The 123,932-nt window shown below is 38.0% G+C and overlaps 10 protein-coding genes across 13 annotated transcripts; 4 read left to right on the top strand and 6 right to left on the bottom strand.

The window, feature by feature from the left end:
* Positions 1–20,620: 20,620 nt before the first annotated feature.
* On the bottom strand, positions 20,621–51,587 carry LOC139965285 (glutamine-dependent NAD(+) synthetase-like). Its single transcript, XM_071967496.1, has 19 exons — positions 50,972–51,587; positions 49,221–49,281; positions 47,875–47,991; positions 47,069–47,122; positions 46,121–46,262; positions 44,899–44,987; positions 43,591–43,708; positions 42,768–42,899; positions 42,059–42,133; positions 40,486–40,656; positions 38,861–38,963; positions 37,051–37,219; positions 35,959–36,094; positions 34,690–34,796; positions 33,777–33,908; positions 32,833–32,902; positions 31,469–31,597; positions 26,739–26,915; positions 20,621–21,847 (listed from the first exon to the last, which is right to left on the bottom strand). The coding sequence occupies exons 1-19, from the start codon at positions 51,054–51,056 to the stop codon at positions 21,308–21,310; spliced, it is 2,607 nt and encodes an 868-aa protein (XP_071823597.1). The 5' UTR covers positions 51,057–51,587; the 3' UTR covers positions 20,621–21,307.
* Positions 51,588–51,636: 49 nt separating this feature from the next.
* LOC139965278 (uncharacterized) lies at positions 51,637–56,947 on the top strand. Its single transcript, XM_071967484.1, has 2 exons — positions 51,637–52,038; positions 53,250–56,947. The coding sequence occupies exons 1-2, from the start codon at positions 52,034–52,036 to the stop codon at positions 54,184–54,186; spliced, it is 942 nt and encodes a 313-aa protein (XP_071823585.1). The 5' UTR covers positions 51,637–52,033; the 3' UTR covers positions 54,187–56,947.
* Positions 56,948–57,883: 936 nt separating this feature from the next.
* On the bottom strand, positions 57,884–73,189 carry LOC139965092 (gastric triacylglycerol lipase-like). The gene is made up of 8 exons (XM_071967349.1): positions 72,133–73,189; positions 70,699–71,012; positions 69,810–69,960; positions 68,680–68,772; positions 67,423–67,575; positions 66,355–66,426; positions 63,948–64,019; positions 57,884–62,800 (listed from the first exon to the last, which is right to left on the bottom strand). The coding sequence occupies exons 1-8, from the start codon at positions 72,355–72,357 to the stop codon at positions 62,537–62,539; spliced, it is 1,344 nt and encodes a 447-aa protein (XP_071823450.1). The 5' UTR covers positions 72,358–73,189; the 3' UTR covers positions 57,884–62,536.
* A 1,534-nt stretch (positions 73,190–74,723) lies between these two features.
* LOC139964986 (uncharacterized) lies at positions 74,724–87,886 on the top strand. 2 transcript variants are annotated; one of them, XM_071967227.1, is made up of 9 exons: positions 74,724–75,397; positions 77,305–77,416; positions 79,187–79,349; positions 79,834–80,026; positions 80,867–80,917; positions 81,858–83,628; positions 84,120–84,167; positions 85,217–85,312; positions 85,830–87,886. In XM_071967227.1, exons 2-9 carry the CDS (start codon positions 77,305–77,307, stop codon positions 85,922–85,924), a joined length of 2,529 nt encoding a protein of 842 aa, XP_071823328.1. In that variant the 5' UTR covers positions 74,724–75,397; the 3' UTR covers positions 85,925–87,886. The 2 variants fall into 2 exon arrangements, with proteins under 2 accessions (XP_071823328.1, XP_071823246.1); XM_071967145.1 differs by having other exon boundaries at positions 74,726–75,397; positions 80,861–80,917.
* A 1,653-nt stretch (positions 87,887–89,539) lies between these two features.
* On the bottom strand, positions 89,540–93,927 carry LOC139973836 (uncharacterized). The gene is made up of 2 exons (XM_071981057.1): positions 93,491–93,927; positions 89,540–91,882 (listed from the first exon to the last, which is right to left on the bottom strand). The coding sequence occupies exon 2, from the start codon at positions 91,755–91,757 to the stop codon at positions 90,219–90,221; it is 1,539 nt and encodes a 512-aa protein (XP_071837158.1). The 5' UTR covers positions 91,758–91,882; positions 93,491–93,927; the 3' UTR covers positions 89,540–90,218.
* A 1,873-nt stretch (positions 93,928–95,800) lies between these two features.
* On the bottom strand, positions 95,801–99,128 carry LOC139964921 (uncharacterized). The gene is made up of 2 exons (XM_071967031.1): positions 98,785–99,128; positions 95,801–97,867 (listed from the first exon to the last, which is right to left on the bottom strand). The coding sequence occupies exon 2, from the start codon at positions 97,846–97,848 to the stop codon at positions 96,103–96,105; it is 1,746 nt and encodes a 581-aa protein (XP_071823132.1). The 5' UTR covers positions 97,849–97,867; positions 98,785–99,128; the 3' UTR covers positions 95,801–96,102.
* A 4,613-nt stretch (positions 99,129–103,741) lies between these two features.
* LOC139973103 (uncharacterized) lies at positions 103,742–104,489 on the top strand. The gene has a single exon (XM_071979941.1). It carries the CDS (start codon positions 103,811–103,813, stop codon positions 104,372–104,374), a length of 564 nt encoding a protein of 187 aa, XP_071836042.1. The 5' UTR covers positions 103,742–103,810; the 3' UTR covers positions 104,375–104,489.
* A 1,850-nt stretch (positions 104,490–106,339) lies between these two features.
* LOC139964662 (nucleoporin Nup37-like) lies at positions 106,340–111,531 on the top strand. Its single transcript, XM_071966497.1, has 7 exons — positions 106,340–106,526; positions 107,862–107,989; positions 108,385–108,457; positions 109,402–109,587; positions 110,035–110,216; positions 110,652–110,787; positions 111,136–111,531. The coding sequence occupies exons 1-7, from the start codon at positions 106,347–106,349 to the stop codon at positions 111,247–111,249; spliced, it is 999 nt and encodes a 332-aa protein (XP_071822598.1). The 5' UTR covers positions 106,340–106,346; the 3' UTR covers positions 111,250–111,531.
* Positions 111,532–113,012: 1,481 nt separating this feature from the next.
* On the bottom strand, positions 113,013–118,203 carry LOC139964764 (large ribosomal subunit protein uL23m-like). Of its 3 annotated transcripts, none has more exons than XM_071966753.1 (5): positions 118,040–118,203; positions 116,419–116,539; positions 114,335–114,457; positions 113,909–114,065; positions 113,013–113,356 (listed from the first exon to the last, which is right to left on the bottom strand). In XM_071966753.1, exons 2-5 carry the CDS (start codon positions 116,430–116,432, stop codon positions 113,204–113,206), a joined length of 447 nt encoding a protein of 148 aa, XP_071822854.1. In that variant the 5' UTR covers positions 116,433–116,539; positions 118,040–118,203; the 3' UTR covers positions 113,013–113,203. The 3 variants fall into 3 exon arrangements, with proteins under 3 accessions (XP_071822854.1, XP_071822937.1, XP_071823021.1); XM_071966836.1 differs by having other exon boundaries at positions 117,934–118,088; XM_071966920.1 differs by lacking the exon at positions 118,040–118,203 and adding an exon at positions 117,743–117,884.
* Positions 118,204–121,819: 3,616 nt separating this feature from the next.
* On the bottom strand, positions 121,820–122,531 carry LOC139964719 (uncharacterized). The gene has a single exon (XM_071966622.1). It carries the CDS (start codon positions 122,470–122,472, stop codon positions 121,903–121,905), a length of 570 nt encoding a protein of 189 aa, XP_071822723.1. The 5' UTR covers positions 122,473–122,531; the 3' UTR covers positions 121,820–121,902.
* Positions 122,532–123,932: the final 1,401 nt, after the last annotated feature.

Raw genomic sequence — 123,932 nt, 5'->3', positions numbered from 1 at the left:
CAACAGTCATGTAATGGTTTCGTCCAATCAGTTTATTCCTGTAGACCCTCTTTCTTTTTTTAATCAAACTGTGAACTACCTATTTTAGAATTCCGTATATGCAAGTCTGGCACCTGGCTGTATCCGTTTAGTGACATTTCTTAATTACAAGTGTAAAGTCCACCTATATATAAATATTTATAGTTTACCCGAATGAGGTAGTTATTCCGGTAGAATTTACACATCATGTATAGTATAATTCAAATGAAAAGATTGAAGCAAGATTAAACGGATTACCCATCATGCAATTGGATCATGTTATGCAGTCACTAGAGAGAGAAATCGAACAAGGTTCTTGTTTTACCAAGTTGACCAGCTACATAAGTATAGCTTTTCCCAGGGGTTATTGGGTTAATCACACACTGGGGGCACATCAGGATCAAACTCGTTTTCGTTCAACGAAGTAAATTTGAAGCTATAAACAACAAGCTGGATTTGAAAGGGGCGATTGCTTATTATTTGTACGAATAGGGGGAGGGAGGGGGAGGAGAGGCTATATGGAGGGTGAAATAAGTTTATGCCGTCTAACTGGAGTGATACACCCCACGCTGTAGTCATACCAATGTGTCTGTGTAGCTTTGCTGTTCAACTCATCCACATATCTGCGTCAATATGCAAATGATATGTGCTTTGTAACTGTTCCATGTCCGTGTTTATAGTTTCAAATCAATCATATATGCGGTTGTGTAAAAATGTGTTTCAGTTTTATTGATCCTTCGGCGGAGGTTTTGTTTAAACACACACACCCACCCACCACCCCCACACCCCCACACCCCCACACACATTATATATATATATATATATATATATATATATATATATATATATATATATATATATATATATCATTTTTTTTCATAGTTCACGCGGCGTTCATATTTGATTTGTCGATGTTTGCAGCGTCAGTTTACGTATACCTCTATTTGAACCCAAACAGATACTGTTTTAAGAGTCGGATTACACGTAAATTGAATTCCAACTTCACTCTTCTTTTTTTTTTTGTTAGCCACAGACCTATCAAAAGACAACAAATCTTAAGTACCCCAAGTACCCCATCATAAAATTTTTAAGAGATATAACCACCTCAGATTATTATACCTCTTAAAAGAAAAAAATTCCCATCTTGAAAGGGTATATACTCCTCTCATCTTTCTGGACTCGAGACTAATGTTTTACTTATATAGACGCTTTCAATGAGCAGTTGCCGTTGAATATTCACTTTCTTCAAATGCCCACAGGGTCGTAAAGGTATTCAGTTGCTTCAGCTTTCATGAGCTCAGAGCTTCCTGTCTATCGACGCTGTCTATTCCCACCCCCCCTCCCTTTTTTCCCCCCTTTCCACCCATTTTTTAATGCCGGTATAACTCCGTCACGATCACACGCATGTCTCAGTCTCCATATACGAGGGGACTATTGGGTAAACTTGTGGACCAATTTGTTTGGTTGAAATTTACCAGGCTCTGCCATGTTACTGGTGATTTTTATAAAAGAAAAAACAATGTAGCCACCGTAAGGTGTTTGGAAACATTCATGTTCGTTCATTTAATTTTCTATCATTCCTGTGTATTTTCCTTCCTCGATGCTTTATTTGCTTTTTGGTTTGTTCTATTTTTCAAATTTAATCATGCATAGAATGCCACAACAGCGCCTTGCGGCCATCCCGGCCCCTTTCCCCCGCTCTTCCTCTCCCCTCCTCCTCACTTCCCCTCCCCTACAAACTACTTGAAAACATTGACTTTCAAAAGCCTGGCACAGATATGTATAACAACTCCCAGAAATGAGAACAATCTTTGAACACTGTTTGCCCTAATTATATCACAGAAGACCGAGAGCAGATTGAAGTAAACTGAACTGCTATGCGGAGGGTTCGAGCTGACGGCGATGGGCCTATAAACCGAGCTCTTAGCGCCTTGGATGATAAAAGCAACTTTCGTACACAAGCAGAAACCAGCAACCCCCCCCCCCCCACCCCTCCTCCTTATGGCGCCTTGGTTGTAGCTCAATCTGCCCCTGAGTGCAGTAAAGACGGAATTACTTGGTGAACCAAACCCCAACCCTAACCCTAACCCCCTAAACTAACCCTAACCCCTAACCCTAACCCTGGGTTGCAACAACCGTTTATGCATGGTAATAAATCCTAAAGCTGATATTGACCTTGTATTGTGTTTATGATATATGTCTATGATACGTGTTTATGTGTTGAAGTGTGTTTATGATATTTGTCATGTGTTTATGATACCACATAAAGCTCTTATAAGAACGAGTATCAATGCTATTCTTCAGTTTCAAGCCTTCCCACTCATGTGTTCACTGTTATTATATTATACGTAAGAGCATGAAAGCATCTCACTTAAACAGCTGTTCGATAAAGTGATAATTATGACAGGGCCGCTATATTTTTGGTCACACGCATCACATCATATAAGACAAAATAAATACAGTGTACACCTGTTAATTTCATTTGCTTTAAATTAATTATCAACATTTGATTTCAGTTTGTAGTCACGCCTTCGACAGGTGCTTGTTATTACAATATTATATAGATTAATTACTAACCATTAAAAAAGAACACAACAGAAATAGGCAAATCTGTAAATATGATCAATTTTTGATCCTGCTCTTCGTACCTGCCCACCAGGCCTTCTTTGATTAACCCCCCACCCCCCACCCCACCCCACCCCAATCAGAGTGCCGAGCGTGAAGGTGTAACAGTGCGTTGATATATACTGATCAAGAGCAGTCAATTCAGCAGATTTAGCCGATATTTATCTGGTAAATCTGGCAACCCTATCGGTCTCCATGATTTATTACAGACATAACACATTGAAACTCTATGTTTTATATTCTTAGACCTTTTGACGATTCATCGGTGTATTGTTTAATAGCATTCCCTAATTTGCCAATCTATTATGCTTTGAAGAGATGAGGCAGATTTGCAGAATAGGCCTATACCAGGAGAGGTCTCTTTACACAGACAATTCCGTACCAGACACAAGGCTATATTACTCCGCCTTATATTCACTCAAATTTATGACCCTTTTCAAATAGCATTTGCTCCAACTCTTTTTTTCTCATAATTTGACCATGTACACGCGACCAACTTCGAAATTTCAAGACAAAGTCGATATTTCGAGACCAAAAGCGGAAATTTCGGTATAGAAATATACAGTTTTGGATAATAAAAAAAAGTATGATATTCCAAATAAAATAGTCCAATATCGATAAATGCATGGATTGCCCATGGTGCACGATTTCCCTGAAGAGGTGACCCGGTAGATCAGTATCGAAAGGGTATATCGAAATTTCGAAGCCTATATGCCGAAATGGAGGTGCCTGGAAGGAAATATCGGTAAAATAAGTGGAAAGAAATTCACTCGGCGTGTTTGGCGTCTGTTTTTGATTTAAAAATTGGAATGATTGATACGGAATGGACAGATGAATTTCGTTTGTTAAAGTTTTCGAGTTTATTTTTGTATAAGTTTGCCCACTCAAACCAAAGTCACGTGACCGGCGAGAATTTTGTACTCCTTTCCAGGTACAACCTTCCATTCCGCTGCCCCTGTTAACAAAATAAACATGCAACAAGGTAATCACACAATTCGCGTACAAATTTTGCTTATTTTTGCGGAGCAAGATACCGGATATATATTGTTTTCACAAAGAACTATTTTCAACGGTGTGCAACACTGAAACAAAATAATACCCTCCAATTGGTCCACAATCTACCTAACAATTTTGTGTGCGTGCATGGAATGAGGTAAACATAGATATTATTGCATGTATCCTATTGTCTGCTGTTCAACAGGAAACCAGTTTTAATTATCCACTTTAAAATCTCGTGTCCACTCAATTGTGCTCATTGTGTTGGTAACCCTATCCCAATTGCTGGTATGCAGTGGCGGATCCAGGATTTCGCCGAAGGGGGGGCCCAGATGGGAAATGCCTAATCGTCGTCCTGGGGGAGGGGTCTAAGGGGAGTGGGTGCCCCCCTCCCCTTTGGAAAATTTCACAAAATATGGAGGTCCTCGGTGCAATCTGGTGCTACTTTTCGTGAAAGTTTGGAGTAAAATTTATTTCCAATAAATCATGTATTCATGGTTTGCCGGGCATATATTTGCAATTTCGAGCAATGAGCTGGGATTTACGTCTTTGGGGAGTAGGTGGTAATGCAAACTTCTTTTTACCAGGCTACTCCAGGCCATTTCATCTTGGATGCCCCCTTCCAGATGGAGACTATTGATGCAGTCAGAGTGCCCCTCTCACCTTCACTTTTTCAGAATGATGGTGTACTCTTTTTGCAAATTTATTTTACAAAAAAATTACACGCACAGTGGCGTAGCTAGGATTTTTTTGAGTGGGGGGGGCCATGGGGGGCTGTTCTTTCTTGTGGGGGGCCGGAGGTTACTATCTAAGCGGAGCGCCACCTCGGTTGGCGCGGAGCGTACAGAGAAAATTTGAGATTTCAGCACCCCCCAGATCGCAGGAGATGGCACCTGTGAGGCAAAATAGCAACCAAAAAGATGTGCAACTTTGGTGACAGAAATGCAAAAATTTTTTTTCTCTTTCATGCTGACTGGCCTTGCCAACTCAGCCAGACTTTTAACTTGAGGGAAGTTGGCATCATTTGTCGTTTCAAGCTGTCAAGGCCTTTCTCCCAACTCAAACCCCTGTGGGCTACCGGTAGGTTTGCAGGATATGCCCACATGTGGACTTAAATAGCATCAGAGGAAGGGGATGGAAGACTAACACGCATCAATGTTTCGGTAATGGTCCACATTGGTGGCTCGGTGCTAATTAGGCCATTTATTGGGTTTCTTGAGGCAGCTGTCATCAGAATCTGGGTTTTTGTGCCAATCGATGACCGATAACATGTATTGGTATGTAAATTTCTTCTTCATATATCTAGCAACACTCTAAAAACAAATGAGTGGATTTCATTCCATTGGAGTGATCACTCGGCGCACTTCAAATTAAGAGTGAAATTTAACTCTATTGGAGTTAACCCTCACTCCTAATATGAGTGAATATAACTCTATTAGGAGTTAAGATTTACTCCAATGGAGTGGAACTTATACCGGAATGTGCTCAGTGATCACTCCCATGGAGTGAAATTCACCTATGTTTTTATCAGTACAGTACAGTGCATATCATCATAGACGTACGTACGTACGTACGTACTACGTACGTTCGTATGTCAGACGCACTCGATACCCACGATACGATACAGTCCTGGAGAAACTATTTCCACTCATCATTTTTTAAGGCGATACAGTAGTGAGTATTGAACAGGCACAGCCGCATGTTTGCAGGAATTTCAGAATTCCCAATATTTTATATCTCTACCAGTAGTGTTTCGACAGTTTCGTGGGCATAAAAAAAGTTGTTTTGTGGAATATTCAATGACATGTCAGGGGCGGATGCAGGATTTGTGACAGGGGGGGGGGGTCTGACTGGTCCAGCCGCGCCTGAACGCAAGACTATCTAAGCGGAGCGCCATCATCGGTTGGCGCGGAGCGTACAAGAAAATTTTTGGCTTTACAAACCCCCCAGATGGCCGGAAACGGCACTTCCCGAGTATTCTAAGCAGCATGTACCTAGCCTGAAAATATGGATCTCATGTCTGCAATTTCTCAATTGATGAGAAAAAAACAATCTATGAAATATGGTATTACATATCAGATGAGTTGAGATGATACAAAAATCATGCCTTTAGCCCCCAATCCCCTCCCGTTCCGTCACCACTGTTTGATGCAGGGCCGGATCCAGGATTCTGGAAGGGTGAGGGGTTTGCTCATGAAAAATTCGTTAGCGCATCCTAGCAGCCTACCGCTCTGTAACCTCACCGCCGAAAAAAATTCGACCACCACCTCAATTTTGAAACTTTTTGGTCTGAAAATTGAGATCGTTAGGCATTTTTGGCACATGTAGCACGCGTGCACACTATAGTTCATTTGACGGAAAAGACACACCTGGATGACTGGTGAGGATAACCGCTTTTCTGACGTCCTACATGTTTAAAATTGGCGTTTAATTTAATTATTTTTTCTCTCTCTTTTTTTCTCTCTCTTTTTTTTTGGCCAAGAGCAGGGGGTCCGGACCCCTGCCCCCCCCCCGCTGGATCCGCGCCTGCATATATTCATTTGACTCCAGGCAATATATGAAAACCTGATACCTCGCCTCAGTACAAATGGAGCCAATCTTTTGATAGATTGTTGCGCTAGGTGGAAGCACTGAACATATTTTCAGCAGATATTGATATCGCGCAGCACAACAAGGTTCGTGGTATATGGTCGCAATCGTCGCATCGACCATTGCCATGCTATGCTGTGTGACCATTCTCATGATTACTACAGATATTGTATTTTCTTATTCTGCCAGATGCAGACGAGATAATTGTGTAACTCTATTTCCCAAATTATTGAACAAAAAATATAAGTGAATCGCACTTATTTTTATTTTTGACAACATTTTTTTTTACCCCATTCCCAGTGGGGGCCAGTGGGGGGCCAGCCTATTTCATGGGGGCCTCGGCAACCCAGGCCCCCCGTAGCTACGCCACTGATCACGCATGGGGCCCTTTCCCTCGAACGTGGTAAAAAAAAAAATCAGGATTTTCAAAAAGGGGGGGGGGGCCCGGGCCCCCCGGCCCCCCCCTGGATCCGCCCCTGGTATGGTTCGACCAATTGGTTACTAGGAATTTTAAAGTATTGTAATTGTAGTGGTTCCGCGAAACTAGCCTCTATCGTACGAGACTCTTGCAGCTGTTTTCTTTATATTGGGGAAGGACTTAAAACAGTTCGCTGACTCTTGACCCCCTACCCCCCGTTCCTTTTATCTTTTTACCCCCTCCTGTCCCCGTCATTCACCTAGCGGTGACGGTACAACCTATATATTTGTTTGTCCTATATTTATTTTCGGAAAAATGATCATAAGTTATTTTTCGTAGGCAATTTTTTCTGTCTCTTCTGTTTGAAATATGTCTATTTTGATAGTTAAAATCTGGTATTCTCATTTTTATTTTATAAGAACGTCGCATTACACTCTGCATAATATATTATGAGTTTTTACAACAGCAACTCAACAGACAAAGCTTTGCTATATAGCGTAACATTACCATAGGAGAGCCCTTACTGAAATGTAAGAAATTCTATATTAATACAAGAAAATATTTAAAATTATAAAAAATTGGCATATACGAACTAGTCTAATACAAACCAAACTCGAATTAAAACTAACACCTGTTCAATTTGAGACCCTTTGTCGCACAAAACGAACACACGATAGCCTAAAGAGATGTATGATTTTTTTTCATCAAAAGATACTAAAATATGAAAACGCACCCGACTGTGACTTGTAATTATAATCAAGGATATTAACTGAGGCCAAAATCAATAAACTTGGCCAATCCAAGCCAAAATTATTTATATTTTACCAGTTTTGTACGGACAGTTGTTCACAGTAGCCATTTTAAAGTGTGTGGGCGGGGGTGGGGGCAGCCAAATGAGTGTAACATTTGGGTGGGGCACATAATGAAGGTAGTTCTAACACGGCGACAGAGGTCAGATCTTATATCAGCTTCAAATCAACCGAGGTTTTTAGCTAGAAGTAAACTGTAGTCAGTAAAAGAGTCAAAGGGAAGTATATCTTCCTGTCTTGTATTTTGTTCTTCTGGACATGGCAAATTTGATGGGGGAGGATGCAGGGGGACCGAACATTTTTAGTGGATGCGTGGCCACCATACCTTCCCCAAAACCCCCCTTGGCAATGCCACGTGTTCTGCATTGTGATAAAAATGTATGCTGACGCTGTGTTTTAGAACAAGACTGGTATTGAGTCCATACCCCTATTTGTATTTTATAATAGTTACCTGATCTTGTATACTCGCCCGCATGGATTTGTAATCCTGCACGCGTACTCGTGGCTTTTTTTTTTAATTGAGCATAAACACTATAGCGTAAGATTATGTACTTATACACTATGACTTAGAGCCTTGTACTAATATACTTGTTTTTACATACCAAAGGGGATTCTATACGTGTACTCATACACGCATGGTGTTTTAGTCGGAAGGCGTTGGTTTCAGCCTATACTTTATAAAACTGAGTATAACAATAGAGGAATGACTATATGGCTACAGACATTCTACACTCAACTATATAGGTAATTTCTTCGAAGTTAAAATTAATCTTTTACCCTTTTTTACAAGACAAAGGCACGAAATCAATTAAAACATGGACAAATTAATAGTAGAAAATGTAAGTGGACCTTGTTGGACGAAACGATGAAACGCAACATAGTACTTTTGCTTTCATTCTGTTTTAACCAGTTATTCGCAAAGATTAACAGTTCGGGTTTAGCACTGTACCCGGTAACTTGCGTGGCGAGCATATTTATGTCTTAAGTAAGAAAATAAATGAGACATTTTTTTTGTTCTTTGGTTAACCGTCCAAAGTTCGAGAAAGATTTACTAATGTACATCGACTGAACCCTTAACACAGACAGGATAAATTGCCCAGCTGGAAGAATAAGATATCCTTATTAGTTTACCAAAACGTCCTTAATATGAAAACAAAAAGTTAACCAGGGCCTTCCCTCCCCCTTATTTTTTTACAAGATTCCTCACCCAACGACAAGACTCTTTCATGTAACTTATATCTTGCCTGTTAACAATAGACCGCGTAATTTAATCGCTAAGAACTGAATGTAATCTCTACCATCATACTTCGATTTCTATCGGTTTAGTTTACCGCATACCCTCAGAAATAGTTTTTGTTTCTTTTAAAATATTAATACAACTTTGAAGTATATACAATAACACGCAACTAATTTCTATAGAGGGAGATATAGCGAGCGAGGGAGCTGATGTGATCCTTTCTTAATGCAGCAGTCACACTGTCCCGAAATTGACACCAGCTGGTCATACGAATATGGAATTTTGAATTTCGCACGAAGATGGCCCAGAACTTGGTCAACAGCCAATCAACAGCCGAAGCTGTGGAGGTGCTGAGGCCATCTGGTGTCAATTTCGGGACAGTGTGACGCCTGCATAAGAAAAGTCACCCAGGAAAGAACCTGGGCACGAAAAACAAAGAAACCGAAAGACCGATCCACTCTCAACCCCAGTCCCCTTTCATATAGAGACTGTGACTATGTGATCATCGTCAGGTGTGTATCACCATTTTCCCATCGAAAGGGAACAGATACTACACATGATCTTAGCCAATACGCCAAGAAGTGATGACTTTGACACCATTATTAAACTAGTTGCAGTAAATTGCATTTAATGAACCTTGTTCATCTTACATGTAAAGGTAATACATACAGGTATTGAACTATGATATGATGGTCAGTAATGGTCAGTCACATGACACTTCACCTGTCATTCTCAAGTAAGGTATCTCTCTGAAACACAACCGTCAATTAACTTCAATGGCAAAAGGATAGGGAGACCACTCCCACTCCCTGATAATAATAAAAAATGACCACCTGATTTGCATATGTGCATATATAAATAGTACAAAATATCGTCAAACCGGAAGTATTTGAAATCCCCAATATATATATATATATATATATATATATATATATATATATATATATAAAATATATATATAAATACCTACAAATCGTGTAACTTGTCTTTTCCCCAAGAACGGTCATTAATGCACATGTTAAACATATCCCCATAAAATTATAATCTCCACGTGAGTTATAACATTCATGTCCGGGGAAATTACAATCGTCCTCAACGGGACATTCCAGATTAACCTGTCGAATGAGATAACGTATATCACACACCCTTCTATATAACCAATACATTCACGACCGGTAAGACGAGCATATCATGTATCTTTAATATCACTGATGAGAAAATATTTGTGGTAAAAGAAGACCGTTTGAGGACAAAATTGATGTCTACCTGTGTCAAAATGAGGGGCTTCTTGGAGATCATACCCTCGCTATGGGATTAACGAACGTTTACAGGAATATTCCAAAAGAGAGTTCATACTGAAGTGACGAAATAATTGACAAGTTCTTCATTATACATTTTCGTTCTTGCTTTCTTCTCCATAAAGTGCTAAAAGGATGAGATGATAAAGAATATTTTATCCTTTACCAGTTCAGGCTGCATTTTAATATCATATCTATCTTCATTGCATGAAAGTTTAATTTGAGAAAAGTGACACAGGGATTGTAGTAGCGAGCGAGTCAAGTCAGGTTGTTTACTCTCTGTATAAGTTTCTCTATTCTTACACTTTGTATAAGCACATGAGATACAATCAAATGTGTAGCGATTCATAAGTACATAAGCTTCCCTTAAAGGAGCAATTTTAGTCAGATATTTCGTCTTTGTATATGTCAAAAATATCCAAGAAAGAATCTCACATTTGGAGTGCTAATTATGTTTCTATATATTAATTTATTTCTTTTTTCGAAATATTCAACCTTAAAAATATTTACTAAATCACTGAAATGCTCCTTTAAAGGCATTGAAGACTCGCCCCAAACCGCGTGCCGCGACCTGAAAAAAAGTTTACATTCCGTTGCTTGCAAGTGAAGTTTTCTTCATGTCGCTACAAAATGCAGACAGTATTGAAACATGATACCTTGTTATCTTTTATCTAGACCTGAGATGTCCATCGCTGCTATGTACACTGTGTTGTTGGTATTGACCGTAGCTGCATGTATCGACTGTATACACTAGTATCTAATTACCGACTGTAGCAAGCTGTGTGTGTCTTTTCTGGGATCGATGGTGGTGTCTAACACTTCTATTACGCCTCATTCGACTAGGTCAGATTACCGGCATGAGACGTTTCTTTTCGCGCGAGTCTTCACACCCTTTAAGGCTACATTGCCAATGACATTGACTCCTCGGTGAAGGCCGAATTGTTCTAATAACTTAACCAGCACATATTTGTTATCTTCATATGAACAACAGATCATCACCGTTGGATTATATTCGACACAATTTGTCTTCGACAGATTTTGTAATGCATTGGCAAATAAGCCATTTGAGGCCATAAAAATGTGTTGCCATTGAGTTATGCGTGAAACTGACTTAATGATCCATGTCTCCGCCCATTTTAATTCATTAAAGTCCTTCGCTTAGAAAGGGTCATTTCATTATGTAGTAGAGAAGTACAGCATGCACCTGTCTGGTAGCAGTGTTTTTATTTTTTGCTGTGAACAACATATCACAATAAGTCACTATAATCATCCATTAAAATCACAAAAAAAGGACACACACAGGCCAAACAGTATACACCGTCGCATGATATTATAGTGTAGAAGTATTCGTATAGGTTATAGCTATACTTAACCTAATATGAAAACTGCAGCCTCTGTTGTTACGCTCATTACCAAATAGAATACACAGAAAACCTAGACGATTCAACAATTTTTTTTTCTTTATCTTTTCTATCCTATTTTTTATTTTATTTTTATTTTTGAATTACGCAATAAGTAGTCCCGACATATATGTACGTCCATTTAACGCAAATTTCAAAGCAGTAATCCAGAATGAAAATCCTTGAAAACTGTGAGCTCTGTGACCGGTGGCTATGAGGACCCGTAGGACAAAATCACTCATCCTGTCACTTAATAACCTTCCCATGTGCAAAGCCCGGTAACTTTATAACACTGCACGGCGTAAACAATATGATTAAATTGGCAGATGTAGCAAGAAATGGAATGACTGTGCACGAGCTAGGTGAAAAATATTGTAATGTTAGAAATCTTGAAACTGAGGTCTTAATTATGTATTTCTGGGGAAGATGAGTTTAATCAAAGCTAAATAGGTGAAGTATACAGGGAAAGGCGTAGGGAGGGGAGGATGAGGGGGGGTCTTCGAAAATGAGGTAACTTCACTCTGTTTATTTCAGCAATACTTTAGCCTCTTCTTATTTTAGCGAATTGATTCTTGTGAAGAGGTTGTTTACTGGTGATCTCCAACCACGCCCTTAATCAACAGAGGTCGCTGTCGTAGCGGTTCTATCTAGTTCCGCGAAACTTGACAAGCTGCAGTCTCAGAAATCACCGAGAATATACCTGATACAAAATACAGAGCTTTTCGAGCTAACATACGGTTTGTACCACTCAATTCTAGTACATTTCAGCACCGACATTTCGCCCACGGTTAGTTTGGCAACTTTACACACGTCTGGTCATGCACCAGAAATCTTCTTTAACGTATTCTCAATCACGTCCGCTACATTGGGTTTAAAGGTCTGCTGTATATACACCAACTATAGCACGCTATCATGGAAAAGTAGGACCTCTTGCGAGGTCGAACAGGGGTAAACTCCTTTATTGTTATCATGGAAAAGTTTCTTGAGATTACGTAATCGACCTGCCTTGGTCGTAAAATGACCTCTTTATACCAAATAGTCTGCAATGCCTGCCACATATATTTTTCTTGTATGAGGGTCTTTGTGTTAGAGCTGTATGATTAACTACACTGTAGACATGAACATATTTCCACACAGTGTTTACACAAAGAGCCTAATGGTGTTAAGAAGCTATGCAGGCTAATTGTAGAGCCTGGGGTCGATTTACGACCGTGACAGGTCGATTACGTAATCACAAAACTTTCTAGGCTATAGTGTGCTATATTTGGAGCCCAATAAAGTAGATTTTTAAGCATTGAGCGTCGGTAAACATTTCATCGATGTCTCCAATATATGCTGGACTTATATACATGCGATTTTTATAGTCGATCACTAGTGGTATACACAATTTCATGCATAAATACCGAAGACGAGATCTTCTGAGAACATATTTCCACAACTATAGCACTTACATGGAGATAAACAAAATCTTTAGAAATTACGTATACAACGTGTCGATCGCGCGCATTAGGTGCGATATATGCCAGCGCCATCGCTAAAATCGTTAAATATCCCTTGAATTAGCTTAAGAATGTGACAGACGAATAGAAATATCGGCATAATTATCATAGAATATCATTAAAAATTAAAACAAAATTGGGACATGGATGGAAAAGGCGTAACAACAGGAGATTATATATGTCTATATATAGGCTATACTTTCACCTAATATTAATATATGCTATTTTGGTACACAGTCCGCCTTTTGACTATATAACTGCAACGGACGTGTGACTATAATTTTCCATGAACTCATGAATATGAAAACAAAAATTCAATTTGCAAGAGTTGTTTTTGCCGAGATATGTTGATTAGGATCATCAAAGCTTTGATTGCCAATTTCCTGCGCATTTAACATACCAAGCTCACCGAAAATTCAAACGCAAAAATTAAGGTTTTCATTAATCTTAGAAAGCGTTTTTGCAGAAATATTTTCACCGAATGAAGATTAATCAGCTCGTAATTAAGGATTCCATTTTATTCTACAAATTCTTTGTCACCAATTCATAGACTTTGGCCTTTACTTTTCCCATGAACGTGATGAAAGAAGATGAAAAAAAGATAAATATAATTAATTCCTAGTCTTCCTTCATTATTTGACAGGAAATATGATATAATTATTAATATATATATATATATATATTATATTATCGAGCATAGTTGATTAACAGTTTTGTTCCGTTATTCCTATATATATATATATATATATATATATATATATATATATATATATATATATATATATATAAAGGACTACACTGGGAATGTATTTTCGTGTTTACGCATATTTATAATTATAGCGTTATCTGTATATATGGGCTGTGACCTCAAGCAGTGCGGAAAATGCAAAGAGCGAGACAAGAGTCTCCTCGGATTGAATAAGCTCAATATAGGGGCCTCTCATATTTCAAAGTTTTTAAAGCAGTTCGTGTCATGGTATGTAGATACCTGTTACATCATATGGGCCTATAGAACAATATTGCCAATAGTTTAAAAAAAAATGCACAATTTTGTGGCTTTCTTGGTGTCACTTATTGTAATTTTGTATGACCCAAAAATTAGTTGCGAAAAAATATGCATATGTAAAATAAATCTACATCATATCTCAGTGAAAGTTTGAATTTAAATTGACATTAAAGCGCTGGGTCATCCGGGGTCAAACTGTAATATAGAGTCTTATTGTATTTTAACCCGTGCACGGATTCGATTCTTAATACCAACAAATGTTAAATATCAAATACGAGTTTAATAATGTGTGTGTGTCTTGTTTTCTTTCTTTCCTATATGCTTACTTGTTTAAACTAAACTCGGTCACTTATTATATATAGACTTTGTAAATATGAGTTAAGCCGTTTTAACCAAATACTTTGTGTTTATTAATAATTGGTGTTGAGAACGGCGATATTAAAAATGTATATATCAGAGAATTGTGTTCTTTCACGTCGATGCTGAAAGATGTATGGATTTATGCTCAAACTGTCGGTTATCTTACTGTTATATCTGAATGTTAGAAAATATACTCTATTTAAGTACCCCCAGCCGACCCCCCCCCCCAATCAGCACTGAAATAGTAAAATATAACGTGAAAATGTGTCAGTACTTAGATTTGATAACTGTAAGACTAACTTTTAAGGAGCCTTAGTCGAACATGATGATGTTGATGATCATGATGATGATGATAATGATGATGATGATGGTAGTGGTGGGGGTGGTGGTGGTGATGATGATGATGATGATGATGATGATGGTAGTGGTGGGGGTGGTGGTGGTGATGATGATGATGATGATGATGGTAGTGGTGGGGGTGGTGGTGATGATGATGAAGATGATGATGGTAGTGGTGGGGGTGGTGGTGGTGGTGATGATGATGAAGATGATGATGATGATGATGGTAGTGGTGGGGGTGGTGGTGATGATGATGATGAAGATGATGATGGTAGTGGTGGGGGTGGTGATGATGATGATGAAGATGATGATGATGATGGTAGTGGTGGGGGTGGTGGTGATGATGATGATGAAGATGATGATGGTAGTGGTGGGGGTGGTGGTGGTGATGATGATGATGATGATGATGATGATGATGATGATGATGATGATGATGATGATGATGATGATGATGATGATGATGATGATGATGATGATGATGATGATGATGATGATGATGATGATGATGATGATGATGATGATGATGATGATGATGATGATGATGATGATGATGATGATGATGATGATGATGGTGATGATGATGATGATGATGATGATGATGATGGTGATGGTGGTGGTGGTGGTGATGATGATGATGATGATGATGATGATGATGATGATGATGATGATGATGATGATGATGATGATGATGATGATGATGATGATGATGATGATGATGATGATGATGATGATGATGATGATGATGATGATGATGATGATGATGATCATAAGCATCATCATCATGGTCATGATCATGATGATGACGGTGATTTCGGTTATAGTTTGACATACTGTAACCTGCATAAAGTGCAAAACCAGAATGGAAACAACACGCGAAAGAAAGGAAGCTTGATATTTCGCTTGTCTCCATTGAACCTTACAAAGTTCTCTTTCGTAATTAAATGTAACATTATCCGGTAACATATATCCTGAAAATACGAGATCCACATTAAAAAATTGTAGAGTTCATGAATGTTATTTATCATGAGATATGAAATATTATATCCTGGTGTACTAAATATCATGCACAGTGTAATGTTAATCTGCATGTTAATAATCTGTTTATGACAAAAATCCCCAGTCACGTATAAGTAACGATGAACGAATAACGAAGAAGTAACGAAATCCAATGTAGGTGTTTATGTCACGAAACTTCTTCGAATATTAACGATCACCTTGCATTACTCATTTTCACTTGATTCATGTAAGACATAAACAAGAACATTAAAAAATAGTTGAAAGGAAACTTGTAAAACAAGTTTTCCTATTCAAAACAAAACGAAGTGAATTTTAGGAAATTTTCGAACCAAGAATACAGGAAAATAATTAAAAACGCAAACTCATATTTTCCCAGTAAGCTGTTGCTAACCGAAAATATACATTTTTCTTTTTAAATCAAATGTCAAAGGAACAAGTTGCATAATCGAATCCTTGAAAGCCTAAGGGACGACACGGGAAGCTGTTTATCGATAGATACCGAAGTTACTTATACCATGGAGCTAGCTCCATGCCTATACCGAAAACAGCTGTACTTTCGTGAAAAAAAAAGGGGAAAAAATCGGTGGAAAGTAACAAACCACTGCTCACGAGTCGTGCTTAAGTTCTTCGACTACGTTTCACCTTATTTTGAGCAAAATTATTTGGCAGGTAAGGTTTTAGTGCCAAATAATTTCAAAGAGGAACTGGCAATAAATTCTCCCCTCACTTTGAACCGCACTCTACCACCCCCCCCCCCGCCCCTCCCATAAACAACCGATATCACCAATTGGGATGTGGATTTTCCTCCAGCTAGTTACTACCATTTCATTAAATGCTAATCAAAATCTTAATTTTTCATAATTCCAGTTGAAGATGGCGTGTTGGGGTGGGGGGGGGGGCGGGCGGTATGCATGTTTATCGAGATATCCGCAGTCGGTCCTGGTTTTGGTATATAGTTTCTCCGTTCCTCTGAATCTGGTACACATGTCCTTAGTAATACAACGCACTTCAAATAATCTAGCAATGAACACAATTTCAAATTACGGATTATCAGGCTATACCATTTTATTATCATTATCATTTTTTGTTTGTAAAATTATACTTTTCTATACGAGGGCCGGAGAAAAACACTACGGTTGGGAACAAAGGTTCCCCGCCCAAGGGTCAAATCTCAGTTTATACGTATAGATTGAGCAACATGAATAGTAGACCGGAAGGTTACTCAATGTTAAGGTTTGAAATGCTAGTTAGAGCATAGCCGAGACTTACTGGATCACAGTTTTTAATGGTTTACTGCAGGCGTTCAATTAAATATGAATGGTTTTTCAACACTGCCTCCACACTCAAATACATATAAACTTGTATTATTGCAAGGCTCTGACACATTTCTTTCGAACAAAACCGCAAAGATAATTCCAACATTAATAATCCAATAAGAATTTTCGGGGAGAAACTTGATACATTACTAAAACTAAGGAGAAAATATAAAATTTTCTTTTATTATAATTAATCACACATTACGCCAACACGAAAGAAAGACTTATTACGTTTATGGAAGAACTTTGAAAGTAGAACAATGCAAAATAAAAATAAAATAAAATAACAAGAAGAACAAGAACAAGCACTTCATATATCATTCTAAATGGTAATATATGATCTGTATGCATAAATTTTGCCTCTGCATCCATCTCTATTTCAATTAAAAACACCAAACACTCTTTAATAAATTCACAAAACAATAGGACAAAAACACAATACAGATTGAATACATACAATATCAATATAGGGCCTTAACTTAAAGGACCATTCCAGACATTTTAACATACCTTAAATGAAAATATTTTAAAAACAGGATAAAAACTAGAAAAAATTACTAAAACTCACCTTTTTTCAGTTTTAATTGGACTATGACATATTAATATTAAAAATTCTGACTGAAGCCATACTTTCAAATATTAGTCTTTTTCTTCTATTTTTTGTGTGTACAAGTTTCTCACATTTTTAACAGTTAGTCTTTATTTAAAACAACGATCTATTTGTCAAGTAAATAAACCGAATTGCTATGGGGGATCTCAGCATTGAATAATGTCAAAAAGTTAGAAAGAAAATGAATGTAAAAAGCAGCTATAAACAAGAAATTTAGACAATATTTATGTAAACTTTCTAAACCAAAAATGAACATCATCAAATCAAATTAGATTGAGTGACCACACATTTTTGCAATTTTGGCCAATTTCGTGATATATATTTGACAGTACGTTATCTTTTCGATCTAAAGCAATTTTAAGTGTCCTTCAAGGACAAAAGAAATTGGAAAAAAAGGTACAAAACAGGGAAAATATTTCTAAAAGATTTGACAAGATCAAATTGCTGGTTAACATCTTATATGTATCCAACTGTAACTTGATGACATTATAACACAAACACGTCTTTGGTTTTGATTTGAATTTAAGCTTTTATTACTCTCATGAAAGCAATCACAAGATTACTTTGAGGGTACCCTCCTATCTTTCATTCAACCCAGTTTTGTTTTACAGGGATCAAAGCAATTTTTTCTTCTTTTTTGTTAGGTTAAGGTTTTGTAATTGGGTGAAACAAAAAGACAACTAGTTTAAAGCAATCTTATATCAAAAGAAACAGATATGATAGGACTTACAATAAGATTTAAGAAAATATTTCATGAAAGTAAAACTAAAAATAAAAAAAATGAGGGGGGGGGGGGCAATGCCTCTTTGACAATCAAGAAACTTGACAATGTTGACAACTAAAAATTAGTTGTGAATTGTTTGAAAAAAAATCCATTTACCAATTTTAAAACCCTCTGTGTGATGTATGTGTGTAAAGTGACACATTAAATGATAGCCTTCTATAGTGTACAATTTTTTAAGAACATGGTCCACAAGTCCTACATGTGAATTTTAGTATTTCAAACATGTTTGTAAGTTTTGATTGGCACACAGTCATAACAGCATGTGACTTCACATATCAAAATTAACCCACTATGAAAGGGTGTGTACAGTGTTTATAGATCGCCCACAACACTGTTAGTGTGCATAAGGTCAGTAAATACACGCACCATATCACATTTGTACATCAAAACACACACACACATTGGAAGGTTTGTATTGCATTATGAGTTCAGTAAGCCCTCATCTGTATCTGTTTATATTTTCAGTGGGTATGCAAGTATATATGTGATTAATGGTAAATCAACATTTATACATAAATGCATGCTAGGTCTCATAACAAATACAAAATCTACTGTGCACAAATTCATTTTTCTCTAAAGTCTTCCAAAACAGAAAAAAACTTAATAAAACTGGGAATCATTGCACACAGTTTAAAGCTGCAAAGATCTTTCCAGAATTTTCATTCCACGACAACCTCGCTATCGGTGTCTTTTATTCTAAGGACTACAACGAGTAAAAGCATTTCAACATATTACCGTGGTAACCGCATGATATTGGAGGGACAGACACTTGATGTCAGATCGAGTGCTTTATCGATGCAAAGTACAGACCGAGAGTGTGATAAATTTAAAACCTGATCTGATAAAGTATGGTATACAGACGTATCTTTTAGTGAATAAATGTCGTCAACAAAGGTTTGATATTTTATGATTACTGGTTAAGACCTTTAACTGTTTCTGGAGTTAGTTTTTAAGTCTGTTACAACCTCCCTCGACACTGTCTACTAAAATATGGAAAATCAATTACAGTTGAGGAAAGATTTTACAAAATTTCAGAGTAGATTTGGATACGGTTTGGATTAAATGAAGTTAGCTATGAGTTTTGGTGGAGTTTAATAAACAATATTTTCTTATGTTATATAGTGATTGCATGCATGGACATGCTGTTTTACGCATAAAGGAGTATTAAAGTGATCAAAATTAAGCTTAAAACTGGACTCTACATCTCTAAAAAGTCAATACATGTATAGTTATAAGCATAGCCTAATTATGAGAGTAGAAACCAAACTCCCTTCCACCAACAACCCCTCCCCACTATCCTTCCCAGGCACACCCCCACCCCACGACACCCCTACCCAACCAAATAACATTAACATCATTATTATAAAGCTTTACGTTGTACATTCACACTACAAATGTAAGATCCAATACATATGTCAATAACATACTAATAGGACAAGTCATCAACCTCCCTCACAAAAAATGCTACCCCTACTCAATCACCACCCCTCCCCCCCCACCCCGCCAAAAAAGCAAGAAAGGAGAGGAGAAAAACTTTTGGTATGGAGCATGCCTATTCTGAATCAATGAAATACTAAAAGGCATTGAAGACTCGCCCCAAAATGTGTGCGGCCATCTGAAAAAGTTAACATTCTGTTGCTTGAAAGTGACGTTCTTTTCGTGTCGCTACAAAATGCAGACAGTAAAGAAACGTGATACATTGTTATCTTTAGCTGGACCTGAGATGTCCATCGCTGTATTGTTTCTACACTGTGATGTGGGTATTGACTGCAGTTGTATGCACTGACTGTACACTAGTGTCTAATTACTGATGGTAGCAAGCTGTGTATGTATTTTCTGGGATCGATGGTAGTGTCTAACACTTCTGTTACACCTCATTCGAAACTAGGTCAGATTACCCGCATTAGACGTTTCGATATGCGCAAGTCTTCACACCCTTTAATGCAGTGACAATTCATACCCAGTCTCACTCGCTATTCATGTTAAATAAAAATGTTCCTATAATTCAAAAGGCAATAAATAACCCCCCCCCCCTTAATATAAAATAACATCACCACCCATTACTTAACATGAGCAAATGAACAATCAGTTTTGACAAAAAAAATAGTTTAAAAAAAAAGCTCAATATAAATATACATTGAAAATTTGTGTTTTACAAAATTTTAATTTTAAATTAAGATTGTCTGTTATTATAAAAATTTTCATGTCATTAAAATGATTTTATTATGCAGTAAATTTTTGCCTGACAGGTGTGAATGTTGTGAATACGTATATATTTACAGAAATGAAGACTTTTTCCTTTGTCATCAATTTTTCCGATCAAGTATAAGTCAAGGTAAATTAATTGGAAAATTTTGAAATTCGTACATCAAATCTAGCTGATTGCTTTAGGCAATGCAAGGAATCATTTACATGGAGACTGGAAATGAAACAAATATTCAAGTGGTTTGGAAGTTTCGTGCCCTCCGTATTTAAACTTTGTTGGCTAGATGACCCCAATTTCCACCTTCATCACCTTGGCAACCCGGGATGTAGCAACCTGGGGATGGGCTCTATGGGGAGGGGTGGGGGGAAGGTATCCCCTTCCCTTTCCCACAATATAACATTGTCTGCAACAAAGCACCCTAGTTTTAATAATATAAACATTTCTCAAAGGGAAGGGGATACCTCCCACCCCACTTTGAGAAATGTTTATATTATTAAAATGAGGGTGCTTTGTTGCAGAATATATTATATATTGCAACTTTTGAAGTAGTTGATGCTCACAATTTATACTGAAGAGTCATAAATGTTGTTGCTGTATTAACAATACAAAACCTACAAAGAGGAAAGAAAACCCCCAATAAATTCCCCACGGTGGCAGATAAACATTGCAAAAAGCAACCAGCTACTTTGGTACGTTCTTAAATCCTTGCACTTATTTCAGTTGCCCTTTCGAACTCTTTTACGGGCCTTCACCAGCCAGTCCTAGGTATGGGACGTTCCTTCATGGAGTGACCTTCTCTCTCAACCACTTTCCCAACTTTTGCAGCGGCGAGGTGGCGTCGGAATGATGTTCTGCGTTCGAATTGTTCCCGTTTTGATTCTCCTGCTGCCTTCCTCCACGTTTTGGTCTCTTCCCATAATGCACCTCTTCCGAAGTGGTCGCGCCTCTCTTCTGCGGCGTCCTCCGTGGTCCAGCTTTGCTTTTACCCTTTCCCTTCTGTCGACTCACGTTTTGATTTTCGTCGGGAGATGGCGATGACGTGGAATCCCCGGCAGAATCGAAAGAGGGCGGCGATCTCGAAGCTCCATCCAACTCCACGACAGCTACCTCTCTGTTCTCCGTCTCTGGAAGGTCAGCGACCGGTGCACACGGCGTAATCCATGCGGCGTAATCCATGGAGGGTGGCATCTGGTCCTGTGCGAGAGGTAAAGTTTCGTTTGGTCCTTCCGTCCCTCTCGTGGATGGTTCTCTTTCGGTTGCTTCCGTGGTTTGGTTTTGCTTCGTGGAGGATGAAGCCCTTGCGGATTGTAATCGTTCTACCTGCAATGGAAAAATTTGGAAGACAAATCAAGAAATTTGGCTGTACCTTTATTCCTGATCATCATCTATAAAAAAAAAAAAACAAAAAAGAAATTTAAAAAACCAACATTCATTTCACTTCAGATTAATATTTGCAGATGGAAAAAAAGGGGGGGGGGGTTAGAATGAAACAAAATTCTGACATAAACCAATTAAAACTTGTCTTCTATACAGTAAATGCATAATTTTCTTTTTTTACCGATTTGAAAAAAAAAAGAAAAAAAGTTCTCTCTTACAAATTCATCATTTTACTCGATCTCGACAAAAATCCAATTTGTAAAGTTTCACCGAGATAAGCTTGAAACAAACCTGCCATGAACATCACTTAGTTCTTTTTCTTTTGTTAAATAACCTTTTTGCTTTTTTTGGGGGTACCTGTCTACTGTTGACTGTCGTTCTCATATTCTCATGTGATGTCGAAACTGACAGTTTTCAGGCTGAATCATGTTCCCTGGAGAGAACTGGGGAATATGCTATGAGAAACTGGAAAGAGGGGCAGTTGAAGGGAGAAAGCATATATGTCAAAAAAGGGAGGGATGGGCTACGGGGAAGGCAAAGCTGCACATTGTTATGAGAAGGCCACTTTATGAAAGCCCTACTCTGGGAATTATCGAGCCCCTGGGCAAGAGACGGTTCGTGGAAATTTCACATAACACATGTCTTCTTTTGAGAATTGCGAATTGATTACCGTTCTATCAAACGATAAAAAATGGGGAAGTCATGTTTTTTCAGTTAAGTGGAATGTCAAGAACTTGAATTGTATTTTAAAAGGTGCCATGTGAGTTGAATAAATTTGCTGCAAACCTTATACAGCAGTCCGTCGCCATTAAGAAATGAGATAAGATTCCTTGAAGAAGTACTTTCTTGGGGTTCTATCTTTAGTTCAACAAAATTGCATGAAATAAACCCCAAACCAAAACAAAATATTTTAAGTCATGATACTCTGTTTATTTTGGGGTTTTCAAGGCCTTTTGACATTCGTTTGTCTGGAACACTCCTTTAAATAAATCGATGTAGCTGTCAAGCAGACCCTAACTGTTAATGTTCGTCTAATGTTTCAAGGATCTGTACAGTAGTATCTTTATAGTTAACATCAGTTAAAAAACAGAGAACCTGAGAATGAAATCCAAGATATGTCTCATTCAAGTACTGTACTTTTCATGCATGGTAACTAGATGCAATTTCAAGCCCTAAAAGTCTTTTAAATAGTTTCTCATTGATTTTTTTTGAGGTACCGACCTTGTGGGTTGTTACGTTTGAGTTGTTTCGAAACAGCCGAGCAGGTGCTATAAATTATTTACAATATTTTTCCATTGATTTGCATTTTTGCTGAACTTTCCAAAACAACTTGTAACAAGTCTAAACGAATGACAAAGCTGAATTTTGTGTGAAGTTTCTTATTACTTGGTAGAATGATACATGACCATGCAAGGTAATTTAAGGTAAGGTAAGGGTAACTGGTAAAGTTAAGTGGTAAGGTACATATAATCAAATGCCTTACAGTAATCCCCTAAAATATGAAATTTCCATAAAATGTCATGAAAATTTTTAACATCAAATCACAAAGCTAGCCAAATTTTTTCTAATATGTACTGTTTTGGGGGAACAAAACATTTTGGTTGGATACTAATATAAACAGTTTTCATAATGAAACCCTTGTGCATATTTGTCTTGATCATTGAAAGAAGAAATCAGATTTTTAAGTAAAAAGTTGCAAATTTTATCAAATTTTTACAAATATATATTGTTTACTTCCAGAGTCCAGTCAGCCTTTCATTGTGGATTACTAAGATTTCTCAATATATCTTGACTTTTAAAGTTTAATGAAATGTCCAAAATTATTTAGCCCAAAATGTTTAAAAATTTAGAAGCTACTTGAAAATCATACAGGAGTGTTAGCTCAGTGGTTAACGCTGGTGCCTTTCAACCATAAGGTCCTGAGTTCGAGTCACAACAAGATTAATGTATGTCGTCCAGTAACAGAGTTGTTGACAATTGACAATTCATAATCATGGACGTTAAAGATGAATCTAAGAGACTGACTTCGGTCAGCTTGCGGCTTTGATAAGCCAATGATGGCTTCTACGCGAGTTCCTGCTTGCAAGAGGATCTAAAATACATACATACATACATACTGAAACATTCAAATTAATCATTGACACTGAACGAAGAGACTTGTAGTCAAATATTTGGAGATTCAAGGTTGAGTGACTACATATTTGAAGTCTCATTCATGATTGAATCGAATAACAACACTTGCTAAATAAATACCTTTGTACTCACTTAGAAGCACCAAAACTTGACAAACTGTGGAGGACAAACACATGCCCCCCCCCCCCCCCCGCAACGAATAGATACATTGAGAGTGGCTCCTGTTCAAGTAGAGGATCATTCGGTTCTTTTCTTGAAGGCTAAATAGCCGTGACAGGTGGAAATCTTGCTGTGACATACAGCGGTGACCAATCACGCAAACTGATTGACGCATCGACAGTCTTTTCAAGAAATGAAATTGGGGCATGTGTCCCCGTTAATTTGTCAACGATTAAATAAAAGGCAAACTTAGATGTCAGTTAAAGCAGTTCCTTGGGTTGACTTTGATAATTTTTTTCAATGTTAGATATATTCAATACTTAAATCCCATAACCATGAAGGGATATGCTATAAGATGAGTGCAAAGATTTATAGCAGTTTTTTTATACAAAGAACACAATAGTATTTATAGGAGACAACCACTTAAGTGCCACACAATATATAAACACATTAAAATATTATTCTGTCGAATAGTTGGTCAGATTGACAAATGAAGTTTCATATTCAACAAAGTAAGTAAAAAACAAAAGGGAAAAAAAAAGGAAAAAAAAAATTGAAAAGATTGAAAATAGTCCTTTTCCTTTTCTGTTTTGTGCGTAATGAATAGTGATTTGAAAAATATGTCCTAACAACCTAAATATCTAAAACATTGTGAAATCATTCATTTGTTGTCTAAAAGGGTGCAGGGCAAATTCTTAATGGCTTTCTGGTCGTCTGAGACAAATACCAAAATGGCTGTTTGTATGATATGGTGCACCACTAATTGGTTACATCATATTCAGATTGCATTGTAAATAAATATCCCCCCAAAATTATAAATTGGTATCACACTCCATCACTTTGAAGATACTGAAATCAAACAAAGATAGTGGTATGATCCACCCAAAGGGGAGTTTTACTGACCCAAAGCAGGGGGTGTACTATTTACCAAACCGATTGTACACATCACTCCTATGGCTGTAGGTAATTCTTTGTGGTTTTGCAATTATTGTTTACGGAAACCATCTTTGCTTTTCGGAAAACCAAAAACGTCCGGAGCAACCAAAACGTCCAGAAGAAAGAGGGGCACGAAATTCTGCTTTCAGCTCAGAAACTCCGTCAATTTTTTTCAACCTGACATATATATGTAAGGCTCCTGGGAATTATTTGATTTAATGCCTTAATAAAAAAAATTCAAGAATACTTTGAAAATATTTTTGAGAAAATAATCATTTCACTGGCATTTTTATATTAAGGCCAAGACTAACGATAGGGCGTACATGCAAATGTATGTTGTATTTGCATAAAACTTTTCTGGAGAAACACAATGTAGAATGATAGCTATATGTACTTTGTAAAAATTTGTATCTGATAGACAATAAAATCTATATATCATCTTATAAAAGACTGCTTCAAAATGATCTACTCAACAAATAATTTTTGTATAGTTCTGCCTTATTATGACCATTGTATTACTGTTTTCTTACACAGTTCTGTTATTAAACCCCTATGTGTATGTTTTCTATGTGTTCAACTGGTTTTTCTTCTCTTTATATAAAATAGTATTTTTCTCGTTTCACTTTGTAAGGGACCAGACTTGAAAAGTTATCTTACTTCTGGTTCCGCTGCCCCATTGCTATAACTATGTATTGGGATATGTACTTCATTGTGACTTAAATGGCAGAAATGAACAAACAAACAAACAATATATGTTTTTTTTTGCGGGGGGGGTGTTATTGTTATTGTTTTGTATGGTCTTTTTGTCCTATTGTTTGAAATTGTGTATTTTGCTTTGTTGTACTTTGATTGGTCTCTTTCTCTTTATTTTAGGGAGCGAAGCACCCCGTCAAGCCCGCAAGGGTTTTTTGTTCCGCTTCCTTCACTTCATGTATTATCCACTACTACTTGATGTTATTTGTTATTTGTAAACGTTTAAATGCATGTTGTGAAAAACAAATAAATGAAATGAAATGAAAAAACTGAAATATATGCTTATAGCCTAACGATGGGGGCATACCTTCAGATGAAACTTGTGACCAGCCAAATTTACATCAGTTTTATCTGGAGAAAAACACTGTAGAATGATAGCTAATATGATTGGATAATGATCAACTTCAACCACACTACACACTGTTGCTCGAAAGGTACATGCATATAGAGATATTCAGTCAATTTCATCTGCAAAGGATCATCTTGAAATCAAGTTTTTTCCCCAAAGAGACCACTTTCAGACAGAACTTGATTAAGTTTTCAGAGAACATGATCAAGCATTCGCTCGAATGTCACCTCTCTCTCCCTTCGGACTTGCCCTTATTTGCCTAGACACAAAATTTGTCACGTGATGTCACCCAAGGGAGAAGGCTTGTCGGGTACAGAAGTCACAGTAAAATCTCTTACCCTGACAAATAATACTTGGGCAGTTCATTTAAGTTTGAGATTTTTGTTTTTCTCACAAAACAACTTTAAAAGTATGCCAACTGATCAAAATCTGAATTTTATGGACAAGATCTCCCCCGTGGGAGTGTGGGAGGGGGGGGTGAGAATTTGTCGATGGGTGTCTTACCTCTTGGTCTATGCACTTAAACTGCCAAGTCCACTTGACATTGTAAAGGAACTGGCGCAGGTCGAATCTGTTATCGTCCGGGCTGTAAGATTCGGCGTGGTAGGATGGAGTCAGGGTTGTCATCTTGTGTCGGTTGATGGAATACGAACGGAAGAAGTGCTTCACCTTCTCGGCCACCTGGGAATGTAACGTCGAAACAAAAAGGACTGAATTATTCACAAATACCTACACGAGGGGAACAAGTGAAATGTCCTGGATGGAACAGACAATTGAAAGTAGCTTAACAGCAGCAACTTGCCACCATAGATACCATCACTATGACAACCAAGATTAAGCAGAGCGTTATGCCACTTTTCTTGATTGTAAAATCGATCGCTTTTTCATAGCAATTTTCAAGGAAGAGAGAGGAAGAGAGCATCGGGGAAGAGGAAGAATCATTGGAAGGAATTAGAGAGAGGACGAGCTGGAAATGTGGAAAAGAAGGAGAATGAATCCAAAGCAGAAGAGGAAGAAAGACAAATGAAAAGAAAGCACAACGATTGAAACGAGAATCATCAAAATGAACAAGATAAGGACAAGAAGGTTGAAGAGTAACATGGAGAGGGGGAGAGGAGCAAGACTAAGGGGGAGGGAGGGAAAGGAGCAAGAGTAAGGGGGAGGGAGGGAAAGGAGCAAGAGTAAGGGGGAGGGAGAGGAGCAAGAGTAAGGGGAGGGAGGGGAGAGGAGCAAGGGTGAGGGGATGGAGGGAGAGGAGTAAGAGTAAGGGGAGGGAGGGGAGAGGAGCTAGAGTAAGGGGGAGATAGGGGGAGAGGAGTAAGAGTAAGGGGGGGGAGAGGAGTAAGAGTAAGGAGAGGGAGGAAGGAGGAGCTAGAGTAAGGGGGAAATAGGGGGAGAGGAGTAAGAGTAAGGGGAAGGAGGGGGAGGAGCAAGAGTAAGGGGGAGAGAGGAGCAAGAGTAAGGGGGAGAGGTGTGAGAGTAAGGGGAGGGAGGGAGATGAGTAAGACTAAGGGGGAGGGAGGGGGCAAGGAGCAAGAGTAAGGGGGAAGGAGGGGGAGGAGCAAGAGTAAGGGGGAGGGAGAGGAGTAAGAGGGAGGAGCAAGAGTAAGGGGGAGAGAAGGGAGAGGAGTAAGAGTAAGGGGAGGGAAGGGGAGAGGAGTAAGAGTAAGGGGGAGGGAGGGGGAGGAGCAAGAGTAAGGGGGAGGGAGAGGAGTAAGAGGGAGAGAGGGGAGAGGAGTAAGAGTAAGGGGGAGAGAGGGGAGAGGAGTAAGAGTAAGGGGAGGGAAGGGGAGAGGAGTAAGAGTAAGGGGGAGGGAAGGGGAGGAGCAAGAGTAAGGGGGGAGGGAGAGGAGTAAGAGAGGGGAGAGGAGTAAGAGTAAGGGGGAGAGAGTGAGAGAGGAGTAAGAGTAAGGGGAGGGATGGGGGAGAGGACTAAAAGTAATGGGAGGGGGGAGGAGCAAGAGTAAGTTTTCAAACAAAATGCTTGTCCTGCATATTACCATCTTTGACACGAAATGTTTGAACGACCAAACGTCGATCACATTCGTTGAATCCTTTTTACTCACGACTCCTCCACTGGTGCAAAATGTATAGTGCTGGGGCGCGCAAGTTTTGGGTAATATAACCCGGAGCATTTGATAAATGATTATTCCCCAAACACGCTGTAAAAGCAACTTTCTGCATCAGAGGTCAACCATCAGTACTTAGTGCTTTGACTTTCCTCAATCTACAAACCAAATACATAGATCAATTGAAAACCAAACCTGCCTTGTGGTCTCAAATGACAACTTCAAAGCACTACGAATATGTTTCGTAGAATCGACATTGATGTTTTATTACTGGGTGCCCTGCTGTTTATGTCAATTCCATAACAAACATGTTTGACAGAGTTATTACGGTATTATATGACAGATTGAGCTAGTACTAACCAATCATCAATAATTCTTACCTTACAGCTGCTTTTCGTGATTCGTCTGTGCAAATTTAACCCAATCGAGCGAGAGAGATTATTCAAAATCTGATTACAATTTGAACACACTACTACATCTTCCTGTAACTCCAACACATGGAGGTTAATCCCCAAATAAATTATCGACCTATTTCATCTTCAACATTGATTTTCTTTCTTTCTTTTTCAACTTTTTTTTTTACATGATAATGTTTGATTTTTCATCCAGGAGAAATCCAGTTTCCCCCATCTTAAAATAGTCTCACAAATGTTTGAAAAGAGAAAAAGTCCAAAAATAAGCTACAGCTATATACTGAATAAAGCCACCCAATGTGAAGTGTGTATAAAGCCTTTGGGCTTCTTCCACATACGTGTGTGGCTGCAACACTAGGTAATCGTAACTTCGCACGCGGGAAAAGGAAAATGATCCACGTCGAGACTCTCAAGACGTTCGAAAGCTTCCCATGTGTCACATAATTGGCAAATCTGAGAATCTTTCTCCTCTACTCCTTTTGTATTTTCCCTTTTTTCAGGATACAAATTGGCAAATTTGCTTGATTAAATCATGAACCTGACATTTATCACATATTTTTGCCCACTGATAAATCACACACTCTTGGTCCAAAGCCGAGGGAGACTGTCGTAAAATATGATTTTATGTCTTTGCAATTTTTACACAAATATATAATTTTTTTTGTTATTGGAAACTGGATACACCGAGCAACATTAATCACAATTTAAATTAAAACTGCATTATAAAAAAAAATATATAAAAAAAAATGCACTATTTTCATATTCTCACCGGCAGAGTTTAACCTATCAATGGTTGATGAAGCTCACACTATATTTCACAAAGAAAATATAAAACATATGGACTGTTATTAAGTGATGTTACTAATTAAGTGATGCATACAATGAATAATTGTTACAGACAGCTAGTGAAGTGTTTATGAGTCAAGCATCTGTCTTTGTTACTTTTTAAAGATGTTGTTTCGTTGTGTTCTGTGTAGCCCTAGCGTAGGATATTCTCTTAAGAAAGGGATATATGTTGCTTCACAGTAGACTAGTGTGGCAATTTTTACATAAGGCCAGTCCTTTAAAAGTCATTCTCTTAGTACAATCAGTCATTTTGGAGTTGCAAGCTTAAAATGTTATTACGGAAGACTCTCTTCTTTTTATTTTTTGGTTCTCAAGGAGAGTTTATGGCTTTCCAAACATGAGAGATCCTTAAGTGCCAGCTGCCATGTTAACATGGTGAAGATATTTGAAATGAACAAGTGTCCGATAAGACTGAATCAAACTTGAGCTTTGGAAGGTGCAGGGTAGAATTGGCCTTTTTTGTTTGGAGGACCCTGGGTCAGATTATATTATTTTGGGGCCACCAAACTGGCCCTGAGGCAAGCAAGGCAAGGTGGCACTGTAATAATCTCATTGATAATTGTTCCTTGTTTTCCTCATGTCACCTTAAATTACCTAATGAAAATATAAAATGGCATATTGTTATCTGTAAATTCTGGACAAGCTATTGACCACGTTCGGTGTCCTGCGATTTTAATATTTGTGACAGCCAAAGAAAGCAGTTTCCAGGTTTCTGTCGCATGTAAATGACCTGAGAGTTTAAAAACCGATGGTAGTTAGGAGTGTGACAGTTTCAACTAACGCTGGGGTGGGCAACCTATGGCCAAATAAGGCCTGCCAATGTTTTTGCGGCCTGTGAGATGTCTCAAGAAAAAGAATTTTTTTTTTTACATCATCACAAAAAACGAGCTAGCTGCTTAGAATTTATCAGCACTAATGATGCTGTCAGGTAGGCCTATTATCCCGATTAATTATCAACTGTTCTTTATTGACATTATGTTTATGGTGAATACAGATTAAGTACACACACCTATTGCTTGAAAGTCCTCGGAATCAAAGGTTTGAAATCAACCGTAGGTTGTTGGTTAGGTGCGGCCCAGTCAATTTTTCACTCCTTATATCTGGCCCATTCATTCAAAATTGGTTGCCCACCCCTGATCTTACACATCTCATAAGAACTATGGATACAATCGATATTCCTGCTACATTAAATAAGTCGAGGCGTCCGTCACGGACGACACATGCGACGGTTGGGTGGGACGGTATCGTTTTCATGTTCCCGGAGGTACAATGGTACATTCCGTTTTGAGACTACTACAAGCACCTACGATAGCTTTAGATACAAACATTGCCGCTTTATACAGGGATGCCAGCAGGGTTTGCCCCTAGGGCCTGTAAAGTTGTGGGGACTTGGATGTCCCAAAGACTATCTGAGCGAAGCGCCACCCTGGTTGGCGCGTAGCTTTGCCAGAAATATTTTGGCAAAATATCCCTACCAGATCACCTGAAATGGAGCCCTTCCTAGGCCTTGTATGTTGCATCTGAATTTTATTCTTATCTGAACTTTATTTTGAGATATCATGTTTTAGAAATTGACACTTCCAAAAAAAAAACTATAAAAAATACAATAAGAAAATGAGAGACAACAACATAAGATTGCAACACACATAACTGGATAATGGTCTTTGTGTTTGATTCTTTAACCCTAAATGGCACTTTCGGTTAAAGGTGAAATATGCCTAAGTACCGCAGAAGTCTCATTCTGAACTGCCAGGCCAGGAAATGAACTTTGCATGAATTCTGGCATCCCTGTTTAAAAAGTTTTCAGAGGGATGGGCTGGTATATGCCACATTGGCTCACATGCAAACACACTAGCTAACAGCCACTAAAGTGAGTATCATGGAAAGCCGTTCTGGTCATAATTACCTCTGGAGGGGTGAATCTGGGACTCCAGTCATGAACCAGTTTGGTGAACATGCTGTAAGGACCGCAGTGAGCTATCTTCCTCATTCTGCCGTAGATGGACAGCTCGTCGTACGTCATACCCATGTCTTCCTGAAACGGGGGGAAAAAAAATATGTTGCGTATATTGAGACTTGTAAAGTTAGATTTCATATTTTTTAAGCATTCTATTTTGTCTTTGAGAATATATACCTGACCCCCTGCAAATCTTCACCTTCCCTTTTCAGAGTCAAAATCATGTTATTTTACACTATTTTGATTAAAGGGCAAAACCCTTTAAAATTTACACAAAGAAACAGAACTTCTCTATAATTGTTATATCCAAAGTTTGTTGTAAAACCTTTGCACATTTGCATAACAAAAGCAGTAAGGTTTGAGCATGACTGTACACAAGTCCATTTATAGAAAACCAACAAAAAACCAAACAAAACAACTTTATAGCATTAACATAGTGAAGGTAAGTAACAGACACTTAAATTTAAATCACACATTGGGTAAACTTGACACATAATAGACCATATTATGTTTTGAAGCATGAATGTACACAAGTCCATTAGGAAAACAACAAAACCCATACACTACAACTTTATAGCATTAACATAGTGAAGGTAAGGCCACAGAGACTTAATTTACGTCACACATTGAGTAACTTCGACACTTAAATAGACCATATCTTGCAGCTCAGAGCCATTTTTCAAATCCCCCCCAAGAGAGATAAATGACAACAATAAAGGTAAAAATGAAAAAAAAAAGAGAAAAGATTATCAAAAAAAAAAAAAAAAAAAAACTAAAGTATTTCTATCAGACAATCCTGTCCATTTTTGCGAAACACTTCAAATTTTTATTCAAATGATGAGATCGTGAGAGGCATAACATTTTCTTTCAATTTTATGTTTTTCCATTTCTTTTTGCTTTCTTAATTGTCTCCTTGGTGAAAGATTGGGTAATAACAAAAATTCCATTTATAAAATTATCCCCTTGATAATTACAATCAGATATTTTTCCATTACCCCACCCCCGAGGCTGAGATATTGATCTTGAAACGCTGTTTTCAAAGTTCTTTTACGTATGTTCAGATGCAATCTTTTCAAGTAGAGACCTTCATCCAGGAAATTTTCTATTTTTGCTCACAGGTAGAGATTTGTATTCAAAAGGAGAGGAACAAAAACAAACACAAAACAAGAAAAAAGTTGGTAAGAGTATGAGTTTGCAAGTTCCTATCAACTGAAATTAGGAGACAGACATATGAAGACAAGACTATACAAGCGTGAACAATCATAATGGATTTAAAAGCAGAGAAAATGGTGAGCTAGATGAATAAAACTTGCCTCATCTGTTTGTGAAATCTTTCCATCAGTCAATGGCTCCAGCTCAGCAGTAGGTGGAGCTTCCAGAATACTAAATAGAAAGCCAAATAGTAGGGAAGAAAAGTAAGTTACAAACTATACAACCGTGTACATAAAGAAGGGAAATACAGAATATAAAGCAGGGCAATACAGAATAAAAAGCAGTGAACATAAAGCAGGGCAATACAGAATATAAAACAGTGAATACTAAAGCAGGGCAATACAGAATATAAAACAGTGAATACTAAAGCAGGGTAATACAGAATATAAAGCCGTGAATATTAAGCAGGGCAATATAGAATATATAGCAGTGGACATTAAGCAGGGCAATACAGAATATAAAGCATGAACATAATGCAGGGAAATACAGAATATAAAGCATGAACATAATGCAGGGAAATACAGAATATAAAGCATGAACATAATGCAGGGAAATACAGAATATAAAGCATGAACATCATGCAGGGAAATACAGAATATAAAGCATGAACATAGTGCAGGGAAATACAGAATATAAAGCAGTGAATATAAACCAGGGCAATACAGAATATAAAGCTCCACCCACTGTTATTAAACAATCTTTGAACTGTTCACTGCATCTCTGAAAAACCTGAATTATTCATCTTTTGCCTCTCTACAAGATTATTTTCTGTCTACTCCACCTACTGCTCAACTCCCCCTCCCCACTCATCCCAGGCCTTTTTCTTTCAAATATAATGCATAATTCAGAAAAATTACATACCACCAAAAAAAAATAACACCTCCCTTCACCGCCCCCTCCCCTCCAAACAAATGATCAGATACACTATGACAACTGGGTTTGAGATTCTATGTTCAAGTTTAACTACTTTGAGACTTTTCTCCTTAAGGTTAATATATATCCTCAATTGTAAAAAAATCAAATCAAATAAACAAGTATAACTCACCCTTCAAGAGCAGTTATGCCAAATTCTTTGATGGCATAAACGATAAATCTACGCAGATCCGTCTTGCTGATACTTCCAATAGGATTGATGTCTGCACTGGAACAGTCGTATTTGGTCAGGTAACCACGGAGACTATAGAATGAAATCACAGGTTCAATGCATCGTAAAAATAATGTAGTAGTTCTGCTACATCTTCAGCAATGAGAAAACTGGAAGTCAACAACTGTAATGTTAACATCACTTCTTAATGTCATTTTTGTGTTGAAATTTTGAGGTTTATAAAGAATGCAAAATACCATTTAAATTTGTATTAAGCATTGTTTCATATCCGTACCTACTTTAGCATCAGCATAGCATTTAACTAGTCACTGCGATCCTGATATAGTGTTGTAGCAGTGATGTGGTGTTGGATACAAGGTACCTACTCTTATTTGAAATGAAACCATGAAGCCAGTGGACTTGCATGTACCTCTACTTAATCCTCTGATTTGCTATACAGCACTAACAAGATTGGCATCCGACTGTAGTTTGTTCTTACAGCATGCAATAGTAGTCATAGTAACCGGGCAAAAACACAATTCATGAAATTATGCAAAATGTTAACATTAAACTCTGAACTCAAGAGCTTGGGGATAAGTGTTTCGGAGGAGAGGTTGGGAAATTACCGTTGAATAATTACATCATAACATCACTGTTAACGTTTGAAATGTTATCTGTTATAAATGTATTAACAAAATATTTCACGTTTCAGAGTCACTCACAGTCAGAATCCATGTATTATTGATACCATTAAAGACACAATTAAAAATTTCTAGGTGCTACTGCTGGGGAATACACTAGTAAAATTACTCAGATACATCACCCTACGATCGATCAGAAAGATCGTAAAACCAGCTAGTGGATAAGTTCTCACCATTCATCCACATTGGAGGTTCCAAGGACCAGCAACCCCCCCGGTTTATCCTCACTCCACATGGTCAACTGTGCGAAGAGATACGACAACACCATCCGAGAACGAGCCTACGGAGAGAGTAAACAGAAGGTCCATTCACAGTTAATACTCATAGGGTGCACACAAAAGAAAATGCTCTTCTTTTTTCTTTAGTTCAAAATTTGATAATGAGATTGCTTCACTAAACAAAGACCTGTCACCATGGAAATGGTGTTGGGTAGGGCTCTGATTGACCAATTGCATCACCCTTAACTGATGGCAACAACTATTGTGCCTATATAATTAAGTGGCCACACATGCCCTCTTGATTTTTTTTTCTATTTATTTATTTCCAGTAGAAATATAAATATTTATAAACAGGACATCAAAAGTGAGTTCGTAATAAGAAAAAATTATTTTAAAATGTTAGTGTACAATAAAACAAAACACAAAAAAAATGATGTTCTCTATAAGATGAGCTCTATCATTAAACTTCAAACTGAAATCTCAGACCTTAAGAAACATTGCTGATACTCCAGTGACTATTGTACCCAAAAACAGCTATTGAGTACTTTACAATAGGAAACATAACAAATGGTTGACCCTAGGTGATCTTGCTGCATGCATCTGTCTGTCTGTCTGTCTGTCTGAGACGTGTTTAAGAAAAATGTGATATGTTACAGTTTTCTGCCATTTCTGTAGAAGTTTTCTATCACTTTGGATGTTGAAAATGAGCTTCGTGCTCTTCTGAAAGATGAGAAATTTCAAATTCGATGATAATCCACTGTAATTTCTAGGAAATAATTGCCTTGCCCCTCTCCATCCTTAATTTCAAGCCCTGTAGTTCTCCACATGTGCCAAAAGTGTTATCCTGGGCCTAATTGAGAGCGTGGTGGCCAATTGGCTAAGGTGTCGGACTCGTGATCCAAGGATTGCTGGTTCGATTCCTGCCTAGTTCATTCCGTTGTGTCCTTGGGCAAGATGCTTTATCTCAATTGCCTCTCTCCACCCAGGGGTTAAATGGGTACCTGTGAAGTAACTTGTCATTGGGCGCAGTATATAACTGCTGCCGACTGGAGGGATTATCTCTGGGACAGGTAATCATTGACCAGGGGTAATATAACGTCTGCAAAGTGCTTTGATACCTATCGCTGGTATAAAGCGCTATATAAAAAGCAAATATTATTATAATTATTATTAATTAGCATCTACACAATGAAATCTACTCTGCATCACAGACAGTACGCGCACCTGAATATTCTGTAGCGCTAGATTTTCCCTCCAGCTTCCACCGTGCACTTTGAAGGCAGGACTTTTACCCGTTGCGTTCGTGAATATCTCTACCGAAGACTGAACGCTTTGGTCGATGGTGACAGCAAAGTGGTGACTGAAAGAGTGAAGAGCAAATGCAAAAATCGACAAACTGAGTCAAACATGCAAATATACAGAATGCCATGAAAATTATTAAAAATGATGAAAGTGTCATACCTTTATGTATCAATTTTTCTTCTTAAGCTATAAGGAAGTACAGTACATGCAAACAAATAGATGGGAGGTATAAAATATGGTTGTGTGGGGGGGGGGGTGGAGGGAAGCAAAGTTTTTGGATGGCAAAACCACTGCTAGCCATTGCTCTTGCCTGAGACGAGAAGGGCCTTCCATGGATTTTCGCTACGGTTGAGTGGATATAGAGGCAGTAGCATTGAGTGACAATTAAATCTAGCATCTATGAGGCTGTGGGTTCCAAGCATGGGCAGCTAAAGTTAAGGTGGCTTTTAGCACAGGAGCAATTCATTGTTTCTCAAACGAAAACGCAGCGAAATAACCATGAAATTTTTTACTTGGATACACAGTGATCATTCAAAATTCATAATACTTATCTCAGGGTCTTTTTCTTATTTTTTACATTTCATTATTCAATAATTATTCAATTCATATATTCAACTTTTTTCGTAATATTCGAGCATCATTGTTTCAAACTTTAGTGTCTACAGTATGAACGAATCATTAACGTAATCAAATTAGTGGTCTTTGTAACTGTAATGTACTATGTTCATTATTAATGTATAGCATTAAAAAACTCACATAACAACTTAACATAGTTTATACCAAGTACTTCTGTCTTGTTACATGCTTTACAAGTCACCAAAAAGGGGAGTCTCTTTCTGAAGGCTTTTACGTAAAAGACCAGTAAAGTTCTTGAAAATGTTAAGCATGCGAGTCATCATTCTGTATCGAGGAGTCTCAAATGAACCAGTATGTTGTCTGATAGTGAACAACTCTTAGGTTCACCAAAATTAAAAACCATGGCAACTCTAAACACCTCCAGGATCATTCGCTTACCTGCCAATCTGTTCCGCTAGATTTTTGGCATGTGTATAGGTGCTAATGGAAGAATTCTTAGTTCCCATGTAGCATGTGACTAATAATCTGCCCGCTAGTTCTGTAGGATCCGTAGGGGTGTAGGAAGGCTCGTTTGCGATCCTGCGAACGTCGGACAGCACTTGTTCATCTGGAAAAAAAATAAACCATGAATAAATAAACCAGAACATGAATAAATAAACCAGAACAATCAAACATGTCAAACAAATAATAATAATAATAATGGTGATTTATAACCCACATATCACATATCAACTCTGAAGGAGGTCAAGGAGCGGGAGAGAAAAGAAAGCAAACACGAATGAACAAAAGAATTATTGGTTAACATTGTTGAATGCTTCATGCATAAGATGAGTTTTCAGAAGTTTTTTGGAACAAAGTGAGGGAAACATAAGATCTGAGTTCTAGTGGTAATCCATTCCAGAGGCGAGGAGTAGCTACTTCTAACGATCCGTCACCCCATGTATGTTTAGGCCAATAAAAACTACATCCAATATAGTAAAACCAAAATTAAATGCCATCAAGAAACACTTGTCTCTCTTAGACGATCTTCACAACATAATGAAAAAGAATAAGGGACCATGTAGGTATCTGATGTGATAACAAGAAAATTTAAGACCAAGGAGAAACTTTTGAATTCCCATTTTCTAAGCTGATTTTGACTGTGTCCGAATATAGCAGAGGTGCATGATGTATCATGTACAAGTTGTATCTTTATAAACTGCAGAACATACACCTTGTTCTTGGAAATACAAAGAACCTTTATCCAACCTGGTTCAATCAAAAACAACAAGAAAACTTTTCTCTTTTGTAGTTTTCATGGACGTGAACAAACATAAAAAAACAGTATGGTTTGTAATAAAGGTGTTATACATCACCAACCCTGCCTATAATTAGATAAATAAATTTATACATAAATATTAGGAAAATACAGGCAAACCTTTATTTACGACATATGACTCGACGACATACGACGACGACGACGACGACATACGACATACGACATATGACATACGACATACGACATATGACAAGAAATTCCAGGAAATGAGAAAACGTTTCTAGTTTCTTAATACAGGGCCTGATAGCTCAACGATACTGAATGGGAGGACCTTAGCATCTAGATGTCATTGAATAAAATCATGAAAAGTTTCATTAATTATTAAGATTGGTTCAGGTGTTTGACATGTCTATTTTGTATGAAAGAGCACAAAAAGACAAAAAGAACAGTGAAGAAACTACCATGATAGCATGCTCTGTTAAGGAGATATGACACTTTGAAGATATCAAAATTTCTTTGAAAACGACTGGTGTAGAAAGACTTACTGTGAGGGTGTGATGTCACATCCTCACTTCCTTAACATTTGTGAATATATTTTTTTAAATTATTTACATTTTTAACACATTTGTTTAATCTCAAATACTTCCTTTGACAAATATGAGATCTCCTGAAATATCTTTGGTTGAAAGTCATGAAATATCACAAAATATTTAGAGAAAAAAACAAAGACTTTTCAGGAATGTGAGGATGTGACATCACAGCTAGTCAGATTTCAGCAGTTTCTACACAATCTGATAAAACTTTACACTTGAATATCTCTTTAACCGAAAAAGATATTTGAACAGTTTTTTCACCATTGTGTTTCTTTTATTGTCCTCTTTCATATAACATAAACATATATGACAACTGAACCAATCCTTTCATAGTTCCATATCTCTCTCGCTCTGGGATATGAAGATATAGAAGATGATTGATGAGGGAAATACTCACTGCCTTCGCTGACAGCTTTACAAACGATCCTACACATAGAGGCCACGATACAGGCCGTAGAGGAACTGTCGATGCCGCCACTTAAAGCGATGAAGAAACCGGCCTGGAAGAAGGGAGCATGAATAAATAAATAGCTAAGATCAACTTTGATATTTACTTTGTTGTTAATCTATAACAACAGACATTAAGGGAGTGTTAGCTCAGTGGTTAACGCCGGTGCCTTTCAATCATAAGGTCCTGACTTCAAGTCACTCCAAGATTAATGTATGTCATCTAGTTACAGAGTTGTTGACAATTGACAATTCAAAATCATGGACGTTAAAATATGAATCTAAGAGACTGACTTCAGTCAGCTTGCGGTTTTGATAAGCTAATGATGGCTTCTTCGCAAGTTCCTGCTTGCAGGAGGATCTAAAATATATACATACATACATACAATGCAAAAGAAACAATTGCCATAACAATGGGTCACTTGTGTTCTTGTAAATAAACCATTGTCAGATTCCATTTTTTCCTTTTCTTTCTTTTTTTTCGAGCAATATTTTATATTTTCCTCTATTGGTACTTTTGGTACTGATTCTGCAGAGTTGACTTGACACTCTACCTGCTAAAGAATGTTGTTTATCATTTTCATTTCCGAGTCTCGTCATTGGAATTTATGGACAATTACACAAGGTATGCAAATGAAGCCTGCACTGGTGATAGTTGCTTTGATTGGTTTGTAAGAATTCAAAACAAAGTTGTTTTTATTCCTAAAGTATTTGGCAAAAATACATATAGTGAATTCGTGGGCAAAGATTTGTTTTGGTCTCAGCAAACTTTGGGAAAGAGTTCGTCATTATAAAGATAACTATATTATAGTCAGTTCTTGTCTTTTATTTTCTCGGAGCAATGAGGTTCAATAATCACAGGAATCAGTTTTGAGAGTTACAACTAGTTTTTACAAGTTGCTCAATAATGTAAACCATTATAGTGCATCCAAAACTTGTTGTATTATCACAAAACTTGTCGTATTATCACTTTTAAGATGCATTATAAAATGTTGAATAGCTCAGTCAAAACAAAAACAAAAGTACTTATTCCAACTTCCATTTCCAAAGGCTGTTACCGTCTGTGCACTTCTTAAAAGAAAAGAAGTCCTAAGTTTGTCAGCTGCATCTATTTCTAGTACCCTTGGATATTTTACCTCCCTTCCTCCCCCTTAACCCCCCCCCCCCCCCCGCCCGCCATCCTTATGGCTATATTCCCACGTTTAACAGAAAACACTCTTGATTTCTGGTCATCTCAATGTGTGTCTCACTAAATTGATAAGCTTAGTCGAGTCAACCCCAAAGAGTACAATACAATGTAGGGACTCTCAACACAATCCATACAATGATCTTGAGGTGGCCACCATGACGACGACAGACCTCACGCATGGACTCAGGTCCCTTCAGGAACCATAAAAACCAAACCCATGTATGACTCGTCTCGACACAGCTAAACCTGTGGAAAGTTTAATCAGGTGAACAAGAAGAATCTCCTTTCTGCTGCTTCGTTCTTAGCCAGACAGCTAACGAACAATTGCAGGGTTGACAATCTAACCTTTAACCTCTGCATAGCAACTTCACCAACATGTAGCATACCTGTCCACTTCTTCTCAAGTAATCCCAAAGCCAGCATGCTGGACCCATGGCTATTTCCTCCTCGGCTGAATACAATCTTGGTGGGACAGGAGGCATCGCCGGGACGTTGTTTAGCAGAGATGATAAGGAGAAATCCACCTCAATCCTTGGGAATGGTTTGGCTCGGGAAGCCTGATGGCATGAGAAAGAAATTTTTCAAAATGAAGCGGGTTTCATTTGATAAATAAATAACTTCTCAGGTTATTTAAATAACTTTTTAAAATAACTTCTCAAATAATAAATAAATAACTTCTCACATAAAAAATAACTTCTCAAATAAATAACTTATATAATAAATAAATAAATTATAAATTGAAATAAATAAATAAATTAAAATAAATTATGTAATAAATAACTTCTCAAATAAATAACTTCTCAAATAATAAATAACTTCTCCAATACATAAATAACTTCTCACGAAATATAGAAAATGAATTACGAATGTCTAGAGCAAACTTGGATACGTTAATTAGAGATAGATAAACAACTCATAGAGATCAACAGCTTAGTTGTTAGAGTACACGACAGATATAATGCTAAGGCCAGTAGTTCAAATCCTCAAGTTTTGTTTCTTGTTGAAATATTTATACGTACATGAAAAAATGGTAAATTTCAAATGACATTGGTGATGCGACCCCTGTTAAGGTGTGTATACACTGTACTGTGTTTACTATCCCTTTGCTTCAACATAGCATAGAATTTGCTTAAACCAGAATGCAAAAATGCATTGTGGATTTGATGATGTAACATGAGCAGTTTTCTTCATGAATCTAATGTCATGTATAGTAAGGGTGTACATGTTTACAAGGGTTTAACAATTTGACCTCTGATGACCCCCAAATGACCTTTGACCGCCACCAAAAACAAAAGGCTCCTTTAACTTAATTGGGTACTTCTACACACTAAATTAGAGGTGCTTAAAAAAGGGGTTGTCACAAACTTACTCTGCAAACCATTTTCCTGTTTTTAAAAGGAGAAAAGTGAAATACCATCTCTTAGACCATACAACACCTGCAGATTAGAATCAAGCCTAATTGCCATTGTTTAATTGCCATTGTTTGATAGTCAAAAACTACCAGTCAATCCAATCACCATCTCTCAAAACTGGTCAAATGTTCGTAACTAAGTGTGAGATGATTGATACAAAGAACTAAGACAAACAAACACACATGACAGAGGAAACACGAGTAAACAGATAGCAAGAAACAAAAAAAAATAAACCGGCTAGGAGTGTTAGCTCAGTGGTTAACGCCGGTGCCTTTCAATCATAAGGTCCCGAGTTCGAGTCACTCCAAGATTAAAGTATGTCGTCCAGTTACAGAGTTTTTGACAATTCATAATCATGGACGTTAAATATGAATCTAAATGACCGACTTCGGTCAGCTTGCGGCTTTGATAAGCCAATGATGGTTTCTTCACGAGTTCCTTCTTGCAGGAGGATCTAAAATACATACATACATACACATACATACATACACATACATACACACACATACACACGTACAAATGAGCAGCGGTTGCTCTTTGCTCTCACCTGCTGAGACGTGCTACTGACATGGGCTCTATAGGCCCTCACATCCTCCAGATCAACGGTTGTAACAACAACTTCCTGAAGAAAGAAAACGGAGAAAGTCATCATCGATCTTCGTTTGTCTCAAAAAATTGGACATTTATCTGACAAATCTGAGGTGGTTCTATCCTTCAGAAAGAAGATGATCTTTTCCCAAGAAAAATGTGACAAAAAGTTTTGAAAAACTTCTTCTCCTGAAACTTGCATTGAAACTGCGACTATCTGGTGATGTTACTGTACTTAAGTCACCATGAAAGACAAGAGTTCCTCGAAAAAACAGATTGTAAACATTTGTGATCCGAGCCACTAAATTTCTAAAGTTAAATGCCTCAAACAAGTTTGTTAAATTTTCCATTACAGATGAATGAACTAAAGTCAGGAAAATCTGTGGCAATGAGTTTAAATGGTAATGTCGAGTCAGACCACCACCCTAATGTAAACTTCAAGTTAAATTGACACTCTTGCTACAATATTCATATTTCACATCTCATAAAAGTTGAAGACAATTGTCAAGTTGTGTCCCTTGGCTAAACTTGTAACCCAGTTTTCTTCAATGTTTTTCATAAACCAGTTAAAACTTTAATTTAGAATATTTTGAAAGAGTGTCATGATCAAAACGTGACTCTTCAAAGGAACGTGTTCCATCTTGTGTTGCACAGTTGGACATGCTCACCACATCTTGCAGAGAAAACTCTTCCCCGCGTGTGATAATATCTCCGTTCAGGGCGATGGTAGATCCTCCATAATAATAAGCTCTCTCCCCATCGCAACCTCTCAGGTTTGAATACATGTAAATGCCCCCGCACTGTGATGGTGAAAAGAAAAATAAATCATTAATAACATTTAGCATAATTCTTCTCAGGAAACTACAGGTATGAACTATTTACACATGTTGTCCATCCCCATCAGAAATTGGAAGGACATTAATGGCTGATGTAAGGTTAACATTTTGTTCATGACCGAACTCATTGTTGATGCACACTTCATTATATGTTACGATATGGTCTGCTAATAATTCTGTGTAACGTCATCTTTAACATGGAACCGGAATAAATGTGATACGCAGTTCAACCACCCAGTTGGGACAATATTTTCTATACTGTGTTATGTCCCGCTTCAGAGCACTTGTATTGTCAGTACAAGCAGTATGAATATCAGGAACTGTTTGTACTGACAATACCAGTGCTTCGAGAGCATGATAATGGAGTACAGTTTAGAGAGGTATTAGCATTAGGAAATTGTCCCAACTGGCTGGTTCAACCATCTGATTCATGAATATGCAAATATTTGTGACTGAAAATTTTGGAAATATGTCAATATTTTTAATCTGTTAAGGATGGTTTGACATATTCCTACGAATATTAAAAAAAATTACTTTTACCCAATGTCTATACTTTATTACTATATATCATGTAAGTTTACTTCTTTTGGACATAATTGTGACAAAAGAACAGCTTTTATTTTTTGGGGGGTTTTTAGTGAAAGTACTCCCTCACCTTCATAGTGCAAGACTTGATCAAGTCTACCAATGTATGACCTTTCCTGAGTTGGTGGTAACTTCCGCTACCATTCGTGAATATCTCCACACCATCAAGGCACATGGCTATGTGAGGACTGAAACAAAAGGAAACATAAACAATAAAAAAAAAAATTAGTAACTGGGAAGCCAATTGGCCTATTAATGATCCCTTGCTACCTTTGTAACGACAACATACAACACTAACAATGTTCGTAAGATTTTTAAAGTGTTGACCATTGTTCACTCCAAGTTATCAGCAAGCCTAGGTTTTTTACTAACGTTACCTTAGTTTCTGTGTTACGACCTTGGTAACGACAACATACAACACTTACAAGGCACATAAAAAAAAATTTAAGTGTTGACTCTTGTTCACTCCAAGTCATCTGCAAGCCTAGGTTTTTTACTAACGTTACCTTAGTTTCTGTGTTACGACCTTGGTAACGACAACATACAACACTTACAAGGCACATAAAAAAAATTTAAGTGTTGACTCTTGTTCACTCCAAGTCATCTGCAAGCCTAGGTTTTTTACTAATGTTACCTTGGTTTTTGTGTTTACAAGGTTTTCAGATGTTCACCTCTATTAACCTCAAGTGATCGACCATTGAACCTTCACAGAAGAATGTAAGGATTTATGTGATCACTAATTTGGATCTAAACACTAAGTACAAAATGGTGATTTAAAGCATTACATTTTGAGCTATTGGTTTCCAGTCTGATCTGTCCTGACCAAAAGTGACCTCTGACCTCAACCAATACCTCTAAGGATCTTGTACTTGTCATGAGGGATCTACATACCAGAAGAAAAGTTCAACAAACTTGCACTATTTGAGATTTTGTCTTTATACGGTTTTCAGACTGAAATTATATCATGTTCAATAGATTTTTTTTCACTGGTTCTGGATAAAATGGAGTGTCAAACTAAACAAATAAACCCCTTTCAGGGATGCCCTGAAATATGGTTGAGTATCTCCAAAGAAGCAAGAAAAGACTTAAAAGAACTTAACTGTGTGAAACATAAGTTTTATCGATAGTTTGAAATAACAACAATGTCAAGTTTATATCTCAAAATGTGATGCAAAATTTTGGTTTATACTGGTAGCTTCATATTTCATATGCCTGCAAATCTAGACACAGGTCGAAACAATACCTGTAGCCTGAAACATATCCGTCTGTCCGTGTTAAGCTAATATGATATGTCACACACACATCTTTCCCACAGATATAGACTTCATCCAGATGTGAAATCCAGCAAGTTTGGCAACCAGACTGTATTGATATTTACCTGTTTGCAGTCCACAGACCTTCACAAACTTCTGATCCTATGCAGGTATCTCTGGTTGATAAAACAGCATCTCCAATAGGAACAGTGGTCTACAATTATTGAACAGGAAGAAAAAGAAAAAGAAAATAAGAAATGTGTACGCTAAAAAAACAAAAAGTGAATATAGTATTTTTTAAATTTTTTTTTAAAGTGAATATAGTACTATTACAAATTTGGATATCTCCTACTGTCCCACACTGGTGGCAAAATGACTAATTAAAACTGCAATGTAAAACCTCTTCTGAGAATAGTCTGGTTGCCATGTTGTTGCCATGTTTGGTCTCTCAATTTCATGTTAAATCTTAGAGTTTCATTTCTTAGAAGGAGCTTGCTTCATGAGGTCCTTGTATTTTATTACAATATAATCCAATGATTATTCATGAAATAATCTCCTCCCATCCAGCCAGTTGGAACAATTTATGCAATGCTAATGCTATGCTAATACCACTGTATACTGTACGGTCATATCATGCTCCAAAGCACTTGTACTGACAGTATGAACAGGTTCCAATCTGTCTCTGATAGAAAGTGGATCATCATACTGCTCATACTGTCAGTAAGAGTGCTTTAGAGCATGACATGATAGCCCTGTACGTAAACAATTGTCACAACTGGGTGCTTTCCACAACTTGCTATTAAAGTTAATAGTAACAACAATCAGCAGTCATTTTTACGACGCTTAAGCGACCACAATTTGGGAGAAGCCCGAAGGGCTTATGGATTACAACTTACAGGTGGGGTGGCTTCCAATTCAACATTTTAACTCAAATTTGGAAACTTTCCAATTTAGAAAGTCATTTCAGATGGGAAAACCGTAAATTGCTCTTGGACGGAAAAACCCACCTTACTATGACCCGGCCGGGTATCGAACCCTGAGCCTCCCGATTGCTAAACCTCATTGCTTCAAATGCCACCGCCTTTATCCACTCTGGCACAGCACCAGTATAAGTTAGGCATAAATTGAAGGTAAATCCCCCTCCCCTCCCCCATTCCCCCCTTCCCCCTCCCCCCAAAGATGCATTTCAATGTACAAGAGAACAGGTTTCCTTCTTGTTTGCCATTCACAACCGACATTTCATATCGATGTGTGCAAAACGAAGATGCGGCTAACAGGATAAACCTCCCTGACATGGCTATGACAAAAGTAAACACATGTTAAATATTCATGAATAAGCCTACTCACCTGATTAGTTATCTTTGCAATCATTCTCGGTAGATAATACTCCTCTATGATCTGGTGTTTGGCCCAGGCTGTAAACCAACGTAACTCTCTATAATTCCCATGGTTGGCCATGTCAGTCTTTGGTTTGATGAGAAGAATTTTCCTGTTAAAATGCAAAAGAAAAAAACTTACATAAATGATATATTACATTCAGAAATGATTGCTGATATTGTCTTTCATCGAAATCAAGTTCGGTTCATTTAAAAGAACTGTTACATTTTCGATTACAAAATTTGGTCCCAGTTTTTTAAACACGAGACACAAATGTTGATAGCTTAAGCTATGCCCTGGGATGGTTGAGGGTTCATGTGGTAAATAGTTGTTGGTTTTTAGCTGTCACCCTAAAATCAGGATCAAGACTTTGAGATAACGTTTTCTTGATTTATCAAAGTATAGCCAACAGAGGATAACCTTGGCCTCCACCAAAAAGTTCCTTCAATGGCAAGATATGCACAAGGGCACGATTGAGAATCATGAGGGGCAACTTAGAAATTTCCTTGGATTTTCTTTAAAATGGCACAGCACCACATCAATTTTTTCCTGGTAGCATACATAAGGAGCACCAAGACAATTTTCCAAAAATATTGAAAACATTTTGTCCAAAGTGAGCGTGAACACAGAAATGACAGAAAACAGGAACGATTGATGAGATCTTTCGTAAAATCGCACCCTAGATTTTTTCCATTTACTGCCGACGCAGTAAAGCTGTTTTCTGGGATGGATAGTCACTGCTATTTCAGATAATCTTTGAACCTTGGGTTAGATGATCCTTGATGATTGAGATCATTTGTGAGGGCACCTACGGCAAATTGATGAAAGAGGCCCTGCAGACGTGTCTGTCTGTGCCATCGTTTTAAACTGACAAATACGATTAAATATCAACGAGAATATTATTAACACAGTTCTTACCGATTCAGAAAGATGATTCTGCAGTTGTACCTGACATTCTTATGCATCACAGGCCTGTGAAAGAAATACAAGAATAACTTAACATATAACCGAATCAAGTGTCTGGTTTCGTTACTAATAAATTTGCGTTCAGAAAGACAGAATGCATGTGATGTGTTTAATTCAAAATAAAGAAGGAACTGGAATGGCTCCGATCTGCACAACATTCCACTTGCAATTCCAGTCTGAAAAAGCAAATCTTCTTTTTGAAAGGATCATGACATGTTTATTTATAATCGTTTCTTTTTCTGGGAATCATTAACAAAATATATTGACTGATTGTAATGTGGAGCCCAAAGTGATGATCAATGATTAATTCTAAATCCTATAAACTTCTCTTTTTACCGCAGATATATAATTTCTCTTTTTTCATAATTTCATATCAATTGGTTAATATAACAGTGAAACCTGTTTGATCGATACTACACCCAGAGGTACAGTAGGTCAAGACTTCATGAGCGGGGGTGGAGGGGTTGGGGGGGATTGTCGAAAAACAGATTTCCTGCACATTTTCACAGTAGATTATCCATCGTCTTTTTGGAATTGTCTGTATTGGATGTTGCTAATCCTACACAGTTAATCTAACAAAGTTGGAATATTTTCAAAAGAAGAAGGTATACTGTTAAAGTGTTAAAGTTCAACTTATGTTAAATGAAGGTAGTAAGGTACAGCACAATGTGTGTTCAGCATAATCATTAAGTGGTGAGATCCAGGTCAACATTGTCTTTTTGTACAGAGATGTGGAGAACTAGAATTCCTACACTCACATTCCAACGTCACAAATGATCTCCCTGGTGATAGGAGATTTGAGAAGCTCAGCCAGGACTTGCCAGGAGTGAAGGCATGTGTCGGATTCATAAAAGTGGTCGCTGCATCCATAGCCACTGAAAATACAAAGAAAATGACAAAACATGGCTGTTAAGTAACTATAACTAAGACAACAATTCTCTGTTAGATTCTGTAACAAAAATTAAATAATGCAATTTCTGGAGCCTGGTACACATTTCAGCAAACCCAGTAACTGTATTGAACTTGTGTTAGTTACAGTATCCAACAAATGTATCAAGTTACAGTAGTGTATCAAGTGACAATAGTGTATCAAGTTACAGTTAGTGTGTCAAGTTACAGTTAGTGTATCAAGTTACAGCACTGTATCACATTACAGCAGTGTATCAAGTTACAGTAGTGCAGCAAGTTACAGCAGTGTATCAAGTTACAGCTCAGTGTAGCAAGTTACAGCAGTGTTGCAAGTTACAGCAGTGTATCAAGTTACAGCAGTGTATCAAGTTACAGTTAGTGTATCAAGTTACAGTTAGTGTATCAGGTTACAGTTAGTGTATCAAGTTACAGTTAGTAGTGTAGCAAGTTACAGTAGTGTAACAAGTTACAGATTGTACTAGTGTATCAAGTAGTAGTATCTAGTCAGATGGCTCAGATGGTAGAGCAGTGAGCTAGTAACCTGATGTCTCGTTAACGTTCAAGTCCACTTAAAGCAGGGTTGTCCAACCTTTTGCAGAGGAGGGCCACATGGAATGATTATGATGAAGGAGGGGGCTGCATGAACCCTACGCTCGATTTTTCGCCCGAAGCCCAAGGCAACAAAATGTGAGCACTGCGCGCGGAGCACACTGATTTATTTTCCTTCCTGATAAAACAGATGAATAAAGTCCAGCCGCCCCACCCCCCCTCCTCCGCTGAGAGAGTCACACAAAGTAACCTGTATGCAGTTTTTTTGGACCCAGAAGGTTCGAATGATTGATTTTATAGCTTCAACTTGTTATCAATAATTCTGCTCAATAAAATTTCGCACCGTAGAGCATCTCTGGCGGGCCGGACGCAACCCTGCGGCGGGCCGGACTGTGGCCCGCGGGCCATAGGTTGGACAACCCTGACTTAAAGCAAATGTCTTGTTCTCTTTAAGATGCCACATCTCTTTATTAGGATCTTAATGTCATTAGGAACCAGATTCTCTCGGCATAGGTACATACATATACATAGAGAGATAGGTACAACAAGACAACCACTGCACACTTCATATTCACAGAGCTCTCTGAAAAATCTAGAAGGGGCTAAACATGTCTAGAACTGTATATCATTAAAACAGTTTATTTACCATATTTCCAATTCCGGTCCAAGTCTGTAGCTTGCTCCTTTCTCTTTAGCTATCTCAATACCTGAAATAAATTAATAACAATTTCCAAATTCAAATACAGAATATCCATTAAACATAATAATCATAAATAGTACCTCCATGTACATATTGTATCATAGGTCTGTTTCAACATTATACTTTCAGCTAAAAGCTAGTTTTATTTTTGATCAGTTTTAATAAAAACCAGCTGTTTGCATTAAATTTGGTAATTTTACCGACCATTGAACCTATAACGAATCTTACACAAAATAAGTTTACACACTGATGCAACTAACAGTCTATTCCCAATTGTTTTTGCAAAATATGAAGTCTTTGGTCTCCTCTTCACTTATACTAGAAACGTAACCATTAATTTAGTATCAATTCCACTCAGTGACACTGAGCCAAGAACTGTACTATACAGTATATATGGGTACACAACATTTGGATTCACAAAGTGGTTTCACGTTTTTTCTTTGCATCTTTTGAGACAACTAAAGAACTGCTAGGATGTGGCAGGATGCAGGCAATTGGTAACTTTTTATTTTACAGGAAGTTAACAGTAATTTAATTTAGTATGGAGAAAAACCCACTGAACCAAGATTTCAATAATATTGCCAATATAAGGATGAGGTAGTTGTATTTAGACTGTGCCATGATACTGTACGTACCACTAAGGAAATACCCCAAGATTTGATAAATTTTCGTCAAAAAACATTAAATAAAGATACATTCATGTTGTTAACAGATCATGAAAGCTACTGCATAGGATGATGTAGACTTGAGAGAAAACAATTTGATGGTAGATTTGGTCAATGTCTTATAGGGATATGACTGTCAATATATAACATTCATCTTTAAGAGAAAAATACTCTTCATTATAAGTTGAAAAGCCCATAATAATATCATTTTCCTAACTAAAGAAATGGTTGATTGAATGAAGACTACTTTGACCCTTTATGATCCTCTTATAACACTCTTGAATCTATTTAGAATTTCAACAAAATGCAACGTTTTGGTAGAAATATTATTTGTGAATTTGGGAGTATATATGAAAAAAAAGACAAGTATTTTTGGATGAATTGCCCGGATGATATCGTGAATTCTACTGTTGCCAGATGCATTCAAAAAACGAAAATAAAATGCCCTCCCTGTCATTCTCTGGGCTGTATCAAATGAAACATGGGCGTACCAAAACTACTGTATAGTGCGATCCCTTGCCACACAGTATGCAAGGTACTGTTCTGTGGCTTCTGACTGGAGCCCCCCGCAAAACAATAGGCTATATAATATATAAGGATCTCCAACTATGGGCTGGATAGCTCAGTAGAGCACTGGGCTTGAAACCATAAGTTTAATAATGGTTCAAATCCCTTAACTGCTACAGTAGGCTAAGCCATTAATTTCTTTGCTCTTTTCCATTATTTATTATTAGACTTTAACCCACCATGCTAGATTTAGTAACAAAACTGAGCCTCTGAAGGCCCCTAAATGCCACCCAATAGAGGCTACTTGGCTTAATGAACCAAGGGCAACTTATACTAGGCCTAGGACCCAAGATGTTACCCCAAACACTACTCACTAGGCTACTTATCCAGGCTTTAAAATAGTTTGTCAAGAGTCAAACTTCAAAGCTCATTGTTTGAAGGTCTGGTCTAAAATGAAATATTATTTTATGTCACTGGCTTCATCGTGAGCGATAGGCCCAACTTACTTTTTCTAACGATACTTACTCTTTAGAATTCTTGCGAGATTGCCTTCGAAGTCCATGGCCCATTGGTTTAGCGTACATGCTGCCAGGGTAACCGTGCGACCCATCGTTACTGGGTGGGCCTAGTCTATGATTATCCGAACTTCACAATATATATCACATGAAGTTAGGCCTTAGAAGTCACGAAAGCTAGGCTAGATTGTTCAAATGGAAGATCTATCGAACGCACAGCAATCAGTTCTAACTACACAAGAACGAGATATACGGTAATTTGATAAAGAGTCCAGACGGGAAATTCAATTATTTCAGCCTCCTTTTCTCGCGTTACTAGGCTTGTGCTGTGTTGAATGTATGTGGATTTCGTGCGCAATTGCATGACCGTCTCATGCTCAGCTCGAGTACAGTACAATACAAGTAACGCGTCTTTTGGACCAGGTGACCAAAAATATATAGGTAAGGTAATACCTCGCTAACGCGACGAGTTCAGGAGCAGTTAATTTGTTATCTCAGTTTCTGTAGCTGAAACATTGTATCTGAGAATACGAAAGAGAGTGGAAAATGAATGATCAAAGCATTTTGATTTATAGAAAATATGATGAGAAATTCTCATGATCACCTCAATGTATGACATCGGCTAGATTGAATACCCCGCGAACTAGCAGCCGACTTGAAGCAAGTTCAATATTGATATTATTTTTGTGAGCCGAAGGAGAACCAATAATGTGTAAAGATCGATGAGGGAAACAAACCTGAAAACCCCGTTACACGTTACTACAGCTGTATCAAAATACTATCTGAACACCCAGCTGGCTGAACACCAAGGGCGTATTGCCATTCTTGGGAATAATGTGAAATGGGGGATTTCCAATGGGAAGTATGTCAAGTGCTTCGCGAATGTGTTTCAATGAATAAGGGCATAGACTAGCCTATAGGAGCACACGCATACTGTATCGGCGAACAAATAAGTAACAATACCACTAGCATAAACCGATTCTGAAGGTGACAGCTTATTTGAAGGCGACGGTTTAACTTCATCATTTTTATTTGATAATACATAGGTTACCCACTGCAGTGGAGGGTTGACATGAGGTGAGCAAACAATAAGTCCTAGCCTATGTAGCTAGTTTCCTCTCTTTTTTTTTTCAAATGACAATCCAGTTTAGCCTAGGCCTATAGTACATCTAAAGATACACATCAACAAGGCAGATTTAGCTGGCTACATAAAATATGTAATATAGGCCTAGAACTAAACACTTAAAGGCATTGAAGACTCGCCCCAAACCGCATGCGGCCAAAATGCAGACAGTAATGAAACGTGATACCGTGTTATCTTTAGCTGGACCTGAGATGTCCATCGCTGTATCGTTTATACACTGTGCTGTGGGTATTGACTGCAGCTGTATGTACTGACTGTACACTAGGAGTAGGACCGACGGTAGCAAGTTGTGTGTGCATTTTTAGGGATCGATGGTGGTGTCTAACACTTCTGTTACACCTCATTCGAAACTAGGTCAGATTACCAGCATTAGACGTTTCTTTGTGCGCGAGTCTTCCCACCCTTTAAAGGCTTCACATATGATGGTGCCAGCTCCACAGTGCAGCACTAAATGTGTTAGTGTTAATCCATTGTTTATAGTACTGCACATTCTTAAACAGAAACTCAACCATAACATGTTCTCTTAACTTCATATTATCAAGAAAGCATCTTTGGAGCATTCCAGAAACATTACTAGCACACACTTTGTTTCATTTGTTTTTAAACTATAACATATATATCAAGACCTATAAGCTTCTGTGTAAATTTGTCATCCTTTAAAGCTCATGTTGAGTTGTTGTTGTGTGTCCTAAGGCCAATGTGAGGCTGCATGAGCACAATTTTTTTTCTCTTTTCCTTTTCATTTCTTGATCATAAATTGGTGGAGCCCTGTTAAAAACATAGCGAGCCACAGAGTTGCAGATTGAATGAATCGCCAAAAATCTGGTATCCATTTTGCAAATGTTAAATGCTATAAAAATGGACAAATTGCTGTTCACGAAAAACTGCACGAAAACGAAAGGTGCAACTCAAACAAAAAGGATCACTTCTAAAGCACTACAGAACATATACTCAGAAATATGAATATGCAGTATGTATTTCCATATTCATTTGGATGTCATGCTTTGTGAATGAAAAATGAAGATAATTTTGCTTACAGCATTCGGCATGATGATACATATTAGTTTACAGTTAACAGCACAAAGGCTTATGTAACATGATAACGCTTATAATTAACGAGAACTGTACTGTACTTCTTCATCAGCTACCTACCATACCCACCACCAGTTCATCCACTGCCAATCCTCGTCAAACCTCCTGGGTATGACGAGTCAGCAGGCTATCTTCGTCACCTTCTGGATGAGATTGAGCGCGACATCATCATGCCACTCATCATAAGGAATCATGTTACCGTACCGTTCAAAGAGCTCTTGAAAAGGATCGTAGACAGCTACAATGTCAACTTGACGACGCCAAATGAACGACTGGACTTTGGTGATAGTCCTACGCGGTGGGCCTACGTCTATGTCTTCCTCATGCGACACAGCCATCTCGTGCATACAGCCTTAGTCGAGATGACAAAGTTCACCCAAAATTTTGTTTCCTGGCAGTACGTCCGTACGTTTGACGTATGTGCCATCGGTGGCGGACCCGCCACTGACATCCTAGGGTTCGCTCTGTTCTTGAAAACGTTGAACATATCGAGCGACGTACAGGGAACAGTTATCGACAAATGCGGCGAATGGGGCGACACCTGGACGAGTCTGCACGCAAGGACGAGTGACTTGAATATTAAGAATATTGATTACGTGACTTACGATTTAACCTCAGAGGGCAACGTGCCAGACGAGGTCGCAACGAAGATAAGAAGGGCCCATCTGGTGACTCTCACCAAAGTCGTATCTTCCCTATCAGCTTTCGTGTGCAAACGACCTGCTCATCTCCGATTTCCATTTTTGAGGGCAATATCTCCGGGAACCTTTGTTCTGTTCATTGACAATGAGAGTGGCCCTCATAATGGTCTCTTCAGAGAAGCGGTTTCTTATACCTCTGGGTTTAGAGTGATTGCAGATTTCCACAGTGACATGGCCTTCCCATCAGTCTCGGGACCAAGTCCTAACCACCCGTTGGTCGGATGGCTTTCTTTCTTTCCAGCGAAGATTGGCTCGAATCGTATTATTTTTCTACAAAAGGTTTGCTAAATTTTTTGGTTTTGTAAAGGTTTTTAAATTTCCATAAGTCAGCTTTGCAAACTTTAAAGACCTGTACTGAAATAATTTTCATTTGTATGCATGAAAATACAGGATCAATTTATGCAAAGTTCAGTCCTTTTGCACGGCTTTTAATTACTGTCATAGACTATTCTTCGCATCATGTGACAGGGCAAATTTTAACAGGAGTCAGATCGGCCAAGACGACCTGATATCTGTTCGGACAACCAAAATAAGCTAAAATTGTGGGCGTCTAACGGATGAATTGTTGTTTAAATCAACTTGAGATTGCATTGTTACTAATTCCCCCAGATATTGTAGGTAAAATAATAAATTGGTGTCCCTTCCATACCTATAGTATGATCCACACAAATGGGAGTTTTACAGGCCCAAAACTATATTGTTTTAATCACCTTAGAACCTACTGTACACATCTATCCAACAGTGTACATATTAGTCGTTCTTTGTTTACGTTTAGCTCCAATTCTTTTCGGGCAACCGGCGTATCAGACAGCTAAAGTTGACCTGGTTGTCTGAGTGACAACCAGACAAAAAAAATTCCTTAAATATATTTCCTGATGTCAGGTTTCTATTCAGGGTTCTTACCTCACTTCATTTAAAACTCAGATCTTTATAACAATTTGGGGAAGTTGAAGTACAGTAAAGCATTCAGTTTTATAGTTCTAACCAGACAAATCCAAATTAACAAGGTTAGTTGACTTATAAGAACCGTACGTTTAGCATTGACATAATGAAGAGAGCTTTCTCAATGTGGATCGTTAACATGACTGTGAGCTCCGGGCTCCGCTGTACAACTACAGAAGTTTATTAGTGGTCAAAGTTGTAGTGTACGAAATTGCTAGATCTTGCAATCACCCGGCTATCTTGCCAATTGCCTTGCGTGCCATGTCTGAGACTGAAATAGACTTGCAATAACCATGTTTTTTAAATTTTTCTACAAGTTTTTATAATATATTATATAGTAATATAAAGTTGCTCTGACATTGGTCATCCATTAATCATAAGGGATTGTAGTAGGGATGCAATGCCTAGTACAGTACCTTATGTGTTGACTGTGATCAATAGCAAGAGAGAGATAATTGCAAGTGTGTATATAGAAATATAAAGTTGCTTTGACATTGGTCATCCATTAATCATAAGGGATTGTAGTAGGGATGCAATGCCTAGTACAGTAGCTTATGGGTCGACTGTGATCAATAGCAAGAGAGAGATAATTGCAAGTGTGTATATAGAAATATAAAGTTGCTTTGACATTGGTCATCCATTAATCATAAGGGATTATAGTAGGGATGCAATGCCTAGTACAGTAGCTTATGGGTTGACTGTGATCAATAGCAAGAGAGGGAGGGAACTGAAAGTGTGTATATATAGAAATATAAAGTTGCTTTGACATTGGTCATCCATTAATCATAAGGGATTGTAGTAGGGATACAATGCCTAGTGCGGTACCTTATGGGTCGACTGTGATCAATAGCAAGATAGAGAGAGAATTGCAAGTGTGTATTTATAGTAATATAAACTTGCTTTGACATTGGTTATCCATTAATCATAAGGGATTGTAGTAGGGATACAATGCCTAGTGCGGTACCTTATGGGTCGACTGTGATCAATAGCAAGAGAGAGAGAACTGCAAGTGTGTATATATAGAAATATAAAGTTGCGTTGACATTGGTCATCCATTAATCATAAGGGATTATAGTAGGGATGCAATGCCTAGTGCAGTACCTTATGGGTTGACTGTGATCAATAGCACAAGAGAAAGAATTAAGGATACGGTTGGAGGGGGTGGAGCAGAAGGATGGTGTTAGGGATGAGTGATATGCTGTCCATTATCAAATACAGCTCGAAGATGATGATGATGATGAGGGATGTCAAGTTTCCTCTCGGAGTTTATATGTGGTAGGGAGATGATATTGAAGGAGGGAGAGGATGGGGCTGAGGAGGGACCAGGGTGTTGTACAGTGTGCAATTGCTTTGCTATTGCACTGAGTGTGACAAAATATATGCTAACCTTTCTGTAAAGGTGTTAAATTGGTAGGAAGTGGTACCTTTTTTCCTTCTTTTTTGGGGGAATCGAGGTGATATTATATTTGCATATATGCAAATAAAAGTGAGATGCAGCCTGTTTCTTCAGTATAGTTTGAGTGGTAGTATAAAATGACTATTCCATGTAGAAGAATTAACATTTCACTTATGTCTTACAGTGTTGTTGTATTTTTACTTTTTAGAGATAAATCCTCATTCCTTGAAATCAGCTATTGCCAATTTATAAATTATTTTGTAGATTTATAGAGTGTGTGATGCAATACTATAAATATGCATTTTTAATATTCATGATTAATATATTTTGTATGTAACTGTGTATTTTTCGGTTGAGTAATATTACAGTCAAATATATGCAATCATTGATATATTTTTTTTTACACTTAATCATCTGAAATATGAGATCCCTATGGCAACAGTACACTATAATTAAGTTCAGTGGTAAGAGCTACACCTCAGCTATAAGAAACTCTGGTAATATGTTCATTTCAAAAAATTGCCTGAACGAAAGTACTAATTCAAAGATAATGGATGGAGAAGAGGCTCCAGATTCCAACCACAGGGAGTGGTAAGTGGGAGACAGGAGGGATGGGGAGGGGTGACGGTGAACCACCCAGTGATGTTGATGATAATGACGACTAAATTCTTGCAGAACCTCTGAAGACCTCATTTTGCTTCCCCCCCCCCCCCAAGAAAAAATGCAATAATAACACCCTCCCCAATTTTCCATCCTCCATTTTAGACATTTAGTTTGAGTACGCTTTTTATATGCTTTGCTAAGTTTTTCGTTCTTTCTCTTTTTCGTTTATTTTCCTTTGTCACGTTGTGAAAAATTCTTTTATCCCAATACTCTTACATATATATATATATATAGATTTGTATATCATTTAGCACTAATAAATCTTTCACAGGGGTTACTTTCATTTTACCTGTCATGCTATCAGTGAAAGCTCTCTTTTCTTAATTAAATGATACCTAGAGGACACCATGATGTCTGAATGACACTCATAATGTACTGTCAGCTTATGCAGCCTACTACTCTGAAGACACCCTTTGTACTGCAAGGACATCCTTTTCTGCTATGAAGACATCCTTTGAACCCTGAGGACATTCTTTTGCCATGAACACCCCTTTCTTACCCTGAGGACACCCTTCCTGCCATGACGACACCAATTTGTACCCCAATGACACCCTTCACGTTCTGCCATGAAGACTCCCTTTATACCCTGAGGACATCCTTTGTGCTGTGAAGACATCCTTTATACACTGAAGACATCCTTACTGCCATGAAAAAGTGGTAATTTATGCCCAGATGACACTCTTTAATTCATGAAGACATCCCTTATGCCCTGGGGGGACTTCCCATAGGGTGCAGCCACAAACCGGCGCACGCAACTATATTTACAAGTTACCTCGCAGGTCCCCATTTATACACCTGGGTGAAGAGAGGCAATGGAGATAAAGTGCCTTGCTCAAGGACACAACGCAATGATCTGGCCAGGGCTCGAACCTGTAATCCTTAGATCACAAGTCCACTGCCTTGAGTCCTTGACCACGAAGCCCTCCTAAATACAGTAAATATGCCAGCTGTGACAGACAATGATGACAAACACAGACAAATCAGTACCAATTTTAAAGTATATTTTGAATAATTTTATAGTACAATAAAAACTGCTACAAATTAATATTTACACTTGAATATGTTACTTTACAGGAAACATAGTCTTGCATAGAGAGACCACTGATACGTAAAAGAAAATAGTAACAGCGCAGAAGAGATTGTATAAAAGCCACTCCATGGAAATCCACTCCACTCGAGTCCAAAAACATTGTGTGCTTAGCACTGATGGCTGATTTCATGACTTGGGATCAGAAAAACTAAAGATTCCAGGTACACATGTGTGGAAACTAAATCTTATTGTTTATATATATACTTGACTTCATACTTATCATAAGTTGCCTAAGCCTACAACCATCCAATACTCGGCTCCTTTAAGAAAACTTCCCACAAGCCAGTTTCAAAAGCACAGGATGTGCTTCTTCAATATTGAGAAAGCATTTAAAATGACATATTTTTTTTTACATCCTTTTTCAAAGCATCGACTCGTTACGCGTGATATCAATACGAAACATTTTTCAAAAACGTTCAACCCACTATAGCTGTGTAACATTGTTTGAACTTACATAACACTCACTCATCCATTGTCCAAATATGTTTCTACTGTTACAATACACTATACAAAAATTTATCACACTTTTTAAAATTTTACCAGAATTGATATTAGAGTCGGAAAACAATCTTAAGAAAACATTTGCATCAATGAAGAGTCCCACACGTTTAAACCTCATTTTTGGTATTGCACAAAGTGAGATACGAGGTATCATTTCAAAAAACATTGAAATAACATTTCACGACAGTATGTTGGCATTTTCAGTGTTCTTTGTTTCAAGCCAAATGGAAGGTCAACTTGGTAAAGTACACATCATCAATGCAGCAACATGAGACACTGAGGATAACTCACCTCTTACAAAATGGCTGTTTAATTATCAAATTTTTATTGTCTGGTCTCTGGTCAATTTTGGCAAAGTTGATCATATGCAGTTCAAGCTATTTTCACATGTAAAGCGAAAAAAAATTATCTTTATTCATTTTATGCAGCATATCGAAGACAAAAATAAAATAAAATGATTTCTTAGGGTATTAACTTTTGCTATTTTTTTGTGCACATGGTGTACTTTAGAAAATAGTATCAATCACTCAAGAAAAAATGTTATAAAGTTTATGATAGTATTTACACATGCAATTTAGGATAAGTATAAACATGGGGCTCACATTTGCAGCGGTGTGTACAAAAGAGGAGGGGATGGGGGTGGGGGCACACCGTCTAGCATCAGTCACAGGAAAAATTATTCAGTCTGGAGAGGTTTTTCTACATACAGATGGGGAAAGTATCAGAGGACTACAAAATGGCACACACAAACTTTGCAGCCAAACACAAAAAATCAAGAATATTTATTAGCACAATCTTGCATTTAGAGCTAAAAATAAAAATTATTTATGGTCTCAATATGCCTCAGAATGTACCATTTGATGTATAAATCTTTAATTCTTTTCTCTGGAAAAATGACCCCCAGATCCCCCCCTCTGAGTGTATATGTGTCAGTCTTACCCTCCTTTATAGAACCCTTCATTCACCTATGGATCTGCCATATAGGTTCAGCCCCTACATAAATCAGTCAGGAAATTAAAAAAAAAATCCCCTTTCTCGCTCTCTTCCATGTTCCAATAATCTTGTGTGTCCCATTTGTCCACGTTCCCCTTTTTCCTCCATTTTCCGTTCATAGAACATCCACCTAATAATTAAATCTTCCAAGCCCTCTTACCTTCAGACATTTACTCACATTGACTTTTCAAAGTAGAGGAGCAGTCTGTTAGCACGTTTATTTTATTTCTATATTTTTTAATGTTTCTGAATATTAGCATATATATTTACACTGACAGTTTGCTGTTCTAACATCAAATAAAATAATTAGCCAAAACTGACATATTTCCCCATAAATACAACCTGAAATTTTTTAAACATCTTGGACCAAAAGTCACTAAGTATTTAATCATGATGAAAATGAAAGAATAAAATAACAAAACAATTAAAACATCCACAAAAAGTTAAATGTTTACAAAACTACAAAGGGTTATCAATTTTCAAAGGTTACGAATAATTTTACACCCCTGTCACTTTGGAAGACACATAGGCATGATAATATATCATTGGGCAGAAGATCTCCATATATGTTATAGTCAAAGAAGGAAAATTTGAGTTCTAGTAATGTTTCGATAGTTTTCCAGAAATTCTCCTTTAAAATATATATGCTACATCTCTCCCCGGTACAAGGCGTACTTTAATCATAATCCGTTTTGATATAAATCCTCAAAACACCCTCAGGGCAATCTTGGCTGACCTCCTCCGCCCCCCCCCCCTGCACCCAGCCCCTCTACCCTTCCTTACATTTCTCCTTATGAAATTAATACTGCACCTCAAGATAAATGCTATACTACCTGACCCCTAGAAAATGTGGTTCTGCTACTCCAGAAAGGCTTCTGTACCAATGTGACTCCTTCTCTACCTCCCACACCATATCCTCCAGCCCCTCCCCCCCCCAACCCCCTGCCCTTCTTTTTGTGAATTAACTGTTTAAAAGACAGAGGTGCAACTCATGTTGTAAATTTTAATCAAAGCTCTAAAATCAGGACAGACAAACTTAACATAGGTTAAAAATTGTACCTGTTCTAAAGTACTTTGACTCACCCACTGATTTGCAGTTTTGGTGATAGATTAAAAACTTCCTAACACTTTGTTTGAAACGACAAACCGGTTACAAGCTCAAGGGAAACTAAACAAGTGAATATGCCTGTGAGGTGCATTGTTGTTGACATCCAATGAATTGTTCACAGTAGTCTCACCATCATGTACAATCAGGACCAGGGTTATAGCTAGGAGATTGTGAGTGCTGGTTAAATAAATTTGCGAAGCGTAGCGAGCGAAGCTCTCGCATCTCACGGCCGGGGGTCCAGGGGCCCGCTTAAGGGTGATGTTTGCTACTTTTCAGATTTACAATTGGTAAATAACAGAAAAAGGTGACGTTATTATCATGTTTTACGGCAAGGGAAAGATAAATTTGTTACTTTTGTTGTATTTCACAAGCATTTTACTATTTTTTTGCGCCGGCCAGTGGACTGTTTATTCACTTCCAATGCTGGCCGGCAGGCGTGAGTGGCGGTTACCACCGGCCGCCGCCGGCCAGCGTGGCTATAACCCTGATCAGGACTATACCCAGGAATTCAGACATAACATCTGTAACCCAGGAGATTCCCTTTGTATTAATTTTGTGAGATGGCCTCGCAAACCTATGACCTACATCGCTGCCCCACCCTTTCAGAGAAGGAGTCAAAGATGAAATGATGGCAATCCAACTTTTATAACCCATGCCATCATCTGACATCAAAAATATTGGCTCTGAACACTCACAAATAGCAACAAGTAAATGTTCTTCTGCCTATTTAACATTGCATTTTATCTCATTTATTGTTAGTACGATTGACATTAGGACGTTTAACAAACTTTTTCCAGGCAACCATGGCCTCTGAACCCTCCCCACCCCCCCCCACCCCAGGTATGCTCACGACCTCCAGTGTCCACAAACCTGTTACCACCTCTCATATAAGAGAAATCGCAGTTAAAGACAAACTTTTGTCTCACAAATTGAATCTAACTTTGGCTTCATTTCTTCATTTGACAACACTTTTAATTTTTTTAAATTATTTTTGACCTAATCCATCATTCCTTACCCAACTTTGGTGGTGTTAAAAGGTACTTACTCACATGACCTTATTTTTTCATTATTCATCAACCCAGCTACAATCAAACTGCAAATGCAAACCTATACAGCTGAGAGAAATCTTCTAATTTTGAATTTTTCACATGTGACAAACCAGTCTCAGTACAAAACAGCCAAGCTACAACATGACTGTAGATGCAAAACTACAGCATTGAGATTTTCTTTGAATTTTGAGTTTTTCACATGTGACAAACCAGTCTCAGTACAAAACGTTCCTACAATCAGCGGCACTTTTTTAATAATTAATTGAAACAAAGATAGCCTCGCTGTCAATATTTTCACACCCCTTTGAAGCTTCAGCCAGCGTTTGAACTCATTGTCGAAGAAAAGTATTGTACACGATACATATGAAGACATATAAAAAGGGAAGTTTGCAGGCAAGCCAAATATTTGGTCATCATAACTTACATTAAAATTCGCCTCTAGGCAGCCATCGTATCTTTATACAGGTGCTGAATATTCATTAAGTTAAAGGCCACTTATTTGACCTCAATATTACAAGAATAATGCTGCCCTCTGCTTGGTTAGACCTTCTTTTACTACTAACTGTACATCAGTAAAACTTTCAGGTCTAATACTAAAATGAAACAAAAAATCCTTATACATAGGTATTTGGTCTATGCTTTCTTTCTAATTATTCAAACTCTCTGTTCCATTTAAAATTATTTAAGACAAAATTCAGGAATTAGCGAATGTATATTTCCATGCGTCTTTTACTGAAATGTTTAAGATATTCTGCCGTTCCAGGTTTAAGCTGCGTCACTCTATAATAAGTATATATATATATATATAGTTTCTGAGTTTGTTAGATGGAACATGATAACTCTATGAATATTCATGTCTCTAATATTACCCACTCATAGTTAACTACAAGCTGACATCACCTCTTATTAAACCTCAGTTTATCGTCAGCCTCTGCGAGTCCGATCTTCTCGATGATCGGTTTGTATATTTTGTCCGCCGCACTCAGACCCCAGATGAAATCTAAATGATCGTACTCGGCGATGAAATTGTTCCCGACCAGGTGCTGGATCTTCGGGACTAACCCCTTGACGTCTTCAGGATCGGCCAGCCAATCCATGCCGCCCGAGAAGATGGCCGTCGGTGTAGTCATATTTTCCGGGTAGTACTGGGGAGGCACGGTCTGCAGGTAATGGGTTAAAAGATTAAAAAGAGAAAGTTCTCACTGTGAATTAAAGGGTGTGAAGACTGGCGCAAAAAGAAACGTCTAATGCCGGTAATTTGACCTAGTTTTGAATGAGGTGTAACAGAAGTGTTAGACACCACCATCGATCCCAGAAAATACACACACAGCTTGCTACCGTCGGTAATTAGACACTAGTGTATAGTCAGTACATACAGCTGCGGTCAATACCCACAGCACAGTGTTCAAACAATGCAGCGATGGACATCTCTAAAGATAACAAGGTATCACGTTTCATTACTGTCTGCATTTTGTAGCGACACAAACAAAACGTCACTTCAGATGGCCGCACGCGTTTGGGGCGAGTCTTCAATGCCTTTAATGTAGTCATGGCAATAGGACAGGAACAGCCTCATGATATGAAGAGCCTCAAAAAAAAACCTGAAAAACTGTTGGAATGTCAATTGTAAATGAATTTTATTCGAACCAGATTTGGGGACTCAAAGTGTGTCCTCCCTCTCGAGTACAATCTTCTGTACTCGTACATGTACGCAGAGAGTTCATCTATTTTATGCATGTACTCCTTCTCTTGACTATGTAATAAAAATCAACTACTACTACTACTCATGACTTTGTACCCATAATCAGGAAATTGTACTTTTTTACTCCTAAGATTACTACTAATCATGATTTTTAACCCATACTCCTACGACGTCTGGATCAAAATCATGGTCTGCTTTACAGTGCAAAGTTTAAAGCATAATAGGGAGACATTGCAAACTGCTTGAATGGCCAGTGAAATTCAATTTTCGCACCGATTTTGTTGACAAATTTGCAGAGAACTGCAGAATGAGTTGATGCCATATATTCAAAACTAAAGTAGTAAAGAAGTTTAACCCCTGATCAACCTCGCGAGAGGTCCTGTGAGGGAAAATAGATTTTTTTCATCAAAGAAAAGACAAGGTTTTTTTTATTATTATTATTTTTTATATATTTTTTTGAGCCAGGGAGTGGTTGACAAGTGAAGTACTGTTACAATAGCATTGGATAGAAAGCCATGGGTGAATGGAGGAAAGAACCCAAAGTCAGGGGACCAAGGAGACAAAGAGCCAACGAGGGAGAGATTTCTATTGAATTCAAAACTCACCACATTGTAATGCGCCTTGTTTTTATCAGCCGAGCCGTAGTCGTACATCTGGAACAGGTCAGAGTTTACCATCTGTCATAGAGGGAAGAAGATTTAGATCAGTAAAAGAGTTGTTTTTCTAAATGATAATTGCGTTGTCAATAATTGGGGAAGATAATCCATTGACAGTAGAGCCAGCCGCGTGCTGCCATGACCGAACACAACTCTACCGCAACCACCACCAAGGTTTTGATAGTCCAGAAGACACAACAAAGTTGAACAATTGACAACTCTCCACAACGTCCGTTTTACTGTGATCAACCAGGGATTGTTTAGGTCACATGCAACATAATCCCCCCCCCCCCAACACCCGGAATGGTTACACTTGTTGAAACTGGGTAATCTATGCAGTGTTGCACACTACCTGATGCACGTGAGGAAGCAACTACATGTTGACTGTCCCCGACTGAAGCCAATGTGGCTTAAAACTGCTCAAATTTTTTGTCAGTTGTAGTCTTAAACACACCCACGCTGCCAAATTACCTATGATTTGTTACAAATGTTCAGTCGGGCAGTGGGCAGCCCCTTTAATATAATTTAATTTAATTGAACTACTTTGTCGGAATTTGGCCATTGGCAGACAATGTGAAAGATACCAAGGACAAATTGTATTCCGTGATTCTCTGTGAAAATTGAAAACAACATTTCATTTATCGTGATATTTCCGTATCACTATATTCTTGATATCATTGATTCTTGATATCAGAGATATTTTTGCATCGAAAAAAATTGCGCAGCTAATTCAGGAAAAAGGACATCAGTGTATGATCTGTGATGTCATCATGTTACAAATACTACAGAGCAAAAAATATCATTGCTTTGCCTTTTACAGTTTAGACTTGAACAAAAGTGAAATTTTGTCCTAAACTGTCTAATATTATTTTTCTTTCCTGAAATGAACTTCAGCTATCTTTCATGATGATGTCACTCAATCTATTTTGTTGCCAGATAGATTCATGAAGTTAAAGCAACATTTAGATACCATTTTTCTTTCTTTATTTCTATCCTTTTATTTTCAAACTCAAACTAGTGGGTTTGGGGGAACTGTATGCGATTAATTTTAAATGTGGAATTTTTGGTGGACTCTTTTCTCATTATCTGCAAATATCCCTAATTGCTCGCCAATTAACGTTGTTGGCAGGGAGAAACTTGGGTAATATCTTAGTTTGCTGTTTTGTGATTGATATATGTAAAAAACTTGATGGACATGTCAGAAAAGTAGAAAACGGCGACCAAATGCAAAATGCTGCTTTAAAATCAACCTTACAAAATCCAAAGCACTGTTTTGTCACCCAGAGAAAGCACTGCATGTGACTTTGTGAAATTATTTTGGTGAAGGTGACATTGTATTATACGCTTGCTGAAACTCATTTCGAGAGGTTATGAAAGGATCACAAGTAACGCTAATCCATTTATCATTAACAGCATTTAGAGGAAGTTCTCTTCATGATATTATGATAAGCAGAGATAATTTGTTTCATAATGTATTTAACTTAGAAAGGAAATCAAAACAATATCTCCTTTTGAAGCACACGGAACCACCGAGCAATCGAAATAAAATTCAAAACAAACTGAATTACCGAGATTTGCTGAATGGTCATTGATAAATGATAACAAAGGAACCCCTCAAAGCAAAAGGTTTCACTTTAGATGAAAGATACTTTAAAACAAATCTAGTCCATAAATGCTGTTACTTTACAGCCTGACCGTGTTCCCTAAATTCCAATCATCACAGAGTGAACTGTTAGCGCTACAATAGAAGTAGTTTCCGCATGTTAGCGATTACTACCTCACCCACTCTCACTTCCTCTTACACTATACTACTGCGATGCTTTCTGATAAAATATTATCCAAAAAGTTATATTTTCTATTCAAAGATCTTCCAACTGCATAACTTATAGGTAGTACTATATAAATAATGTGACATTAAATGTTGTTAGATACGGTAAAATGTTATAAAAAAATTTCAAAAAAGTTAGAAACATACTTTTAAAGCAATTTTTGACAGTTTTGGCCACATGTGGTATTCATAGTTTTGCGACAATCCTTAAAACATTCAGAAGTAGTCATGGTGACGTAAACTGACCACAGTGGTTACTATCCCAGTTTTGGTACCATCAGGCAATGCTTTTTACACAGTCCCTTATCTCTGTGCTGGGCCTTTACCAAACTAAACTATGAGCCCTTTACCTTCACACGAGACGTGAAAACAATCACACAAGATGCAAAAACAAACTATCCTATCTCTTACAGCAAATTTAACCTCCCACGGACGAGAGACACTTAATCCTACCCTACCATCGGAACCTTTCTGGGGGCAGGGATGGGGCGGGGTGTTGTGTATCGGGGTCAAGTTTAGAGTACCAACCTGAGCAAAGTGCACCATATTCTGGACTGAGGTACCAGACGGCGTGTGTGCCAGGTAGACTGGAAGCCTCGTCTGTGAGGGAGAAAGATGAAGATAGGTATGTCATTGCAGAGGATAGCATAAATTACAGAAGATGTTCTGGTCATCAACCAATGAAAGAGAGACAATGAAATGTCATATCGGTGATTTAAGGAAGATTTCACATTTTTCATTGTGCTTCAAGAATCAAGTAATGTGAATCCAACCTTCTAGGTATGTCAAAGGATACAAAGAATGTATATAATTTAATCAAGCAAAAAACTGAAACTATTGACATAAGTGGCTGTGTGATGTGATTGTTAGATTCAATACTTCTGTCCAACATATGAATGGAAATAAAAAAAATTGTAAAAACAAGTTGATTTCTCCATAATAGAATAAGAATTATTTCTGAGCTGTTATGTACGTGGTACACCATTATAAGCATTTGTATTACATAGGTTCATGATGACTGTTGAGTTAACCTCTCTCCTTTACATAGCATTCACATCTTCATGCAACTTCAAGGAACATTCTAAGGGACACTGCTCAACACTGGTCATGCCAAACTAGAATATGTTTTTGATATTTTATTCGTAGAAATATGTTTAAAATGAGTGCACCCAGCTTGAACAATCACAGTTCAAGATATGTTTGGCAAAACTATGACCATACTGCACAAGAACAAATGATTTAATTTTACTCGTAGAAAATCTTACAATGAAAATTGCAGCTGTCAGCTTCAGAAAATACTTGATCCATGATGGGGAAAAAATTGGGGGAAAAAACTGTTCTAACTAAAGAATATAAAAAAAAATAGGAAAACACCTTACCTCATCGTTCCTTTGATGTAAGAAACAATTTGAGTTCACTTAATAATCGGATGTAGGAAATATTAATTCACGTTGTTGCCCTACAAATAGTATAACTTTACCAAGAATTGCTGAATTAACCACTTGTAAATATTTCTAAAAAAATAACATAAAACCTTGCCAACGCTTTAAAACGTTTTCTTTCCAGTTATAGGGATTTTATTAAGTATATACTTACTTCATTCAAATTGTTCACATCAAAACCACAGATAATAAATAGGATACTGGAACAAAAGATTTCACTTGAAGGCGAGCAAACATCTGTGGCCAGCCACTTAGTAAACCAATCACTTGGTAAGAACTCCTTGACACCAAATAAGTCAAAGAGAAACTGAAACCAGAAAAGAAGACACATTTTAATAATGACAACTTTGTAGTATAGTTGTGTAAAAAACATGAGGGTCTACATCTGCGATGTTATTTTCTTAACTTTATTTTTCACGAAACAAACAGACCGTGCTGCTAAAATAACAGACCTGTATCAGTTTGTTACATGTTAGTAATATGCACAGAAAGTAGAAAATTTGACACAAAAATCTGACTTTTCCTGTTTTGATGATCTATTTTAAATGAAGACCCATTTTGTGGATCACTGGGGCTGATAATCCATCTAATTGTATCTTATAAGACAAACAACTTCAACACAGTACCCTCTTAGCAGCATCAATTACTTCTTTCACGTTTTGCATTACCATCAAAACATGTATACCGAACGAATTCCTTGCCAAGGAATAACAAAGCAATGACAGTATCTGCCCCCCCCCCCCCCACCATGACCATACAGGTAATCATATCCAGTATGGCATCTCACAAAGCACTGCAAAATTATCAAACTGCTATGAAAGTCCAACGAACGTATAGCAGTCGTTTACATACCAACCATATTATTTTAAAAGAGACAAAATTCAGAGGTACATCAAAACTGCTACACAAATTTTGAACACACCCAATTCTTTCAATGCCTTTGAAAATCATCAGACCCCAGATTCTCTTGACCTATTCCTACTGGCCGCCGTGCAGTGTCGATGGACAGAGTCTTCGGAACGGGCACTTTTACTGGATGTACCGGGAGAAACAATGGCTGCATCAACTACAAGCCTGCCTCATACAGTAAATTCTCTGAACACTCATCGAAAAAGATCGGCCTTGATATAAGCCGGTGCTCGTCCAAGATCATCAAATGAATATCGATCGTTTCGCTCTGCAGGCTTCTGAACATTAAAACTAAAACCACATTTGGCCTCTCCCTTTTACAAATGAATTTGCTTCAAAAGGTGCTGATCAATAAAAGTCCTTTGTTTTAGCAACAATTGTCACATGTTTTGAATGCTATTTCTGAACAACAACATTACTAGAACAGGTTTCCTTGACATCATCTTTAACATACTGTATTAAAAAAGAGAGAGCAAAAAAGAGGATAAAACGTGTCCCTTACTTGGATTTCTGGCAAGAAGGTTGCTAAATATCGAAGAGGACTGGTCATATTACCAACAGTAGAAACTGGTGCCAAAGCATAGAAAGTTTTCACCTGCAGGGAAGAATAAGGAATTTAAAATCAGGACATGGTGAAAAAAGGAAACAAGAAAAAACCAAAGTTAAATTTCCTTTGAAAACAAACTATCTATTCATTTAATATCATAATTAGCTCATTCCAAATGAAAAATCGTTTCCAAACTTTTCTAATCAATTTTTTTACTGTATGTTTTGAATACTGTTTCAATGAAGTCACTGAAAAACTATATAAATTGATGTGTTCTGGAAAATCTGTCAAAAAAGTAGACAAAGTGTAGGTAGAGTACAAAACTGTGCTAATGAACATGAGTGTATTCATATTCTGGTGCACCCTACATTTAAAAGTTGAAAAGAGAATTCAAACCATCACCAAACACATAACATTTTTGGTCCTGCGCATACATATACATATGACACTTTCACAAGGATGCTTTAAGATGATGGTCCTCTTTTTATGGGTGAAATTACATTTTTCACAAAGTTTGGCTAAAATCTCGGAGGCACTTTCCCACTGTACTCAGTGATCCTTGAGTAAGCAACGGCCAGGATGGCGACCTTTGAAACAATGCTCTTTGTATAGTATATTTTGGTAATTTTACCTGAAGGTTTGTAGCAACAGTAGATATACATATCACAAACTGGACTGAATCTCTTACTCAGAAAACAACCGAGTCTAAACACTCCACTAAGAGATGTAGACCTGCACTGTAGAAGGTACTATGTGAGGGTTAATTCCCAAGAAGAACTTTCTCATAAAGCTCTTCAACGTGACAGACAAAACTGTGAACAAAACTGCAAGTATCAACTGCAAAAGAATTCCTGTGTAGGGAAAAGTGAAGAGAACCTAACAGTTTGATTATATCAGAATCCCCTTCAGAGGTTGACTGGTGAGTCTCTGAAGAAAAACCTGCTAGAACACATTCGGCCTTCTAGCACTATTTATCTAAACTCAACTTTGACAAAACTTTAAGGACTGGATGTTCACAAACAAAATATATATATAAATATTTGTTATCTCTTGGGTTACAATATTAATTATTAAAGTGAACAAACCTTCTTAGCAAGTTCCTTATTTTTGGAAAACCCAGCAAAGCCAATCATGGTTCCTTGAGAGTGACCAATGTAGTACAGCTGGTTGCGACGGGTTAAATTTAGGGCATAGTTGATCATTGCAGGTAAGTCATACTCTGCCATCTGGTCGAAGCTATGTGAAAAGGTCATTTTCAGAAGGTTGAAAATAATCAAAAGAAAGTTACCGACGACAGTTTTGCGACGATAATCATAATAATCAGCAGTTATATTTACGACGATAAAGCGACCATAAATGTGGGAGAAACCAGCAAGGGTTTATGGATTACAACTTACACATTGGGTGGCTTCCAAATTCAACATTTTAAATCAAATTTGGAATCTTTCCTTTGGAATCTTAAGAAAGTTATTTCAGATGGGAAAACCTTAGATTGCTCTTTGATGAAAAACCCACCTTACCTGTAGATTAGCTTTAGCGCAAGGCAATGAAAGAACAATTGGATATGCCTAGAGCAAGTAAGACATTGTGTTTTTATGTAAGTGCCGTATATTACTTGTAAGAACGTTTAGTTTGCAAACTATACTGTTAATTGTCTCCCATTGCTTAATTAAATAGCAATTTTATGAAAATATACAGCAAGAACAATGTTTTAAGGAATTCTTCAATCAGGCAAACAACATTTTCAAGGGTAATTCTTTCAATGAGGCATGTTAGACTTGAACTTTCATAACTGTTAGAATTGCACACTTGCAAGTACACAAACTTTTCATAGATCACTTTAAAATATCATTGGGAAAAATATTGCATGTGATGATTTTAAACAGCAATTTAAAGGGGTACCGACTGAAATTAGTAAACCGGTAACCTGGAACAACTTTTTGGACCGATCCCATGACTAAAAATTATACATACCTCCAGTCCCAAAATTCCACCTGATCTGGAGTGTAACGGATGTGCTTTTGAGAATAGGTGTTACCCCGCACATTTCCCAGCCACACGTCGTATCCAGCATCAGCCAACAGGAAGGCTAGACTTTCATTGGCCAGATTTGTAATCCAGTTTGTGGATGAACAAAGAAGGCCGTGCTGGAGAAAGACTACTGGCCTTGGAGTATATTTAGTCTCGTTTCTGCCGTACGGGATTCTCTGTACTCCGAGAATGAATCCATCGTCGGTCAAAACGGAATATTCTATGCAAGGATAACCTTTACTCAGGATGAGTTGACTCTGCAAAATGGTTTTTAAAGGAAGATCTTTATTGGCACTTGCAAAATGCACATGCATTCAATACAAACTCTGAAATTTAAGAAACATTAAAATTAAAAGCAAGTTTACTACTCAACCCGGATATAAAAATCCTGTGCGTAGTGCCGTTACATATTTACACTTTGTAGACATCTAATAAAGGCTTCCTTACCTCAATTCAGTGTTACACTAGTTGAAAGAAAAGCATTTCTTTGGTTTGACGAACTTACTACTTTGACCAAACAGCCATAGTTATGCCTGCCCCAACTACCATCCTCAGGAGCTACTGTACTGTAGTCAAAAGACCTAACAAATACCAGTTTGTAATGTACTGAGCAATGAACTGTAACCTATAAATAATACTAGGCTCCTAATAGTGCACTTGAAAAACATAAACATACATTAGACCACTGCAGTACTGGTCTTCTAGACAGCAAATATTGCCAGGTTTATGTTATATATTCTCTTCTCTTTTTTTGTGCTATTTATCATATATTTTCTTCTTCTTTTTTTGTTGGTATCCCTAAAATCTCAGTTATGTCATTACTTTTTCAGGCCTAGCCTATATCTTGTGTTAATTTCATTTTTTATACTTGCCATATTGTGATTTACTTTTTTTTTTCATTTTCATTTTTACCCTTCAGACACTCATCATTTCACAAATACCTTCATTAAAGTGAAGTTAACATAGCCTCAACAAGCATGGACACATAGCTTGGTCTGTGTTAAGTGAGGTTAGGCTGGAGAAGGGGTTAATTCCTCAGTGAAATCTCAGAGTATTACTGCCTAGACTATACCTTAATTACCCTAAAGCTAGGCCTAAAGAAAATCATATCAACTGGTTAGTCCAACAAGACATACCAGCATATAGTTTATTCAACCTAGGCCTAATCCTTATCGACCGTTTAGACACGCCATTGATATCATGTCCCCCATTGGTCAATCCCTGTACACACCTTAGAATTTGCCTTCAGTGTGGTCAGTAATTAATACACAATGCCGTTGAATAGAGCTAACCAACTAACACAGGCCAGGCCTAACAAGTTACATCACATTCCTAGCCTAACCTAACAAGTAACAGGTTGAACTTAATAATTCTTACCGCATTCATGTTTACTTCTGGATCGACATTTTTCCTGTTCCACGGCCACGTTAAGTTAAAAGGAGCTGCATCTAGACATAAAATCCCGCTCGAAAGAATGAAAAAGAATAAAATAGTGGAGTACATTGTGAGGATTCGATACCGTCCGGACTGTACACGATCTTGCGCTTCTGGTTCTATATTGAGAAAACCCTGTGATCGTACGTATACATAAACAAACAACATCGCGTGACCGCAGTCACATGGAAGCTAGCAGCCATTATGTAAGCAGAATATAGTAGCTGACTAAGAGCAGACAATAATGAAACAACACTATAACCGCACACCGACGGTTTACTATACAACAGCGCAAGAACTGAGCTGTTGGATTTTTGACTAGGGGACGGTCAAAATTTGCCCGTGTGTGTCATGTATTGTGTGTGGTACATGTGTGTGTCTAATTTTGTGTCAAGAACTCCTCCTTAACGGCTGGGCCGGTTTTCTTCAAACTTGGTGTGAAGATACCACAGAATGAACCTATATAAGACCCCCGAAATCAAAGGCCAACTAGAGGTCAAGTTTACAAATGCTAAAACTCCAAGGGGAAACTATGAATCGACATGGAACCTTCAGGGGTGTAATGGAAGTGTCAAGTACTATAAAAAAAATATGTGGTTGCCATGGGAACTGGGGTGTAAGGGGACTGGGGTTGAGCGGATCGTTTGTGTTGTTGTATGGTTTTCGTGCCCTGGTTCTTTCTTGGGTGACTTTTCTTAACAAAGTACCACACTGGTACTGTATTCGGGGTTCTGCATCCTCTACATAAATAGAAATAAGGGCGTTGAAATTAGACAAACTACTGTGGATCCCCTCTGATACTATTATCTGCTCTGAATGGCTGCTAGGGATACGTAATCCTGTAAGGCCGTTGGCGTCTTTTGCCTACGCGTACTAATGACAGGGCCCAACCGAGTGCAACGCTAAGGCATGCACTAATGGCTGATGTAACTTATTGTCTGTCCAGGGAGCTGCTACTCTAACAGCTCCCTGGTCTGTCTGTAATGGATTCTGTTGTCTGCTGCAATTGGCTGCTGTTAGTGGCTGCTAAGAATGTCTGCTAGCTTCAAGCCGGTGTGATCGCACATGTGACTATGCCGGTTTTTAAAGTGAACGTTCTAGCATATTACAAGCTAGATAAAATACCATTTGGCAGATAGATTTTCTGGCATTCGTACAAGAATGATATAACCAAGTGTTAATAAATAGTTGGCAGAATTTGTAACAAGTATGAGTGTTAGAATTCTTTTATTTTCGCCCTTAAGTCGCAAGACCGAAAACTTACATGATAAGAGCAAAATAAAACAGGTTATCGTCTTCGGGTTCCAGAGGCTTTCATACGAGCATACTTTACGCCTTTGTGTGACGGATGACTTGCATTTTTGTTTGAATGCACTGCCCCATTCATTGTGTTTAAAGAAAACTAATAAAGACCAATATTTTGTTTTAGTCCACTATTGTGACAATAGCTGGGGACGACCCCCAAATGTTCCTTGCCGAATTGTTTTCAGAATTCTCCACATTAATTTCAAGTCTTACTAATTTGAGTGCCATTTTTGATATTTTTTTCATCTGTTTTAAACTAAAGCAATTAAAAATTCAACATAAAAAATCACAATTTGTCAATGAAACGATATTTCAAGTAAAAGGTCAACATTTTCCAGATGTGATCGATCTTAGGCCTATAGGCGGAGTTGTTAATATAAAATAGTTGTAAATTCCAGAGAAAACAAGTAGAAATTTTGAAATAAAATAGTGAGGTTGAAATTTGCAGAAATTAGTAGCACTTGTGTAACCAAATTTTGAGAACATATAAGAACTCATTGATACCAAATAAGTCAAAAGAAACTGAAACCAGAATAGAAGACACATTTTAATAATGTGTAAAGGTAAGTTGGCCTGACGTTTCGATCCTAGCAGGATCTTCTTCAAAGGCTAATGACAAGTAACTGTAACAGCTAGAGGGGAAAAACACACACAGGTTACAGACAGGTTAATGAGCATGGTGAACACAAAGAGATAGATGTAAGGGGATTAGTAGACAAGGGATGGAGAGAAGAAAGCTAGAAAGAAACCACCAGGGAAGAGGAGATGGAGGTGGGAGATATAAACAGCGGAGAGACAAAGAGAGGACTAAGGAAGGGGGTAGGGAATAAACTGGAGAAGGACAAAGACAGAAAGGTGTGGAGAAAAAAGGATGGAGTGTAGCTATGAGGAGAGGAGTGATTGTGGGGGGGGGGGGGGCAAGGCGAGAAGGAGGGGGACAGAAGAAAATTTAGTCATGTCCTTCCTGAATGTTGAGCCCAAACGGGGTTGAATGGTGCGAAGGCGCACCATTTTTTTTTTTTTACGTTACGGGGATAATTACAAAACGGAGACAAGTAACTGTCTCCCTAATGTTATGGCACTCTTTACTTAGATTAGCTTTGTTCAACTTAACATGCCAGCAGAGGAACATTGTTCAACACAAGGCCAGGCGCGTAGCCAAGGGGGGGGCGAATGGGGCAGCCGCCCCCCCCCCCCCCCTTTGAGCATATTTTTGATATATTTTTTAATGTTTTTATGATATCGCTAGTATTTTCAAAAGAGAAAATGCTAAGATGCAACTTACAAGGCCTGGGAAGTGCCATTTCCAGCAATCTGGGAGGCATTTTCAGCCAAAATTTTCTTGTACGCTTCGCGCCAATCGTAGTGGCGTTACGATTAGATAGTTTGCAGTGCCGAATCTACAGTTTCGCCCCTCCCTTGGCAAATTCCTGGCTGCGCGCCTGCACAACGCAAAAGTATGAATGTTCCACTTTTTGTTCGATGAATATATTTGATAAAAGAACAAAGGATTTATCCCACCTTGTTAAAATACCTTTATGGTGACATCCAGTTTTTAGACAAATAATTTCCACCATACCATTAAAATATATTTCTCATTCGTCGTCGAGAACAGATCTTCCCAAATATATATCGTTGATTCACTAAAATATACCCACTTTTAGAAATGATGGGGTCTGAGCACGTCTGACATGCACAAGCGCTGAAACCGACGCATCATGTCAATTCGTTTTCGCATTGTTTTTCCGCTAATAATTTAGCGTAACTAGTCAATGCGTGCATGTACACGATATACTTGTCGTTCCTGGCCAGGTTACCAGACGAAAGGTATTAGAAATTAGACGGATTGACATTGACGAAAACTCTTGTCAGCAGTTCTTGTTCTAAAGATAATCCAAGAAAGGTAAGACGTGGTCTCAAACTTGATGACGCTGAGTTCACCTGTTGGAACTTAGAAGTATTTAAATCTAACTTTGGTTATAACCCCTTCCCCTATCTCTTCGTCTATGAGTATGACTCTGACTGTAGAGTAGCATAGGTCTAAGGGCATAGCTGGCTTGTGTGTCAATAGCCTAGGCATCACATAAGCCTTTGCATATTCCTCAGCGATTCCAGTGCCATTCCGCCATAGGTACGTACCGCCATAGGTTTCAGTCAGTCCTTTCCTCGGCTCGAAGGAATGTATCAGTGAAACTTTCTTTGAATCGCTTGGAAAGATAGGTACACCGTCTTCAAACAAGACGGTTCGCTCGCAACACTGAATTGTAGTTAAGACAAAATTGGGGAATAGATACACAGTCTTTAAAAGCATTGAAGACTCGCCCAAACCGTGTGCGGCCAGCTGGAAAAGTTGCTTGCAAGTGACTATTGTTCGTGTTGCTACAAAGTGCAGACAGTACAGTAATGAAACTTGATACCTGGTTATCTTTAGCTGGACCTGAGATGTCCATCGCTGTATTGGTTGTACACTGATGTGGGGATTGACCGCAGCTGTATGTAGTGACTGTACACTACTACACTAGTGTCTAATTACCGATGGTAGCAAGCTATGTGTATTTTCTGGGATCGATGGTGGTGTTTAACACTTTTGTTACACCTCATTCGAAACTAGGTCAGATTATCGGCATTAGACATTTCTTTTTGCAGGAGTCTTCACAGCCAAGTTTAATGTACAAATTGATTGCATAGTTTTAATAAGTTTGTTATCTTGAGTCGATATACTGTCTTCAAATATATCATAGTGATGGTTGAATAAATCAAATTAATTTAGGTTGATTGTTTATTAAAAAGACCGATTCTGATTGTCGATATAAATGACCGATACCTGAAGTGTGAAGCAATGCAATGTACAGTGCATATAGGCTGACATTTAAGTAAAAACAGATACCGGTATACCTGATGACGAATACCCGTATTACCGGGGTATACAGTAAAACTTCGCAGAACCGCTACTACCATTGTTAATTGTACTATCAAACACTATTACATGAACCTATGAACACTAGCCTCGCCTACAAAAGTATTTGTGATATTATTACGACATTCCCATCTCTGTTTTACTTTTGTAGCTTAAAGTGAGGGGATGGTATGAAGCAGTTAAAATATTTTTCTTTGTGCATTTGCTACTTCAATCAGGGAAAAAATGGATTGTTAACCCTATATTTCGTGTAGCTCAATTTGTACGAAAGTCAAGGTCAAAAGGTCACGTTTAAATGCTTAAAGGAATGAAAATCCCGCCGTTTAGATCATTAAAAGTAAATGCACAGCCCTAACACACAGGATATACCCGGTATTTTCAGTATATTTGTTGATGACAGATTTCAATACTGTCTGTATCGGTATGAATGAAATTAACGGTATATATACCAGTAATATCGGTATACAGACGCACCGTACCTACGACACCCTAGTCTACTACACCCTAGTCTACTGTATTAGAGACAGGAATGAACACAAAGTTGCTCTGCGGTACCTGTTAGTTAATTTCAACTGGTCATCTGGCAGTCTAGGTTCCCATCCATTACACAGAAAAGTTAGAATGTACAGTAGATCCCAAGTGTATGGTATACATTTACTTGTCATGCGTGGTGTAGAACTGTACTTAAAGAAATGAAGTTAAAGCATTATTATTGGGTTGGAAGTTGTCCAGAATGTCATCTACAGGTCAATAATACTGTTGATCAAATTTGACTTTTTTTACTCATTCCTTGACCAATTCAGACAAACATGTTAACACTAATTTATGGCCTTGCAGAAATGACCTAAATGTTGCCACTGGTGTTAGTTCTTGCTTATTTTATTTTCCTTTAGATGAGTCGAAGGAGAAGAACATCAAAATCAGAGGAGGAGAGAGCTGTCGATGCCTGTCTTAAAGGCGAAGACATTGAAGGATTCCGATTGGGATTCATAGATGAGTTCATAGGTACAATTTTAATTTTGTTCATCTTTGTGAAGAATTAAAAATTATTTGAAAGGTGCACAGAACAGCAGATGTCACATTTGATCGGTTTTGTTTTATACAAACTATGAACTTTCCTAGATAATTGAGCATGGGAGAAGTTATCTATGCTGGTGACATTACATTACATGTATTACTGTACTTTTGAATCCTTGCCATTGATGCAAGAGAAATGAAACAACTATAACTGCAGTACATGGCAAAGACAACTGGTTCTGCTATATAGTGGCCTAAGGTTACTACATTTATTTGGTGCAAGAAACTTCAAAGTTTTGGCTTGGTAAAGTCACCAATTAATGATGTAAACAGGTTTATTTGCATTAGTGTAATTGTAGTCTGTATATTTTGATTAGCCTCCTATAAAACAAAGCAATGATGTACAGTGGCTGCTGTGCTTAGGCTTACCTGTCACATATATACTAATGAAATGATATCTATATGATTTGCATTAATTCTGGGAAATTAAAGAAACAAATTTTCTGTGCAGTAATCATTCGTATTAGTCCAAACCCTCACTATTCTTCCCTTTATATATCAGTTATATCAAGCTCATAATGGCCAATATTTAAGATGTTTCCTTTGATGTTTTTTCCTATATTTTCAGCCCAGCACCTAGCATTACTGCCGAAATGTACTGTAGAGTATTTATAGAACTTTGTAGATTACACCTCTTACTGTATACTAGCAATGCTTCAAATATATTACAGGCAACAAAAAATCATAAACCCCAAGCTGCTAAACAATCTCTGAACACTTGACTTCTGAGCACTGAATTAAAGAATTATTTTCCATGAAATGTGAAATCATGTGGCCTACTTTAATGAGTAAGACTTACACATTGAACCCATATGTAAACTTTGCTTTCAGTTGGTTGTGATGCTAACAAGTCCCTGTTCATAGGAGTAAGAATTATAGTCTAGTGCAGGGTTTCCCTAACTTTACCCCCCCCCCAGGAACCCCCTGTGGATGTCAGAGTTGTCCACGAACCCCCAACTTTTCGAGACACGATCTGAGTCATTCTTATACTATAATATGCATAACAGTGCTTCGTAAAAGATCAAGTTCATAGTGTAATATTGTAGAGTTTGTCGATAGGTACAACTTTTGTACATTACTAAATTATATGATATATCAGATATATCAGATTTGGTTCAACAAAAAGTACTTTAATGTTTGTTGTAATTTATAGCCAATTTGATATACATTTATGACCACGTAAGTCGGCCAACGTTATAGTTTTAAGCACTACATTAAAGTGGTTTTTTTTTCAAGTAATAAAGCAGAGTAAACCCACTTTACCATGTACAATTTCATTTATGTTTGTTGTAGTCGAAGATACTACAGTTTTGAAATTCAGAAACGTCTCACGAACCCCCTGAGATGGACTCACGCACCCCCTGGGGGTTCATGCACCCCAGTTAGAGAACCCCTGGTCTAGTGTGTTGGTACTCATACTTTACATAACAAAATTAATCAACACACTGACTTTGCTAAAATTGTGCAGTGTTGATGTCAGCCTTGGATACATGTATCACTTAAAACGTACACCTTATCATGACCAGAATACTGCATACCACAAAATACAGTTGGAACACAAAACAGAACACATACTATCTGTCAGAGCATGGATGTTGACACCTTATACGGCAAGAAATCACTATAAGTATTAAGTACTGGCATTCTGGTTAGTCTTGTCTTTGAAGCATAATTTTTTTTTTCATTTTTTTTACCCAGGCTCCGGTGTCATTTGTGAGAAACGGTTCAAGAAGGGAGACTTTCTTTTGGAATATCGAGGGGAACTAATTTCTCAAGAAGAAGGGGAACATAGAGAAGCCAATTATCCAGAAGAAGTAGGAAGTTTCCTTTATTTCTTTTGTCATAAAGGAAAAACAAAATGGTGAGTTGTAAAATTTATACAAGTTATTTAACTTGTTTTACATTTAAATTGTATTAGAACAATATTGCAGTCTACTCAATGTAGACAGTATTGTAATTGAAAGTTGTTCATCCTCATACTCAGTTAAAATTGTTTTTTTTTTCAGTAGCATACCGACACATACAAACCAGTGTTGTAGCTAGGCCGGTCCGACTTGGCAGCACTAAAGTTTGCCGACCAGTACTCCAAGTAAAAAGTTCTTATAACTGACCGTCACTCGGGCTTCTGATCGACCGGTACAAAATTCAGTAAATAGTATAATATAAATAACAAAATCGAAAGGTCACTGTGCTGTTCAACCGCAACTATATATACCTTATAATTTCAACATCCGATTCCATCATCTTGTCTCATAATATCGCCATTGTGGATTTTCATGCCCTCAGGAGCAGAGATGCCTTAAATAATCTTAACTGACCCATTATTTGTTTATCCATTTTTGAAGCATCGATGCTACAGATTCTTGTGGAAATGGACGAATGGTTAATGATGGTAAAAACTTGGCAAACTGCAAGATGAGGATTGTTACTGTGGAAGGTCGAGTGCCAAAACTGTGCCTCTTTGCATTGAAAGATATAGAAGAGGGAAGCAAGCTGAGGTGTTACCATGGTGTCAGTGATATACCACGGAGGAAGAGGGTATGCTATTGGAACATTTGTTTTAGACATGAGAACCATAGACGGTACAAATCTTTCACTCTCTTTTCTAATTTTCTAACACAAATCACATATATATAGTTTGTGGTAATTTGATATATTTGGGAGACAGTAATATATCGTACTAATGCTGTAGAAACTCGCTCTATGTATACACTTTTGGATAGCTACATTAGGGAGACATACAGTATAATCAAACTGATTTGTAAGAAACTTTCCTTGTATAACCTAGTTGCTATTTTGGTAAAGTTGTTGATTTTGCTAGAAAATGATACCTGATTTCACTTCTAGTGGAACAATGCTTACACTTGGAATTTTCTCTATTTAACACAAATGATATATGTATGTATGTGATAAATAGATGTATATAGGAGACACAGAAAATATATTGTACTAATGCTGTACAACTCAGCTATATACACTTTGGTTGGCTACATTAGGTAGATATAGAATCAAACTGACTTTAAGAAATGTTACTTGCATTATAACTCAGTTGCTATTTTAGAAAACCTTTTGAATTAGATAGAAAATGATACTTATATTGAAGACATAGAGATACTTTAAAATGAAACATTGTGATGAAAACTTGTGCACTGATGTAAACATACATTTTGAATTTTAACTGTATTAATAATATATTGATAAGAATATATGCAATTAACCAATGTGTACATTATTTCATGTTGCAAAACAACTCAATAAAATCTCTGTAGGGAGATCTGCACTATTTGGTATTAGTGTATTAAAATACTAAGTTGTTATCTGACAAATTTGACAAGAATTTACTATACCATCAAACTCTGCAACTCTTTCTAGAAGCAGATACAGATGGAAACAAACAAAGTTCCACAAGAATCTTCCTCAGAACAGTCGGTATGTATGAAATGTCTTTTTTCTAAGGTTTTTTTCATAGTATAGAAGATTTTAATGAAATGTAAGCGTGTTATATATTAAAGACCATCAATCAGTTAGACCAGTGCCAGTAAGCTTCTTTGAAAAACCATGGCTTCTATGGTAAGAAGACTTGATTAATGATTAATTAATGTAAGACCAGCTGAGGAGGTGGGATATCAAAATAAGGCTACTGTACAGTGCTCTTGCTATTATAAGTACTAGGTAAGGTATCTGGCCAGATTGTCCAACCTGGACTGTGTCCTCTGACTGTGCATCCTACAGTATCTATGTACACACACACTTCCATAAGGCACAATTGGTAGACATGCAATCAGACCAATAATATTGAGATGTTTATATATTAGGGAGACATAGAATCAAACTGATTTATTGTTTGTGTTGGTGGGTTGTGTGTGGGTGTGTTGGCCAGTTTGTAAACATGATATCTCAGTAACTTAAACATGGAAAGATACCATGATTTGTACAATATATGAATGCCATATATTGCACATAAGAAGCCTTTTAGTTTGAGGTCAAAGGTCTGTGGGGTCAGTAGAGGTCAAAACGTGAATATTGTGGAAATATGATATTTTCAAGAAGGGAAAATTGAACAAAGTTATATTTGATATGGGAGGTAATTGTAAGCACCATGCCTTACATAAATTCCTTTAGAGTTTGTGACATGTTATGTGAATGGGAGTGAACTGTACTGTTTGAACCTTTAATGTGTTGGTGCGTCATGACTTTACTTTCGTCTTTTCTATCTGTATCAAGGTATGTTATGTCAAACCTTTAATGGTTTAGTAGTAGTAAATTAGTGTTGACATTCTCATTGTGATAAATATGATAATCAATCAAACATTGGAATGACATGTCTCTTAAGAACATTTGATCCATTAAATATCCTAATGGTTTTCAGGAAGAAGCCAAGGACCTTACACATTACCCTGAAGAAAATAGGGACAGTAGTGAGGTCTTCCAACAGCTGTCTGAAGCATCTTCTTCAAAGACTATTAACAAAGAGGCAAACATCATTGCTGGTAAATCGAAACAACCACCAAGGTACAAGAAACCTTTAAGAATGTGTCCATTTTGTGGGAAGTATTTCAAAGAGACACTCACTAGACACCTCAAGCTTGTCCATAAGGATGAAGAACAGGTTAAAAGGGCCCTTGAACTACCCAAAAAGGAAAGAGTGGAAGCTTTTGCCTTGATGAGGAAAGAAGGAATCCTACAAGCCAACATATTACAGATGAAAGTCGACAACCCAAAATATGAAACGCAAAGGAGGGCTGCCACTGAAAACCCTTTGGTCATCTGTGGCTTGTGTAAGGGGTTTTATGCCACTAGATACTTCGGAAGACACAAGGCCATTTGTCAAGGAGATAGCTGTTTGCAAGCATGCTCAGTCCCTGTATCCTTGGTCACGCCTGAGTGTAGAGTGAATCAGAATATCTCAGAATTTCAGCGTGATATACTCCGTCGATTCAAAGAGGATGAAGTCGGTGAAGTCTGTCGCAGTGATCCTTTCATTGTTGATATAGGAAAGAGATTGTTGGATGCAAGCAGAAACAAAGAGGATAAGAAGACCGAAGTTCGAAAACATGTCATGTCAGATATGAGGCGGCTGGCTTCTTTGTACCGGTGCTTCAAAGAGCAACATGAGATACATGGCACAGGACCCCTGGAAAGTGGTACTGCAAGAGACATGTTTCAGAGAGGAAACTTTAACTGTTTGACAGAGGCAATTTCATCATATTCAGGAGAAAGTAATGAACTCAAGTCAGGCCTGAAGATTGCACTCTACTACTTGTTGAAGAAATCCTGTAAAATAGTAAAGGCCACCCATTTGGTTGAAGGACAAGATGCATGTGCAGAAGAGATAGACCAGTTTGTTGCCACTCTCGAACTAAACCGCAATTATTTATTTGATGATGCAAAATACCAGGGAAACAAAAACAGCCAAGCCAATCTCAGAAATCCAGCAGCCTTACCCCTCGAGGAAGCTGTTAAGAAGCTGCGGAACTACATATCGTCAGTGATAACCACCATGATGGAAGATGATGTCATTGTTTGGGACTCTTACAACTTCGAAAAGTTACGTGACGTGGTGGTAGCGAGGCTGACTTTATTTAATGCTAAACATGGTGGTGAACCATGTAGGCTGTCCATTGAAGAATGGAAGGAGGCCATGGCAGATGCTTGGATTGACGAGACACAAGCTGATGCAATTTCTGATCCAATTGAGGAACACATGCTCACAAAGTTGAAAGTCACTTACCAGACAGTCAGAGGAAACAACCGTCTTGTTCCTGTCCTTTTCCCAGATGATTGCATACCGGCAATTGAGGTTCTGACAAGCTCGGCAGCAAGATCTTCAGCAGGTGTGTTGGCGAGCAATGGATGTGTGTTTCCTCGCATCCAATCATCAACTAATCATGTCATGGGTTGGCATGCACTTAGTGGCATATGTCATGATGCAGAGGTGTCGAGCAAAACCAGACTGACTGCTACAAGAAACCGACATCACATCAGTACTTTATATGCATCAATGGATGTACCGGTGTCTGAACGAGCGTCGTACCTTAAACACATGGGATACTCGACCGACGTCAGCGAGAATATAGACGAGGCACCACCTGCTGTTAAGGAAGTCGTTGAAGTTGGGCAGCCACAACAGATTGATGCAGGTTTGAATAATCTATAATTTAATTACTATTAATGTCATCATTTGTATCCTCAGTATCGATGAAAAGTCATCAAAGTTTTCAAAATTACAAACCCAACCATTTTGACGCAAATGTTTTGATTCAAACGTAAGAATTGTTAGGGTTCAACATTTTTGTGACCTGTGTGTGTAAAGTTTGAAATGCCTTCAAAGAAACTTCACATGATCTTTGAAGCAATGAGGCTTAGCGATTGGGAGGTTACTGGTTCAATACCTGACCGGGTCATAGTAAGGTGGATTTTTCATCCACGAGCAATCTACGGTTTTCCCATCTGAATTGACCTCTCGAACTTCAAAACATTTCGAATTTGAGTTAAAATGTTGAATTGGAAGCCACCGGACGTGTCAGTTGTAATCCATAAGCCCTTGTGGGTTTCTCCCACATTTGTAGTCGCTTAAGCGTCGTAAATATAACTGCTGATTATTATTATGATTACTTTTTATTTCATGCAGCTAAGAAAAGGAAGTGTTCAGAAGAAGTGAAAGCAGAAACCAAAAAGAGTGAGTATAGATATATGATATGGGACATGGCAAAATGGCATGTAGTGCTTTAAGGAACACAACTGTTTTCAACCCAGGCTAATGTTTTATTTCAGTATTAATACATAACAGGGGTGTCTCGACAGATACACACAGATCAAATGGAATGTGATTGACTGATTGACATATTAACTGGATAGGTGTCAAGTCCAATAAGAACAGTTTGAAGCTACCAAGTTCTGCATCAGTCATTTGTATTACCCCAAAAGGACACGAGAAGTCTAGAACTCCATACATTTATGTACTGTTTGATCAGTTTTGAAAACTTTTCTGGTGGTCTCTGTCACTTAAAGCTGCATTTTGAGTTGAAATGGTGATAACGACAATGGCCAGGTATCGAACTATGTGTAAATCTGAACTTTGGTGGGCACTCAGAACTTTAGTAAGCTGTGTAGCTGCTAGCCCACTCAATTAAGGCCCACTCAATTAAGGCCCACTTAATTAAGGCCAACTCAATTAAGGCCCAAAAGTTATCTGGAGAATAAGACGAGAGACTTGAACACCAAAAGGTAGTCGCACGACAAGATCATCGGCTGATTAAGTTGAGGTGTTACCTAACTTAACTGTTAATGCAAATATGAGGCCTAGGATATACTGGTATATCAGTTGGAGCTTAAGAAATTAGGCTGTTCTGTTTGGCCAAACATATTGGCTAGCCTGTGTAATAATGGATCTAGGCTGAATCTGTAGGAAATTATGAAGAATTTGACCTCTCCAATTTGGTGTAATGTATAAACCTTTGGGAGGAGTAAAGATGGCATCTCTGTGGCTTCAAAAACTTCACTATTTTGTCTCCTATCCAGTTAGTGTATTGATCAATGGATTGTTTCAACCAAAACATTCATTCAGTTTCAACCTTAGCTCTTCCTGGTTCCTCACAAGGTCCACTTTGCCAAACTGCTTCCAGAGTTCTTTTCTCATTTAATTATTTGTTTCCTATCCAATTGCTGTCAGTACTGATATTTAAAGCAGACAAGATTAGGTTTTATATGTTTTTTGTTTTTTTGCAGAAAGAAAATACACCAAGTGGACAAAAAATGACGAAGAGTTGGTGGAGAAACACTTTCACCTCATTATAACTGAGCAGACAACAAAGCATATTCCATGTAAGTATTAAAGCAAGGGTAAGTATTGAAGTTTTGGATAATGGGTTACAAAACTTAAGTTAAATTAAACAGGCATTAGCTTTTCCTGCGAATTCGCGGAATATCCGTAATTTCTTTTCTACCTGGGGGACAAGAACTATTATCCTAACACACTGTAGCATATGCAAACCGGAGCCTATACCGCAATTTTTGCAAAGTTCCGTGATTTTTTTTTTTATCTCAGGCTCATCCCTGATTAAATGGCATCCATAGTTGAATTTGCTTCATTAATGCCCTTTGTATATAAATATAGGTCTAAATGAAGCTGCCAGCATGCAAATGAGCTATTATCATGCTATTTAGAGGATACCTAATGCGTCCCACAGGAGAGATTATTTCTACTAGATACTGCTTTAATTATTTGGTAAGGAAACAAGACTTCCTCTGTCAGGAAAATACAGATGAGAACACTTTAAAGGGTTTAAAAGCTACCTAATAATCAATGTTAATCTGTATATCTTTCTTTCTACTTCCACAGATAAAGCTCAAATTGAAGCATTCAAAAAACTGCCAAACTTTCACAGGTGTATCCTTGGACGACCGTGCGCACCAAGATCAACAATGAGAAAGTGAAATGGAAGAAGAGGTCCACAGAAAGGATGGATAAGCAATGAGTTGAAATTGCTTGAATCCCATTTATTCATTTCTTAGGGACATTGTCAAGGAGTATTAACATGTTATTCCCAAGAGAAATTCAGATACAGTTTTGTTTGAATCAGCACTGTGTTATATTTCTCAATGTAGTGTAAGTGTGCCAGTGGAGAAGAAGCAGAGATGTGTCCATTGTCGTTTGATTCGTTGCTGTTTTTTTCCGTATATGTTTATGACATTCTAACACTACTCTTGATTTTAATCTTTTACTCAACTTGTGTCATCTTCATTATTGACCAATCGGTCAGAGCTCCATTTGTCGTAAGTAACTTTCAAATGTAATCGTTTCAATATATATGTTATATTCCATAGTGTTTTCATAAGTTTCCCATTAGACCATTATTTTTATGTTCAATTCTATACCGTTTAGTCGCAAAGTGGAGATAACCGATACTTCGGATGAACATAAGATGGGGTTTACTCACACTTCTGCTAAAGACAGCTCTAAATGTGATACTGATTCTTCTGATACTTCAGACGAACTTAGGGGGAGGCTTACTCATGATTTGAAGTGATTTTGTTTTGTTTTTACATTCTGTCCAAGTTTGCTAATAGCTACAGCTCTAAACGTAATACTGATTGCATTGGCTATTTTTTTTTAGTGAAAACTCTTTCTTTTATCTGGATGATTTTATCCAAGAATCTTTTTTATTCCTAGTTAAGAAATGTTTCAAACAAAACTTACCAAAGAGAGTGTCGCAATAAGCATTTGCCAGTGTAATTTGCAAGACATGTGTTTTTTAGTTTGTAGTGTGTATATTTAACAGTTTATTCTTATACTTTTTAAGTTTTAAAGTGGAGAGAAGCAATACTTCTGATGAACTTAGGATGTGGCTTACTCAATATTTGTTTTTGTTTTTGTTTTTGTTTTTTCTGTAGCAATTAAAAATTAAACATAAAAAATCACAATTTGTCAATGAAACGCTGAAAGTTTGATAGTTAATGTGGAAGTTTATCATGTAATGTATATGTAAAGCAGAGAAAAAAAGTCAATATTTCAAATAAAAGGTCAACATTTTCCAGATGTAATCTAAAGGCGGAGTTGTTAATATAAAATAGTTGTAACTTCCAGAGAAAACAAATATAAATTTTTAAATAAAGTAGTGAGGTTGAAATTTGCAGAAATTAGTAGCACTTGTGTAACCAAATTTTGAGAACATATATGCTAGAGTTCATTTAACCGACACCCATCCTCAATATCAACACTGAGACAATTATTGGTCTATTTTAATACTCCTAAATATCTGGAAATAATTTTTGAGGACCAGAACTGCCAGGAAAGTACTCTTGGAAACTTCCAGCACTTTTTTTAGCAAGCTAACATTTGGGGCCACTACTGCTGACCTTTAAGCAAATAGCGCCCCCTATTCATAATATCACAGAAGATGTATTTGTATCCAGGTCCTCAGTACTGCGACATCAAGTTAAAAATTAGTATTTATGTAACAAACAACCACGATTGTCCACGTGGATTTAAGTTTTCCAGTCTGGAATCGGACCAGAGTAGCCTCTTAATATTTATGCTGACTGCGATTATAAGGGCGTTCTGGACTCTAGACACACGCGGCGCTGAGTCCAATTGGAGCAGGCTCCCAATGTTGTAAATTTTGTCCAGATTTGGCATGCATGCAAATAATATCATTAAAACTGTTTACTACTGTTAACAGGGTTTTTCTTTCTTTCATTTCTCTCTTTTATTTTCTTTTAATTTTTTTCTTTGCTATTTTCCTTGTCCAACGATTAACTCTATAGGTGCCTTGGTTAGTCTGTTGACCTACAAATACGAGTTTTAATATCCGAACCATTTCATGTAATAAATCTATTCTCAACGAAGTAAAAAGTATACTTCATAACTTAAATCATTTGAAATTAGCCCCTCTGAGATATGAGCAATAAGGGGAGGGGTGGGGTGAGGGTTGGGTGAGTGGGGGGTGGGGGGTGAGGGTGCAGAGAAGACTTTAGAGCTCTTCTGAACTACAAGTTATTCAACTTTAAGGTTGATTCACCATACATAAAGTTCTGTTACTATATGCTTGTAACCTCACCCATGCAGTTGGGACATATTTTCTATATGAGTTAATCTCCAGGCGCGCTTCACAGAACTTATACAGACAATTGAAGCTTTAAAAAGATTGCATTATTCTTCAAACTGTCAGTATGAGTGCTTTGAAGCATTTCCTGAAAGTACAGTAGGCCTATAGAGTGGTAATAGCATTAACAAAACTGCCGATAGGGTGCAGGTTAGTCACATGTTAGTGTATATAGAATTATCAGCTTGTTGACTTTTTGTCCCTTTTTTTTTTAAATAAATTTTACCCACGGTGGCAATTTGCGAAGGAAACTTTCGGCTTCTGAACACTGACTGCAAATGTTACAATTTATAACAGATATCTCTTGCTACAAACTTGAAGCCGATTATTAACGGCGCCAACCGCTGTTGTATAGTAATGTATGGAAACTTAATAGTGCCACTAAAAATGCTAAGGTATTCAAAGTATAGCTTTTCTATAGGTCGGTCTGCACGGTTTTGGACAAACTTACTGCATAGCACTCTAATGCAAAGAGTGCAAATGAATGATATTCACGTAAATGAAGGTCACTGAGATGTAAGTAATTACTGAATTCGTATCGATTCTCAACATTTCCTCGCCCAGACAATTTTTGTAGATGTCTTTCTTCCAGTGTCTCCAGAACTTTCAAATTCAGCAGCCAATTAAATATTAGAGGCAAGGGCGGCGGAAGCACTTTTAATCTGGGGGGGGGGGGCACCGACATCAAAGGGCACTTTGCAGAAATTCGATTGGACTGATGCAGCCTTATATTTAGTACCCTTTATAACTCTTATAGTTATCTTATTTGCGTATACACATCACTGCATCAACGCCCCCCCCCCCCCTCAAGGAAAATATGCATACTAGCACTGCAATATCCAATGTGCAAATTGGAAAACAAGGAACAAGTTTTCTTTTGAGACAAAATGAGGTGAAATCGTGCTAGTTGCTAATGTAGGAATCTTTCGAATTAGAGTTTATTTCTTGTTAATATCTTAACAATTTTTTTCCATTCGAAATAGCTTTGAGTTTGACCCACAGAAATTCATTAAAAGTCAGGGGCGTGGCCAGGATTTGCAAAGTTGTATGCACGACTATCTGAGCGGAGCGCCACCATCGGTTGGCGCGGAGCGTATAAGAAAATTTTTGGTTTTACAAACCCCTCAGATGGCCGGAAACGGCCCTTCCAGAGTGTTCATTCTGGTTCCCTGGCCTCTTGCTAACTTGAGACACCTCAATTTTTGTGTAGAAAAAGGGCACATTTTTAACCTGAGGAAAAGTGGGGGGGCACGTGCCCCCTGTGCCCCCCCCCGGTTCCGCCGCCCTTGATTAGAGGATCCATGTTTAGCTCTGTAGAGATTATATAAAGTCCACTTTCGTGCAATACTACCACTTGAGGGTCTCTCCCACCCCCTCCCTCCCCTTCTCCCTTCCCCACCCACTCTCAGGCTGGGCGTCTATTCGGAAGCTCACCATGAATAATCCTCTCGCCATAGCAAATCGTACAACGCTATTGTATAGATAGTACTGTATGCGGGCCAATGTGTGTAAGCTGTGGCTCATCGCCGTAAGGCCTATACATAAATACCCAACTTTAAATGTAAGCCTACGAGCCATATAAGCGCGCATGCGCACTGATTTACGCCTCCCATGAAAAATCACAATTTATTCATGTAAATGCATTTAAAGGCGCAGTGATGAATATTTCGCCATTTATTTCATTAAAACATTCGAAGCGAAAATTTAAGTTATATATGACTAACATTGTTGTGAGATGTTAGTTTTGAATAGCATTAATAAATTTATTACGATCAGCATGTAACATTGCTTCAAATAAATTAGGTTGCAAACTTCGTGAATTTTTCCTGTTATTGCAGCAAGTCGATATTTATGTTGCAAACCCAACCCTTATTAATATTTGGACTACTAAGTAAAGAATAACTTTCAATTTAAACATAAAATGTTGCATAGATACGTTTCGTACAATATTAATCACATACCGCAGTAAACAGTCAGAAAGTATAGGACTTTTTTATCCTTCTCTTCATTTGAAATCTGATCTTTGACCATTTAAACTAAATCGATATGAAGGTAACAAAATATGGATTTTTAGGAAAGGTTGACGGAGAGATTCGGTACTAGCTTCTTTCAATGTTCCATCAATCTCAATCATGACCCATTCTAACTTGTGGTAGAAACACATCCAGTTTTGCGGATTTGAGATCTTTGTGCTGCTGTATAATCAAGGCACCTTTCCCGTGAGTCATTACGTTAACTACCCTAGCCCTTCCACCGCGTGTTTTCTCATCTTTTACTACCGGCGAATTCCCGTAGTGACGATCATGTGGCACCGGGGGTTTCCTAACGGCTCCTATTGCCGTAGAGAAAGTAAGATAACGGGGACTACTTCCAGTGTCCAAATCTTCTTCGTGATTTCTTCCATCATTCTGCCCATTCGTTAAAACTTTATCCTGCTTATTAGATAATTTTAATGAAACTTCGGGTTCCTTGCATTGATCTTTAACGGAAGGTAGATCTATTTTTCCAGGAATATCCACAGTTTTTAAGTGATCGGAACCATCTTCAATTTTGACAAGAATTTCCGGAGGTGACTTAGTTAGTCTTCTGTTTCTATATTTGAAGGTGACGTAATTTTCGGTCGTTTTTACATTTTGCGCATGTGCGATATTTACATTACTCTTCAGTGATTGGTTACTTTTTTCCAGACTGTCTTCACGTCGGTATGAATCGAGCGCACCGAGTAAGCGCGATGACTCTACATCCGGGATACACTCTGCGCAAAACACATGACTATGGATGTGCGAAGATGTAGGACTATTTAAACGAGAGGCAAATCTCTGTAGTGCACTGTTATTTTCCTTTTCGATTTTGCTGTTTTCTGTTTCCGTTCTGGCGGGAGAAGAAGTTGCATCTATCGTTCTGCTGTCGTCCTGGGAACGCAAAACATTCAACCTGTGCACGTGGTCTGTAACAGAAGCATTTGATGTTTTCCGTGCCTCAAGGGGAATACTGTGTTTTCTTTGATTTTGAGAGGAAGTATTTGGTTTATAGGACTCATTCGAAAAGTTTCTTAAAGACGTCTGTGTTTCATCTCTCTGACACTTTAAATGTTTCTCACCAATGTCCTCTCTGGTTGTGTTATTCTCAAGTAAGTTCAAAACGAAGCTAGTATCAATTTCATCCGGATCTTTCGCATTGCGTTTATAAATGCAGTCTTGTGACTCATCGCAACCGTCCTTCCTCTTGTTTCGATATTTCAAACTAAGTTCTCCTGGAGTTGGTCTGGTCACCGTTTTCCAAAAACCGTTTCTTCGAATGTCTTGTCTCATGTTGGGATATAAGTAACATGATGACGTACCATTAGCTCCTATAGTAGATGACGTGTGCTGACGTGGCGTCATGTGATTTGTCCAATCACTACTCAGAGATTGAATTGGTGGAACTGGTTTTCTTATAATGATTTTAGTTTCTCCATTTTGAAGTCTTGACGGCGCCTTTAAAGATGTTACGTCTTTACCATGTACACTTTGTTCCGAACAATTAATCAGAGTTTTTCCACGTGATCGCGTAATAGCCAAAGAAGGCGTGTTTCTTGGCGAAAGTCTTGCTACTTGTAAATTTTGCAAGAGTTCCTGTCCCTTGTAAGAATGGTCGCCATTACGTTGGATCCGACTCGGAGTCATAATTTCCGCTAATGCATATGCATAATTGTGACGTCAGCGATTGGTGAGATGATGCTGATTGGTGGTCTGGAACTGCTTCTTGTCTGTAAGTAAGACACTCTCTTCCAAGAGACCGGAACTCCCGTCTGAAACCAAAAAATGAGATGAAACGAATTATCAACAGTTTAGAGGTGGGAGCAAGCATGGCGAGCCTGCGGGCGGGCCGACCGACTGTACGTGGTTTGTATAGGATCGTTTCATTTGACCATTTGCCGGTGGGGGCGGGGTGACGTGCCAGTTACTTGATGCAGTGGTCATCGCTTCTTGTTTGTTAATTTGTTTGATTTCCGTGCGGATATTTGTGAGATCGTATATCTGGGCGGTCCGTGTCAAAAGCGCAACCAGTGGCGGAGCGTCCATATAGTCAGGGGGCGAATGCCCCCCACCACCCCCCCCCCCCTGACGGACTCAAATGGACTGCTGGCGCCCCTTTCAGCTTTTTACCACTTTTTACTTATTCGCGATTATTTACTTTTTTTGCGCTCTCATCTCCCTTTTGACATTTGTCACATTTTGCTGGTGTAATTTGGCGATGACACCTATTTATTCTTCGTTTATCTGCAAATTGGCCAGGCCAGGAAAGGGTCATTTCCGGCGATGTAGGAAGTATCTTTACTCAAAAAATTTATGTACGCTCCGCGCCAACCTGTGGTGGCGCTCCGTTTAGATAGTGTCGAAAGCGCCCCTACAGACCTTTCTCGCCCCCCTTGACCAATACCCCTAGCTCCGCCACTGAGCGCGAGAGTTTATAAACGTGTAATGCATTATGTACAAAGAATATATAATCAAGCCCCATGCAGGCGCAAGGAAACTGAGCTAAAATACGGTTAGTTTGACAATGGTATGGTTAGTTCTTTGCCTACAGAATAATCTTCCAAATATATATCTTGAACTTGTAATACTATTCTACTGAAAGATAGCCATTCGTACAGAACTAGATCTAGCTGCTCTAATAATGTTTTACTTGCCCCTTTTAGATCTGGGAATGGTGAAAGGTCCTTTAAATTTTCTGGAGGCAGGTCGTGGAACAGTCTTCCCCCAAATTTGAAATGCTTGCCAAATGTTAATATTTTTAAACGAAATATGAAAAACTTATATATTGTGTTTAGATGTCTGATAGTTGTTTGTCTATCTTTTTTTGCCGTCCTTTTTTGTGCTTTTGGATGTTTACCGTTTTTTTACTGCATAATATTGTATATGTATTTTGTATTGAGGGCTCCTATGGAAAGCAGTGCTCCGCACTGAGCAGGACTACCCTCATTAAAGATGACGATAATAAAAAAAAAATAAGAAAAACGCGGATACGGGGACGGTCATTATTTAATACACAATTATGCAATTTGAGTTGCAGTTTCTTTGGTATATGTGAATGAAAGTAGCAAAAGGATGCTACAACTTTGTTTTCAAATAAAGCATTGTTGTCTATAGTTGAATGAGAAGACAAAACAACAACACCAAACGTTGAGAAGTGATGTCTCTTTAAAATTAAATATTCATATTTCTGTTGACCTATATACTAAACATGGACTAACGCTTTAAGAACGAACACGTTTTGTATACTTCACTATACCTGAATGGATCGGATGTTAGGCACTTTATTATTTACTACGTTTACTGATATTCACTATACTCATTTACTCGTTTCCCTTCCATTTTTGAAGAATAAAATATATAATTGAATGACAAATATTTACCTGCAGCATGAGACATTTTCCTTATAAAAATATCAGGTATTATCCTTGACATCGTATCGTAACAAAATTTGTAAGAATGGTGTCAAACACTTGTTTAGAAAATCGTTTTCAATTTATCAAGACGGAATAAGGTGCAGAAGCAATGGTGCCTGGTTCTTATATATTTCCACGTCGTTTTCGCTTAGCTCCCTGATAAACAAGTGTAGGATGTACATGTAAGTTAACGGTCAAAGAAACCCTAAGTGAGTCGATAAAATGACGTCAGAGCTGATAAGAATGGTAATTTGACGGATTATTGGTTTTATTAGTTTGCCTTTGATCGATTTTTGATTACTCAATAAACAATATAACGATAGTGAACTTTAACGATCCATGCCGGAACATTTACACAGTAGATTGTATGGCTGATATATGGTCAGCCAAGTACTGTGGTATATAGATATATAGCTACAGGGATTGAATTTAGGTATTTGTTGTGGATGTGTGTGTGTGAGTGTGTATATATATATATATATATATATATATATATATATATATATATATATATATATATATATATATATATATATATGTATATGTAACTATCATACACCGCTCTTTGTTAACTATACCGCAAACTTGTCACATAAATATTTATTTTTCAACGACAATAATATCGATCGTGAATTTTCACGCAAAAATTATAGTCAGAAATTGGATATAAAAAAAATATCATTTACTTATACCTTATACCAGTGTATTGAATTCCCCGATGGAAAGATATTCCCGGCGTTTAGTCGATCTTGATCCGAATAGGCTGTTCATCACAGAACAACGAAGCATATAGTTATTATCTGGGTCTCCACAAGCATCTAAAGTATCAGACCATGGTGTATTTATATCGAAACTTATCCTGTTTGTCACGATTACTAGGTGTTAATTCTGTCAATTTTAAAGAGGCTATACCAATTGCCTCAGTCATACATGCGTGTAATGGAATCGTGTCTAAGTTGTTGCGCAAACTCGTTATCTTTTGCTACATCCAAACGACTTTTCAGCCTGCTCTTGTTTCTTCCGTTATTTATAAATATCTATCCCAAGGATCAGGATCCAATAGGTTTGTAGACAAATATATACATACTTGTTTGAAGGACCTCGCATTGGTAAGAGTATACTTGCAAACTGTAAATAAACGTGACGTAACCGAAGAGTGCTAAAGGCTTCGAACTCAGTACATTTGATTTGTCGTTTTATCGGTTGCTTAGCTATGTCGTCTGACCTTTATTATGCTATTCAATTAGTCTGGACCCGTGGCAGTATCATGGAATACCTCATGAGTTACCTTTGGGGTACAATGAGGGCAAATGAAATGAGTAACTTTTGAGTTACCCTGAGGGCAAAGAAAAAAAGTTACCTTTAGGTTACACTGAGGGCAAAGGATATGAGTTACCTTTGGGGTACACTGAGAGCAAAGAAAATGAGTTACCTTTGGGGTACACTGAGGGCAAAGAAAATGAGTTACCTTTGGGATACACTGAGAGCAAAGGATGAGTTACCTTTGGGGTACACTGAGGGCAAAGGATATGAGTTACCTTTGAGGTACACTGAAGGCAAATGAAATGAGTAACATTTTGTTACACTAAGGCAAAGAAAATGAGTTACTGTTAGGTTACACTGAGGGCAAAGGAAAAGATCAAATGATTGGGCAAATTTTTCCTGTTAATTTGTCATTCGCATGACGTATTCGGTACGTTATGCCAGTTTGATTTTCATTGCAGGTTAAAAAGATAGCCCAGAGTTGACTTTCTAATGCCATTCATATTCTAAACATTCTGATGAAATTTCATTCCATCTCTATTTATCGTTTTCGAGAGAACAGCATTTGAAGTTGACATGTTTTGTACCAAACGTGCAAGTAGGTGTGACTGCATTCATAGATTCATTAACATATGAACAGATTTATATACACTACAGTCATTGTGGGGGGGGGGGGTGGAGGGGGTAATGATAACTTTACATCAACTATCAACAAAGCTGGAACCCTGTTCAATCAAAGGTTAAAACAATAACGTCTAAACATAATGAGAAACAAAAGATTATTGCGCAAAGTTGGACTCCGATTCCATTGGCCCGAGATGCCATGTCCCAATACTTGGACTGTCTCAGATCGCACAGACTAGATCCTCTGTACTTCCCCCCGCCCATCCCCATCACCCCGCCTCCCACAGCCCTTTCTCTCCTTGAATAATGTTATACTGTGATACTCATGCATTCTCTTAGATTGCATAACGATAATAAAGTTCATAAAACAGCAATAAAAAACGAAAACAGTTTTGTCTCTGTGTAGGGCATGTATATGTAATTTGACATAATGTGATTATATATAGTATTCTATTTCTTGTTTATACGTATAACGTTCTCTTTATTGTTACACAAACAGTACATAAAGATGAGCTATATTACATGCAGAAGCCTTCCTCGCACGGTACTACGGTATCCGTCCAAATGATATAGCCACGTGACAAACGTACTAGACACATCCGAGACTGACCTCCCTCTGTTGACGATCTAAAATTAAGTTTGACCGGATCGCATCACAAAATTAAAATACTGATCCAAACTTCGCAAGTTCGTCACCTCGAAGACTCTTGGTCATGTGACACGTTGTCTTTGTCATCATCCGAAGAACTTGAGTTTTCCTCAGAGCTAGAATCTAAATTCTGTGCCTCTGCGCTGAAGAAATCGTCCGTATCTAGAATGTCATCTCCCTCGAAAAAGCGCCCTCTATAATCGGTTCCACATGAACTATACATATGTGGTGCATTCTCTATGGCGCCTCCTATCGCCTCAGTAGTTTGTTTGTAAAAGCTAATGGATGCAGACGATAGTTTGTTTTTCGCGCTGATATCTGCTGACGTCAAATCATAGAATTCCTTGGCGTCCTCTTGGTATTCCTCCTCCTCCTCTTCCTCTTCTTCGATAACACCAAACTTCAAAGACGCCGTAGAATTGAGATCTTTCATAGCCTTGTTTGATTCTCTAAGAACATTTGTCATTTCCATAGTCTGTGGTAACTTGTAGTCACTACTTTCACCTGCATAGAAACGAGGTTGACTCTTTTGACGCATAATCTCTTCTTGCGTCATAATTGGCGGTCCGAAATAATTGGCGGGATTTTCCCTTTCGTCGGTTGCTACAGGTATCATTTCTATTTCAGGAGGAGGCGCTCGCGATGAGAGAGGGCGCACTGGTTCCAATACTGTGACCGCACCGGCAGTGACTTTCTTTTTCAAGACCATTTGTAGCTTCAGATCATTAAAGTTCTTGAAAAAATTATCGTCATCGGGAGCTTTATACATATTAATCCGTTCGCGAATCTTTCGTGAATTTTCTCTTGCGATTCGAATTCGACGCAGTTCAGCATAGGATTCGAGTTGGTGTTTCTGTAATACCTCCGTAGCAATATTGCCCTCTTTTAAATGATGCAGCAGTTCTACCGTAGACATATCTGGAAACATTCTTTGAGCTAAATCCAAAGTAAAAAATTCAGAAGGGGTTGCTTCGATGTCAGGGAAAGTATCTTCGTTACTAGACTTTGATGCCAGTCGTTCTGATATTCGAAAACACTCGCGACAGCTTCTCGGTCCTAACACGTCGCAGCATTCACGTGATAAATCATTAGAATCTTCCTCTCGCCAGAAACTGCCAATTCTTGAGCACGGTCGTTCGTGAAATCTACATTTCAAATAAACTTCTTCCTTTTCACGACGTGGTCGTCTGGCTGAATGAGATTTTTCCTTCAAGACGTGTTGACTTAAGTCCCTACTTTGAACTGCTGATCTAACATTTCTGTATTTCTGTCTGGTCGACCTATTTCTTGGAGGATTATTAGCGTATGACACTAAATCAATTATAGTCATATCTTGACTGTTGTCATCACTGTCTGCGATAAACGTATCCAAACTTCTAATGCTTGGTGCACCATGTTTACGCTGATCTTTGACCTCTTCACGGTCCTGAAATTCCTGTAAAATATCTACCCTTTCCGGTGCGTTTATAGAATTTAAAGATTTGTCCACAACAGGTAATTCGATTAATTCTGGAGATTCTGAACTGATTGATTCAATGTCGGTTGCATTAAAGAGGGTGCTAGATATTTCCGGTAAAGAAATGCTCGTTCGCCTTTTAGGGGAACTTTCGTACGGTTGTTTCAAAGAAGAACGCGAATTTGAAATAACAAATACTTCTTGGTCAGCTTCGTCAACATAAGGTTCGTTGGAGTTGAGGCCAAAGGTCAGTTTACATAATCTTGGCGTTGACTTTGTTGCTGGATCCAAACGGGAGTCAGTCCTAGGACTGAGCGATCCTGCAACTAACATGGCGGACACTCATAAAATCCTGAGAAATAAAATCAAAACAAATGCAAGTTTGAATGTTGAATGTTTGTTGTTGGAATTTTCCTACGCCGCCTGACACCAATTAATGTAAGTGTTACCAATCACATTAATACATTTTAATTATTAAAATCTAATTAACCACCAGCTCATGTCATCCCGAATACTCCTTCAATCTAATACATTGTAAATATATCATTTGGTGTCATACAAGTCTTATTTTCCCTTTGAGTTAAATTGTAAGTTGCATAAAATGACTCAATATGATTTAATTAAACTACACTTTAATTGATTAACCTCAGCTGTTTTAAGGCTATTTCTAAAAAAAAAAAAAAAGTGGGAAATAAAAATACAACCTGGACGGTTAGCAGTGTTTTTAACGGTCAACAACATCTATCAATTATGGATATTAATTTTTGGCCTAATTAAAGTCATCCGTTTGAATCCTACTGCAGAATCGAAACAGATCTCACTTTACCGATTCGGTATAGGCCTAGGCTGACTGAAAAAAAAAACACTTTCCAATAGTTAGGCTATAATGAGATCTATAACTAAGGGTCCTATGCGCCACTGATTAATCAATCTTAGAAACGCTGGTACAATTTTATGTAATATTTCTTTCGTATAATACTTACTTTCAAATCATTCTATTTCACGATAGGAGCAATGTGAGTAGCCTTTTTACTTATTTTTTTTAATTTTTTTTTAAATTTCGCTTACTTTCGAATTTCTGGAATCATGAACCAAAATAATATGCAGTCCTACATATTTATATCCATACTTTCATATACAATTTCGAACTTCTAATAAAAATAAAATACGGTACCTATCTAAAAGTAAAAGGTGTAATTCTAATTAGCTTTCATGTTCAATTACAATGAAACTCATCTTCCTTAATATAAAAATGCAAGTATAACTCACCTTAAAGATGACATCACTTTCCTGTAGGCATATACTGCCGTATTCCTCCTTATGCTAATTGATCTCCAACGAGTAACTTATTCAATGAACAATTACATGAGTAGCATTAGGTGGGCACAAACTTTCAAAAATATTCTTTTCTTCGGAAATGCAACATAATAATAACTGAAGTTAGATTAAAATATATACACCTTCGTCGGTGCGTGACTCTATGCATAAACTCGTGTGTTTGTGTGCTGGTAACCAGTGAAATGTAATCTAAGACTGACGTAAAGCCCGAGAGTTGCTTATATACAGTTCGTGTTAAAATTTGCTCACTATATACTCTGTCTACAGCGATACTGTTAACAATGATTTAGCAAATACTGGTATTTGCTCACACAGCACTTAGAGGTTTGCGAAGAAAGAGAAAGGACGTACTGTCCTAACAAAGTACATTGTAGTTTGCTAAACATGGCTCTTATTGTCACCTGTCCGATCGATATCTCCTGTCAGTGCTTACTTAGCAACGGGACATGACTGTAGAGAATGACAACTTAATCGATTGACAAGACTTGGCATGACTTTAGTTGAGATATGCTACAGTCCAACTGGCAAGGAGAAAATGGTGGGAAGGGGGGGGGGGGGGAGGTATAGCTTTACCAGAAGTAACTGCCTTTTACTGCAGCAGATTTATCTGTGCCCGAAAAACAATTTGTTTAATATTAAACTTTTTTGGAGGGGAGTACCCCCGCAGTCCCCCTTTATGGAAATTAGTTCAAGGAACCGACAACAACACTCCTCTTCATAAGATCCTTCATTCACAGCTAGTAATAATAATAATTAATTTTGTATAGTGCACAATTCAATAAAAGTTCCTCAAAGCAATTTACAGGTGAAGACAATATAAAAGCATCTTATAAAAATGTAAACAAATATGATTTTTAAGACGATGCTTAACGGATCAATTTAGTGAGTCCAGAGATCATATATATATCTAAAGGAAGTGAGTTCCACAAACGGGGGCCCAGCAGCAAGATGAAAGCTGCAATTCATTTGAGACTTACACTGGAACATATAAGAGCCCTTACAGAGCCCTACATAAATCGGTTGGAGATTTCAGAATTTGGTCCCCACCTCCAACCCCCACGTACCTAATTTACATGTTAGTAATACACAATTTATATTTGCTTGAATTCAAAGTTGAATGCGTCTACATAGGCAAAAATACAATGTACATAGGGGGCTTCCGTACATACCTTGTTTTTGAGTTTAAATTTGTATCCCCGTTTAGCTTAGTTTGCCCATAGTTTCGAACTATTTCTTAAATTTTGCAAGTATTAGATCCCCTAATGACCTATGCATTACATTTCGTAGGATGAATGATTTATATCTGAGATATATGTGAAACTATTTTTTCCGTACATTTGCATGTTAGGCCACCTGCACAATGTCAATTACCGGGTATAACATTAGGTTCAAAGATTACATTTTAGGTCGCCGTAAAGACCACTTTGGAAAAATATATACGGTGAGTATTTTCTACGGTATCCATTAAGTACCATTACATTCGGCAGTTTCTGAAACGAATTATTTTTCCGGGGGTATATCAGCTAGACAAGCAGAACAGTTCCATCCCTGGCACAGGCGTACGGGACCATTTCAGTTTGGGGGGCAGAAACTTTTGTGCCCGAAAGTTCCCGTGACACTATCTAAGCGGAGCGCCACCAACGGTTGACGCGTAGCGCACAAGAAATTTTTTGGCAAAAAATGCCTCTCAGATTGCCGGAAATGGCACTTCTGAGGCCTTGCAAGTTGCATCTAAACATTCTTTATTTTATAATCTCACGTTTTAGAAATTTACACTTCCCCAAAAATTTGGTAAATTAGAAAAAGAAAAAATGGTAACATCACTTTGAAGGGGAAAAATAGGACAGTTTATTTTTTAAGCTCCTTTTTATTTATCGCATTTATTATTTTATTACAGTGCTCAGCAACCTCCAGAAAAACATACATTGTTGAACGACACGTAGGCGGGATAATGTCGCTGTGTCGGGTGAGACTGCAATTTGTCTCACAAAAAAGTATAAAAAATAACAAAGAATATGATAAACCTGTACTTCTAGGCTTGTAGGCACCCCCCACCATCCATGAACAATAAAACGTTTCTTATATACACTCATGTCGGGGATGTCCAGGTATACAGTTGACTAGTTAGAAAATTTTTGATAGTGCAAAAAGCGTGGTAGCCCAGATGAGCTGCGCTTACGGTGGTGTTACACGGAAATATTCGGGCAACATGATGCTAAATAAAGAAAATCATTAGGCCTATATTAACATTAATGTCACAAAACAAATAACATAAAACGCTTTCCACAGAATTGTCGGGCAAAAATTTGAAAAAGATTCGGGCAAACTACTGCATATATATATATATATATATATATATATATATATATATATATATATTTCCTCTTAGGCTGCCAGAATTTTTCAGGACTTTTGCCCGAATTTCTTGTCCTCTGGAAATTTGGGGGCAGTCTGCCCCCCTGCCCCCCCCCCCGCCTCGTACGCCTATGATCCCTGGTTACAGAAGATACCGGGTTGTGAAGTTGTTATAGGTCGATGCTAATTCATTGGGCAATATCAAGTTTGACAAAGAGCAGATACGCATGCATGGAGGAATCATTTTATTGAGAAGGATCGATCGATCGAGGGGCTAATTAAGTATGTTACATTTTCATGGCCGGGATGTTCTAAAGGGAGGGGACCCATATATGATTAAACAGGTCTAGTGAAGGATACCTGCAGGATTTTTTAGAGATCCTTTACATTGAGCTCTGTAAGACAATGATAGGGTCAAACAGGACTATAAGTCCGGGGTTCCTTTACTGACGCGAATTAAATTCTCAAGGCCTCATGTAACAGCACAATCAACTTCATGTCAACTAAGTTTGGAAAGAGCGAATGAATATGAGCTATATGAATCACTAAATTTGAACCATTGCCCAACTCGTCAGATTTAGTTGTACGTACGGTACAGTAGAAGTTATTTTGTAAATATTCAACGGCTATGATTTGATGGGTATGCAACGTTAACTTTGGGGGTGCAAGCGGGGTGAGTGGGGGGGGGTGAGGTGGGCATGGTCAACTTACACGATAACTATAGGGGCCATATAATTGGCTATGAAGATCATGTCCGCCTCGATCCCGGCAGCCGAGGCAAATTAAGAGACCCAGACAATTAAAAATAGGCCTACACGAATGCCCGCCCGGGACACGTGGGTATGTACCCTTACCGGAATCCCAGATTTGGGCCAGATATAAGTATCCAGATCAGGACCAGATCACGAATATGGGCCAGATCTGATTCAGATCTGGAATTTATATATATTTGGCCAGATACAAAATTTGGCAGATATAACTTGATATCAAATGAAGCTTTATATGGTCCATAACATTTTTTATCTGGTTAAATTTATGGCTTCCAGTTCCATATCTGGGACATATGAACCTGTATCTGCATATCAGGATTAACTATACATATCCAGTTATATCTCGCTTGATATGGCCAGGTAAATCTCTATCTGCATATCCGGATTGACTCTCTATACAGTTAACGTTATGTCTGGCCTTATGATGGCCATGCACATAAAACTTAATCTACATATCTGGATAGTCTTTATGCATGGTTAAAATGAAATTCCTGTTCGAGCCGTGCAAGGCACGGCTCCAGCGGGTTAATTAGAACTTTTAGGTTGGCTAATAATACAGACAATATAGCAATTTGAAGGAACGAATGAAGAGGAAGACAAGCAGCACACAACTGCTTTCAACGAGTGATGGAAACTACTTAGGAAAGTAATGGGAGGTTGCCCCAGACCTGGTGAACCCACCCTGCCGGGTTAGTATTTATATCCGCAAGGTATATATGTTTTCATATCATTTTGGCCATATAATGAAGTTCATGTGGCCAGATTAAATCAGATATAAAGCCAGATATGGGATTTCGGTATATGACGGCTCCAGGCCGGTACAGAGTGCGTTCCCCCTCCCCCATGATTTTTTTCTACCACAATGTGTAAAACCTTCACACGCGCGTGACACTGTGTGTCGAGGGAGGGGGGGGGGCCTGATCGATCCGTACATAGCCAAGACTAGTTATTTGAAATAAACGCATGCAGTAAGAATAAACTTAGAAACAGCAAATTAGGCAGGATGTAAGCGTTTACAAAACAATAAAAACCTGTAAGGAGAGGGAAGCGCACTTTACTGGCTGCCCAAGCCCTGGCAATACCATGGCACGAGGATTGTGCCCCTGGCGTTTTGGCTGACCCATTCCATAACTTCCTGATCTGAGCTTGTGTTGAACCATGGAGCTATAGCCATGGTTGAACTGTGCGTAGTATATACCTTATAATCTAGTACCGGTTACAACTTAACTTGGTCGTTTCAAACAACCGTTCATAAAATGAGTCCAATTTCCTCGCAAATGTACCATAGTGTCCAAAATGTCACAAAACTGGTACACAACAAATTAATCTCTTCTGTGATTACGCTGTAATACTTTTCAAAGGCCGAAAATATGTAAAGAAATAGTGAAAATATGAACAATTTCTGTTGATTTCCTACTACCACGTAAATATTCGTGAAATTTTACCGGAAATCAGCCAATTCATCCATACTATGGATTGAAAACTAAAAATATCATCTGTTCTCAAGACAAAAGCACGATCTTTTTCAAAATTTCCTTTAGTTTGTCTACAAAATGTGAAAAAGAAAATTGTAAGACTAAAACGTTACTTGTAAGATTTGCTTTGTACAAATTGCGCTAACAATCTTGCTATTAGCGTAGACCCAATCACAACGCAGGATTTGGTATATTCTCTGTCACGTCCGTCAACTCAAATATAAATGGCGCAATACCCAAGGCGGAAGCGTAATACGAGGTGTATCATATCATATCATATCAAGGCGGAATTATTTAGAAATTTCGCAATCATCCGGAAATACCTGAACACCAGAAACGTAACTTTACGTATTCAAAATGGCAACCCAAACGAAGAAAGCAAAGAAGTCCAAGCCTACTGGCCCAACAACCCTCGATCTTGTCGTCAAGGCTATTGCAGCACTGAATGATACAAAGGGATCGTCAGGAGTTGCCATCAAGAAGCAAATCAAAGCTACTGGTGTGGAGAGGAGCTCAGTCTTCGTGAACAAGGCCCTCAAAAGAGGCGTTGCAACTGGAGTCCTCAAGCAAGTTAAAGGTACTGGAGCCAGTGGTACTTTCAAGCTCGACACCGCAAAAGCTAAGAAAGCCGAGCAGGAAAAGGCCAAGAAGCAGAAGGCAGTACAGAGGAAGAAGGACTTGTTAGAAAAGCAGAAGAAGAAAAGGGCTGAGGCAAAGGCCAAGAAGGACGCCAAAAAGAAGGCTGCAAAGAAGGTCAAGAAACCTGCAGCAAAGAAAGCAGTGAAGAAGAAGTCTGCAGCCAAGCCCAAGAAGGCCGTGAAGCCAAAGAAGCCAGCAGCTAAGAAGCCAACCAAAAAAGCTGCACCAAAGAAGAAGGTTGTAAAGAAACCAGCCAAGAAGGTAGCACCCAAAAAGAAGTAGGCCCTGTACCTAAACCTTTCAAGGAACAACGTGGGATCACTTTGTTCAAATTCAACGGCTCTTTTAAGGGCCACCAAATATACCAGAAAGAGAAGCTTTTTTGCCTCCATAAACATGCATTTGTGTCTTAAGTCTTTTCTTTTATCTTAAATTCTTGTTGTTTACTGAACCCACCAAAATAGTCATTGGCAGCGTTATCCTCTGTAGGCCTAACAAAGTAACAGTAATAGTTAGAACTGTTAAGCTAGGTGGGGCCATTCTCGACTGTATTTAATGCAGCAATTAGTTACATAGTACATCATATATGTAGTCTAGCTCAAGGGCGTAGCCATGAATTTGCCAAGGGTGGGGCAAAACTGCAGATTCGACATTGCAAACTATATAAGCGAAGCACCACCATGGCGCGAATCGTACAACAAAATTTTGGCTGAAAATGCCTCCCCGATCGTTGGAAAAGGCACTTCCCAGGCCTGGCAAGTTGCATCTTAGCATTTTCTCTTTTGAAATTACTAGCGATATCATAAAAACATTAAAAAAATTGTTTAAAAATATGCTTAAGGGGTGCACCCTTACCTCCCCCCCCCCTTGACTACCGGCTAGCTTTCGTAATACTTTTGAAGATGGGAGTTGAAACTTTGGATTTGGATCTGCTTTTCATTTCTTTTTTGTTCCCAGATACTTCCGCGTTCTCAGATGATTCTGCTTTGGCAAAAAATTGTACTTCGATCAGGATGGTATTTGAAGGCTAAATTCGCTAGAGCGTGCAGTGATCGATAATAAACTTTCATTTATATTCCCCATTATTAACGAACCGTGTAAATAGTGCAGATGAATTGGGTGTCAAACCGGAAATTGCAATTGCCTTCAAATATTACCTTGTTTCAATGTAAAAAGTGGGGTTCAGGAAATTAATTCATTGGAGATAGGGATGTTGCCGTTAAATTATTTTGATTGAAGTTGATTGCTTACCTAACTTGTACCAACACAATGATAGGAGTCGACTACGGAGATTACTGGCCATTGATCTTTGCTTTCTCATCATGTTCCTTTTACAGTTCGTATGCTTATTCCAGAGAACTGTATAAAGGTAGTTCTTTGGGTAATTCAAAAAAAACCTATGCAATATAATCATGCGGTAGGAAGCTTCCAAAAAGTGGGGGGGGGGGGGGTGGAGGGCACAACATCAGAGGGGAACATTCTCATTCCACAACCACCACTCGTTATGCTATCAACCGATACACACTGGCCATATCACAAAATGATGTGTTAGTATGCTATCAATACTATTATGGTGGACGTGACTCTATCAACCTATAGCTACATCTGTACTTCTGTCCATCCATAATTTAGAACTTTCCCAAAAAATCCTCCTGCGTACATTCCTTGAACAAAAGTCTTTAGCAACCTCGGTTAAATCCAAGTCATCGATCTTAGATCTGTGTACATTCAATAACATCAGACTGTTGTATCTCTTTTGTGACATTGTGCTTCTCAGATAGTTCATAAGAAGACGCTGTGTGGAGAACGATATTTCAGCCAACAGTTATATATGATACATATATGATATATATATATGAATGAGTTTTGCAAGTTCTGAAAGTTCAAAAAGATATGGGATGCCATTTTAAAAATAGCATGCACAGACTAAAATAAAATATTAAAATTAATAAAGGATTAAAATATAAAAAAACAGCACATTTTATTTGCCAGTAGGGCACATTTGCTATTTTGGAGACCCCCCCCCCCTCCAGCTCCTACCCCCTGAATATAATCAATAGGCTCCCCGAACCAAACCGATAGTTTCAGTCATTGAAAAATTGCCATTTTCTATGGCGGTAAATTAACTGTGGCGGAAACTAGTTCTAAACTTAAAAAACAAAACATATCTAAACAAATGTGTCTCCTATTGCTGTTCGGTACTTTCCTGACTGAAATCGAGTCTTAGACTCGAACTGAACTTTGAAGTGCAAGTATGCCACCATTTCAGGTTTCAGCCATCATGGAGAAACCTACAACACGAAGAGCGGTAGGCGGGAGCTTTGAAACTCAGGGAACAGTTGACTTAGCAGAATTTTCTCCGAGCGAGAATTCTTCATCATTGATAGCATACGGTGGAAACTTAAGAGTCAGTCTAGGAAGTTGTGTTTTTAAGGTATTAAAGATTACATTAGCACTTCTATGTAATTCAACTTTCTGTTAGCAACATTTAGTCATTGCAATGTTGCATGGACTACTTCCGCGAGAATTTTAATAACTTTTTTGGTAGGCCTACAGTACTCTAGGCTGGTCTGTATATTCGGATTTTATCTTTGGACTCAAGAAAGGTTTCTAAGGCAATTCAAAGTAGCCGGGCTGCATTTTAATTTCATACTCCAACATCTTAGTAGAATGTAAGATTACTTCAAGAAGACAAGATCTCTGTTCTGTATAAGATCTAGGCTACTAGTTATAGACATGTACTTTCCTGCCAAAGGACACAATTACAGTAAATCTGTAATGAAAGTGAGGTATGTCTATAAAGGCCATGGGTTTTCTAACAATTTTCTATGGGAGCCAGAGAAAATCAGTGAATGGCACAAAGGGCCAGACAGAATTGTGCTATTCCTACTCAACATTGAGCAGTGTATAGGGCAGGCCTTAATGTTGCTCAACCCTCCTACTGTAACAAGTTAAAGGATGTGAAGACTCGCGCAAAAACAAACGTCTAATCATCTAATGCTGGTAATCTGACCTAGTTTCGAATGAGGTGTAACAGAAGTGTTAGACACCACCATCGATGCAAGAGAATACGCACACAGCTTGCTACCCTCGGTAATTAGACACTATAGTGTACAGTCAGTACATACAGCTGCGGTCAATACCCACAGCACAGCTAGTGTATAAATGATACAGCGATGGACATCTCAGGTCCAGCTAAAGAAGGTATCACGTTTCATTACTGTCTGCATTTTGTAGTGACACAAACAAAACGTCATTGGCAAGCAACAGAAAGTTAACTTTTTCAGATGGCCGCACTCAGTTTGGGGCAAGTCTTCAATGCCTTTAAGTATCTGAAGTTCCCAATTAGTGCAAGATTACAAGATCAGTAGATACTTCAATTTTTGCAGGCTAGAATGAAATCTTGCCAGCCGAATTTGGTCCGCTAGTGGATGCCTTTAAAGAACCCTTGGTTTAGACTACTGATAGTTGTTTCGAAAAGCAACTGACTTTGCTAAGCTTTTAAACATCTGTTGAGTTATATATTAAGACAAATAATTTCTTATGAAGCATATCTACAAGTCTGATGAGAGAAACTTTGCTCAAAGGAGAACAAGCTACTTAATGTAACATTGGTAAATTGTCAAGCTGTTTTGAGCTTGATTCTGTTTTGTTTTTACCATCTGGGTAAATGTTCGTTAATGTAGTTTCAATATTAATAAGGTTTCAGATATCGATCTCTGCCTAACTCATTAATTAATGTGGCTCCTTTGTTTGTGTTAAAATGTAGGAAGAAGACAGAGATATTCCAACCTTTAATTATCAACACATCAGAGATTTTCATCTTGGGGCCAAAGTCAGATCTATTGCCTGGAATCCTGCCTCTGTTCTTGGACAGGGTCTTCAAACATCTGTACAGTAAGTTGAAAAATGTGTACCTTTTGATTTCAATCATGAACAGAAATCTGAGTGGGAAATTATAAATAAAGTATTGAAGCATAAATAAATTAATGGCAATAGACTCTTAGAGTGGGTTCAATTAGCTGACCTCAAGGTCAAAAGTCTTTTGCACTGAGCTATTCAGTCCTTAGTCTGTGCTGATACAAATGGAACCAATACTTTCATGTAAGGGGGGGGGGGGGAGGGGTGCCAATCAGAAGCCACAGTATATCTTGCCAGTTTTTTAACCAGCTTTTCTATAAATTTGTTTATGTGTCATTAGCAGTGATGCACAATAAATAAAGTTTGTACCGTAAATTTTTCACTGGGCACCACGACATGAGTAACTCAATTCAAACTTGCTTCTCTGACAGGCTATGTGTTGCTGGTGATGACAACAAGCTCCGAGTATGTTCGTCAGATCTCAGAGGTGCTGACACTATCAAGGTATGCGGTTTAAGGAGTTTCATTTCTTTTAGCATTTTCCCACAAAACTGCTCATGACAGAACTAACTATGGTTATTGTTTACGTAAACCAAGTCAGGGATTTTATCTCTGTTTATCGATAGGACAGTTAACTACTTAACTGCAACATTTCTTAGTAGGTAGAATGTCATTGGTATGGGAACATTGCAGTTATTACATTAGGTTGATATTTCAGGCTTGAAGCAGGTGGTTGCAATGTCAAGCAAAAATACTTCAAAGACCACCATATTATAAACCAAGTCAGGGATTTTATCTCTGTTTATCGATAGGACAGTTAACTACTTAACTGCAACATTTCTTAGTAGGCAGAATGTCGTTGGTACGGGAACATTGCAGTTATTACATTAGGTTGATATTTCAGGCTTGAAGCAGGTGGTTGCAATGTCATGCAAAAATACTTCAAACACCACCATATTATAAACCAAGTCAGGGATTTTATCTCTGTTTATCGATAGGACAGTTAACTACTTAACTGCAACATTTCTTAGTAGGTAGAATGTCGTTGGTACGGGAACATTGCAGTTATTACATTAGGTTGATATTTCAGGCTTGAAGCAGGTGGTTGCAATGTCATGCAAAAATACTTCATACACCACCATATTATATCTGTCTGTTATTTTCCAAAAGAAGCAGAATTAAGTAGTGATAAAATACTGTCCATAAATGGAATGACCATAAATGTTCCACTGTGCTCTTCAATTTGGCCAAAAAAAATCAAAGTTTATTTATCAACATTCTTGCTACCTACACTTTAAGCCATTGACAGTAATATTTTACTTTCATGATAGTTTCAAACTTTTGTCGAGTTATTATTTGAATTGAACTATTCATAACAACCTCAACTCACCAACTCTTTAATCTAGTTTATTACTCCATGACAAGATCTTTCCAAATTTTCTTGGAAGGTCGTGAGCGGCCACAAAGGCTTCATCAATGACGTTAGTTTCGAGTCAACAGAGGGCAGTGTTGTAGCCAGCGTCGGTGACGATTGTCGCTGTCGCCTTTGGTCCGAAGAATTTTCTCAGCAGACAGAGTTCACTCTACAAAGTCCAGGAATGTCAGTTTCTTTCAATCCGTTAGAGCCAAATAAGGTATTTAACTATTGCAACGGAATTCACTATAAAGCAGGGTTATTTGAGATTGGTATTGTTGACCAGAGAGAAGTGTTGTCTATTGAAACATGTACGCTTTATCCTCAGTGCTATTTCTTCCTACTTCTATCATCCATTTTGTTCAGATTTCTAGATATCTTAAATATGACATCAGAAGGCTGCCACTTAGTGCAATATACGATGTTCCAGGGAATCGGTTCTAGAAGTTGAAATCACTAGTTTAGCTTTGTTCTTTGAATATTTGTGGAGAATTACTCATTCGGCTTCCTTTTTCTGATTGAATTATTCGATATCATTGAACTGTCAATCAACAAAATTGAAACAGGTTTAGGTTCCTAAACGAAAAATTGGTTTTAAGGATCATTCTTATCATATTCTACTACTATAATTACTGCCTCTTTAACAGAGTGATTATCTTGATTCCAGCTTATGGTTGCAGAAAAGGGAGGCAAAATACGATTTTATGACATGATCGCTGAGAAGCCGTTCATGTCGCTGGAGACTGGAGGAGGGTCGTTACTGTCTGCTGACTGGAGCAGGTGCAACCCAAGCAGAGTCGGTGCCGTGGTTGGTGGGGAGTGGATGATCTGGGATATCACAAGATCAAGGTACCAACATCAATTCATAGCCTAGGGAGCTATCAGAAAGTGAGGGGGACAGAAAACAGGGATGCCTGGGTCTTCAACAGAAGAATTTTAGTTCTGTGGATGTTATGTTGGCCCATTTGGGACAGAAGATTAAGTAATATCAGATTATATTAAACAATATTTTAAACCATGTAGATTAGCCACAAAAGGAAGATGTCATCACCACCAAAGTAATGCAAGTTCAAGTTATATATGAAGCTAAACCAACTCATGAACTATCTTATTTCAAGTACACGTGACACCAAGGGATACCTCAAACATTTAAATAACAAATGCTGAAAAAGTCATAGTTCCTAGATTAGTAGATTTATCATCAAAGTGCATTTTTAGAGAAAGTGATTTTGTAAAAATATTTCTTCCTTTTTTTCCCCTCTCTGCTTCTTATATTATTAACAGCTACCCTCAAGATAAAGACCAAGCCCATCCACAAATTGGCAGGGTCTTCAGATGGTCAAAAGCATCACCCGATCTGTTTGCAACACTTGGAGGACCACAGCATCAAGCCAAGATTTTCCATCTTGGTCATCACCAGGTCAGTAATTTACAGTATATAGAATCGGGATGAAAGTATTCTTAACTAGTTTTGGAGACTTCTTTTACGTGTGGTAAGGATCGTTTGCTACTACAAGATTTGTACTGTATTAACACAATATGAATAATATTGTGTCCAGAAATTTTATTTCTTTAATTTTCTCAAAAACTATGAAATCTTATGCTGAATTTCATAGTTCCTGATGTGGCCTTGGTAGAGAAAAGTGAGAGATGTTTTTGGATGCCTTATCCATCTTTAGATGATAGAGTATGGTATCCCCAAGAACAAGCAAGTAAACCACACAAAGATGTTCAAAAAGAGTCACTTTTAATATATCTGTTTTTTCAGATACCAATTTGTGAGACGTTACCAGTGACCGGAAGTTTGTCCTGGCATGCATTCCTGCCCATCTGTGCTGTTGCCATGGATACACAGGTCAAACTGATGTTTGCAGAGACTTGATGCGAGGCTTACACAAGTCAAATTTGGGAATCTGCCCAATTTCTTAATATGAGGAATAGCTGCCTTCTAGCAAACGTCGTGTGAACTAAACGAGAAAGATTTTCATGGAAATTCACTCCATGTGGATGTAAAGGACATCAGCATGGAATCCTATGTTTCAGTATGCTAAATGTCATGATGGATTTGTTTGGTTAAATTCAGTAATTGACATGCTATTGCTAAATAAGATAGAGTGGTGATGTGAGCATACCCTTCCATCATGGACTAACCAGAACAGAAGGATTTTGCACAGAAATTTCCTCCGTGTGGAACAAATGATGACTGTATTGTACCATTGATCCAAAACATGATGGACTTCTTCTCTAACTTTAAACTAAAATATTGGAATTGAAACACTACAAAGATCAATACAGTACTAGTGCAGAAACTCTAACTAGGGGGAATTCATCATTATTTGACCAAATGCTTTATTTTTATATCATTTATATATTGATGTTTAACATCAAGACTACTGTATGACAAACTAAAGTTTGAATTGAGAGATACAGTACTCTATACAATTTTAGCTATTGTTAATTTGATGTTCCCGACCTGGCCTGACCAGTCACAATCGCTATTAATTAGATAGACCAGTCACAATTGCTGTACTACTCTGTGCCCTCTATATCCTGGTTCCTAACTCCCACCCATCATTCATTCCCTCTGAAGAAAACCCTGACGAACATTGAAATGTCTGGCACTTTAACTGTAATGTATTTAGGTACACAGTCCTTTTGCATTAGATAATCGGGTTAACTTTTGATCTTTTAGAAAAGAATATAATGTAAACAAATACAAAAGTAGGCAACCTTAAGACCTTAAACCTTAAGACCTAAGCAACCCCAAGACAATATTTACAACCAGAACTATTTTTTACAGATCTCTCACTGCGTGTCTAATATTGTCTATAATCATTATTAAACAAAGAACATGACAAAGAAAACATCAAGACTTACTTTTTCTTTTCGGCATTCTTTATATTTCTGTTTAAGTAGGATCATTGCGATGGAGGCATATTTGAGTAAAACTTACACAATGTTGTACTGTTAGAGCAATTATTCTTGCTCACCTTCTAAAAACAATGCAACCCCTTGCAAACACACCAGAACCACTATCCTTCCGAATCAAGTAAACATTGCATAGTTTCATGTCATTTGTATATCCTAATTTTATTCATCCAAATCTCAGTACCTGTTGACAACTCACAAACTCAGTCTAAAGGAAATCATAATGAAACATGGAAACAACTGAAATGAAATGGCAAAGAGCGGCTGGCCCTCTCACCCACCCACCCTCACTGCCCCCTCCCCCCCTCATGTAGCTAACATTTTGATAATATTATCGTTTAGAGAAAAAAAACATGGAATTATCCATTATCCTTTCAATGTATCATGAGTGAGGAAAACTACCTATGAGTAAACATTCATGTAGTGGTGTAGCCAATGTAAGCATCACACTGGTGTGATATACACATCAATCTCCATTGGTTTCTTCCATAAAAGAATGTAACCAAAAGCTAGCCTTTGCATAGTCCAGAATCATGTGAATAACGGTAAATATTTTGGATAAAGCTTCAGTTCTTTACACTACACGACGTACAAGTCATTCTGCTTCCAGGCATTACCAGCAACATTCCTGATAAAATCATGGCTTGGATCACTATCACTGGCCAGTGGAACCTTATTACATGTTGGAAAAAGGTGTGATTCAGTTTATTTAATTCATGACGACAAGTTACAACTGCACTTTTCTTTCTTGCAGTCTTTGATCACTTTACAATGATTGCACATTCTCATAAGAGGTAGCTTCCTTCATATTTGAAAACAAAGTGATCCTGCCTGAACCACCAGCTTCCTCTGTTTCCAACCTGTACATCGGAGATTCCACATAAGATCACATCACACAGGTTACCAGCTCATATACCAAACCAAGATGGAAGCCCTCCCCTTGAAGCCAAAGCTTGGGTTTCTTTCTTCTCTTTCTCTTTCAGAGAGTCTATTACTTCATCGTCATCTTCACTGGCCGGAGGAGCAAATAGCTCTGGAAACTCGAAAGTCTGTCCATCAGCCTGTAGGAGCAAAATCCATATTAAGAATTAAAGTTACCAATAGCATGTGACATATTATAATTGGTGAATTGAAAACTTGGTATTTTACACCAAGCAAAAAAAAAAGAAAAAAATGTTTAAAAATAATCATATCACTTACAATGATTTTGCAATTTTCTGAAATTCTTTGCTATAACCTTTGAGTGGTCCATTCCATTTTAACCATATTCCACAAACACAAGGATCTTCTTGTTAGTATTATCCAATACAGTTAAACTCCAAGTAGTGATAGATGGATGTATTAACACTGCATAGGGAGCACTCATTAAATGTACCTTGTCAATGCCTGAAAGTGACCTCTACGCATGTGTATGTATACCTTTAGATTGACAGGTACCCAATATATATTTAATCTCACGTAACTTGTTAAAATGATGCTATACCTTCCCAGTGAAACCGTGTGACAAGAGTGCATTTGATTTTGATTAGTCTTGAATTATATGCATATTTATTATATGCAAATTCTATTAGTCTTGCTATGCTATAAGTGAAACAAACTCTAAAACGACATACCAAAGTAACAAATGCCACTTTAAACTCATCCCTCGGCATCCATCGTCGATTCTGATGATCTCTCACGATTGGGTTAAATGGAATAGAGGTATTTACTCTCTCCACCGGAACATTGTAAATCTTTTCCAGGTAATTCTTGACGTCAAACTTTGTCATTCTGAAGTAAAAAAAGGTAGAAAAAGTTGATTCATAGAGTGAAGATAATAACCATCCTACATTTATTCCTCAAGATTGACAAGGGTCCACAGAGTTATCCTTTCGTAAGATGTAATTACACTCGCTGCGTTCTTTCCAAGGTTTCACACTGATAACCCAGACAATGTTGCGGGGGATACAACATCTGCTTCAAACTCGCTAAACTGGTGATATGTAACAATTGGATACTGCATAATCCCTGATGAATTTTTGATCAAATAGGATACTTACTGTACTGGACAATGGAACACTACAACATTAGGAGGATGCTCTCTTTGAGGCTTAACCATTTTCAAATAGAAATCAGGAAAGAAGACCCTTCGTTGCGGTCCTCCTGGAAGGAACCTGGCATACCTGAAACAAAAAGAGACAAATAATCAAAATTATGAGGAAGTAAACATTTCTTCATATCCAAATGTGTGTATATGATAGTAGAAGTGGCATGCACAGATATAAAGATTGAGAGGCGAAGTCAAACTGACTATTTACAAAGAATTATAAACAATGGTCCGTTTGCATGAATCGACGGAATGAACAAAAATATTTTGACCGGTCACTGATTTTGAAATCGTATATTACTCCAATGCAGACGCAGGCAGATTTATTGACCTTTCCATTCATAACTGCACATGCTAGCTACCTGCTGGACTACGTATTCTTGCAATCAACATGCCTGCCTGTCTCTCTGTCAAGTAACGGTTCCCTAGAGCACAAAAAGCGGTTTGAAGGACGCATGCCACCAGGGGGGTAGGAGCCTGGGTGGGCGGGCACTGGGGGCACTGTGCCCCCACTAATTTCCATAACAGCAAATGTGCCCTACTGGCATATAAAATGTGCCCCTTTGATGAAGAACTGTCTTTTGGATATCTTAAGCCCTTTGTTAAATTTAATACTTTATTTTAATTATTCACGTGCACCATAATAGTATTGATAGCATACTAACACATCATATATATTACAGTGATATGGCTGGTGTGTATCGGTTTATAGCATGACGAGTGGTGGTTGTGGAATGAGAATGTGCCCCCCCCCACTTTTTGAAAGCTTCCTACCCCCCTGCATGCCACAGATAGTCTCTAGTTGCTTCATTTGCGGTTCAATCCGTGAATGTAGTAGGTCTAGGGGGAATTGTTCACTGTGTATGTAGGCTACATTGGTTACGGATATCAGGTAATGAGGTCAAGACATTTGCCTGCCTATGTGTCTTGTTAATGTGTTGATGGACTGTCTTAAACACAAAAAAAGGAATGTGTGTGGTTGAATTTACATTCATTACCTCTCTGGGAATGAGCCAGAAGTTTGGTAACAAAAAAGGGAGTTATTGCCATGATTGTGAGACTATTTACTAGACAAAACAAAAGAAAAAGTCTAGACTGTTCAAGATCAAATGCATAGTGAGGCTTTAAAATATTGCTGTGATCCACAATAAGTTAAATGTTCATATCATTTATTGTAATGACCAAGCAAAGACATAATCTTTGTCAAATCTCACTCAGTTAATGTGAATGGCACAATGTTAGCTTGTAGAGGACTTCACTTTTATTAAATCGGAAGTGCGCCCTCATTTTCAGAAGATTAATTACGCTCAATAATAACTTCATCAATGTCATGACTAATACTAGGTCAAGAGACATTGGTTTCGATAAAACAATGGATGGTTTTATTCTGACGAACGATAAGCGAAATCTTTCACACAATGAAAGAATATATAGCTACTTACGACTACGACTTGGATTACGATATTCAACGACTCGACAACGATTACATATTTTACGACGAATTTACGCCTGAACGAAAACCTTTACTGTTTTTCCCTACTTTTATTCCATATAAAATCTGATATGTGTTGCCCCCGCTTCCGGGCGAATTATATTGTTTTTATGGATTAGGATTTTGAGGATTTGTGTTTGGATTTTTCATTGGAGCCTGTCTGTAGGGTTCGTACGAGACGGCGACCTAGCGCAAAAAGGACTATAGTGTTTGAGGTGAGTGACGTACTTTTATATTTCATTATACAATTTACCGCCTAATAACCCTAGCGTCCAAAAGCTCTTCATGTATTTTTATATGGACAGACTGGACAGTGCCACTTTTTGACATTTTCCATTTACGCGCTCCGCATTTACTGGAATGAGACAACATGTGTCTACATTTGTCATCACAGTTTGAAAAGTTTATGAAATTTTTCATAATAAAGCAATGACAATATACTGTACAGTATCTGTTTACACAATCTGCTGTCCATCACTGTGTGATTTATAGTCTAGCACTAAACTTGCTCAGTACTAGTCTACACTGTGCTCAATCAATATTACCTGGCATATGACATTGTCACACTATAACTGTCCTCTCCAAGTTCCCTCTAATTCTGGGTATTCTTTGATGCCTCTAGATGTATGAGTTGTTTGCATCAAACTTTCTTGTAATGATCAATCTCTGTAGGTAGACAAGAAACAGGATGTAAGAAATGTACATTGATTGTTAAAGGATGAATTTGGGCACAAAATTAGTTTGGATATGTTGTGGACCCTTATAAAATGCTACTGTCAACTTCTATTTCAAAAAGTCTTCTGAGAACTGACCTTCTTGAAAATCTAATGGTCATTGTTTAAAGTGGTTAGATATTCTTACGGTACAATTATAGAATACAGGGCCATTCATTAACTCTTCCCAGCATCCGGATGCGCGGATGCTGGGTGTGTCTGTACATGTCCGTACACGTATGGCGCCCTCTAAAATTCCATTACGTATTTTATTTTGACTCCGCTCTGTACATGTCCGTACACGTATGGCGCCCTCTAAAATTCCATTACGTATTTTATTTTGACTCCGCATCCGCGCATCCGCGCATCCGCGCATCCACCCCGGGAGTACAAGGAAAGGACTTAGATAATTTTCGAAGGTTTCCCCATAATGGACTTAAATAATTTTCCAAAGTTTCCCCATATACCATCATGTATTTCATTTTGACTCCGCATCCGGGCATCCGAGCATCCACCCCGGGTGTACTAGGAATGGACTTAAATAATTTTCGAAAAGTTTCGACATATACCATCACGTATTTCCAATACTGAAAGTCCCGTATGTACGAAGATATTCCACATCAATAGTGTGTCGTTCTTAAAAGGACTTAGGAAATTTTTGACTCCGCATCCACGCATCCGCGCATCCACTCAAAAAGAAAGAACTGGGACTTTGACATTTTTTACTCACATACGTACTGGGGTGAGACTGAGCATCCGCGCATCCGGATGCTCAGATAGTATCATCGAGTGGCCCTGTATTCTATAATTACTCCATTCTTACATATAATAGCTAACTGTGGTTATCTTTTTACCATTAAATATTGCATGAAATTAGGGGAATATTCGCTAGGTCTAGTGGTCTACACTGGGTAAGTATCGTCAATAAATCCATCTAGCCTATAATTACCCAGTAAGCCTATAACTGTTGCTGGGTTACTGTAGTGTTACTGTTAGTGTTAGGCATAAATATTAAAGCTAGCCTAATTATTTTAATAGGCTAATGGCAAGATAAAAACAATAACAATATTAACTCAACTGCAGAGCAATATCACTTATCAGATTTTCACGACCGCTATTCTTTGAAAACTCTGTGCTCTTAGCATCGCGACATTACCTTTAAACAGGCTAGCCCTTCATTTCATCACGCTTCGTGGAACTGATACGTGTAGCATAGTAGTACCGTTAGAACAGGGACGAGACTAGGATAATGCTATTAGTATTACAGTTGTGTACACATAGGCCTAAGCTAGACTAAGTTATGTTATGCCTATGTAGACGCTGTCACAAGTAAACGCTGACCCTCACCATGTGAAAACCATAACTGAAGTTAGTTGCAACATTCAATGCATTTATGGATCTTAACAACAATAAAAGGGAATTATCAAAAAGCAAAATGCACGCATTTCTTCACCATTTGAAATGAATTTGCCGCATGGAAACTCAGCCCCTTTGCACTCGGTAGCACAGATGAATACATTATCACTATTCACGCGGTGTGATCATGGACGTATGGTACCTTTTTAAGAGCCTGATCAGGAAAACTAAAACAATTAGCTGATCCACTCTCAACCCCATTCCCCTTGCATCGAGACCATGTGATCATGAAGATGATACGTCAAATATGTATCGCTTTTCCCATGGAAAGGGAACAGACGCTATACATGAGCTTAGCCAAAAGGCCGAAAAATATGGTCCAGTCCAAATACAACGAATTCGAGACAATGAAATCTTAGACGGGAGTCCTCATCATTTACAATTGTCTAGGTATCTCAATAGATCTACAGAGGGATTACAATCCTCACCCCCCCCCCCCCCTCGACGTATTTCTAGAGCATAACCGGCCCAGTAAACCATACCATTTATCGAAAGACCTCTGATAACTTGGGAAGTTATGTCGAATATTTCAAATACGTGACAATAATTTCTGCCAATTGAGTACATTAGTTACCGGCTATACGATCGCCGCCCACATGGACACATATAGTCATATCTATAGTAACCATATAAGACCGTTAGGTTTACAGGAAAATTTATGCTTGATATTCAGTTCAAGTTTCCCTGACATTTAACACGATACATGATAGTCAAATTAGAGATGCCGAAGGGAGTGTTACCCACTTACCTGTACTGAATTTGAACTAGTATATGATACCCTCCCCACCCTCTCAATTACCCTTTTCCGGTATAATATAGCTGTACAATGATGACGTCACAAAGCTGTTTAGGTCACCGAAGCCGTCCCGCCCGCGAAATTATTTTTCCCACTTCGACGCGGCCACATGGGCGTGGCTTATGAAATACGTCACAGGCCGGCAAGTTTGTGACTTCGACTTCGAGCTCTTACGTATATAGCTCTTTAATTATATACTCAGCTAATATACTCAGGCCCAATATACTCAGGCCTAAGACATGACTTCATGAGATCCATGATGATGTGCGACTGCTTCTCCCAGTCAATCGGGTCTTATGGAGCTCTTGAGGTAAATTCCATCACAAAATCAAACTGTGTTTGTTTATTAGATGTGTTATGAACCTCCCGTGTCAGGAAAAGTTTGGAAAAGAACCTCCCGTGACAGCAGGGTCTGGAAAAGTTATAAATGAACCTCCCGTGGTATTGATTATTACACTTCATATTACACCAGGTAGGCCCACTGACCTTTCAATGCTAAAAACCTACAAAGATACATGTATTGTATTGTGCCCCATATTGTTTTATCCATCATTCTAAATTATTTGTTCATTTATAAATGAACCCCCTTTTAAACTGCAGTAAGGAGCCTACGTGCTTTCATCATTAGTTTACGTACGCTACTGGGTATTGTTACGGACTTGAAATATTCTACCCATTTTATTAAACAGTTGTCACTTGCGTCTGTATTAACTATAACCAGGGAGCTGTTACTGTTAGAGTAGCAGCTCCCTGCTATAACTATGACTAAATAGCAATGTCCCTCTGTACTATACTATTTATTATACTGGTACGTGTACTAGAATCCCTGACATGTAACTTAATTGAGAACTTTCAGCACCCAAACAAACACCCGAGAGATATCACTGCATAGTCTGTGACGTGGACCAATAAACCGTAACAACGACCGATAGTCCACGCCCATTATGCTAATATGGCCGCGTCGAAGTGGGAAAAATAATTTCGCGTCCCGCCCGCTAGACCTATTACCCTTTTTGTGTTGCATCTGATGAAATGACGTATTAGTCTGTGTGAAAGACTAAGTAGTCCAGCCGTTTTAATTGGTAAGCCTCAGATGTTGACAAAAGTGTGAAAGAAACACTGAAAGCATTGTTCTTATAACGGTCTTCAACATCTTAGTTTTGTGCCATAGCCTATAGGTTACAGGTCCTTGTGAGAAATTAATATCTCTTTGTTATTGTATCTTTCTCATTAAATTATCTTTAAGTTGTGACTTTTCAAGTTGATTAAAATCCAGTTTAAATACATGAAAGTATATATTAATAAAAAGGATATGAAAAACAGTTAAGAGTTATAAAGATTAAAATAGTATGGAAAATAGCTGTTGAAGAAATGACTTCTATGGACTAATGTGAGGACGGCGTGCGTACAAGAAACCCCCTTCCTATATAAGCAAACTGACGTCGGTCACCATGTGTTTCAATGGAATTTGTTAAATATGGTAATAAAATCTTCTGCATAGAGGTCAAACGTGTACTTGCAAGATCTATGGGTCTGAAGTCATTAACCGAGGGAGGTGTTTTAACCTAGGTATTGGGGATGTTACCGCATTCTTCAAGAAGCTGGGTATGTGACATTGGTTTAAAATTTATTAAAAATATGTGCAAAAGTGCCAACTAGTTCACCAGAACAAGAAACTTAAACTTAAAAACCCACCAAGGAATTTGATCACAGCCCGATGAAACATCTTTTCTGACTATCTTAAATTTCTGACTATTCTTAGCCTTTTAAGAAGATCCTGCTAGTATCGAAACGTCAGACCAACTTACTTTTACACATATTGTCTTACAACTTCGTCCTCAACCGCAGGAGGTTCGTGTGATACATTATGATTGTCTGTTTATATTGTCAGTACTCCGATGTGTTGAGTATTTTCTAAAATGCAACAAAGTTTTTGTGGAAATGTTAACAAAACAGTTTTGAGCTCAATTGCCATCATGTCATTACTAATTACTTGACCTGGTCATGCCCGAACACAAACAGCATGTTGAAAACTTTGTGTCTTAACTTTTTACTTCTGGTCATACAAAAGGCGATGGAGGCATCAGCACTCTTGGTAAGCAATCAACTTCAATCAACATAATTTAACATCAACCTCCCCCATCTCCAATGAATTAATTTCCTGAACCCCACTTTTTACATTGAAACAAGGTAATATTTGAAGGCAATTGCAGTTCCCGTTTTGACACTCAAGTCGATCATCTGCGCTATTTACACGGCTCGTCAATAATGGGGAAAATACATGGAAGTTTATTATCGATCACTGCACGCTCTAGCGAATTTAACCTTCAAACACCATCCTGAAGTACAAGTTTTTTCCAAAGCAGCATTATCTGAAAACACGGAAGTATCTGGGAACAAAAAAGGATCTGAAAAGCAGACGGAAATCCAAAGTTTCAACTCCCGTCTCCAAAGGTATTACAAAGGCTAGACTACATAAGAAAGAGGGCCTAATTGAAATAACCAAAATGTAACATCACAATAAAATTAAACTGTTAGCAAACTGCTTATCCACTAGAGAACCTGTGTAGGAGAATGTGTAAAAGTAAGTCGGCCTGGCGTTTCGATCCTAGCAGGATCTTCTTCAAAGGCTAAATGACAAGTAACAGTAACAGAAGGGACAAAAACCTGCACAGAATACAGACAGGTTTAATGAGCATGGTGAACACAAGGAAATAGATCAATGGGTTTAGCAGACAAGGGATGGAGAGAAGAAAGAACCAAAAAATGTAATATAATAGAATGTAAAAACTATACTAGACCTATAGCCTATATATGATGTACTACGTAACTTATTGTATGAAGTAGTCAAGTACTATCTCACCTGGGTTAACAGTCCTGACTATTACTTTGTTAGGCCTACATAAGCATAACGCTGCAAAGACTATTTGGTGTGTTCAGTAAAGAGCACGAAAATATTAGAAAAGACTCAAGACACAAATGCATGTTTATGGAGGCAAAAAAGCTTCTCTTTCTGGTATATTTGGTGGCCCTTAAAAGAGCCGTTGAATTCGAACATGATGTGGTATCCCCACGTTGTTCTTTGAAAGATTTAGGTACAGGGCCTACTTCTTTTTGGCAGCTACCTTCTTGGCTGGTTTCTTTACAACCTTCTTCTTTGGTGCAGCCTTTTTGGTTGGCTTCTTAGCAGCTGGCTTCTTTGGCTTTACGGCCTTCTTGGGCTTGGCTGCTGACTTCTTCTTCACTGCTTTCTTTGCTGCAGGTTTCTTGACCTTCTTTGCAGAGACAGCCTTCTTTTTGGCGTCCTTCTTGGCCTTTGCCTCAGCCCTTTTCTTCTTCTGCTTTTCTAACAAGTCCTTCTTCCTCTGTACTGCCTTCTGCTTCTTGGCCTTTTCCTGCTCGGCTTTCTTAGCTTTTGCGGTGTCGAGCTTGAAGGTACCAGTGGCTCCAGTACCTTTAACTTGCTTGAGGACTCCAGTTGCAACGCCTCTTTTGAGGGCCTTGTTCACGAAGACTGAGCTCCTCTCCACACCAGTAGCTTTGATTTGCTTCTTGATGGCGACTCCTGACGATCCCTTTGTATCATTCAGAGCTGCAATAGCCTTGACGACAAGATCGAGGGTTGTTGGGCCAGTAGGCTTGGACTTCTTTGCTTTCTTCGTTTCAGTTGCCATATTGAATACGTAAAGTAACGTTTCTGATGTTCAGGAGTAGACAGATACTTGCAAAATTTGCTAGATAATTTCAATCTGATATGATATGATATGATACACCTCGTATTTCAATCTGCGTATTACGCCACTTATATTTGAGTTGACGGACGTGACAGAGAATATAACAAATCCTGCATTGTGATTGGGTCTACGCTAAAAGCGAGATTGTGTGGCAATTTGTACAAAGCAAATCTCACAAGTAACGTTTTAGTCTTACAATTTTCTTTTTCACATTTTGAGGACAAACTAAAGGAAATTCTGACAAAGAAAGTGTTTTTGTCTTGAGAACAGATGAAATTTTTAGTTTTCAATACATAATATGGATGAATTGGCTGATTTCCGTTAAAATTTCACGAATATTTACGTGGTAGTAGGAAATCAACAGAACTTGTTCATATTTTCACCATTTCTTTACATATATTTGGCCTTTGAAAAGTATTACAGCCTAATCACAGAAGAGTTTAATTTGTTGTGTACCCGTTTTGTGACATTTTGGAAACTATCGTACATTTGCGATGAAATTTGACTCATTTTATGAACGGTTGTTTAAAACGACCAAGTTAAGTTGCAACCATACTACTACGCACAGTTCAACACAAGCTCATATACATTTAGTCAGCCGACGTGTATGAATCCTGACCATAGTTGATGGGTCAGCCAAAACGGGGCACAATCCTCGTGCCATGGTATTGACAGGGCTTGGGCAGCCTCCCAGTAAAGTGCGCTTCTTCTCCTTATAGGTTTTTTATTATTTTGTAAACGCTTACATCCTGCCTAATGTGCTTGTCTTTCTTTACCCTTATCATGACTGCATTCGTAGTATTTCAATTAGTCTTGGGGCCATGCAGCATCGATCAGGCTTGCCCCCCCCCCCTCTCTCTCGACACACAGTGTAACGCAGCATATGAATGTTTTTACACATTATGGTATAACAAATGGGGGGGGGTGGGGGAAAGCACTCTGCACCGGATGGAGCCGTCAGTACCGAAATCCCAGATCTGGCTTAAATATAGCCACATGAAACTTCCTTTATATGGCCCAAAATGATATATATATACCTTGCGGATATATCCCGGCAGGGTGGGTTTGCCAGGTCTCGGGGGCGCAACGTCCCATTAAAAGTAGTTTCCATCACTCATTTGAAGCTTCCAAACTTTGTGTGCTGCTTAATTTTCTTCCTATTCATTCGTTTCTTCAAATTGCTATTGTTTGTATTTACCTAACAGTTCTAATTAACCTGCAGCAGCCATTGCACGGCTCGAACAGGAATTTCATTCTGACCATGCATAAAGACTATCCAGATATGTAGATTAAGTTTTATGTGCATGGCCCATGATAGGACCAGATATAACTGGATAGACGTAGAGATTTATCTGGCCATATCAAGCGAGATTTAATTGGATATGTATAGTTAATCCTGA

This window comes from Apostichopus japonicus, chromosome 1 (genome assembly GCF_037975245.1).
Source record: "Apostichopus japonicus isolate 1M-3 chromosome 1, ASM3797524v1, whole genome shotgun sequence".
NCBI classification, from domain to species: domain Eukaryota; kingdom Metazoa; phylum Echinodermata; class Holothuroidea; order Aspidochirotida; family Stichopodidae; genus Apostichopus; species Apostichopus japonicus.
This window is presented reverse-complemented; position numbering and strand designations above follow the sequence as displayed.

Excerpts from the sequence above, each read along its gene's own strand:
- LOC139965285 (XM_071967496.1), bottom strand. The coding sequence starts at position 51,056 with ATGGGTCGCACGGTTACCCTGGCAGCATGTACGCTAAACCAATGGGCC. Across the intron at positions 36,095-37,050 it reads CTAGCGGAACAGATTGGCAG|TCACCACTTTGCTGTCACCA; the intron begins GTAAGCGAATGA and ends TCACTCTTTCAG. Across the intron at positions 33,909-34,689 it reads ACCTCCAATGTGGATGAATG|TCTCCGTGGTTACCTGACCA; the intron begins GTGAGAACTTAT and ends TTCATTCTATAG.
- LOC139965092 (XM_071967349.1), bottom strand. The coding sequence starts at position 72,357 with ATGTTGTTTGTTTATGTATACGTACGATCACAGGGTTTTCTCAATATA. Across the intron at positions 69,961-70,698 it reads GTGGAATTTTGGGACTGGAG|CTTCGACCAGATGGCAGAGT; the intron begins GTATGTATAATT and ends CTTTTCACATAG. Across the intron at positions 67,576-68,679 it reads CCTTCTTGCCAGAAATCCAA|TTTCTCTTTGACTTATTTGG; the intron begins GTAAGGGACACG and ends TTCTGGTTTCAG.
- LOC139964986 (XM_071967145.1), top strand. The coding sequence starts at position 77,305 with ATGAGTCGAAGGAGAAGAACATCAAAATCAGAGGAGGAGAGAGCTGTC. Across the intron at positions 79,350-79,833 it reads CATAAAGGAAAAACAAAATG|CATCGATGCTACAGATTCTT; the intron begins GTGAGTTGTAAA and ends CCATTTTTGAAG. Across the intron at positions 84,168-85,216 it reads GAAAGCAGAAACCAAAAAGA|AAAGAAAATACACCAAGTGG; the intron begins GTGAGTATAGAT and ends GTTTTTTTGCAG.
- LOC139973836 (XM_071981057.1), bottom strand. The coding sequence starts at position 91,757 with ATGACTCCGAGTCGGATCCAACGTAATGGCGACCATTCTTACAAGGGA.
- LOC139964921 (XM_071967031.1), bottom strand. The coding sequence starts at position 97,848 with ATGTTAGTTGCAGGATCGCTCAGTCCTAGGACTGACTCCCGTTTGGAT.
- LOC139973103 (XM_071979941.1), top strand. The coding sequence starts at position 103,811 with ATGGCAACCCAAACGAAGAAAGCAAAGAAGTCCAAGCCTACTGGCCCA.
- LOC139964662 (XM_071966497.1), top strand. The coding sequence starts at position 106,347 with ATGCCACCATTTCAGGTTTCAGCCATCATGGAGAAACCTACAACACGA. Across the intron at positions 107,990-108,384 it reads GGTCTTCAAACATCTGTACA|GCTATGTGTTGCTGGTGATG; the intron begins GTAAGTTGAAAA and ends CTTCTCTGACAG. Across the intron at positions 110,788-111,135 it reads TCCATCTTGGTCATCACCAG|ATACCAATTTGTGAGACGTT; the intron begins GTCAGTAATTTA and ends CTGTTTTTTCAG.
- LOC139964764 (XM_071966753.1), bottom strand. Across the intron at positions 114,066-114,334 it reads GTGTTCCATTGTCCAGTACA|AATGACAAAGTTTGACGTCA; the intron begins GTAAGTATCCTA and ends TTTTTACTTCAG. Across the intron at positions 113,357-113,908 it reads AAGTGGCATTTGTTACTTTG|GCTGATGGACAGACTTTCGA; the intron begins GTATGTCGTTTT and ends TTGCTCCTACAG.
- LOC139964719 (XM_071966622.1), bottom strand. The coding sequence starts at position 122,472 with ATGGCAACTGAAACGAAGAAAGCAAAGAAGTCCAAGCCTACTGGCCCA.